Source organism: Rhineura floridana, chromosome 7 (genome assembly GCF_030035675.1).
Source record: "Rhineura floridana isolate rRhiFlo1 chromosome 7, rRhiFlo1.hap2, whole genome shotgun sequence".
Taxonomy (NCBI): domain Eukaryota; kingdom Metazoa; phylum Chordata; class Lepidosauria; order Squamata; family Rhineuridae; genus Rhineura; species Rhineura floridana.
Genome location: NC_084486.1, coordinates 138,912,361 through 139,056,539, shown reverse-complemented (window position 1 = coordinate 139,056,539; position 144,179 = coordinate 138,912,361).

The window sequence follows — 144,179 nt, the reverse complement described above, 5'->3', positions numbered from 1 at the left end:
CCCACCTTCTTTCCTCTGCATAAATCATAGACACTCTTATTCCATTCATAGGTTCTGGAGCTCCCACATTCATTTGTGCTCTGCACGCTCATGCTGAAACACCCAGCTCTGTCTTCTACTTGGCTTAACCATTTGCTTTTACTCTTCCTTCCTTTCCTCTCTCTGTTTTCAGGGTCTACATTCCCACTTAGGTGGCCACATCAGGGATTTCATGAAGGGGGCTCTGCCCTACCAAAACACATAGGAGAATATATTTAAGTCTTTTTTTTTTTTTGCTACAACAAAATGGCAGGCCTACTGCTCTGAAAGTTGTGAGCGGCTTTACAGATAGGAAAAGGCAGATCAGACCCAGGAAAAAGCGTGTGCTATTTTTGCTTACCACTGCTACCCCACTACTAGTTTCAAATAGATACATTTAATAGTTTAAATAGGAATAGTTTATATAGATCTTGCTATCAATACTATGGTGCTCCCTGAATGCAAAGAAGTAGAAGATCAGTATCATACCATTGAAGAAAAGATGGGGAATCTAGGGCTGAGATCCAACATAAAATAATTTAATTCTTGAACTCCTATATTCACAAAGATGAGAGATCCCAATGCATTTTGAGATTGTGCTTAGTTATTGGCAGAAGTCTACACTACAGAAATGGAGTGCATAAACTTACATAGCTGCCTTATACTATTGCACCATCTAACCCATGGTTGAGGAACCTGTAGCCCTCCAGATGTTGTTGTACTACAACTCCCAGCATCCCTGACTATTGGCCAAGCTGGCTGGGATGGATGGGAGTTGAAGAGCATCTAGAGGGCCACAGGCTCACCATCTAGTACTCCTGATCTAGTATCCACTTTGACTGGCAATGGTTCATCATGTTCTCAAGTAATGGGCCTCTTCATATCCTTACCCGAGATCCTTGTAACTGGAGATATCAAGAACTGGACCCAGGATCTTTTGCATGCTAAGCTTGCACTCTGCTATAGAACTACAGCCCGGCTACTTGCTTATTTATTTGTTTATTTATTGCATTTCTATCCCAACTTTTATCCAGAAGCTCAAGGGAGTGTACATGGCTCTCTCCCTCCTCATTTAATTCCCACAACAACCCTGTGAGGTAGGTTAGGTTGAGAGTCAGTGACTGGCCCAAGGTCACCCAGTGAGGTTCATAGCTGAGGGGGGATTTGAACCCTGATCTCCCAGGTCCTAGTCCAACACTCTAACCACTACATCACACTGGCCCTGAATGCACAACATTCCAGCTGGCTTCACAGCCACCTTCCTTCAACGAGCTGAGATGTGGGCTGAGAACAATATGCATGTGTGGGTGGGTGCATAACCCTACCCCCTCCCACCATTTATCCTACTGCCAAATCTTTTTATTTCCAGTGGGGGAAAGATAAGGGGCTTCTGCCTCATTTTCCCAGCAGCTTGAGGGAACCATTTTGAGTTGGGAAAAAGGCAGGAAGGGAAAGGCTTGAGCAGAACACCTCCCCTGCTGTTTTTCCACCCCTGATTGCAGCCTCCTATGCTGCTTTTCAGTGAAAAAAGAAGAAGGCTGCATACACATCATGCCTTTAAAGCAAATTATTTCTCCTAAAGAATCCTAGGAATTGTATTTTGCTAAAGATGCTGGGGCTTGCAGCTCTGTGAGGGGTCAATTACAGTTCCCAGGTTTCCTTGGGAAGTCATGTGCTTTAAAGGGATGGTGTGTATGCAGCCAAAGAAGGAGAAGAAGACTGTTCTTGCATCTCTCACATATTATCTGCTTTGTCCCTCAGCAAGAACCAAAGTGAACAGCATTTTAAGGGTTTGTTAAATAGAAGTAATTACTTTGGTGAGCACAGCTCTCGTTAAGTTTACCCTCCATTCCATCACTAGGCAGTTTTTGTTAGATAAAGAGCCTGGACGCCACCTTTTTTTTCTGATTTCAGGACACAGTCCTCATTCCATATGCAGCGGCAGGATGCAAAAGAGTAAAGAGGCCATTGCCAATAGCGAGACTATGTGGGCAACGGCACGTAGGTGGAGAATCTTAATGGGATTTGTGCTGAGTGTTTACTTGTGTTATTAGTTGGCTCTGTGGATGGGGTGCCATCTATATTTGCTTAATATCTCGGTCCTATCCAGCAATCTTGGATATTAGCTTTTGTCTGAAGCCATTTCCATTAGCATTATGAGCTATTTGATTGTTGATGTTGCTGCAACCTGTCGAGAGTTTGGGGGATTTATTCTTCCCATTAGGGGTGGCTGGTGCGTGTCCGTCTTGCACCCTCATTATGTGAGTTATTTCAATTTGTTATGGCTCCACGTACACGCAATTGAATTGTCACTGCTCGTTCAAGTTTCATTACCATACCCATTCCTATTTTGCTCCACGTTTTCTTTCCAAGAAACAATTAACTGGAGAACAGGCCACAGCCTAATCATCCCCAAAATATTAATTGCATATTAATCCCAGGAAATCTCTTTCACGTGGGAAGAGATGGCAAAGTCCTGCTGGTAGCACAAGAACCCTTGCGTACTGGTCCAATCCCATAGAGAAAGCAACAAGGACAGAGATGGCAGGGATGGCCAAAGCTTGCAGGACCATGGAGAGCTCCAAGTGACCAACTTGCTCCAACAAGCATCAGGAGCAGACTGAGGTTTTCGAAGCCTCTGTCTCCAGACTACCCCTCGTAGAGAGCTTCAGAGCCTTATAGGGCCAACCTTCCACCTGAAGATAGGCACCGTAGCATCACAGCTTGTGTGCTCTCTGCATTACCAGACTGGTGATATATGGTGGAAGGCAGCTGGTTCCTCAGGCTAAGGGGAAGGTGCCCGTGAGGCTCTGGTCCTAAAGGCCCTGTTGGTCTGGGAGGTTTCTCTGGGGGCTCTTGTTCAACAGCCAGCTCTGAGTCCTGAACCTGACCCGGCTTCCCATATGGTGCCCTTTCAGCCTCTAACTCTGGGTCCAGATCACTGCTAGATTTGGGGGTAAAGGGACAGGCACCCTTATTCTGGGGCATGGTGTAGGGCAGAAAGTGTCAGGGGTTTGCAAATGAGAGATCTAGATTCAAATCCCCACTAAGCCATGGACTTCACTAGGTGGCAATGAGCAAGAAGGGTCAGCCTTACTGTGAAGGAATAAGAAGCAGTTACTCTGAACAGCAAGGTGGTGCTCTTTTTTCTGCCCCCAGACAGACTTGGGAACCTGTCAGTATTGAACAATTGCAGGAGGAGAAGGAAAAGCAGGAGTTGGGATAAATGTTTGTGTTTTGGATCCATGATTCTCAAATGATGGAGAAAAGCAGGTCAGGGACAGGAGAATGCAGGTAGGGGGGAGACGTATAGAAGACTTCCACCACTTGGGTGCTGCTTATTTCTCCTGCCATTTTGCAGCTGCTTGGTGGTGACCCAAGGTTCTAGTCCCAAACATGTAATTTGACCTGCAGTAGTGCATTGCAAATAAACTCCAGCCATTTGAAAATACCCAGAGCCCCAAGTTAGTCTCTGTCTGCCTAGAACCCCAATTCACAAAGCCCACAAGGTTGTTGTGATTTTTTTTTAAAGTATATATGGTCATCTACCTTGCATCATTTCTCATCAGTGGAAGACTTTGCTAATGAGAGCTCTGTCCCTAAGGCTAATTGCAGTACAGGGGGTGAGGGGATTTTTGAAGGGATCACAACTGAGGAGAGAAGTTAAAAAGCTTGCCTCACCATGAACAGGAGCACTCCACACTGCAACATTTTGTTGCAGGTCCCACTTTGTATGAAATTGGTCCCAAAGATTCCCATAGGAACACAGGGAGATCCTTATACTGAGTCAGACCACCTGGCACCTAGGTGGGGAACCTTTTTCACTCCAGGGGCCAGAACTTTACCTGGTCTCGTGTTGCAGGCCAATGTATGGTGATCATGATGATGTTAAAACCTCATGTGCGAGGCTCCCAAGCTTGGGAATCGCAGCACATGGGACACTGCCAGGCTATGCATTGCAAGCTGCTTCATGCTCCTCCTTTGATTTTGGAGGTTGAAAGGAACAGCACAAAGCAGCTTCCAAAGCTTTGCACTGCTTCTTCCAACCTACAGATTTGGAGACTGAAAGGAGCAGCACAGGGCGGCTTCAAACAGCAGCCTCGGAAGGGAAAAGCAGTTTCCGTCAAATGGAAACTGCTTCCTCCTCCTTCAGCAATGCATTCTCCTGCCACCTATCAGCTGATGGGTGGTTTGGAGCACACCTTGTCCCAGCAAAGGAACAATCAGAAGCCCATTTTAAGCTCCCAATTGTTCCTTTGAAGCCCTGCCCTTACCCACCCCATGCCTGATGCCATGGTCACCTAGACTGTACACAGACTGGCAGCATCTCTTGGGGATTCCCCAGCCCTACCTGGAGATGCTGGGGATTGAACCCGGGACCTTTTGCATGCAACGCAGATGCTCTACAACTGAGCTATGGCCCTTCCCTCAGGTAAAGGAGTCCTCCTCCAACAGAAAGACTCTTTCCATTGGAGGAAGACTCCTTCCAACAGAGGAAGGGAACCTTTGGATCCAACCCAGTAGTTGCAACTTTCATATTCAAGCACAGAGACTGCTGGGTGAACAAAACCCTAAGAATATTATAATACATCACACAACAAACAAAAGGTTACAGCAAAGTGGCCAGAATACAGTTCTGGAACGAACGGCACATGTATATTCTATCCAACACTAAGTAATTATCACACTCCTTGATATTTCCGATCATTACTAATGATATAATTCACTGATGGGGGGAAATTAAAATCTGTCTTTTTGCTGTGAGCCTGGCTTAGATCCCATCCTCTTTTGAGATCTCCAGCCAAAATGGGCTGTTTTGGCTTAAAAGCTGAGACAAAAAGATCAGCTCTTACTACAAACATGAATAATTGCAGAGCCAAGTAGGATGTGACTCTGGCATTCAGGAGAATGGTAACATCTGACCTGAACTGGTTCCCATAGATTTCAGTGTCAGAAATCTACTGCCTCTTGCAATTAAAACTAGGGATGTGGATGCATAAAACTGATGGATTCCTCACATAGATTCCACAGGGAAATTTAGCATTCCAGATTCTGAAATTGAATGTCAGGGCCAATTTCCTGCACCCTCCCCAGACTATGAGACAGAGGGCCAAATCAACAGCCATTTTGTCATGTGTCAAAGTCAGTTTGATTTATTCTGTTATTTTGACATGGTGAATTAGTCTAGCGAATGCTTTAATACATGCCCAGATTGCAGCTCCCACCGTCAGCCCAGCTGCCCATTAAGAGCCATAGCAGGGCTATTGGCTGTGCCACAGATTCACCAGGATGTATTTGTGAGTCAAAATGAAGAATTTCTGTGGCTGAACATTTGTCTCTCCTCCTTCTAACTCTCCCTTAAGGTAATGCAAATAATATTTTCTTTTTCCTCACAATCCTCAGTGGGGGCTGGTGGCTCCCCTGTCAGTGGGGCAGTGAATCTGCTCCAGGTTTTAGTCTGAACTTTCAAAGAGCTGTTCAAGATGCTTTCAGCTCCTTAAAATATAGTTTTCTTGGATTGCGTCTTGAAACTTCGGGCTAAAACCCGGGGTGAATTTACTGCCCCATTGACAGCGGAGCCACCGGCCTACACTGGTCCTACTGAGTGCCTTTGCTTCCTCTGAATTTTGCATTTTCTTTTTGCTACAGAAGGGTTTGAATGGTAGATGCCCTTTGCTAATTTCTGACGGTGACTGCAGCTCAAGTGCACCCCCACTGCCCAATCATACCAACCTCCTTTCTTTGGACAGAAGAAAGTTCTGGAAGAGTTGCTAGTCTAAGGCTACCTATGCACTAACCCACCTGTAGTAGAAAAAAAAAGACATTTTCCTTAATCTGGAATCATTAACACTCATCCTTCCTAGCACGGTTCTTTCAGTCTAGATAGATTCTAGATCCTGCCGTCCACAAAGATGTGCATGGTTAACTTGATATGCATTTGAAAACCCTGCCCTTGATTAGGTGACCCACGCCTTTTCCCTCTTTCACATGGCCCAGGTGAATGAAAGAGGAAGTGGTGATTGCAGACTTGTTCTACACCCACCCACAACATCATTGGGTAGGTGTAGATACATTCGCCATTGCCGGGACTGCCTACATCTATTTTAAAGTTTTTTCCCCCCTCCAACCGGTCAACCATAGGATGAGGTAACACACTCCAGGGACACACTGCAACATTTTGCACTGCAGTCACCTGGTTGCTCCCTTCTAATGCCAGTTTTGAATCAGTGTCCAAACCCAGAGAATTGCACCTACTCACACAACAGCATGCAAGGACCTCTGCACACTCACATACACAACAGACTTTTGGTGCTAGAATGGGGGGGCACATGCATTAATGACATTTGAGAGACACAGGCCCAGTCCAGGATTCCCCAACTTAGTGCCCACCAGATGGGTTGGACTACAACTCCCATCAACCATTGGGGAAGGATCTTGAAATCTAAATCTCTGCACACACAAAACAGAGAAACCCTGCACAGTAAGGCTTCCCACCCCACCCCAATGCCTTTCCAAATTTGCCCGAACATCAGATCTCTTTTGTCAAAAAACAAGCCTTTCAGCCATCCCTTCATCAGATAATTCACATTCCAATACATGTTGGTGAGAAATGGAAAGCAAAAGGGTCAATTTCTGCTAGCTAGATGGCGTGGGCAGGGAGGCGTAGGAGCAGACTCGGAAGAGGATTTGTGTCACTGCCTCTCAGCCTCAGAGGAAGGCAATGGTAAACCACCTCTGAATACCGCTTACCATGAAAACCCTATTCATAGGGTCGCCATAAGTTGGGATCGACTTGAAGGCAGTCCATTTCCTTTTTATATGTATGTATGTACAGTTCTGAAAGCAACAAACAGAACTTCACCCAGGCTTGCTCTGGATCCCTATAAGGATTCCGTTAAATCACCTAAAAATATATGCACGTAATTGTGATGAATAAAACAGAGGTTTTTATTGTATTACCAAAACATTCCGGCTTTATATATATGTAGAAAGAAAAGAATGCCTGGTCTTTTAGGGAGGCTTGCATTTGGTACATGCTGGGAATTCACAGAATTCCCCTTCCATTTAGCAAATGGTGCTGGCAAAGCTTGAAATGCTGGCAGTAACAGTGTTGTAAAACAAATAATTCCATTCCCTCTCTCATACTAGAGCTTGGGGCCATCCAACGAAGCTGAATGTTGGAAGAATGACAGACAAAAGAAAGTCCTCCTTCACACGTTGCATAGTTAAACAATGGAATTCTCTCCCACACGCTGTAGCTAGTGGCCACCAACTTGGAAGGGTTTAAAAAAGGGTTAGACAAATGTATGGAGGTTAAAGCTATCAGTGGCTACAAGACACAGTGGTTATGTTCTACCTCCACTGCTGGAGGCTGCATGCCTTGGGATAGCTATTGCTCAGAATTAGAGGTGGGGAGAATGCTGTTGCGCTTAGGTCCTACTTATGGGCTTCCCACAGGCATCTATTTGGCCCCTGTGAGAAGAGAATGCAGAGCTAGATGGGCCTTTGACCTCATCCATGTGTGGGACATCCAAGGGCTTTCCAAAAGTTACATCTCTTCTAGCTTGGATGGGGCCTTCTGTAACTCTGGTAAATAAAATATGGTGGGATGGTGGCTCAGATATTCAGATATTCTATTTTTAATATTTTTGTTTTAACTGAAAGCTGGGGAGTCTGCCCATTACTAGGTATTTCCTGTACTTGCAGGGGCAGAGCCTGAGAAAACTAGCTGAAGTGACATCACTGAATAGCTTATTCTTCCTAAACATTCTGAATGAAATGGCTTGAAGAAGCCATGTGCTGAGTTTAGAAAGGTGGGATGGGGGAAGAAGGAAGGAAAAGAATCTACAAAAAAAATTCTGCATGTTTAGAAGAAAATATATTCAAGTGATATTCCATATGTGTTTTAGTTCAGCTACATTAATCAGTAGGAAATGGGAGGGGTCATTCTATTGCAAATCATGGGCCATGTTTGATGGCGGCAGCAATCAATATCTAATTATACATGATGTTAATTTCATAATGCCTGAAGACTCACCTTCAAGCACTGGAGCTCAGCAGGGTTTTTTTTGTAAACCTGTCCAGTCACTCATATTTGTGGAATCTCACATCAGGCAAGCGGCACCATATTCTATCTAACCCACAAACGACAATTGAAATGTGTGATTTGAACATTGGGACCAAGAAGTGATGGATGCAGAATGCTCAGGTAAAAAGACCTGCATGAAATTCAACATGGCTGTTGGACACACATTATTAAACAACGGTGCTGTGGATATTGACTCATCCTATATAATTTTATTATCCCTCTGACTAATAAATCCCTTAACACTTTTCCAGAGAGAAAGGATTCACACAGTCAAAAACGATACAAAGAAAACCCACACCACATTAAAAATAGTTGTATCCAATGGTAATTCTACCAGAAGTAGATTCACTGCAATTAATAGACATAACTAATGTAGGTCTATTAATTCCAATGGGTCTACCCTGAGTAGAACTTAGTTGAATACAACCCAAAGTAAATTACTAATCATACAAAACAAAAACAGAGAAAAGCACAGCAGCCACAGAAACAAAAATTACTAGTGGTCACTACACCACTGGCAAAAGCAATCTCTTTACCAGGAGACCAAAAGTAAACAATGATGGAGTCAAGCAGGCACTCTACAACAAAGGTGCCGCAATCAAAAAGGCTCTGACTCTTCACCCCAACGGTTGAAACAGGACCTCTGATGCTGATATGAGTGTGCAGAAAGGTACATAGAGAAGCAAGTATTTCAGGTAACCTGGTCTAAGGCAGTTTTTAGGACGGTATAGATAAGTATGAGCACTATGAATTCAGCCTGAAAATGATTAGAGGTCTGGAACAATTCTGGCATAATAAAAATATAAGAGTCTGCTGGATCAGGTTAATGGTCCATCTGGTCCAGCCTGCTGTTCTCTCAATGACCATCCAGATGCCTGTGGGAAGCCTGCAAGCAGAACCTTAGTTAACAATACTCCCCCCTCCTGAGGTTTCCAGAAACTGGTATTAAGAAGCATATTGCCTTTGACCTTATTTGCTTTGTCCAGCTACTCCTAATGGAAATTCTGGCACTAGCATTTGAACGAACTCAAGGTTCCAGACACTTTTCAAGGGCAGCCCCACATAGAGTGCATTGCAGTACTCCAGCCTATATGTTGCTAATGTATGGATAATACTAGCTAAGTTTGCCTTCCCCAGGAAAGAGCACAGCAGGTTCACCAGCCTAAGCTTTAAAACCCCTCTGAGAAATAGATGAGACTTCCCACCCCTTGTGTGAAATAACCAATCAGTATGTATTTAAATGGTAAGAGCTTTTAGATCCCGTTTTGGAAATGCATAGCCTGCTCTTCATTGCTCACACACCGGAACCAATGAGTTACTCTTAATGCAAGCAGTGATTATTACCTGTGACTGAAAGTCATATAGAAGATGAAGGGCATTAATGGATCTTTCTTGGTCCTTGAATTTATACTCTCTGGGGCTATAAACACTTTGTATTTACACACACACACACACACACACACACACACACACGGTACCCGAATTAGAGGAAGGAAGATGATTAGCATAACTTTGTTTATAAAGCACAGCCTGTTGTGCAAAAGCCACAGTTTCAAACCGCTTGACACAGGACGTTGTGAATTTAAGATTAAATTGAATCTAGTTCTCTCTAATGTGCAGGAAAACATATTGGCTTCTCCACCAGCCCACCCTACAAACACACCAGTGATAGCTGATGATGTGGAGCAGGCCCAGGGAGATGTTGAGCTTCATTGATTCAGCTCACAGGAACATAAGAAGAGCCCTGCTGGATCAGGCTGACCAGCCGTCATAGACCAGCATCCTGTTATCACAGCGGCCAACCAGATCCCATGGGAAGCCCACAAGCAGGACCTGAGTGCAACTGCAGTTCACAGCAACTGGTGTTCAGAAGCGTACGGCCTCTGACAGTAAAGGTAGGACACAGCCATCAGGGGAGTAGCCACTGACAGCCTTATCCTCCATAGGATAAGTCCTGCTTGTGGGCTTCCCATAGGCATCTGGTTCACCACTGTGGACCAGATGGGACTTTGGCCTGATCCTACAGGGGTTTTCTTGTGCTTATGTTCTTGGCAGCTACTGCTTTTGTTCAAAAGCAGTCTTTTTCCAGTAGTTGCCCTGCCTTCCTCTGTCCGGGGATTAGGGGTGTAGTTCGCAGTTTGGTGCTGGTTCAATTGTAATTTCATAGAATCGTAGACTAGTAGAGTTGGAAGGGGCCTATAAGGCCATCAAGTCCAACCACCTCTTCAGTGCAGGAACTGGCAGCTGGTTATGGTCTTTTGGAATTAGCGCTTTGTTATCTTGTGCTTTTCCCATTTTGACTTTTTCCATTGGCAAAAATTAGTATCATTTTCACAGTTTTTAAATAATGACCTTTGGTTTTTTAAAATTCAAAAGCAAGTGAGCCAGGTAATTGCCCATCAAGTAGGCCTCTTGCCTCATGAGTATTGTCTGTCCAAGGAAGAGTAAGATGAAAGTCCCCCCCGCAATTAAATGAGTCTTGGGCAGCTGATCCCCCCCCCCAGCTCAACTATGTGATGTGATTTTGAAAGTTGAAAACTGAACCCAGTTTATCTTTGAGCCTTGAGTGCTGCTGTCTGCTGAGTTCTTGAACTTCCAGTTACCATGTCTGACGTTAACCAACTTATTTTGCTTGCCTCCTCACCCCTTGGTCAGTTTTTCAATGTGCTGGTGGCAAGACAGTCTTTGCCTGCCAGAGGCAATAAACTAATAAAGAACTGTGAGTTTGGTAAAGTCGCAGATAGATAGATAGATATTTTTAAAAGATACAAGGTGGAGACAGGTTAGGAACGTTACTATCGTTAATAGCTACCATCATCACCTCAATGACAGAGAAGTTAAAGGGAATATATCTTGCAGCAGTTCAGATCAAAGATGTGTCATCTGTAGGACACGGAATAATGGGCTCAAGTTACAGGAAGCCAGACTTTGGCTGAATATCAGGAGAAACTTCCTATCTGTTACAGCGGTACGACAATGGAACCAATGACCTAGGTTGGTGGTGGGCTCTCCAGCACTGGAGGCCTTTAAGAGAAGCCGGACAGGCACCTGTTGGGTATGCTTTCATTTGGATTCCTGCATTGAGCAGGGGGTTGGATTCTATGGCCTCATAGCCCCCTTCCAACTCTACTGTTCTATGATTCCATGTCATTGATAACAATGTCATTAAATTCACTGCTGGTTTTTTTTTTAACAGAAAAAATCCAGTATCAGGAAAGATACAAAAAAGATGGGTCCACAAAGACATTGAACTTGCAAACTGTGGAGTAGTTTGCTTTTCTCACCTATCATTACCAGGTTTGTATCAATTGCCCCTGCCATTTTCAGCATCATTTCCTTCACATTTCTGAGCTTCCTCATTCTCCTAAATAGCAGGTTAACTGTGGGCAGAAGCTGTGAATGGTGGCAGTAGCACTGGTTTGATCCATTGGCAGCTGCCTGCTTTGGACAGATGTGCCAGTTGCCCAATCGATAGTCTGGCCTTGCTGGTAGGAGGTACTTCAAAAGGTATCCATCGTTGCCCCAACTGAAATGCAACTGTAGGATTTTTTTGTATAAGGGGATGCTCCTTCCATTAATGTGAGGGCAAGAGGAAGAAAACTTCAAATAAGGATGCTGAGAGGAGGAGAAAGCAGCACCCTGAATTATTTTACCAGACAAAAGGTCAGTTCTGAAGGCCTCCTTAGAAAGATTCCCAGACAAGCAAAGCTCATTGGGCTCAATTTATCTATCACATAAGGCTGAAGGCCAGTTAAATCAGTGCTACAGGGGGATTTGAATCGATGGTTCAAGAAAGTGTAGGTGTTTTTCCATCCACACTGTCAGGCTGCTAAGCCACCCCCGGCTTTAAGATCCTGCGATGTATTACATGTGACTGCTATCTCCTAGCAACTCAGCTACCTCTGATCTGATGAACTGTGATTACATGTGAAAAAGAAACAGCTGCAGATACGTCTTTATGAAAAGAGGAGATGGTATTTTGTTCTTCTCCCTTCCCCAATTTTACAAAGCCTTTTCACATAATAGATTAACAACTATAATAATGACAGCAAGCTTCTGTGTGCATTAGAGGCACAAGAACCATCATCTGAGAGAGATACTGTTGTTATTTTAACACTGAATGTGATCTTCAGGAATGCAAGGATCAGTCTCTTTTTGATCTGTACCAGATTTCATCTGTGTTCATTCATAAGTTTGTTCTCCAAGGGCCCTTGCAGACTATCACTATTTTTGAGTGGGATTCAATCTCATCCTAGCAAATTCAGGCTGCACAGTTAGAGCTGATTTCGAGCTCTTGTAAAACAAACTCATCTTCTCAAAAGACAGAACTTTTTCCGATAAGGAAAGTGACAAGGAAATGCAGTAAACCATGTAGGATAACACTTGCTTGATAATCTCCCCACAAACAACTCAGGACAAAGGCTAATTAAATAGCTGATGTTGTATAACAAATCAGGCTAAATGCTCATTAAACAAGTTATCTGGAAGTGCCCTAAATATATTTCTTTTAAAACCCATATAAAAATTCATATTTAAGTGTGTATTTTGATGCTTTTTTTAGCTGAGAACGGCATCACAAAATTCACAGAAGTACAAAAATCTGAAGGATAACTGCTTTCTCAGTTGCACATTAATTTGGGAGTTGAGGATCAGGTCAGTTTATGCTGTAATTTGCAAAACATAAAAATAAATTCTCAAGCATCCCCAGTATTCTTACTCCAGTGAAGTCAAATAAAAAATGAACTTTGCCCCCAAGCCCCCAAAGAAGACTCAAGATCCCAGGATTGGGAAAATCGTATATTTATTAAAATATAACAAGAATTTTAGAGAACCTGTAGACCAAATCAACCACATTAGCCAAATTCAAACCATTCGGGCAGGTAAGGTTAAAACCACATCTGGTGGGGGAACATCCCCTCTAGTCCCTTGGACGTGTCAGCAGCTGAAGCCTGTGACCCCACAGCCAAGAGGGGAGGAAATACCTTCCTCCTTGCTAGGTGGGCCTTGGGTGGGGACCCATCCCATGCATCTGGGTCTTACTGTACTGGCATTCACCCAGCTGTACAAGCTAGGCCCCAAGGGCACCCTGACGTGCCCCCCCAGGCATAAAACATCGGGAGATCCCCAAAGGGTTCCCCTAACCCCATAATGCTTCAGTATACCTCATTATAACCAACTTCCTCACCTGCCTGAACTCCACACTAACAGGCAAGCAGCCACATCACTTCAAAAGCCAATTAAACAAAACCCAGCCGTGTGGATTAGGCAAAATGGGGGGGTTCTAACTATGAATCCCCCCAAATTCCTACTCAGTCCCTAAGTGGTGACTAGCAAAGCCCATATTGAAAGGGTGGGAGATGGGCAGCAGCGAAGTACAGAAGAGGGAGAGCTGGGGGTGGAGCTGGCTTAAAAGCCATGCTCCCCAGCCCCTTCCTGATTGGCAGTAGGGTCCATGTGACCTCCCTCCTTCCCTTGAGTCTGATCCACTTGAGTCTCCTTTGAAACAGGGAGAGGTGGACACAAATGCACACCCACAGAAAGTGGGAACGTTATTCTCAGAGGTTCAAAGATAAAGCAATATAAGTTGATATGATGGGGAAGAGGAAGGATTTCCTGTTCTGCTTCTTTGATAAAATGTGGCCCCAATTCAGTCCTGTCCATGAATAATTTAGTTAGGTGCAATAACTGGTGGGCCTGGACAGAAACATACATTGTTATCCACATCAAAAGAGACAGTGAGCCATTTCAATGAAACCCGGGCAAACATCACAAGGTAGATGCAAATGTGCACCTATGTGCACATTTGTGTTATCTCCGTGGCCTACAGATCTGCAAGCTTGCTTCCCTGCACAGAGATCTCCCTTGTTGGATTGGGACATACATATTTGAATCAGAATTCTTAAATAAAGCTAATCTTGCATCAGTAGTGCATCAGAAGGGGATACTGTTGTGGCTCAGTATCGGAGCCCATATAGAAGATTCCAGCTTCAGTCCCTGTCATCTCTGGTTAAAATAGGAGGAAGGGCTGGGAAAGGCCTCTGTCTGATGCCTTGGAGGATTACTATCAGAGCAAACAATAGGAGTGTTCACACCTTACATCCAGTGAGTTCATGTACACAAGTAGCTGAGCTGTCCGTTCATGCCATTATTGACATGTAACATTCAATGAGTGTAGATGGTCTATGTACCTGTGTACACAACAGCTGAACTGTACAAATCCGCAAGCATGCATGCACTCTTTCACACAAACACTTGTACATGTGTAGAGACAGCCTGTGTTTGTGTTCAGTCCAACGTGTGAACAAGTCTAGATGGACTGGGTGTCATTTCTTCTGATTCCCTTCATTTTTGATCTTCAGACTGTGGGTGCTGTTGCTTGTGTAGCCAAAACAGCAGTACATACCCATCCACAAAGGAGAGGTGTCAGCGGACTCCCAGTGAACCCCCAAATACTAAACAACCCACCAAAACTCTAGGAAAAACAAACATAAAGAAAAATGGTCCAATGATGATTCAGCGTTCTCAATGGCCATGGCTGACTGCTGGGGGTGGGGAATGGAAAATGAGGGAGAGGGAGAACGGAATGGAGTTGGCTGGAATCCAGAACAACAGCACTCTACACTGCAACATTTTACTGCAGGTCTGAGTTGTGTTCTTCTGATTCACTTCTCTAGGTTAAAACTGTAGCAAATACAAAGCAAACATAATAATACCTTTGGCAGACCAGCTAAGTTTCTTTATTTTTATAATCACCGTCACCCCACTTTCCTTGCATACAACATAATAATATTATCTCATGCATTTCACATATCACTGAGATTATTTGACTGCTGCTATTCTCGTAGATTTCTATTTACAATTAAATTGGAGACTTGCTTATAGTGTTGCCACCATATTATAGATATATTTATTTATTTATTTATTTATTTATTTTATTCATTTTCTATACCGCCCACAGCCAACGGCTCTCTGGGCGGTGAACAACATGAATATAAAATACAATGGGACTTCCGGGAAGGGTGACTTAGCCTGTGCCTGCTCTTGAGACGGGCTCCTGCCTCAAAAGAAGCTTATTCAGATATATCAGTCAGATTTTTTCTTTTTTTGACTGATTAAACTTCTCCCGGGTAGGGAGAAACGAAGAGATTAACCTCAAAGCCTATTTTTGTTGGGACGACCAGATCTCATTAATTTATGGGACGAGGTCCAGCCGACGAAGGTGGGACGGATTTTTAACAACAAGCTCTATCTGGAAAAGCGAACGTTCATCTTATCTTCTAAGAGAGAACGCACTAACAGGCAAGCACCCTTCTTTCTATATTTTTCTTTTACTTGACTTAAATTGTTGCTGTTTAAAAGAGATTTGCCAGATTGATCGGTTTTTGACATCTCACTGGGGAGCCATAACTTCTCTCTGCTACTCACTAATTAATAGCTTATCTCTGTTTTTGTTGCAAAAAGCTGTCCTGGATTTGCATTCTAAAGATATACACAGAAGAGGGATTTCTATTCCAGATTTTTATTTTGAAGAATATTATATTGTCTGAGACTACTCTCTTTTTGGTCTATTTTATTTTGACGAATCTGTTTTCTGACGACCGCCATTAATTGTTTCGATCCTGGGAACTGCATTTTGTTTACTTAAACATGGAGAGATAAGGCTGTCTGCTCTGTTTATACTGTGATGTCACCAAGTTTGGAGTATTAACCCAACTGTTGCTGAAATAAGAAGTGGTTTTCCTATATTTTTCTTTTAAAATGGCAATTAAGAAAGTGGCTGAGAAGCTGGAAATAACTATGTTTCAGAAAATAATGGATGAGATTGAGATAACGAAACAAAACCTGCGACAGGGTTGTAAGGAGCTGAAAATTGAATTGAGTAAAATGAAGCAGGAGATTAAAGATATAGGGGTCCCTGTGAGAGAGGTGACCCTGGAAGGGGTCCCTGTGAGAGAGGAGACCCCGGAGATTGGAACAAACGTGGAACAGGAAAAAGATTTGGAGTCTATGGACTTTAGAAACAAAATTTATTGTTTGGAGACACAGGAGATTAAAGACATAGGGGTCCTTGTGAGAGAGGAGACCCTGGAGACTGGAACAGGGGTCCCTGTGAGAGAGGAGACCCTGGAGACTGGAACAGGGGTCCCTGTGAGAGAGGAGATCCCGGAGATTGGAACAAACGTGGAACAGGAACAAGATTTGGAGTCTATGGACTTTAGAAATAAAATCTATTGTTTGGAACTCAATGTTATCTCTGAAGAAATTAATGAAGATTCTAGAGATAAAGTTATCAATGGCATGGATAATCTTCTGGACTGGAATGATGTGATGGAGCCCAATATAGAGAAAATCTATGGAATTAACTGCAGCCATGTGACAATGGAAAAACTTTCAAGAGATGACCCAGTGTATTTTGAAAAAAAGAACAGAGATATGATTTTACAGCAGTATTTCAGCAACCTATTCAGAATGGATGGCAAGAAAATATTTGGGATAGAGGTAATTCCCATCAGACTCTTACTATATGACTATGGCTTTGACAGCAAGATTATTATGGAATACTGATAATGGAAGATTGGATACTGAAATTACTGGACTTAACAAGACTACTGAAGATGGAAGATGGAAAATGGAACTAATAGGGATAATAGAACAATGGCTACTGAAATTACTGAACCTAACAGATTCTGATGTGATGGATTAATTGAAATGTTTATTTTGACTATGGTTATGACAACAAGATTATCATAATTAGTAATGAGATGGATTAATCGATATGCTTATCTGGAAAAAAAAAATTGATAGATATATTTCTTAAAGAATTGAAACCTCTCTTTGACTTTTTGTGGAAAGAATAAAGTAATGTTTATGAGATTTGATGATTAAGTAAGATAACTACTGGAGGAAAGTGATTTTATAATATGACTTAAGAGACAGGATTGTTATATATTATAGACTTATAACTGATTTGATCTTTGACAAATGGGAAGTCAATATTTTACTCTTTATTTTTTATTTTTGTTTTTTTTTTCTTTTTTTTCTTTTTGTTTAACTATTTTTGATTTTGTTTTTTGTCTTTGAATGTTTTATGATTTTGTCTTGTATGTTTTATGAAAACCTGAATAAAAATTATTGAAAAAAAAAAATGAATATAAAATACAATATGATAAAACCACGTAATAACTACCGCACACATAACACAAATACTCAAAAGCTAAAACATATTACACAATTAATTTAGTATACCAGAGTGTTATAAATATACTAAAATATATTAAAATGTATTAAAATGCCTGTGAAAAGAGGTAAATTTTAACCTGGCGCCGAAAAGAAAGCAATGTTGGCGCCAGGCGCACCTCGTCAGAAACACTATCCCATAGTTCGGGGGCCACCACTGAGAAGGCCCTAGATCTTGTCGTCATCCTCCGAGCCTCTCTATGAGTCGGTACCCGGAGGAGGGCCTTCGATGTTGCACGCAGTGTATGGGTAGATTCATATCGGGAGAGGCGTTCCATCAGGTATTGCGGGCCCGCGCCGTGTAAGGCTTTATAGGTCAAAACCAACACTTTGAATTTGGCCCGGAAACATATAGGCAGCCAGTGCAAACGGGCCAGAACAGGTGTTATATGTTCAGATCGTTTAGTCCTAGTCAACAATCGGGCCGCAGCATTTTGCACGAGCTGCAGTTCCCGAACCGTCTTCAAAGGTAGCCCCACGTAAAGTGCATTGCAGTAGTCCAGTCTTGAGGTTACCAGAGCATGGATAACTGAGGCGAGGTCGTCGCTGCTCAGATAGGGACGTAGCTGGGCTACCAACCGGAGTTGGTAGAACGCACTTCGTGCCACCGAGGCTACCTGGGCCTCAAGTGACAATGAAGGATCTAAAAGAACTCCCAGACTACGAACCTGCTCCTTCAGGGGGAGTGTAACCCCGTCCAGGACAGGTTGAGTATCCACCATCTGATAAGAGAAACCGCTCACTAACAGCATCTCAGTCTTGTCTGGATTGAGTTTCAATTTATTAGCTCTCATCCAGTCCATTATTGCGGCCAGGCAATGATTCAGTACATTGACAGCCTCACCTGAAGAAGATGAAAAGGAGAAATAGAGCTGCGTGTCATCAGCATATTGATGGCTACGCACTCCAAAACTCCTGATGACCGCTCCCAGCGGCTTCATGTAGATGTTAAAGAGCATGGGGGACAGAACTGACCCCTGCGGGACCCCATACTGGAGAACCCAGGGTATCGAGCAATGCTCCCCAAGCACTACCTTCTGGAGCTGACCTACCAAGTAGGAGCGGAGCCACTGCCAGGCAGTACCTCCAACTCCCAACTCCATAAGTCGCTCCAGAAGGATACCATGGTCGATGGTATCAAAAGCAGCTGAGAGATCAAGGAGAATCAATAGGGTTACACTCCCCCCGTCCCTCTCCCGACATAGGTCATCATACAGGGCGACCAAGGCTGTCTCAGTACCAAAACCGGGCCTGAAACCGGATTGAAATGGATCTAGATAATCGGTTCCATCCAAAAGTGTCTGGAGCTGGTTAGCAACCACACGTTCTAAGACCTTGCCCAGGAATGGAACATTCGCTACCGGCCTATAGTTATTTAGGTTTTCTGGATCCAAGGAAGACTTCTTTAGAAGTGGTCTAACAGCCGCCTCTTTCAGGCAGCTGGGAACCACTCCCTCTCGCAAGGAGGCATTTATCACTTCCCTGGCCCAGCCGGCAGTACCATCCCTGCTAGCTTTTACCAGCCAAGAGGGGCAAGGATCCAGAGCAGAAGTGGTCGCATGCACCAGTCCAAGCACTTTGTCAACTTCCTCAAGCTGCACCAATTGAAACTCATCCAATAAATGAGGACAAGACTGTGTTCTGGATGCCTCATTAGGTTCAACTGCTGTAATATTGGAGTCTAAGTCCTGGCAGATGCATAAAATCTTGTCCTGGAAGTGCCTAGCGAACTCATTGCAACGAGCTTGTGATGACTCTATAGTGCCCAAGGACCAGAATGTAATAGCCCTCGGACAACCTTAAAAAGCTCTGCTGGGCGGCAGAGAGATGACTTGATAGTAGCAGCAAAATATCGCTTCTTTGCTGCTCTCACCGCTTCTGAGTACCGCTTAGTAAAGGCCCTTACCAGTGCAAGGTTGCATCCGTCAGGAGTTCGTCACCATCTGCACTCAAGCCTCCTCCTCTATTGTTTCATCACTCTCAGCTCCGGGGTATACCATGGAGCTGTATGAGCTCTACATAGGAGGGGGCGCGCAGGAGCGATCGTGTCAATGGCCCGGGTCATTTCCGTGTTCCACAGTTCGACCAGGGCCTCGACAGGAGCGCCAGTCTTCTCAGCCGGAAAAATCCCCAGAGCTTTTTGAAAACCTTCAGGATCCATCAGTCTCCGGGGGCGGACCAGCTTAATGGGTCCCCCACCCTTGCAGAGGGGAAAGGTCGCTGTGAGTCTAAACTTCAACAAGCGGTGATCTGTCCATGACAAAGGAATAGATGAAAAATTCCCCAACTCGAGATCACCCTCTCCATGTCCTGTGGCAAAAATCAGATCCAGAGTATGTCCCGACACATGTGTTGGGCCTAAAACAAGTTGGGACAGCCCCATGGTTGTCATGGAGGCCATGAAGTTCTGAGCCGCCCCTGATAAAGCAGCCTCAGCATGGATATTGATATCCCCCAGTACCAATAGTCTAGGGGATCTCAACAATGCCTCCGAGACCAGTTCTGTCAGCTCAGTTAGGGAAGCTGTTGGGCAGTAGGGTGGGCGGTACACCAACAAAAGTCCCAGTCTGTCCCTATGGCCCAAGACAAGGTGGAGACACTCCAGACCAGTAGTCACATGGACAGGGTGCTTGACGAGAGAGAAAAAACTCCTATAGACCACAGCAACCCCACCTCCCCGACCCTCGGATCTACCATAGTGCTGAACCGTATACCCAGGTGGGCAAAGCTGGGAGAGAGTAACTCCTCCCTGCTCACCCACCCAGGTCTCGGTTATACATGCCAGACCGGCCCCCTCCTCCAGAATTAAATCATGGACAAGGGAGGTTTTATTCTGTACTGATCTGGCATTTAAAAGCAGCGCTTGGAGATCCGAGAGCTGGCTGAGAGGACACCCAGCAACCCTGTGGCTGTGAAAAGGACTGGAACAGGGCACAGCCACTAATTGTCTGGGTCGAGTTCCCCTTACCTGGCATGTCCTTCTCCCACCGCCATACCTCCCGCTACCCATCACTACGCTAATTGGGCCCCCCGCAAGTCCCCCGCACGGTGCAAAGTCCTCTCTCCCAGGCACATAATAAAAAACACACACACACACACTCACTCACACCTAAACAAAATACAATCTAACCACTTATAAGATGGCGGCAATCACTCCCCCAGTTAAATAATAAAACTTCCAGCCGCTAAGTGTTATAAAGCGCCGTTATATTTGCCACCCCCAATATAGATCGTATCCCGAGAAAAGAAGGGGGGGACAGGGAGACAAATCACATCCAGTCTCTGATCATCCTCCACGGCGTTCTCCTGCTGCTCCGAGTCGCACCCATGCTCTAATTGCTCCTCGCGGCGTTCTTACACTCTGCAGCATTCTCCTGCCACTGTCGCTGCTGCTGCCGCTGGCAACTGGGCCACACCGACAGCCTAGCCTCCTCCTGCGGTGCTGTCACCACTGCTGGGCCAGGGTGTTTCCTACGGCCTTTCACACTTGGCCACTCTGTGCGGTACTCTCCCGCCGCCGTTACTCCACACCGAGCTGCACCGGGCAACGCCCAGAACTTAGCCGACCTTGTCAGTGCTCTCACCACCGTCGGGTTGTTCTGCGGCCCCTGGATGCTCACTCGGCGCCCGCGTTGTTCTCCACACCCTAGCCGTCCCGTTCCTCCAGTGCCACTCTACGCGATGTCCTCTGCGCCCCGAGCCTGGTCTCCTTCCGCGGTGCTCTCACCACCGCTGGGTCCAGGCTCTCCGTAACCTCCCCACGCAACGCCCCGAGCTCGGCCGCCTTCCTCAGTGCTCTCACCACTGACGGCAGGCCGATGCTGTCCGCGGCCTTCGGCACCCAAGGCAGTTGCTCTCGACGCCGATCATATGGGCTAGGGCTACTGGGTTACTGGGAGTGGGAGGCAAATAGAGTGCTGTAATTCTCTCTCTCTCTCCCACCCAGCTGTTCTTAACGCCGATTTATAGGATTAGAGGCTGCTGCTGGGCTGCTGGGTGTAGGAGCAGCCGAAAACTAACCGTACATATTCCAGAATAAAAATATTTTTGACAAAGTAATAAATTGAAAACTGCTACAGAAGGATGGTACTTACTTACAGCTTGCCCTATCATTAAATTGTTGCAGAGTAGGTCCTTATCTCACCTCAAGGACCTTTAGTTAATAACATCACCCATCACATATTACAGCAGAAGCCAGGAGGAACAGAAGCAACGAAATTAAACTCGCAACTAGGGGGGGAAGGATCTGTCCATTTCGGTTCTCTCAGTTTCTCATTCCTCTAATCTTAAATTAGTTCTCCACATTTCTGCAGCAATTTGCATTTTTTAAATAAACAAAGCCTCATGAAAATTCTCCAGCATTTTAGTTCAATTTTTCTCCTAATAAACACATTTTTGTATGCAGTTTTGACTAACATACACATTTTGCAAGCCATTTCTCCTAATATCTTTCTCCTTTTCACCTAAATCCAAGGAAGCTATTTCAGTTCTAAGCTAGTGTCTGTCTTTAGTAATGGATTGGATGAGGGCAAACTAAGTTTAATCCAGACAAGACACAGGTGCTCCTGCTCGGTCAGAAGGCAGATCAGGGAATAGGGAGTCAACCCAGTTACCCTCTCCCTGAAGACACAGGCTCGCAGTTTGGGTGTACTCCTGGATTCAGCCCTGAGTCTGCCAGCTCACGTTTCAGCGGTGACTGGGAAGCATTTGCACAGTTAAAACTAGTGCGCCAACTACGCCTATTCCTGGAGATGTCTGATTTGGCCATGATGATGCATGCCTTTGTCATATCCCATTTGGATTACTGTAGCATGCACTATATGGGGCTGACTTTGAAGAATGTTCAGAAACTTCAGCTGATCCAAAGAGCTGGAGCCAGATTTTTAGCTGGGGCTGATTACAGGGAGCACATGACTCCCTTGTTACAACAGCCCTACTGGCTCCTGGTCGGTTTCCGAGTGCAAGTCAAAGTGTTGGTTATGATGCATAAAGCCCTATAGCAGCCTTTCCCAACCAGTGTGCCTCCAGATATTTTATTTTATTTATTTATTTTATTTATTTATTGAATTTTTATACCGCCCCACTAGCATAGCTCTCTGGGCGATGTACAACAAATATAATAAATACAATAGAATCACATAGAACAATACAAAAAATATAAATGCAAATCCATAATCTAAAACCAATTAAAACATATTTAGGAAAAACTAAAATGCCTGATAAAATAGGAAGGTTTTAACTTGGCGCTGAAAGGATAGCAATGTCGGCGCCAAGCGCGCTTCTTCGGGAAGACTATTCCACAGTTCGGGGGCCACCACTGAGAAGGCCCTAGTTCTTGTTACCATCCTCCGAGCTTCTCTATGAGTCGGAACTCGGAGGAGGGCCTTCGATGTTGAGCGTAGTGTACAAGCAGGTTCATATTGTTGGACCACAACTCCCATCTTTCCTGACCATTGGCAATGCTGGCTGAGGCTGATGGGAGTTGTGGTCCAACAACATCTGGAGGCACACTGGTTGGGAAAGGCTGCCCTATAGGGTTTGGCTATCTGAAGAACTGTATCTTCCCATATGAACCTGTCAGAGCTGTGAGATCATCAGGGGAGGCCCTTCTCTGAGTCCCACCTCCTTCACAGGCACCTCTAGTGGGAACACAGGAAAGACCATTCTCGGTGGCTGGAACTCCCTTCCTAGGGAGGTTAGTCTCGCTCCCTCCCTGCTGTCCTTCTGTTGGACATGTTACCAAATTCTTCCAAGCTACACAGCAAGTGGATTGGACTGTGAAAGACCAACCCAAATTGTGTTTGCATTTTGACAACTTTGTAGGGCAGTACAATATCTCAGAGAGGAGTTCAGGTTTCCTGCTCCCCTGGTGCATTCACTATAGCTGCCCAATTTCCCTGCTTGTTAAAGTTTGGTAGAAATATCTGTGGGCTATAGGTACATTCTTAAACCGCAAGGTTTTTTGCCTATTAGTGAATATATTCATGTTTATGCACACTGGCAACCAAGAGGTCTTCTGTATCTTTAAAAGTTGTGCAGGGGGAAGGGAGAATTCCACCTTGTGGTTTTTCCCATTACAGAGTTGCATGAACACCTGCACTTGACTAACTTTCTTTTCACCTAAAGATACAGGATGAGTCTCAGGCCCTGAACCTGGCAACCCTATCTAGAGACCACCTGCTCTTCCAGAGCTTGCTTTGTCTCCAGACAACTGGCCCAGACAAATACAGTAGCTTGCCCCATAGATAGTTTCAAGCATGCGGCAGCTTTCCATTTTACCCTACGACATTCCTGGGAGTACCTGGCAGTCACACAGAGACTCTCTACAGCAGGGGTGGTGAGCATTTTTAGTCTGAGGGCCACCTTCTGTTCTGCACAAGTTTCTGGGGGCCACGTGCCAGTGGTGAGCATGGCCAGAGGCAAAGTGGGTGGAGCAATGATGTACATTTCCCCTTTGTAAAGTAGGCTAGTTTTTCTATACACACTCACACACCCCTCAGTCCAGGGCAGCAAGAGGCATTGTCAGCAAGGACACATTTCAGCAAGGCAGAAATACTCCAGGAAGGTGCAAAGCAGGGCCACGGAGGGGTCAGGCCTGGGGAGAGTGGGTGTGGCAGAAGAAGGGATGTGGCTTGGGAAGAGTCCTGAGAACCAGACAGAGTACACTAGAGGGCCATAATTGCCCCCTGGACCTGAGGTACCCGACTCCTGCTCTGCAAGACGCAGGCAACCCACGTGCCAATCCATGGAGCAGTCACCCCACGGAGAATGAATATCAAGTAGGGTAGTCACAAGGAGGGTGCTCCTGATATACTTGTATTTGCACCCCCTCTGTTACCTGCTGACCCCACTACTAGAAAGTAGTGGGGAACCAAGAGACATTTCAGTAGGGGATAGAATTCTTGGTGTGTCTTAAAGGTTGGTCTTGAATATTAAGTTGCAAAAAGCAGTGTTTGTCACGGTTGCTTCTTTTAATTATTATATTTATTATTTCGTTAAGATGACTTATGTTAAGCAAAGTGCTATAAAAAGCTTCACCTGCAAATTAAGATTTCTGATACTTGTGCTGTTAAACAGCTAATGCTAGCCACAGAAGCAGGGAGCAGGGTTGGCATTTCTGTTTTTGCCTGGTCAGTTGGCAACCCTACTCCGCGTGGACAACTGCCTGGACTCTGAAATAAAATGTGTCTGTATGTGTGTGAATGCTCCCTGCGTCTCCCTTAACGGCAAAGTAAGGATCCATTTAGGACGTGGAGGCTGCAAATGAAAGGGAAAATTACTTGGTACCCAAGGACCAGAAATGAACGTTAAAGCTCAGAGAGGAAACAGCTGAAGCATGTTCATGCAGCACACAATTCCTTCCTTCCTTCCTTCCTTTTTTAAAACAGGCACAGCAGAAAAAGTAGCAGCGGAACAACAGCTGGTGTCCAGCAGGTGCCTGGCATTGCAGGAAGCAGGCGATTGCCGTGTCTGCTGCTCCACATTAATTACATTTGTTGTAATTCTGTCTGGTCTTTTATAACAAAGGAGGAAATGGTGGTGCATGGCATTGGCTTGAATTGCTTGCCTGTGACCTCAACAGACACAAGGATATGTTTCGATATACCAAGAGTGTTTTTTCATGGGGAAGGAAGTAGCTCTGAAGGGTCACATTGTGGTTTTCCTTCTTATTTATTTATTTCATTTATATACCGCCCCATAGCCGAAGCTCTCTGGGTGGTTTACAGCAATTAAAAACATTAAAATCAAATATACACATTTTAAAACACAAAAACAATTTAAAAATTTAAAAACAATTTCTTGCTGCTGAGAACATGTATAAAGCTAAATAAAGCTAAGCAGAACTTCCATGCACAAAGTACCTCATCAAAGACTCCTGAGTAAGCGTAGCAATCATGAAATAAGAGGTGAGGTCCTCTTGTGGATCAGGAATCAGTTAAGTAGCAGGTCGCAGAGAGGAGGAATAAACTGACAGTTCTCCCAACAGAGGGCTGAAGAAAGTGGAATCCTCCAAGGATTGGGGCCTGTGCTTTTTAACTTGTTCATAAACAATTTAGAGTTGGGGTGAGCAGTGAAGTGGCCAAGTTTGCTGATGATACTAAATTATTCAGAGTTGTTAAAACAAAAAGGTATTACGAAGAGCTCCACAAGAACCTCTCCAAATGAGTGAATGGGAGGTAAAATGGCAAATGCAATTCAACGTAAGCAAGTGTAAAGTTATGCATATTGGAACAAAAAAAATCTTAATTTCACTTTTACGCTCATGGGGTTTGAACTGGAGGTGACTGGCCAGGAATGAGACCTTGGGGTTGTAGTAGGTAGCTCAGTGAAGATGTCAACTCAGTGTTCAGTAGCTGTGAAAAAGGCAAATTCCATCCTAGGGATCATTAGGAAAGGTATTTAAAAATAAAACTGCTGATATAATAATGCTGTTATACAAATCTATGGTGCAGCTGCCTTTCAAATACTGTGTATAGTTCAGGTTGCCTCAGCTCAAAAAGGATATTGTAGAGCTGCAAAAAGGTTCAGAAATGGGCAACTAGAAGGATCAAGGGGATAGGGCAGCCTATGAAGAACGGTTGCAGCATTTGGGGCTTTTTACTTTAGAGAAAAGGCACGCAAGAGGTGACATGATAGAAGTGTATAAAATCATGCACAATATGGAGACAGTTGATAGAGAAAAGCTTTTCTCCCTCTCTGGTCCAGCAGGCTCTTCTTATGTTCATGTGGAGAAGCAGTCTACCTCTTATCACTAGGTGCTGGGAGCAAGGAATAGGGGACAAGCCATCTTTGACTGTGACCAAGGGACATCTGGTTGGTCAGAGAGTGTGGACTAGATGAATCTTGGTCAGATCCAACAATGCCATTTTGGGTTTTAAAAAGGGAGAACATCATATCACTTCTGGGTACAGATAATGAAGCTATGGCTCTGGAAATGCTTGTTTAAGCCCCACTGGTACTCAGTCCCTTTGCCATCAAGCTTAGTTTGACGATCCAGCCATCTAGGGACTGAGGATGGTTTAGATGGAACCAAGAGTGTAAGCTGGTGGGAATCCAGAACCAATATGGTGATGAGTGGCTGCATGAGCAAGCTGTAGTTTACAGAGAGGGACATAGTGAATGGCAGGTTGGCACTGAAGATCATGAGTTAAGGAAAATATAATTTGCACATTTGGCACCCCCTCCAATCTTGCCACCAGTGTATTTGCAACTGGTGCTAAATTTGTACCATTGATTACCTATTGATGGGAATTGCAAGTGGGGAGAGTGCTGTTGCTCTCATGTCCAGCTTGTGGGCTTCCCATAGACATGTGGTTGACCACTATGAGAACAGAGTGCAGGACCAGACAGGCCATTGGCCTGATCCATCCAGGCTCACCATGATTGCAAGAAGCAATGTGTGAATTGGAGGCTTTGTTTCCTCACGTGCAGGGGATTCAGTGGCTTCACTGCATGTATGAATTACTCCTAAGTCCTTTACTTTAAATCCCATCTACTACACACACAGATCAGTTCAACGGCAGCTGTCTTCACCGGACACTAGCTCGAGCCAATATTTTGCTCTCCTGATCCTTATTTTTAAAACACCTCCTATAGTTGCCCCTAGCAACCTGGCTTTGAAAGTCTGGCTCTCCATGCAAAAGGGCCCACCAACCCCCTGCAAATACTTGAAGGCATGCTTGTTTGCTGCCTCCTATCTGTGTCCTCATGCAGAGGTAGACATACACAAGATACAGAAATGCAGACATTTTTTCTCCATTTGGTTAAACCTACAATAATAACTATGTGATTTTTAAGACAGGACGAAGTGTTCTACCATAATGTGTGGAAAGAGCCTGCCGTGCCCTCCAGTCATGCACATTTTCCACTAAGCCTGAAAGGTCTTTAGTGATAGCACAGGTACTCTTCATCTAATGCAGGGGTGGGGAACTTGTGGCCCTGCAGATGCTGCTGGACTACAATTATCATCATCTCTTGCTTTTGGCCATGGTTGCTGGGGCTGACGGGGGTAGCTCAGCAATATCTGGAGGGCCAAAGGCTCCCTGCACCAGATCTAATGGAAGCAGTCTATTAGACGTGGGTGACTAACTTGTTTATTTATTTCATTTATGAATCACTCCACATGAAATCAGAGCTTGGAAAAGTTACTTTTTTGAACTACAACTCCCATCAGCCCAATCCAGCTCTGCCACTGAGCTATGGCCCTTCCCTGTTAGTTAAATCCAAGTCATCATCATCATCATCACCTCTGTGGGAGTGTCCCTGAAACTGTCATGACCCCAACCAAACACCAGAATGCACTCAAGTCCTTAGCCCCAAGCGATGACCCAGACAGTAATATCCCCAAGCAATATAACAATTTTTAAAAGCACCACCAATAAATATATACCTAAAAATAATCTTGAATCCAATACAGATACAGTCTGGGATAAGAATCTCCATTTAAAACACGTGCTGGAAGAGGGAGGTCTTCAACTGGAGCTGAAAAGGCAATAGAGGTGGTGCCTGTCTGATATGTAATGGAAGCGAGTTCTAAAAGGACTGATTCCTACATTGTACAGAATGGACCTTTCAATAAGATGGTATCTACAGGATGCCCTTTCCTGCAGAGCACAGTGACCAGTTGGGTATATATAGGGATAAGATGTGCTAAGGCAGCCTTTCCCATCCTTTAGGACCCCAGATATTGCCGGACTACAATTCTGATCCTTCCTGACCATTGGCCACGCTGACTGGGGCTGATGAGAGTTGTAGTCCAACAACATCTGAGGACCCAAAGGTTGGGAAAGACTGTGCTACAGTGAACATTTTGTTAAAGGATTTCTCCTTGCACAACAGAATGTTCTTCCCCTCTCCTCCCCCAATGCACCCCCTAAATCTGATCTGGGTTTTCCCCCAACCCTCCAGAGCAGATTAAGGAATGGCATGAGATTTGTGGGCGGGGAGGAGAGGTACATGACAATAACATATGTTGCTGAACTACAGTTCCCATCTTCCCTGGCCATTGGGCATGCTGGCTGGGCCACACAGGTTAGTTACCTTTGCCAGATGGGAAGCCACTTTATCTGTTATTATCATCAGAAAAAGCTGCTGCCAAGTGGGAAGTTGACGGCTGTTTCAAGTGGCCTTCAAATGAAGGTTAGAAGTAGGGATGGATGAATCTGTCTGTTTCCAGATGGGTGAGTTCTGCACGGTTTAACCCAAAATTCCATTCCTTTTGCTTTCTGCATTAAAGTGGTATATAATAAAACCCTCACAAAATATGTATTTTCATACGTATTCTTCTTGTTATTGTTATGTGCCTTCAAGTCGATTACAATTTATGATGACCCTGTGAATCAGTGACCTCGAAGAGCATCTGTCATGAACCACCCTGTTCAGATCTTGTAAGTTCAGGTCTGTGGCTTCCTTTATGGAATCAATCCATCTCTTGTTTGGTCTTTCTCTTTTTCTACTCCCTTCTGTTTTCCCCAGCATTATGGTCTTTTCTAGTGAATCATGTCTTCTTATGTGTCCTCGGTTTCATCATTTTAGCTTCTAGTGACAGTTCTGGTTTAATTTGTTCTGACACCCAATTATTTGTCTTTTTTGCAGACCATGATATCCGCAAAGCTCTCCTCCAACACCACATTTCAAATGAATACATATTCTAAATGTTCCTTTTATCTCAGAATGCACATTTAAGTGTGAATTCAGAGACATCTAAGCTGCCAAGAACTGCACTGTAACATTTGGAGAAGTGTGAAGTCCAGTGGGGAGCAATTCTGAACTAGGAACACAGGACATTGCCTTCTAGAGTCAGACTCTTGGTCCATCTAGCTCAGTATTGTCTAAGCGGACTGGCAGCAGCCCTCTAGGGTTTCAGGCAGGGTCCTCTCCCATCCCTGCCTGGAGATGTCAGGGACTAAACCAAGGACCTTCTGCGTGTCAAGGGATGCTCTGCCACTGAGCTACAACCCTTTCCCAAAGGAAGATATGCTCACTAAGCCAAGAGGATCAGAACAAGAGGATCTGAATGAACAAAGACTGAACTCCTCAAGCAACCTTTGCCATGAGGTATAGAGCAGGGATGGGGGACCTGTGGTCCTCCTGTTTTATAGCCTTGTGGGGGAAAGCTGTCAATGTGGCTTACAAAAGATTCTCACAGTAAAATCACACTCAACTCTGGGACAGGAACAAAAATGACATGGCGTGTCGATACGGAGCCAGACTGTTCTTTGCTGTGTCATGCGGGAGAAAAGCTTCAACCAAAATCCTTTGAAGCAAAGAAGTGGGTCCTAGGAGTTGAATCCTGCTCAGGGCATGATGGAAGTGGTCTACCCTTGCTGGCAGTTAGCAATTGCCAGTCATTAACTCCCTCCAAGGTCCTCTGATGCAAGGGGCTGAGCAGCTGGAACTCACTCAGCTCATGATATTATTGATTTGGCATGTTTTTTAAATTGCTTTTTAAAAATGTGTTTTTAAATTTGTAGATTTGTTTTAATGTTTTTAATTGTTGTAAACCGCCCAGAGAGCTTCGGCCATGGGGCGGTATACAAATGCAATAAATAAAAATAATAAACAAACAAACAAACAAACAAACAAATAAATAAATAAATGTCAGGAGGGGCCGTGGCTCAGTGGCAGAGCATCTGCTTTGCACACAGAAGGTCTCAGGTTCAACCCCCTTCATCTCCAGGAAGAGCTGGGAGAGACTCCGGCCTGAAATCCTGGCGAGCCGCTGCCAGTCAGTGTAGTCAATGCTGAGCTAGATGGACGAATGGACTGACTCAGAAATAGGCACCTCCCTATGTTCATGTGCATCTGAAGCACCATAGGTTCCCCACTGATGGCATAGAGCATCCCACAAAATAGAGCAGGGGTGCATAATCTCAGGCCCTTGGATCCAGTGTCACCCTTGGGACTCTCCCTAGCCCCTTCCCATCTCCCCAGGACACAAACCTCACCAGCCCTCATAACCTCCTTGAGCACTTTTGCCTGGGTGGAATTTGTTCTTGAATTCATGTTTCTGCCCTCGTTGGGCCTCCCCTTCGCGAGGCCTCTTTGCCCACCCTGTGTTCAAAAACAGACAGCGAAACTGAAACACAAAAGGAGCCCACAATTTGCTCAAGGTCATCTAATTCCTGGACAGATAAGTGAGAGAGCGTGCTTGGGAGGCTGCTGGCTTTCCGCCGTGGATTCGTTCACTTGAATGCCCGGCCTCCGAAGCGTTATCTAAACATCGCAGAGTCGAAAAGGAGGCCAAGAGAAAGGGGCAATGTTAGCAGCAGTGCCATCACGGGAGTGCTAGAGATGGCTTCCAATGAGAGTGGAGCTGGGGGTGCTGATTAGTCTCCTATCACAGTACAAATCTGCCAGTGCTGAAATACCTGCCTCCGGGAACCCATTTCAATCCAAATATCGATGTAGCAGAAGTGTTCTTCCAAAATGTTTTGTTTTGTTTGTTTGTTTGAATGTATTTTAATGTCTGTTTTTATGATGTTTTAAAGTGTTTTTAGTGCTTTTGCTTGCCACCCTGGGCTCCTACTGGGAGGAAGGGCAGGATATAAATCAAATAATAAATGAATAAAATAAATAAAATGTCCCAAAAGAAGTGTTCTTCCAAAAAGTAGAGGTAATCCTTTGATAGTTGCAATGCCATAGAAGGGAGCTACGATGCCAAGCTTTGATGTAAGATAGACTTGACTTTAGTTTCTCTCCCCTTCCCCCTTCAGCCGTGGAGATTTAGTTTAGGAGATTGCAATGGGGGCTGATCCATCAGGGCAAATGGGAGGGCTGCCTTATAAACCTCAGTCTGCTCTCAACCAGCCCCTGCCTGTTTTCCTTCTTACTTGCAGCCAGTCCAAGCAGTGGCCCTGGTGGTCAGCTTCCTTTGTCGCAGGGTTGCGCTTGTAGAAATTCAGGAAGGAGGAGGGTGGGGACAAAACTAGAATGAGTTGGGTCTGTTGGTTCTGGCTCCACCTACTGTTGGCATCCCTGCCTTGCACCCTACCAGTGACAATGGGGCACCAGCCACCACTGGAGGGTTGATGTATTACAGCAACCTTACTTATCCTGTTGCCCTCCAGATGTTGTTGGACTCCAGCACCTACGAAATGCTGGTGGGTCTGATGAGAGTCAGAGCCCAACGACATCTGGAAGGCACCCATTTGGAGAAAGCGGTATTAGAGGACTGCAATAGTTGTGTGCTGGGGAGGGTCACTGGTCATTTAGTTTAGGATAACAGAAATTCTAGAGTGAGAATGATGGAGTGATACTTTAATGACTATAAAAGAAAACTTGCAGAGTTAGGCTTCGCTTAGAGGGAGGAACAAGCATTGGTTGTTCTGGTGGTCTGCTTCCCTCCCGGTCAGAACTTTTGCAAGCTCAGAGGGTCTAGTGAGGTTTGTTTGTTTTGTTTTATACAGTTTTAGGGTCCCTGTACCCCACCATTAACCCAAATTATCCTCCCTGGACAAGGAACAGTTTCTGTAATGTAGTGGCCATCTCATTTGCTTCATGGGCAAAAGGTCTCTGGTTGGAAACCATGAAGAAACATTATCCTTTGGGGGAAGGTGTGGAGCTGAGTGGCAGGGAACCTGCTTTGCATGCCAAAGGTCCCAGCTCCAGTCTCTGGCACCTCTAGGAAGGGTGGGAGACACACCTGTGTGAAAACCCTGGAGAGCCAGTACAGACGAAATTGAGCTTGATAGACCAATGGACTCACTCAGCATAAGGGAGCTTGCTACAGGCCCTCAATGAAATCCAAAAGTCACCCCCTAAATTGAGCCCCGCTGTAGCTCTGGAAAAAAAAAAGCAGCTGAAAGCTACCTGCAAAAATAAAGCCCTCTAGCATGTGATTCTAACACTGACTGAAGGTGAAAAGATGGGTAAACCACTGATTTAGAAAACAGCGAGTCATTTCATTCGGTCCCTTTTCCGTCCTATAAATAATATTTGCGCGCACAGCAGCTGTGATGGCATCTACTTGCATGGACTACAACTTATTGGCAGTCACTATTTGCCAAGGGTCTGGTGCCAGAGTAGATTGCTTTTCCCCCCTCTCCTTTTGGGTACGCAATAAAAGTCTGCAGCAGTACAGGGAAGGCAAAAGCCAGGCGCATTGTTTGTTCTGGCTGGGAGATGACTAACAATGTTGTTGTTCCTTAAAGACCGTTGGCAGAATGATCAGTGGCTTGTGGATTTTGTTTTCCCCATCTCACAGGGTGATAGAGTGGCTGCAGTCGACAGAGCTCGTGTCAGGCATGACAGCTCAAAGATAAACCTCATCAAGCTGCACAGAATTTTTAAAGAAATGATTCCCCTCTCCTTTCTGGAGACACCCTTGCATTTCTCAGCTGTGGACTTTCACCTAGAATTGAATGGAATATTCTCTGCAAAGCTCATAGCCATCAAATGCAAATGACTCACGCAGACCGAACATCGGTCTTGGGTTTGGTTGGGCTTTGTGAGCCAAATTTTCAGAGACAAGTCAAAAAACAAAAAAGAAAAAAGATGGCTGCACCCATGGGAAGAAATAAATGAGCAAATGGCTTCTCAGAATTTTCTACTCCATTTATGGGCAGAGGGACTTGGGGGGGGGAACGGTTTCACCTAATTTCTCCAAGTGGAGAAGAAAAATCTCCAACAGTTTCTCATGGTGGAGCCAGGGACAATTAGAGGGGCAGGAGGGCAATTTGTCCTGGGCCTCAGGCTCAAAGGGGGGCTCACATTTAGATTGCCTTGGCTTGCAAAACTCTGTGCACAGGGCTTTGCAGATGCCACTGATCAGTTTGCATCTTACCTGCTGCATGTCTGACCCATATATGCTGTCAGATGTAGTGCAACTGGGCATGGCTTTGCTAAAACAGCCTTTCAGGCCAAATGGGGAGGCCTTGTGGGCCTAACTGGGAATGTGGGCTGGAGGTTCTCAGCCATTATAGGCCTTGTAGCCTTGGGATTAGTACAACTAAACTGCATGTTCAGAAAAAGCACATTGGACAGTTCTAAGGATCTTCCAGGCAAAACATTGGCTTGTTCCGTATCAGGGTTAGCTAACATGATGCCCTCTAGACTTGTTGGACTCCATCTTCCATCAGCCCCAGTCAGCATGGGCAATAGTCAGGGATGTTGGGAGTTGCAATTCAGTAACAATTCAGTAACATTGGATTCCTGCGTTGAGCAGGGGGTTGGATTCGATGGCCTTATAGGCCCCTTCCAACTCAGTGATTCTATGATTCTATGATCTGGAGGAAACCAAGTTGGTGCAAGGCTCCTGATTATATGCAAGTGCTTACACATGCTCAACTGAATGCACATAAGTTCCCACTACAGGCCATCTTGCTCAAAAAGTGAAGCTTAGAGTTGGAGCTGACAAGAATGGTAGATCAGGGCCAGCAATCATAGTTCGATTCTATTCATTCTTTAATACATTAAACTGCAACTTCTGAAAGGGGATTTAGTCATCAAAGAGTGAGAAGTCTTACAGAGCCCCTGAATTCTTCTTTAGCTCAAATTTAACATCTAAACCAGAGAAGAATTCCTAGCTTACAAATATGGCCCTCAACTTCACATCCCACCCACCTGCCCAACCTGCTTTCCCCCTTACTTTTAAACAAGACATTCCTTACCAGGGCAACGGTGGTGCCGGAAGAGGGAAGCAGGAAGTTCTGAGCTTTTCCTTCCCTCTCCAGTATGCTGGTAGTGTGCCAGGATGGAGACACTTTGGGAAGTGTAGTTTTCCCAAGAGCGACTGCATTAGCTGGGGTGTGGTAGTGGGCTTCTGATGTTGGCTTGGCTTCAGAAAATAAGCCAAGTTATTTCCATCCACATGACTCGAGTTTAGGGCTTTTTGTTTTAACATTGTTGTAGTTAGATCAAATTGATGGTAAGCTCCTACATGCCATACTTCATGAAGAAATAGCCAAGGGTAAGTCATCTCTCTCACATTAACCAGAATCACCCATCTTCTGCCCTGAGATATGGCTGGCACTGATCCTTTTTGGCACAAGCAGAACTACCCATTTATTTGGGCAGGCCTTTATGGAATATTGATAGTTTGACAGGGTGGTGGTATTGCTCTTGTTGTTATTGCTTCTGTTCTTTTATTATTATTATTATTATTTGAGTTGATATTGTGCTTTACATTTTATTTTATTTGTACCCCACCCCTGAGATCACTCTAACAATGAAGGGGCCCCTGAAAATATTTCCAAATAAATAAATGATCTCTTACTGTCATCATCCTTATTTAAGGGCCAAAGAAACAGGTAAGGATGGTAAATTACCTTCTGCACTTGCAAATTACCATTTGAACATCACAAGAGAAATAAAAAGAACCATGCTATGTGGATTACTACAGTGATCCAGCTATAAATGAAAAGCTGTTTGCTGAACTAACGTTTGGAAAGATTATTGTAATGATGCTTCTGAGGAACATAAATTTGGGGGAATTATTGAGTAGCACTCAGTTTTTTTTTTTTAACCCAGGTGCATGGCTCTTGAAAGTTGGATAGTCCATCCATCTTGCCAGCAGCTTCCTTAGGGGATATAAACCAACAGTCAATCTTTAAGAGCAAAGTGGGAGCTGAAGGCAGGAATATGCTATCACAGCAAATGTGGCTCTGAAATGGCACACTTGGGACTTCAAATTGGTATCATCAATCCCATCACTGTCTTGAGGGCATTTCCTGTGTGATCATCAAAGTGACAAGTATACAGTGTGCCACATGTCCAAGGATTCAAGAGTGGAGGAGAGGTTCTACTAAACCAGCAAGGCCATCCTCCCTGACAGTAGCAGCTGATACAGAGACCAAAGGCAGGGAGACAAGCCTTGCTTTTCCTGGACAACCATCAATATCCACAATTACTCTGGGCTTTAAGTTGCTTTAAGTTGGATTCCTGCATTGAGCAGGGGGTTGGAGTTGATGGCCTTATAGGCCGCTTCCAGCTCTACTATTCTATGTTTCAGCTTTGGGGGACCCACACTTTCTGATAACTAAGATGTAGGAGAGGCAGTGATTCAACCCAACTCCTGGTGTTTGAAATCTTTAGTAGTGTGGTGGAGAACCTTTAGCTACTGGACCTAATTAGGCCCACCAAGTCTGCCCATTTGGCCACAATGTAGTTTGGCCCAAACCACACCCATCTGTCCATTAACTGACATCATATGAGGTTAGGCAAAGGACAGGAAAAGCCATGGTGCCAAATTCCAAAGGAAGAAGCAGGAGCACACTCAAGCAGGGCAGGCGCCAGAGGGTGGCTAGGTCAGGCCCTGGCTCAGGGCCCTTGCAACCCAAAGGAGCCCCTGAAGGGCCCCCCCTTAGGGTGGGAGGGTAAAGCTCCCATTCTGTGATCCACACTAGCATTGGCTCCTGACCCTGATGCAGATTGCAGAGAGGGAGCTCCCAGGCACTCCCCCCATACAACCATGCAGGCCCGCAATGCCTGCCTGCATGCCCCACCTACCTCTTCTGTTGGTTGATGGCAGGCGTGTACATGCAGCATGCATGACATTCACCACGATGAGAGAGGTAGGTGGGGCATGTGGGCAGGCACTGCAGGCCTGGGGCAGGCTGGTGCCCAAGGGCCCAGTCATGCCTGGCACCAGCCCTACACTCAAACGCCTTCCAATTTTTCCTTTGTAGACAAGGCTTGATTTTTTAAAAAAAAAATTCAATCCATAGCTGCAGCGAAATAACCTTCTTTTGCAGTTCAAGCTGCAGCTTCAAAGGAAAAATCAAATTCAAACTGGGACTGAAAAGGAATAATATTTGCAGGCTGTGGCTTGAATTCTTTGTTAATTCAGGTCATGGCTGTAAAGCAAGAATCTCTCCTAGGGTTGCCAGGTTGCTGGCCTGAGATTGATCCTGTATCTTTCGGAGAAGAGAAGGTCAGCCAAGTGCAGGTGTTCTTGCAACTCTGTAATTGGAAAAACCACAAGGGGGAATTCTCCCTCCCCCCTCCACAACTTTTAAAGATACAGAAGACCTCTTGGTTGCCAGGCCCAGACAAACTGGAACGGGTTCAGAGGAGGGCAACAAAGATGATCAGGGGACTGGAAACCAAGCCCTATGAGGAGAGACTGAAAGAACTGGGCATGTTTAGCCTGGAGAAGAGAAGACTGAGGGGAGATAGGATAGCACTCTTCAAGTACATGAAAGGTTGTCACACAGAGGAGGGCCGGGATCTCTTCTCGATCGTCCCAGAGTGCAGGGCACGGAATAATGGGCTCAAGTTGCAGGAAGCCAGATTTTGACTGGACATCAGGAAAACTTGTCACTTAAATTTCCCACAAAAACTTCCTAACTGTTAGAGCCATACGACGATGGAACCAATGACCTAGAGAGGTAGTGGGCTTTCCGACACTGGAGGCATTCAAGAGGCAGCTGGACAGCCATCTGTCGGGAATGCTTTGATTTGGATTCCTACATTGAGTAGGTGGTTGGACTCGATGGCCTTATAGGCCCCTTCCAACTCTACTATTCTATGATTCTATGATCTGTCACTGTAGAAAGACAATGCTAATGCTAATAATAATGGAGGTGGGTTGAATGTGAACAGAAGGTAGGATTAAATGTGAACTGAACTTAATTCCTCCTTCATCTCCAGCATTCCAAACCTTGAGACTCAAAAGGAAGAGACTGGTGATATTACGAGGTCAGACCTAGTGATATCACAGGGTTGCAAACTCTTGAAAGTCAATAAAATAAAAATAAAAATTGATATATGGGTCAAGCCTGGGAGTGTGGTCCATTGGTAAAGGTGTAAAGTCCATAGGTAACAGGGTAAGGCTAGGGATGCAAAGGCCTGTGAAAAAAGACCAGGGAACCTCTGAAAGATGGAAAACTGGATGGTGGAAATGCATCTTCTAATCCTTTATGTATTTTAATCGATACAGCCATGGTGTCTAGTAAGATGGTTTCCATTTTCAGTGACAATATCTTTGCCTAGTAGCCTCTGGGGAATTAGCGACAGTGAATAAATATTACCATATGAGCTCGTATTTAGCACTCCTAATTAAAGGAGTGCAAGTAGCTTGGCTTAGCTCCCTAGAGTCCTCCCTAGAGTTCTTTTCCTCTGCTAGTTTGTTGCTAGTTTGCCACTGGTTAAGAGAGGGTCCTTTTTCAGAACCTATTGTGAACTGTTTGATTTTAAGCCTACAAGACCTCTAGCAAAATGTTGCATTGTGGAGAGCTCCTGCTCAGGGTTCTAGTTAGCCAGCCAAGCCCCCTTCCAGGATACTCCATTCCATCCTCCTGCTCCCTAGATTTCTTTTTCCCCACTCACTCCCAACAATCAATCAGCATTCTGCAGCCACTGAGTATACTCAATCTGCATTGGGCTGCTTTGGGGTGTTCTCTCCCCCAGTTTATACAGCCATGAGAGTGGCTGTATACTATAGCCACCGTGGATTTTTTACATTCCGCAATGTTAAATTGAAAATACCCCCCTTCCCATTCTGATGCTTCCCATAAGCTCATTTCAAAACCTTACAAAACCTATAGTCTTGAACTCAGAAATGCTTGCTTAAGAACCCTGTAAATTTTCATGGCAATAAACAAAAGTCAGAAAGAATTGAGAATTCAAAGTCTAAAGAGAGAGAGAAAAAATCCAGAGCCCTTTTGGACTTTTTTCTCTCAGAGTTCTCATAATTTGTTGAAATTCATTAAAAATCAGCTATGGTCACAGAGTACCTGTAATCCTTACCCCATACGCTGACCTTCATCTTCTGCAGTTTAAAAGTTAAAAAAAAGTCTGTCTGATTTTTAATTAATTTAATAAATTTTGGCTTGAACTCAATGGTAATGTCGGGCATGCTCAGTAAGAACCACCTGTCAGTGTTCTAAAAGCCAGACTCCCAGCTGCTTGGCTTGGGGGGTCCACACCCACACCAGACTTTGATTTCACGTGAGACAGTCATGGCTTCCCTCAGAGAATCCTGGGGAAGTGTAGTTTGTGAAGGGTGCTGAGAGGAGACTTCTATTCCCCTGAGAGAGCTCCAGTGGTTTAACAGTCAGCCACTCTGATTGAAGGTCTGTGAGGGGAACAGGGCATCTCGTAGCAACTCTCAGCACCTTTCACTAACTATACCTGCCATCTCCAAAGATGGAGAATTACATTTTTGTATGTTTGTTGGTGTTCTTACTTTGCTTCATTCCTGTGTTACTATTTTTTCTACAGATAATCTCATCTAGAAATTTTTATTTCTCTCATTATTCATCCTAGAAACCTGTGTCAAATTTATTTTTATTAATTTCAAAGCCTTTTTATTGGTCAGTATGATATGATGATGAAGACAGCCTTTTGTGTTTCAAATTGGAGCTTATCTATTTCTATTTTGGGTGTATTAACAGTTGAATCTGAAACTGATGTTTGATGTAAAATCAGACTGATTACAATGTTTTGCTCCTTCAGGAATGACTCTAGCTGTTGGAAAAAACAAACTTAGTCTGCCCAAGATGCATGTTTTCAGGCGGCTATGTTTAAACCACTTCATTTAAGGCAAGGTGGGCACAGTCAATTAAAAACATAGAGCACACCTAGAATATATTTCACCTCCTACTGTTTTATCTTGTGCAAACTGAGACACTCCTGATGTCCACTGGAGACTATTCTGCAGAATAGTCAGTGCCATTATTCCATAATTATTTTTGGACTTTTTTTAGTGTAAATTTTGCAAAGTGTTCCTGTACTTCATATATTCACAGAAATAGAAGCAAAAGAAAATGATTTCCTGTAGGAAACTTTACTAAAATTGCAAAGTAAATCAGACATATTTAAAGTGAACTATGTGAACTATGTCAACTGTCTTAATAATGTTGCTTCTTCCTTGCTAAAACAAGATCAGCACAGCACATGTCTTGTTTCTATTATTTGGGCAGATTGCAGGTGTTGCCACCACTCACCATATGCTCAGAGGCACATGTTACCAAATTCTTCCAAGCTACACAGCAAGTGGATTGGACTGTGAAAGACCAATCCAAATGGTGTTTGCATTTTGACGAATTTGTAGGGCAGTCCAATATCTCAGAGAAAAAGTCAGGTCTCCTGCTCCCCTGGTGCATTTTATAGCTGCCCAATTTCTCTGCTTTTTAAAGTTTGATAGAAATATATGTGGGCTATAGGTACGTTCTTAAACCACAAGGTTTTTTGCCTATTAGTGATTTTTTTCTAACTCATGCATACATTTGCTGCCATTAACCCTTCACTGTGGAATGCCTTTCCTCCTGCCACACATGAAACATTATCTCTTAGTTGTTTCATCTATCTTATGAAGACATATCTTTTTGCCCAGGAGTTCCCTGATGTAGTAAAATTGGAGCCTGTTATTTCTGAACTGTTTTTACCTGGTTTTACAATGCTGGTTTTACAATGGTTTTTATGATACTGTTTTATTTTTATGTTATTTTTGTATACCTCTTAGAGATTTTTAAATATTAAGCAGTATAGAAATGCTTTTAAATAAATAGATGCTGCTGTTTGGTCTACATAAGAATCCATACTCAGAGAATTGGTATATAGGATAAATGGCTTATGTAAAATGCCATTATTATTATTATTATTATTATTTAGATTTATAGCCAGCTCTTCACCATAAGATCATAGGGCAGTTTACCATTTTAAAACACAACTTTAAAGTCAATTAAAACAAATTGCAGTCAAGAGAGTTGGTCGGGATATATGCCCATTCTCCAAATGGTGAGAGGCTTCCTGGGATTCCAGCACTCACCCTGGGGTTTGGCTTCCTTAGAATGAAGGTGACTGGAGACTGTGGTGTCCTTATGATAATTGTATTTACTTACACACAAATATATACAAATTGAGCATGATACGGAATAGGGTCATAGCATTAACACTCTCACAGGTCTTGCTTCCCCGTTAGGCTTCCAGGGAGGCTTCCCAAAGCCATAGCTTTGGATTATAATAATAATAATAATAATAATAAAATTTTATTCGTTAGTCGACCATCTGTCTGACTTAACAGACACTCTGGGCGACTTACACAATATAAAATACAATTTAAAAGTCACCATATTAAACAATACATCTAAACCACCCATTAGTAATACAACATAATAGCCTAACCCACCCCAGAAATCCCGTAGGCCTGCCTGAATAACAAGGTCTTTAAGGCTCGACGAAAAGCCATCAGGGAGGAGGTATGTCGAAGGTCAAAAGGAAGCAAGTTCCAGAGGGTGGGGGCCACAACCGAGAAGGCCCTCTCTCTGGTCCGCACCAGCCTAGCTGTTTTCACCGGTGGGACCGAGAGAAGGTCTTGTGAGGCCGATCTTGTTTGGCGGCATATTTGGTGATACTGGAGGCGTTCCTTCAGATAAACTGGGCCAAAACTGTTTAGGGTTTTAAAGGTTAATACCAACACCTTGAATTGGGCCCGGTATACCACTGGCAACCAGTGTAGCTCCATCAACACTGGGGTGACATGATCCCGGCGACGGCTTTGCTTTATTAAGCGTGCCACCGCATTCTGTACCAGCTGCAATTTCCGGACTGTCTTCAAGGGTAACCCCACGTAGAGCGCATTACAGTAGTCTAATCGAGAGGAGACCAGGGCATGTATCACTCGTGGAAGCAGATGTATAGGAAGGTAGGGTCGCAGCCTCTGTACCAGATGAAGTTGGTACCAGGCTGCCCGACTTACTGCAGATACCTGGGGCTCCATGGACAATTGAGAGTCCAAAATGACCCCCAGGCTGCGGACCTGGTCCTTTAGGGGCAATCTCACCCCATTAAACACCAGGTCAAAGTTTCCCAACCTTCCCTTATCCCCCACCAGTAACACCTCGGTCTTGTCGGGGTTCAGCTTCAGCCTGTTCTCTCCCATCCATCCACTTACGGGCTCCAGGCAATTGGACAAGGTTTCCACAGCCAACTCTGGTGAGGATTTAAACAAGAGATAGAGCTGCGTGTCATCCGCATACTGGTGACACTGCAGCCCAAAACTCCTGATGATAGCTCCCAGCGGTTTCATATAAATGTTGAATAGCATGGGGGCGAGGATAGAGCCCTGTGGCACACCACAATTAAGGGGCCAAGGGTCTGAAACCTCATCCCCCAACGCTACTCGTTGATATCTGTTGGAGAGATAGGAACGGAACCACCATAAAACAGTGTCTCCCATTCCCAATCCCTCCAAGCGATTTAACAGGATACCGTGGTCAACGGTATCGAAAGCCGCTGAGAGATCCAGGAGGACGAGGAAAGTATGTTCTCCCCTATCCAACGCCCTCCTCATATCATCCACCAGAGCGACCAAGGCTGTTTCAGTTCTGTGTCCAGTCCTGAAGCCTGATTGGAAAGGATCTAAATAATCTGCTTCCTCCAAGTGTGTCTGTAACTGTTTAGCCACCACACGCTCAATCACCTTGCCCAAGAATGGTAAACTGGAGACTGGGCGAAAGTTGTTTAAATCTTGGGGGTCCAAGGAGGGCTTTTTCAAAATAGGTCTTATCACTGCCTCCTTGAGGGCTAATGGCATTGCACCCTCCTCCAAGGATGCATTTACCATTGCCCTGATCCCTTTGCCCAGTCTCTCTTTACAGCTTACAATGAGCCATGAAGGGCAAGGATCAAGCAAGCAAGTGGTTGGTTTCACAGTAGAGAGCACCTTGTCCACGTCATCAGAGAGAAGAAGCTGAAACCGATCCCAGCAGACCGGACTGCAACTGGCCGCCTCTGGACCACTACTTGTAACCACGACGTACGGAATCTTGCCCTTTAGGCGCTCGACTTTATCGGCAAAGTGTTTTACAAATGTGTCACAGGAGGCTTTTGAGTGTTCCATAGGTTCCTGCGCAGCTGGACCGACCAGGCTTCGGACCACTTGGAACAACCTCCTGGGACAGCACTCTGCCAATGCAATAGAGGCAGCAAAAAAATGCCTCTTTGCTGCCTTTGTTGCCCGCTGGTAGGCCGCTATTGCCGCTCTAACCAGTGTTCGATCGCCTTCAGCGCGTGACTTCCGCCATCGGCGTTCTAGTCATTCAGTATGAAAAGCAGCCTCTCTGTGCCTTTCCCAGCTCCATATCAGACTAAAACACAAAATCTGCCTTCTGTCCCAACTAGTAGGGCTATCCTTGTTCCTATGGCAACACATCTGCCCTTGTTCAAATCCTCAGACATGTTAATGGGAACACTTGACAGGCTTGGCCAGACCAGTTAGCTTAACAGAGAGAGAGAGAGAGAGAGAGAGAGAGAGAGAGAGAGAGAGAGAGAGAGAGAGAGAGAGTAGAGGCTGCTCTAAATTTAAAAATAAGCCAAGCAAATTGTTATCTTAGCTCTTGGATGAGTACATGTCCTTTCATAAAGGAAATGACCACGATGGGTTGGGTTGGAAGTCAGTTCTCAGTGAATTCTGTACCAAGAGAATAACCCCAAACCCCTGCTCTTTGTTGCACATTCTTGCTTTATAGCAGAAAACCTTAGGCTATGTTGCTACTATTGACTACAGTTTCTCATCACAGAGGCCCCATCTGAATGATACATTTAAAGCAGTATCATACTACTTTAAAGTCATGGCTTTCCCCAAAGAATCCTGGGAACTGTCAATTGTTAAGGGTGCTGAGGGTTGGTTGTTGTTGTTGTTATGTGCCTTCAAGTCAATTACGATTTATGGTGACCCTATCAATCAGGGTTGAATGAATGAGGGTTGTTAAGAGACCCTTCTTTCCCTCACAGAGCAACAATTCCTAGAATTCCCTGAGAAGAGGAATTGATGGTTAAACCTCTCTAATTTTACACAGCCTAATCCCTAGTTTGTTGTTATTTTTTAAAATAGGAATGTTTCAGGGCATTCTTATCATATAATACTCTCTACTTGCCACATATCTTGTTCTGCAACATCCCTTAATTGGTGCCGAGCAGGGAGTTGGAATAGATATCAGTAGGTATCTATTTTGCAGCCCTATTGATTCTCTGCAAAGTGGGACTAGAGCATAACAAAGTATGTCACCTGGTCGTTACTTTTCATATTCTAGATTGGCACAATCCAGAGTGGCATCTTGGCCAGACATAGTTGGTGGCAAAGCAATATCCAAGGGTCAGCAATGAAAGGCTTTCTATTTTTTTTAATTAAAAAAACAAGTCTGTAAGGGTAGATATTGGAGATTTAGAAAGAGAGGAAATAATCAGGGGAGATGGGTTAATAAATGTATTAACCTCAGTCATATCTGAAAGCACTGACACCAATCTCTGGCAGGGAATAAGAAAAGTCTTCAGGCCTCAGCTAGAGGCCAAGCATCAAGACTGTGGTTGTAAAATGTATTAACGTGGTGAGGCAGTTTGAGAATGTCGAAGAAGCTGAGAGCAATGCCGTCAGGAGTCTAGACCACCAGACTAAGATGCATCCAGACTCAGAGGAAGGCAATGGTAAACCACCTCTGAATACCTCTTACCATGAAAACCTTATGAATAGACTAACTGCAACCAAAGCTAGTCAGTTTCTTCTGTAAAACAGAACACACAGAATTGTTTCTTAATACACTGCATTAACACTCGGTTTTAACAATGTTTTTCACTTTGAGATCCTGGGTTGTGAATGGTAACAGTGTCAGGAGACCCAGGTTTGAAGACCTACTTAGTTATGAAGCTCGCTGGACAAGATGGGAGAAAACCATATACATTGCTTTGAACTCCATAGAGAAGGTGAGCAACCTAACAGAGGCCAATTGAGAGGCAGCACCCCACTGCGCTGATCACTACTGCCCCTGTCCATGACACTGAAAGCTGCTGGAAACTCACACTAATGTTTTATTAAGACATCTTCTATAGGCAAAAGGGAGGGTCAAAGTAGGAACTATCCATGATAAGGAGGGACGGTTGATGCCAAAACTATAGTTTGCAGCTTAGTATTAGACAGTCCCAAGGCCTGAGGGTGGATACCTTCAATATCCTACCTGATAATAGTTGGTATTCACTTGTTAATGTCAACATCTTAATTGAAAACAAACAAGCCCAAACCTCACTTGGTAAATTACTACTCTCGGTAGCAAAGAGTTCCACAGGCTAACTCTACATGGAGTGAGAGTACATTTTTGTTAACCTAGAGCATGTGGATTTGAACTCCTTGCTTTGCCCTCTGCTTGTTTCCCCTCCTCTCCTTTGTTGTCCTCAGTTTATTTCATTTAGATTGTGCGCTTTTGGGGCAGGGACTTCTCTTTATTGTTTGATTTCATGTACAGTGCCATGTGATTCTCATGGTGCTATATATATAAATGATGACAATGTAGTTGAAGATGATAATCATTGTCATTTGAACTCTCTTGCACTTTCAATTCATTGGCTTCATTTTGGGACAGGTGAGCAAACCATTGTTCCCCTACTTCCTTTTGCCAGCCTGCTCAAGCCTTTATATGCCTCAGGCATTCCTTCCTCCGCTCTTGCTCGCTCTTCCGAGCACTTTTAAGTAGATGTTGTTTTTCTAAGACCCAAAGTGCCTTTTGGAGGAAAAAAGGGCTTTTTGCTTTAGCTTTCTTCTGAGTGCCTGGTAAATTCTGAACACTTGGAGACGGTCAGGCTTTCTATGTTTACAGCTGGTTTTCTGCATCAGCTCTGGAGGACTCGATGTGGATCTAATGCTGCCACCTATTGGACATGGACATAATCAGCTTTTGGCAAATGCAAACCACAGATAGAGATATTACAGTAATCTTCTCTGAAACTGTTAAGTCCTGCAATTCCTTCCATCTCCAAGCTAATCAAAGCAACGCTAACACATATTGGCAAATATGGTGTCCGAATGACAAAAACCACTTCACAGAGCACAGGAAGCTGCCTTATAGTGAGTCAGACCATTGGTTCATCTAGCTGAGTATTGCTTACACTGACGGGCAGTGGCTCTCCAGGGTTGCCAACTGGGGTCTCTCCTAGCCCTATCTGGAAATGCCGGGGATTGACCCTGCCTACTGCATGCAAAGCAGATGTCTTACCACTGAGCTATGGCCCATTCATAGAATGACCCAGCACAGACAGGCTGAGATCCAGAAAAGCACACAGTGTGTTCTGCTGAGCTGCTCAAGGAGGTTTGGGCTGGTGGTTCATGGTGGTTTCACAAGCAGAAATGCGTTCTCACAGTTCAAGCACACATCCCAGGCAACAAGCACTCAAGCAGAGTGTGGAGCAGGTTCGGAGAGGGGGGTGGCCTGGGGAGAGTCCCAAGCCATGGTGGCTGGTGCCCATTGGGACTGGTAGGGCAGAAGGTAGAGAGGCCACGAGGAAGTGGAGCCAGAGCCAATGACAGGTGGAGCCAACCAGGTCTAGCTTTGTTCCCATCCTCCTCTCTACTGAGGGGCAACACTGAGACTGAAGAGGAGAAAGCTGAGAGTCTGTGCCACTACCCGGACTGGATGTGAGTAAGAAGGTACTTGGTTAAGAAGGTAAGAAGGCCTGGCTGAGAACAGACCAAGGGTGGTGGGGCAGTGTCCCATTCACCTGAATGGATCAGCCTGCATTGGTCTCAAGGGCCAGATAAGAACAGAAGAGAGGCCAAGAGAGGATCAGGCCAATGGTCCATCTGGTCCAGCATCCTGTTCTCTCAGTGGCCAACCAGATGCCTATGGGAAGCAGGACCTGAATGCAACAACACACACTACCTCCTACTGTGGAGGCAGGCAGAGAGGCCTGAGGAGCGGCACATAGTCTCCAAGCCTGAGGTTCCCTACCCCTGAGGCAACGCCTGCCTGAGGTTCTCCACCCCTCCTGGAGATCTGCCATCAGTCAGAGTGAACTCAGTGGACAACTAGTCCAACCTGGTAAGGCAGCTTCCTCTGAGCATAAGTATGCAAAGTCTCATCTTATATTCTGAACCAGAAGCATGGAAGGAAATGTAATAGACTGTTTTATACCTTATATAATCAGTCGATCACTGCACTCTGCAGGTGAGGGCCTCCTGAAGATACCATCGTATCAGGAGGTCCATTCCACACAACGTAGGAAACAGACCTTTAGTGTTGTGGCACCTACCCTTTGGAATTCCCTCTCCTTAAATATTAGACAGGCACCATCTCTGTTATCTTTTCAGTGCCCACTGAAGACCTTCCTCTTTCAACAAGCCCTTTAAGAAGAGACCTTATCCCAGTCTGTGCTCAAATTGCTTTTAAAGATGATTTTAAAGCTTTTTTTTGGAAAAAAAAGATGTATTTAAAGATGTTTTGTTTTAACAGGTTTTTAAAGATGCTTTGTTTTAATATGTTATTCTGTTTTAAATATGTTTTGGAGTGCTTTTGGTGCTTTTGTTTGCCGCCCTAGGCTCCTTTGAGGAGGAAGGGTGGGATATAAATTTTAAAAGAAAGAAAGAAAGAAAGAAAGAAAGCCAAAGATTTTTAGACCAATAAATTTATATTCTAGTTATCCCAGATAACTTCGTCAGCACCTCTAGTTTTGGACTCTGGTTATGGATTTGGAGGTAGGCTTCGATTTAAAACATACAAGCTCCCCCGGAAGTAGAAATAAGTGTATGTGGGGGTGTTGCTTAAAAATAAATAAGTCCATTACGCATTGGGTGAAGATATTCTTTTTTCCATTCAGTTTTATTCCTGCATTGAGCAGGGGGTTAGACTTGATGGTCTTATAGGCCCCTTCCAACTCTGTCATTCTATGATTCTATAACTGTATCTGAGCCCTGGTTTTATGAACAGATGAGAAATGTATCTTGCTCACTTGATCCACACTGATAATATTTTGACAAATACCCACGATGACCCTCCCTGTCCCCTCTCTTACCTATTCTTCTGGTGGTTCACATAGCATGGACATAGAGAAAGGTGGATCTGTTAATTTCTGTTTCTTTCAGGTTCTCATTTTTTCAAACTTAAATTTGCTTCTCCACATTACCACATCAATTTGCCATATATTATTTTTTTAAAAACAAAGTCCTCATGAAAATTCAGCAGCATTTGGGTGCAAAGTTCTCCTGATATACACATTTCTGTATTCAATTTACCCTAATACATTTTTGCATGTTATTAGCACTAATATATGCGGTTGTATGCACACTTCATGCTAATATATGCATTTTTGTACACATTAATTGGCTAGAGAACTGCAACGCAAAATCCAAAGAAGTGCAAACGACAAAGGATGGCTTCATTTCAGTTTGTGTATTGTTTTGGAAAGCACAAATTAGGTAGGTTCACCTTGAAATGTGAACTGAATCACATCCCTCCCCCCTTCAATCTGTACATGGATAGCACCTAATTACTCTTCAGCGTTTAAGGGAATTATAGGAATACATGAGGTATCCCTGCCCCCCCAATATCCAGTGTCCACATCCTCTTTGCAGTCTGCAGGTTGGGTGCACATTTGAAGATTATTTTCAGTGTTCTTTTCAATATTCTCAATGCAATTCTGTACATCTGGTTTATCATTTTCCCATTATGCCTTTTACTTATCTGATTTTCTTCTTACCTTTGTTATTTCACTAGTTATTTTTCCTGGTGATTGGATAAATCTCTTCCTGGAGTGTATGCTGATGAAGAAGTTTTTAAAGCGTTTCTCTCCTCTGGATTTCCACTTTCTCTCCCCCTCCTCTCCAACCCAGTGCATGTCCATCATGCGTTTTAATTCTTTTTGTTTCCAACTGACTGCTTTGATGTTTGTTCTCTTTTTATTTCCTGCTGAGCCTCAAAAATACCTTCTCTTGTCAGGTGGCTATTAACTTGGTTTTGAAAGGTCATCTCCACAGATGAAATCTGGAATCGTGTAAATATTTGCAGTAAACTTGTCTTTATAACAGTCACATAATTTTGTCATTTGCTTGAGAAGCATTTCCAGGCCAACTGATGTGATCAACAGGACCAAAGTGACGGAACTATTCCTGGATCATACCACTTTAGACTGCAGGTGGGAGGAGTTGGGTTTGAAGCCTCCCTTATTGGAGGAAAACACCTCTCTGCACATAAATAGATTGATATTTTAAAATCCTCCATGCACATTTAAAAAACAGCATGTCTAGGAGAATGCTTTAGCTTAGCTATCTATCACTTCATCAATCTATCTAAGCATCTGGACAAACAAACCCTGCCTCCCTGAAGCCAATCCAGGAGACATTTTATCACTTAGCAAGTATTCCCCTGAACTTAAACATCCTGATCTAATTGTTTTAATTGTTGTCTGTTTTAATTGTTGTGCTTTTTAACTGGCTTGTTTTATATGTCTAATTACATATCTTAATGTTTTGATGGAAATCATTTATTGTGTATTGTCATCATGAATTGATTTTATACTTGTAAACCACTTAGAAGTGGTATATAAATAAATAAATAATTTAATGTGATTTTTCTAAAATGTGTTTACTGGCTCAGAGTAAGGGCAGATTCACATGGTCATAATTTATGCAGGGCTGTGGCTATTTAGTGCTAAAACAAATCAAATTAATCAACGTTATGCATCAGGTTAATGGCAGGAAAGCAAAATTCTGCAACCTGAATACAGGACCGGCGTCAGGCATGATGGGGCCCACAGCACCATTTGTGCCAACACCCCCTCCTGATGCAAGTGCTGTGGGGCTTATATAGGCCCGCCCACCCCATCTACCTCTGGCATCAGTGTGCATGCCCCACACACTGCATCCCCATACTTGCCATCACCCAAGATGGTGGTGGAGGCATCAACCCCTTAAGGATGCTCCTGCCACCATCTTAGGTAAGGGCAGGTAGGCATGCATGCACATCATGCAGGGCACAAACTACAGTTCCCAGGATTCTTTGGGGGAACCCATGACTGTTTAAAGTGGTATGATACTGCTTTAAATGTATAGTTCAGATGCCTAGGGAGAGATTAGGTTGTATCCACTGAAACCATGGCATTAGCAGAATGCCTTCCACTTGTGCAACAAAACTGCCCCTCAGCTTCCTCCCCTCATGTCCCCCAAATCTGCTCTAGGACGGGAAGTTCCATGGCATGAGCAGAAGTTGTTGGATTCACCCCACTGAATTTTGTTTCCCTCGTCCTAGATGGACACTCTAACCACTGTGACACTGAAGTCTACTTAAATATAGATATTGCTTGGTTTGGGAATTGTAGCATCCCTCTGACAGTTAATTTGCTTGTGTGTTAATCTGCTGACAAGTTAATTTACTTGTGTGTGTGTAAAGAGAAATGCTAATTTGCTGACTGGTACTGTTTGTATAAAGCTGCGTTTGCAAAATAGCTGGGAAAATCAGGTCTTGTTGCAATATGCAGCTGTGTTTGTAGAAAAAGGTATCAGATATGAGTGAAACATTCAAGGTTGAAATGAGCAAAACAAGTTGTGAATAACAACTCCAAATATGGAACTAGGAAGAGAGGGGAAGATACTAGTGGGCATGGATTACAGTGATGTATGGAAAATGAAAGTGATGTAGTTATGATGATAATGATGCTAATGTAATTAACATAACAAAGCTGATAAAAAGGCCAGCAATGCATAGTTTTGCCAGAACTGGCCTGGCCTCTTCTCCACGTGCACGTGTTAGTAATAAAGATACTCCTTCTCCATCATTGTTTCGTCGTTTCTGAGACTCTATTGGGGTGAGTATTGGGAGCGAACTCAAGCCACTAGGACCCCTAAAAGGGGCTAGGGCGTTTTGTTTGTAACAACCACCACACCATTTGAAGGGCTGTCTGGTTTAAAGATGAAGAGCTAAGAAGGGAAAGCTGAAGGGCCTTGATGTGGCCATCAGCAGCTCACATCTGGAGGGCGCATTGAGTAGGCACCCAGGTCACCTGGCCACAGCCTTCCCCATTACGCTGAGACATGTTTCTTTTTAAATTATTTAACAAAAATTAAATTATAGAAATTATTTCTAAATTTATAAATCATCATCTGCAGAATTTTATGAACTGCATGCATGGCCCACAGACAGAGAGGTCGCCCCCCCAAATCCCCACTCAGCCAGGAAACTCACTCCCTGGCCTTAGACAAGTCAATATATCTCAGCCTCACCTTCTTCACAAGGCTATAGTGATCATCAATAAGAATGACAAAGCACTGGAGATGTAGAAAAAAGTTTCAGAAATGACAAATAGAAACCCATTTTGACTGCCACCAAATCGGCCTACAGGCAACAGTTTTTCACCAGTGCGACATAGTAAATTGTATGAAATGTAATTTATGAAACAAAAACTACCTCAGAAGAATTTTAAGCTTTATCCAAGAACAAGCAAACTGCAAAGCACCACTGCAAGCTGATTTGACAATTCCTTTCTGCCAAATAAGACATTCTGCTCTGATACATATATAAGCAATGAGACTGATTCATTTCTGCATGTGTCAGCAGAAGTAGAGGTGAAACTACTTCTAGGTGGAAGGGCAGGATATAAATAAATAAATAAATAATACTTACATTTTTTAAAAAATATATATTTTTGTCAGTGCCAACTGAGCCTCTTGTTTTTGACAATTGTGTATTCATCTATACAACCTTCACTCTCAATTGCCCTCCCTTCTTCACTCTGTGATGTTATCATGTACCCAACTTTGACTGGCTAGACTGCATTGCGACTAGGGATGTGCTAGAATTCCCATTTTGATACCAAATTTTCCATTAATTTGCTTATTCTCTATAGTTGCAAGATCAGTTTTTTATGTAGCATTTTTCTGTGGCTATTTTTAAAAAATGTACATATTGATATTAAAAGCGATAATATAATCAATATTTCCTTTCAAAATATCAATATTTCGTTTCAAAATATCAATATTAATATCAGTTTAAGCGAGGCAGAAAATATGAATCAGTAAAAGCAGCCACTAGCAGACAGAGAACAAACTCAATTCGATACTGGCCTGTTAGCTCAACGGAATCCTTTTGAACTAGCAGCAGCCAATGGAATCCATCCCTAATGTGACATCATTGTGACATTATCCTGATTTTTGATTGGATAAAAGCATCCATTTGCTTGATCCAGGAAGGAGAAAAATTGAGATGCTGGGAAGGTGGGGGGGATCAGACAGAAGTAGCTGCAACCAGTGAAAATAATGGTGCCAAACCAGATTTTATTTTTTTAGGAAAGGTTAATATTCACATAATCTAGGATGTTTTCAAGAAAATACATCTCCACTGAAATTGCTACCTGAAAACTGGAGTATTTTCATCACAGCTGTAGTCATGCATTGAAAATCTCTCTCTATAGCAAGCATTCAGATAAAGGGATAGCAAACCAGAGAGTTGCCTTTAAAAAGAAAAAGTATTACAATTTTGCAAACTTTCAAACTCCTGAAATAAAAGGTGGACATGTTGTAGCTCAAAGTTTATGGTGGGCTTAATAATATGAGCTTCCCTGTCTTGTTCTCCATTTTATTGCACAGGCCAGTCCAGCCGCAAACACTTCCTGCATGCATATCAAAGGGTATTGAGATTATAGGATTATAAAATGGGATCACTTAACACCATTCACTTTGTGCTACCGTTATGGCTGCAAATTGGTATTCCCAGCCAAGTGGGTGCTTATTTCATTAGCTACAGGGATTCATCAAGCATCCTCAAAATTGCCCTCTTCACCATGCTTTATAATACGATTCAGTGCAGCTGAACACATAAGAACCAGCTTGGAATATATAGCAAACTCAAGGAGATAATAATGCCAGGAAAACCTCTTTGATGACGCAATGCAGAAAAACCAAAGGCAAAACAGAAAAATAATACCACTCAGAAAAGGAGACAAATTGACCACAAAAGTCTTTTGGACCCTGATTGTCCAAGGAAGCCCTTGGTAGCAAGCCATAGTCAAAGGCCTCTGAGGATCCCTTTGTTAGCATTTCACTGCTCAATCTTTGTCGCATTTCTTGTATTACAGTTTTCCCACAAAATAATCATGGGTGGGATTTGGGGTTAAGTGATGGGAGGAAATATTGACCCACAATCTCTGTGGTGGTTATTATTATTAACCCCCTCTTCGCACTAAGGTCCCAGGGCAGGCCACAACAATTTAAAATACAAAATTAAAAGCAATCAGAAATATTGACCTCCTCTTTTTTTGTTGTTGTTCTACCCCCCAGCAGGAAGCTGCCACAAGCACCAAAATCATTTGAACACTGGTATATTACACACAGATATATATATGGTTTGGCAAGCACAGGTCATTGTTTCCCCCATCAACTGGGGCAAATGTGGGAAGCCACATCAGTACCCCGGTGTCCCACTCAAGGCCATTTTAAGTTAAAAAGCTCCTGGCAGTAGCTAACAACTCTTTTCCAGCATTTATTGCACAAAAACAATGGATTTAACAGTATCCCCCCTTCCAAAATACATAAAAGACATTTCCCCTTAGCGTCCCATGAAGATGATTTGTTTATTATTAAGCAAAATTTTGCCCACTGTAAGCTTGCTTGAGTCCCATTAATTTCAGTGGGAGAAATGTAAGTCTGGACTTAAAAGGCATAGGATTTTGTCAATTGGCTTACCAATGCCAGGATGTCTACATCAGCAAGAACTGTTTTGGGAGATACCTCTGGTGAGTACATTATTATCACTTTTCTGTATTTCATTTCCGTTTGGCCTCACTGTTTACAACCCTCCCCCAAACCGTCTGTATCTATACTGATAACTCAAGATAATACTTCATGCATCTGATGAAGTGGTGTAGGCTGCCAAAGCTTCTGCTGTATTACATTTGGGAGTCTTAAAGGCGTCACACGACTCTTTGTTATTTTTGTTGCAGGAAGCTAACACAGCTAGCCCTCTAGAAGTCTGGACCTGACTCCCATTGTAACCAGCTGGACTCACAAAGAGCTTAGCTTAGGCTCGGCCGTGCCCTGGGTTTGCTATTGATTCATTACCACTGCACAACCTCCAAGCAGTACAACAGTTATCCCAGCTTAGTTTTGCCGTTGAACTTACCCCCCTTTTTCTTTCTGGCCAAAGGCGAGCTTGATTTCGTTTGGGTGCTCCATGCTGGTAAGCTGGATCATACCTCACCTGACCATAATAAAAAGTCCCTCTGCCAGAAGGAGCAAGGAAGCAGCATGCAAAACAAACAAAGAAACCCAAGAGGAAAGCTACACCCCTATAGACCAGCACTCATAGCAACAGACGGAGAAAGATTATCCTCTCGCTGGTTGTTAACTTTTTCCAGTCGTGAAGCAGTAATTCCTTTGGAACTGCAATTCAGCATGTGTGATGCAAGGGACCCCTTTGAAACTCTGTGTTCCTCTCGGTTGCCAGCCATTCCTCACTGTTGCTGCCAATCCGGAGTAAAACTCTTTCCGATGCAGCAAGTTCTTTGTAGCCAATTGGACACAAACGGAGCCTATTTGTTTTATTGACAGATGGCCAGGTTGAGAATATATTCGTACAAGGAGCGGGAGAGTGCTTCAAAGGACTCTCTGCCATGCTTTGGGTTTAGTTTATTGAGTTAAAAAAAGGATGAGAAAGGTCTCTCTCTAAAAATAGAATGCTATTTTTACGGAGTTACCTACTACGAGGCAATTTCTGGGAAATGTAGCTTGATAGTTTAAATAGCAAATGGTCAGCCAGGGACAATATACACAACAGAGATCTCATTGTTCTGGTTTCGGTAGTATTTTGAGTTGCTGAAAAACTGCAAGAGAAAGGAGAGTTGTATGATTTCACCTCCTAGATCAGCCTTCCCAAATCCGGTGCCCTCCAGGTGTTCTTGGACTCTGACTCCCATCAGTCCTAGCCAGCCTGGCCCATGGTGATGGATGATGGGAGCTGTAGTCCAACCACATCTGGAGAGCACCATGTTGGCTACCCCTGCTCCATATAGTGCAAGCTGCCCCAATGGCTTCTAATTTACTGAAGCTCATGTATATATGTCGAGAAACATCTGTGCCACTGCAACTTTTATCACTGACATTTAAAAGACGTTTGGGAACAAAATGGCAAATTCATTTCCTTCCACTAAATAATAGCCTTCAACTGATTCAAATTAACAAGAGAAACAAAGGGCTGAGTTCTATTTGATCATTCCCTGGAATGTGTTTCCCCCATGTAACAGCTGTAAAAGTAATATGACATTGTAGTTTAGTGGTCTGAATGCTGGACTAGGACCTGGGGGACCCAGGTTCAAATCCCCACTCACTGGATGACCTTGGGCCAGTCACAATCTCTCAGCCTAACCTACGTCACAGGGTTGTTGTGAGGATAAAAATGGAGATGAGTAGAACTATGTATGCCACCTTGAACTTCTTGGAGGAAAGGTGGGGTATAAATCTAAATGTATATAATATAATAATATAATATAATATAATATAATATAATATATAATGGTGTACAAAGACTTCTGCATTTGTGCTATACAAGAAAAGGCCATACATACATCAATGCTGGGGATGAAGGGTGGGGAACCTGTAAGCCACAGTCCACAGGCATACTCAATTTTTTCTGTGCCCCTATAAGAATCTGCAGGGGGTGTCAGAGAGAATTATGACTTTTATTGCTTTTAAAGTAAGCTTCTAGTCTTAACTAGAACATTTTAAAATATGATAGACAATAATGCTTAAGAGTTAGTTATGTTTAGTTGATGGGTAATGCGTAACACATACCCCATATCCAGTAAACTAAGGATTTCTCCTGAGTTGCCTGGTCTGGAAGGCAAGATTTAATGTAAACAGATGATTGCAAGGGTAGCCAACATGGCTCTTTCCAGACTATAACTCCCATCAACCCATGTACACATGGCTAATGGCCAGGACATATGGGAGCTGTAGTCTAAGAACATCTGAAAAGCACCATGTTCACTACCCCGGCCTCTGAATATCAACAGTGCAATCCTAGGCATGGTTACTGGAAGTAAGTCCCACTGATTTCAATGGGATTTAATTTACAGTAAGTACAAACAGAATTACAGCCTTTAAATGATTTGATGCTCCTTTTGCACTCCCGATGATTTCTAATAACCTGACTTTATTTCTTACTTCATCTGTTAATGGACTTTTTCTGATTCCAGAATTAATGTGAGTGTCAGAAAATGGTGCATAATATATTGGTGTGAATTACATTGCACAAGTGTCAGTTTCATTCTCAATACATTGCTGGCTTGGGTTTTTCACTTTCAAAATTTTTGAATATAGAAATGTGTATATTGTAGGACAAGCTAGAGATGTGAAGGCCTGAGGGGAAAACTGGGAAAATCTGGAAAGAATTTAGCGCTAAAAAATAATTTTCATGAGAATTAAAGAAAACAATCATAAATTGCTGCAGAAATGTGGAGAGCAGAATTTAAGATTGGAACAATGAGAAACTGAAACCGAAATGGACAGATTTGCTCTTCCCTAATATGGATTATGGGGGTAAGGAAGACCAAGTTTGGAACATCAATGAGACTATATTGTTCTGTGAATTTTTGCAAGCTTTAAGTTGTACAATAGCTAAATAGTAGTTGCCCAAAGATCTCTGAGTCTGCCAACAAAGAAGTTGTTTCTAAGCCAACTGGAAAAGTGCTCAACTCAGAAAAATTTAGCATCACTTACCATTAAATTTTATTTTATTGGGGGGTGGTTATTAATTTCAATATGAAACAGAAAAAAGATCTCTGTGGAGAGAATGTTTCTTACACATTGGAAGCACAATTATTCATACTGTTATATCTAAATCATATAGAAAGCGTGAATTCATTCTCAGAGTGCTAATTGGTATGAAGAGGGAAGAAATAGCAGGCTTTGTGGGGTGGGGTAGGCAACCAGATTTTATTGAAATAGTACAAAAAATCTTGAGAGAGAGAAAAAAAGTAAGGCAGTGGAGGCTCGTAGTTCCACAACCTTCAGTAGCTGGTGTGTGTGTATGTGTGGCCTGGGAGAGGGCATCCTGTGTGGCAGCCCCTACATTGTGGAATTCCCTCCCCAAAAAGGTGCATCTGGCAACTTCACTGTATAGTTTTTGGTGAATGCTGAAGACACACTTCTTTACCCAGGCCATTGACACCTGAGATGTATATTTTTAGGAAACCATCCTATTTTTTGGTGAAATATATTTTTTTAAAAAATTGTTTTTAATGATGTATTTTAAAACTGTTGTGACCTGATCTGGGACCTTTGGGTGAAGGGCGGGCAATAAGCTGAAATAATAATAAAAATAAAAGTAAGAATTATTATATGAACCCCAATTGTTGTTTTTTTTTTTAATTGGCTATTAGTGCAGTCCTACACACATCCACTCTTGGGTTCAGTGGGACTTGCTTCCACATAAAGGGGTAAAGGATTGCAGCCCAATAGGCTGGGAAGTTGATGTTTAGTTCAAAACTAGTCACCGGCCACCATTTTGTTAGCTAACTGGCCAGCCAAGTAACTGACTGACTGAATGCTATGACCAATGGTGCCACCAGCTAGCCTCCCTCCAACTCAGACCAGTCACTGCTCCCTGGGACCCCAGGAATGTTGCCACTGCTTTGCTGCTGGAGCAAACTGCCAACAGCACTGTGACAGGGTTTGCTTTGTCTTTCCCATATGCCTCAATCTGAAGAAGGGGCCTTTCTTAGAGCGAGTCATTGTGAGCAAGGCAGACCTGGAGAATACCTGTTGAAAGTTTTACAGCATATTACAAAAGTGGCAATGGCCTACATGCTCTCCAAAACCACACCGCCCACAATGCATCTCTCTGAGGAAGGACCCTATGTTCCTCAGAGTGAGATGGCCCCAAAGGCAGCATGCAGTGGTGGTGGAGGCAGCAGCAGGGAAGTTGGACAGAGGCTGCAGTGGCAGGGGAAGAAGGAAGAGGAGGAAGTGGAAGTTGTGGTGGGACTATGACCCAAGGAAGTGGCAGTGGCTAGCTTGCGTCATCTCAGGCAGCAAAATGCTTTGTGCTGGTCCTGAATGCAGCCTTTCCCAGCCCGGTGCCCTCCAGATGCTGTTGGACGGCATCTCCCATCAATCACAGCCAGCATGGCCCATGTTCAGAGATGATGGAAGTTGGAGGGCAACAAAATCTGGAGGCCATCAGATCATGTTTCAATGCAGTGGATGCATCTGCTTCTTGTCAGCTTAGTTCTGTGAAGTCAGGTGTAATTAGGGATGAGTGAATACATCAGTTTTGGCTTCTGTCAATTTCTCATGTTTTCACTCTTAAATTCAGTTCTCCACATTTCGGCATCTGTTTGTTATTTTTTTAAAAATCCTCATGAAAATTTGTCAGCATTTTAGTGAAACTTTCTCCTAATATACACCTTTGTATACAATTTGCCTTAATGTACACATTTTTGGAAAACAATTTCCCCTAATATAATGCATGTTTCTATGTCATTTTCACTAATATGTGCATTTATTTGCACACTTTATACTAGTATATTATTTTTTTACACATGACTTGCCTAGAGAACTGCTTTACAAAATCTGGAGAAATGCAGATTTCAGAAGATGGTGGTGTTTTGGTTTACATCTTGTTCCAGAAAGTGCAAATTAAATGCCAACCTTTAAATGTGAACTGAATCAAATTTCTCCCCCATCCTTGGTGCAATGCTTGCCTGCTTTAGCCTCAGGTCATGTTCACCTTTAGGGAAAAATTAGTAGACTCTACCAGTGCTGTTATGAAAATCAGTTGGCCTTATGCCAGGACCTTGTCAGCCTGTTTGATAATCTGGTCTTGGTCAAAATGGCCTCAATCTCTGTCAGCAGGGAAACAAAAGAATAAGTGCCAAGTCAAGTACAGATATTCTCAAAGGTTCTGCAAACTTTCAATGGACCACTTCAAAAGGAGCTTGTGGACCATCAGTGGTTTGTGGACCACATTTTGAGACCCTCTGCTCTAGAATACATTGGGATTGGTTTTGTGCTGTTATATTTGGTTTTGGAAATTGCGCAGTACATTCTGATATTTCTGCTTTTCCTGAAATAATTTGGAGACATTCAGAGAATGAGCTGAGAACTGACCAGCAGCTCAGACAGAATTATTAGATGAAGAATTATCAGCTGGATTTCCCCTTACCCTGACATTTGGAAATAGTCAAGATCATGTCAATTAGAATTCAACTGGCACAGCTTTTTATCCTCTATTACTTTTTTTTCTGCAGTTTTGTAGTTGCAAAATTCACCCCATTTATTTATTTGTACAATTTATTAATTTTCCTTCACCATAAGGTTTCAGAGAGGACTATAACAATATAATTGGACTGTTATAAAAACAAGTAAAACAGTTTTTAAACAGCATTCCAACCAAAGCGTTAAAAAGCAGAACAGCAGAAATTAAACAAAAGGACTGTGTCCCGTAGAACAAAATGCGTCTGAATACCAGTCGCTGGGAATCGCAAGGGGGGGAGAAGAGGTGAGTCTTCAGCAGTGGTGGCTGGTGGCTCCAATGTCAGTGAGGCAGTGGAATCTGCTCTGGGTTTTAGTCCAAGCTTTCAGCACCTTGGACAGCTCCTTAAAAGTTTGCACTAAAAGCTGGAGTAGAACCAGATTCTACTGCCTCACTGACATGGAGCCACCAGCCTACACAGCTCAGGGCTGACCCAAGACATCTTGCTGGCATCAGCCAAAGGGCAAGAGGGCAGCCCTCCCCATTCAGTTCCTTGAAAGTTCAGACTAAAACCCAGAGCAGATTCCACTGCCCCACTGGCATCATACGCAGGTATAAAGAAAAAATAAAATGGTCTCCAGCAGCACCCAGGTAACAGTTCATTGTTGCTGCCAATCTCAAAACACAAAGGGTGAGTGGAGGGGTGTTTAATGAAGTCATTTGCGCCCCTTAAAGCATCACTTCTAAGTTGTATAAGTTTGCTTAAGAACGTTCATCACAACCTTACTAGCAAGAGATTTTCCTTTTCTGCCATTTGTTTTGTTTGCACAATGTAGCAGTCATTCACACTAGTCACTTGCTCAGATCTATCTGTCATCTCTATTGCTCAGCTGGAAATTCTAAGCTCACTTTCTTTTCCAAGTACATTTGTTTAGAGGGCTTGATCTAGGAGCAGCCTTGATTAAGGTGATCTTTTAAAAAAAAAAAATGGTTGGAGGAAATGAGCCATTATGTTAGAATACATGTTTGCTTTTGTCACATTTGTGTTCTGCCCTTCCTCCAAAGTTCTCAGAGCAGCATGCACACATTTATTGTTTTTCATCCCACAACAACCATGTGAGGTAGGTTAGGCTGAGCGACAGTGGCATGGACCCTCCAGACACTTATCTAGATAGTAATAGTTCTTGATTGGTGGGTGCGTAACCCTCCCCTCCAGCGCAGACCTCAAGCAATGTATGAAAAAGATGTTCCATACCAAGCATGAAAACCTGATTTTTGTAGTTATTTCTTTTTTGTGAAGGGGAGGAATTATGGATTAGGTAGACCTCATGTGTATGGACCTCCATGAGTCACACCTCCACCACATACGATGGAGGAGGAATACATGCCCACTCCTACTTTATGCTTTGAGTGTCATCATCCCCCAGGAAGGTGTGGATCTGTCCATTTCAGTTCTCCCAGTTTCTCATTTTTCTAATCTTAAACTCACTTCTCCACATTTCTGCAACAATGTGAATTTTGTTTTAAAAAAAATACCTCATGAATTTTTTTCAGCATTTCAGTGCCAATTTCTCCTAATGACCACATTTTTCTATGCAGTTTTGACTAATAAACTCATTTTTGTAAGAAATTTCTCCTAATTTAATGCATTTTGTATGTTATTTTCACTAATATATTCAATTTACGCAACTTTCCTATAACATATGTATTTGTGTAAACATTGTTTCATTGGAGAACTGCCTTGCAAAATTTGGATAAATGTGAATGTCAAAGGATGGCTGTGTTTTGGTTCTCTTGCTGTTTCAGAAAGTGCAAATTTGCTAGATTCCACTTTAAATGCAAATTGAATCTAATTTCTCCCCCATCGCTATCCCAAGGTAGGTGCCTGAGACTGTAATCCAGGTGTGGGGAACCTTTGGCCCTCTAGATGTTGCTGAACTATACCTGCCATCATCCCTGGCCATTGCCCATGCTTGCTGGAGCTGATGGGAATTGTAGTTTTGCAACATCTGGAGGGTCAAAGGTTCCTCACATCTGCTGTAATCTTTTACCCACTTTAAGGTCCGTTGCATAGGCTGTGTCAACATGCATAAGACTGGGGTGTGAACTATGCCAGTGACTTTGCTCAGGGAAACCCAGCGAGCAATTTAAAAGACTAATAAAACAAAGACCAAACCCTGGCCAGCAATGGGCCAGCTAGCAAGTGTATCTTCAAGATGATGATGGTTTTCAATTGTAGACCATTTGGGGGAATGGGATGGTGAATCATATCATATGGTGCTCATCCCATTCCAAGTACGTTCCATATCCTGGGAACGACAAAATAAATTAATTAAGAACTTACTAGTAATGTGACAGCTTGGGCTCAGGTAAAATGTCTATTTTTTAAAAAAAATAAAATAAAAAGGAATGTTTTTCCCCACAGGACTCATTCTGAAGTTTCATCTCTGTTGTAATCCTGATAATATCACTGAGAGCAAAATAGGGATTGAAAGTGTCCTACTCAAGCCTCTCTGAGTCTCCCTACAACACCTGAACCTCCTCTACTCCATTTTCTTTTTCCAAAATATATGCTATTGCGGCAGCGGCGGCAGCATGGACACCCCATTGGGTGTCATTCATTGGGCCCCCTGCACTGCTGCTGCACCAGCATTCTAAGCCCAGGAATCCATAAGAAATGTAGCTCTTGTGACTCCTGAAGCCCTAGTAAGGACGTGGAGAGCCATGGGAATGGGAGCCATAGGAATTACATTTCCCATGGATTCTAGAGCCTGGCATGCTGCTGTGAGTATGTAAAGATGCATCCTGGGCTATGGAGCAGTGGGGTGGAATGGCACCAAGCAAGCCCATTATTAGCCACGTCTAAACTTTGGTGAGAGTTGGGCTCAATTCATAATGGAGTCGGAAATGATTGAGTTTGCCATTATAAACCTCCCATTATAAACCTTGGTACCATCACTACAACCAGCTAAATTATAACAATTGGGTGATATTCAGTGATAGTCCTATTCATAGTAGACCCACTGAAGTTAATGGACTTAATTGCAGTGAATCTACTCTGAGTAGGACTAGCAATGAATGCAACCCATTGATTCATGAATTCTTGAATCCTGAACAATAATATTAAATTTTTGCCAAATGTTTTTTGGTAGAAAAAAGCAATTTTGATACAATAGATTCCACCACAACCACACATATGTGCACTCATTTGCCTTTCCCAAACTTTGTTGAATGCCAGTGATTCTCCTGGCTACTGTTGCTATTTTTGCACCATTTCCTCCTGGCTTACTCCTTCTTGGAATGGGCATATGGGTGATCCCACCCAATCAGGGAACACACAGTGTAAAGATTATACCAAAATGCTAACATAACTAATCATATTTGGCTATGTAATGGTATCACGAGGGGGAAGTGAGGGCGGCAATATATCAGTAAGCGAATCCTGCTATAGGGAATGTCAGTAGATCTGCCAAAAGTGGAGATGTTTTTGATACTGCCCAAAATGTTCATGAAAAGCTATGTAGTGTCAGTTCATCTCCAAGTATAATTATCTGCTCCCTATTCCATGCTCCTTTCCAACCACATTTGAGTGCAACTGTGATGGAAATCACAGAAAACTTTGCTCCATGTGTATCCATCACTGAGAAAAACCCTGGAACCAATGAACCAACATGCAGGTAACTTTACCTGAGGCTAATTATAGTGATCCGTCCTAATTAGAGTAAAGCACAGATAGACACAAAGGTTATCTGGTACAGATCCTCTTATGAACATGGGACAGGGGAATCAGGAAGACCTTTGACGCAATACATTGGGAGGAGCGTTAATAGGGTTGTAACTAGTGATGGGGGAGAAATTTGATTCAGTTTGCACTTAAAGGAGGGCTTACCCAATTTACACTTTCTGAAATGATATATGAACTGAATCGGCCAACCTTTGAAATCCACATTTCTCTGCATTTTGCAATGCAGTCCTACAGCCCAAAGATGCATATACAAGAGAAAGTACATATAAAAATGCATATATTAAGTGAAACTAGCATACACTATTGTGCTAGTTATTTTATGGGAAATTGCTTTGCAAATCTGCATATATTACGCAAAATTGCGTACAACGTGTATGTTCGGAGAAATTTGAACTAAAATGATGAATTTTCATGAGGACTTGTTTTTTTTTAAAAAAAAGTGATGTGGAATTGAACTGAAGACTGGAAAAATGAGAAAGCGAAATCGGTCGGTTCATTCATCCCTAATTATAACACACTTCCCCTTCATGGGGAGGATGAAATAAGGTTCAGTCTTCTCCTATGACAAAGGACAAACCATCCTCAGAGCACGTTAACTGTTTTAAAAAGAAGGATGAGGCATGAATGTCCTCCCATCTGTCTCTCCTCAATGAGTGATTATAAATGGCAATGTCCCCTCCCTTAAATATTAGACAGGCACCATTCTGTTATCTTTTTGGCACCTACTGAAGACCTTCCTTTTTCAAGCCTTTTAAGTAAAGACCTTATCCCAGTCTGTGTCTGTGCTGGAATTGCTTTTAAAGATGCTTTTAAAGTTTTTTTAAAAGATGTTTTAAAAGATGTGTTGTTTTAATATGTTTTAAAGTATTTTGTTTTAAGATGTTTTAATGTGCTTTCAGTGTTTTTATTTGCCACCCTGAGCTCCTTCTGGGAGGAAGGGCGGGATATTAATTAATTAAATTAATAAATTATTAATAAATAAATAAATTATTAATACATTATTAATTAATTAATTAATTAATTAATTAATAAAGTATTAACCTTCAAACGTTCCCATAACCACTCTCTAAACCAGTTATCCAGGAGGGTTCTGATGACTATTTTGCCATACATTGTGTCTGCACATGCAAGACAACCCAATTACACAGGGCGAGCTCTCTTATCTAAAAGCATCTTGGCCATGTGTATTATCTCCTGGCCAAGGAGAATTTCACCACACATGTGGTGCAGACCTATGGCAACATGTGTAGCAGAATACGTGGTGTCGCTGAATTCTCTAGCATATATCTTATCATGTATCTGCACTGGTTGCATGGTTAAAAACATATTTTCATCACTTGGTGGGGTAAGACGGAAGGTAGTTACAGATAATCATGGTGGAAAGTAGCTACAGATAATCATTTTCCCACACATTTGCACCCACTGGATAATTAGTGGTTCAACCATGGCTGGCCCTGCCGTGAGGTAGAATGAGGCAGCCAGCTCAGATGGCAAATGCCATATGATCACATGGGCTGCCCTACACCCCTAAACTAGTGTGTTGGGCTCAGGAGCAGTGAAGGATGCTGTCCTGTTACTAGTGTCGAAGTAAAATTCAGCTACCAGTCTGGTCATCTTTTCTATATATGGAATGGGGGAGATGGTGGTGGAGGGCGCCCTGTTGCCCTTTGCTTCATGTAGCAAAATGACTTTGGCTGGCCCTGTGTTCAATGCGCATTGTACAGATATGACACCTCTCTTAAGGCTGCAATGCTATACCCTCTTACATGGAAGCAAGCCCCATTTTACCCAATGGGGCTTACCTACAACATATGGGGGGCAATATCCCCCTCCCCAATAGGTTGCCCTTCCAAGCTAGAACTTGGAAGAAATTACCTTCCTTGCTATTTAAACTATTTCCCTTGCCATTTCCTTGCTTTTTATTTGCTAGGATATTCTATTGATGGAGACTGAGCTGGTGTAGCACTCAGTCAGACAGAAAAATGTTTTGGTACCAAATTCATTATTAAAGCTCCTTATCTCCTGTTTTTGTCTCATTTCATTTTAATGAATCCATGCCATGAAGCCGTTAAAATCCCTTCACCCAGCCATTCAATATGCATTCTAAGTGTTATGAATATTTAAAGCTCTATCTGCAGAGGTCAAAGTCTGGGTTCCTTGTGTCAGAATTCAGCTCGCTGCCTGCAGTCTTGTGTTCTGTATGGCAGCACTGATGCAATCAGAATTTTCTTACTCCTTTAGACACCCTACGTTAAGGCTGAGCTGCTAGCTTAAAATTCACGAGTGGGAAAAGGAAGCCTATATTAGGAACAATTGTTTTTTGGGAGGAGGCAACAGAATTGAGAAATGGGGTGGTGGTGGTGGTTATTGGTGGGTTTTGATAGCCACAGCTAGAGATGGGGATGAAATTAGATTCAGTTAGTGTTTAAAGGCAAACCTACCTAACTCACACTTTCCGAAACAAGATGCGAACCAAAACATAATCATCCTTTGAAAGTCACACTTCTCCAACTTTTGCAATGCAGTTGTCCAGCCACACAATGTGTACAAAAATGCATATACTAGGGTAAGACGCCTGTGCATGAATTTGTTTTATGTGGGGAGACCAGTGCACGATGATCAACACACAATCTTGACAGAAAAAGGCTTTGATCCAATGGCATGGATACCATGATGACTGGAAGTCTTTTATCTGCTGCAGCCTTCATCCGCCTTCACAGCCGTTGTAACATACACATTGTTATCCTCCACCTGTTCTGCCATTGAGGACTTTCTTGGATCGCTCTTTGTCTGGTTCCTCTCCCTTGACCTTACTGCCATGGGTGACCCTGCTGGGAGTACATGACTCCCGATGGCATAGCTCACAGGGCTCATTGGAACACGCAAGCCGACTCACCATTACATGGTGACGATCCAGCGAGGGGACTAGGGTAAAGTGTGCATATAAATGCATACAGTAGTGAAAGTAACATAGGAAAATGCATTATGTTATGGGAGATTGCTCTGCAAAAATGTTTGTATTAGGTAAAACTGCATGCAAACATGTGTATATTAGGAGAAATTTGCACTAAAATGCTAATGAATTTCTAGGATTTTTTATATATAACAAAATCACAAATTGAGGTAGAAATGTGGTAAACTGAACTTACAAGTTGGAAAAAGGACAATCAGAGAAATCAGATTTGGCAGATTTGCCTATCCCTAGCTATAGGATTCTCTCTCTCTCTCTCTGATGTCATCGCTTTTTTACTGGCAGTAGCAAAGTTTCTCACAGTGGCCGTGGTCAGCAGTGGGTGGCTGCCACTCCCCCCTCCTTTGAATGTCTTGGGTGTAAAGGTCAAGGAATTTTTGGAACTGGTGGCCATCATTTTTTGCAGTGCCCATAATCCCCTCCAGAGTGTCTCAGAACGGTGCTATATTTGGGGGGGAAGGCATCCACCACTCAAAGCACTTAAGATCTCCCCCCACTCTGAATTTTGCCTCACCCCCCCAAATTACTCATATCCTCCCCTCATCTTTGGCCTGCAAATGGGGCCATGAAATTTGGGCTGGAGTGCACATTATAATATCACTACTGCATGTCCCTGCTTCCTCAACAATATCCTTTGAACTTTCCCAGGAAACAACAACATTTAGGGAGCAATCCAAACCCATCTGCTGGGATGAGGTCTCCCATCCTAGCTTATCTGGAGATATGCTGGTGCAGGTCCTCCATCTCAGCTCAGCCAGGGCTCAGCCGAAGCCAGCTCAGCTAAGGCTGGGATAAATTCTGGAAAAGTGTGGGATGGAATGGGGGGATTTACCTGTTCCAAACCCCTTTCAGCTTGGCAACCCAGCAAAAGTTACACTGGCAAAAAGGGTGGTGTGAGTCAAACTCTATTTTTAAGGCTTGTTTTTCTTCTGCCAGGCTCAGGGGCTTGCTCAGCCAGCAGTGGCCTCACTCCTGAAAGAAGTGTCGAATAGGGATAACTTAAAGGTAAAGGTGTCCCCGTACTTATAGTACGAGTCGTTTCCAACTCTTAGGGTGATGTCTTGCGACGTTTGCTAGGCACCGTATATATGGGGTGGGAAGGGATAACTTACTCTAGTTTAATTTAGGTCAGCATAAAGTATGCTGTTTTACTATCTTCTGGTCTGCCAGTCTCCTGTCCTTAGTAGTCTTAAACTAAGGGCAAAATCGTCCAAAACAATGAGCACAGCCACTACATTCTGCTCTGAACGGTTTTAGCGGACTCAAGAGCAAACCAATTCTGATCTGCCTCAGCTCCAGAATAGATTGTAGAGTCCAAACAGAGCCCCAACACATAAGCTCAGAGACTTTGGGCATGCTGAAGGACTGATGAATTAATTGCTCTTATGATGTGCCAGAGGCCTTAGGGGTGGGATGGGGCACCTTCACCCTATGGGCTGCACACGGCCCTTAGCCTGATTTCATGTGGCCCTCTGGAAGCTAGTTCAGACCTGTGTTAATGGAGGGAGGGAGAGAGAGAGTGAAGGAGAGCGAGAAAGAGAGCGCACTCTATGCATTTCTGCACACTCCATCCTCTTTTTGGCTCTGGCTGTGTTCACCATCAACTCTAGCTCCACCCACCATCAGAAGCAGCCCCCAACTGACATTTCCCCATGGGTCAACATACTGAAAAATATCATACTGAAAAAGATTCCCCCTCCATGTTTTGTTAGAGCATACCGAGTTGTTCTGATCCACTGAGATTAGAGATTTGAGCCTGATTAGTTTAGAGAAAAAGACCAGTAAGAGAAGACATGATAGGGGTATATAAAATTATGTGTTGTGTAGAGAAAGTGGATAGGGAAAAAAATGTCTCCATCTCTCATAACACTAGAATTTGTGGACATCCAATGAAGCTGGATGTTGGAAGATTCAAAACAGACAAAAGAAAGTACTTCTTCAGATAGCACATATTTAAACTATGGAACTCACACGCAGAAGAAGTAGTGATGGCCACCAACTTGGATGGCTTCTAAAGAGGGTTAAAAATACTCATGGAGTATAAGGTTATCAGTGGCTACTAGCCACAACGGGTATGTTCTGGCTCCACTGCCGGAGGCAATATACCAGATGCTGAGGATCAAAGTGGGGACAGTGTTATTGCACTCAGGCCCTGCTTGTGGGCTTCCCATGGACATCTGGTTGGCCACTATGAGAAACTGGATGCTGAACTAGATGGGCCCTCATCCTGATGCAGCAGGCTCTTCTTATGTTTTTACAAGACCCATCTACCTGGGTTCTTGTGCCCTTGTAACTCTTGCTCAACCTGTACATGAGGAAATAAATTGTTGCATTGCCACCACAAGGCAAGAGTTATTTTCTAAGGTTAATTTCTGGCCAAGCTAGGACATGCAATGAACACACGATTTGGGGTGCAGGGACTGCACATCTATGCTGTTTTAATACCCTAGCAATGTCAAGTGTGAATGTTATAGCACAAAACACATCTATTGTATAGTTCACTCATCACACTCCCCTGATGATTGGCTTCAGCTGCCTACTGAGTGTACATTTGCTGGCAAACCCAGGTTTGCCTCTGTAATGTGTGGTGCTAGATTGCTGCCCTGTGCTCCTACTGGGAGGAAGGGTGGGATATAAAACAAACAGATTGCCCTAGTCCAAGTAGGTTGCAATATCCTTTGACTGATATTGGAACATGGGAAATAATCGTTTGATTTCTCTATCTTCTGCAAGTAAGGATGGAGAAGTTCAATTAAATTCACATTTAAAGGTGAATCTACCTAATTCATATTCTCAAAAACTATACATGAACCAAAACATACAGTCTTCCTTCAAAATTTGCACTTTTCTGAATTTTGCAGCACAGTTTTCCAGCCAGCTAATTGGTACAAAAATGCATATATTCATGAACCTATCATACCAAAATGCATGATATTAGGGACACTTGTTTTGCAAAAATGTGTGTATTAGTCAAAATGAGATACAAGAATGTATATATTAGCTAGAATTTGCATTAAAATGCTGGTGATATCTCATGAGGATTTTTAATAACAACAACAATAGCAGCAGCAGCAGCAAACTGATGTGGACATGTGGAGAACTAAACTTAAGACTAGAAAAAATGAGAAACCAAAATCGACAGATTCACCTATTCTTTACTGTAAGTAGCATGCTCTTCCACAAGATGTCAGCATTTCCTTTGCTTTGCAATATGTTTGGCTTTTGCCAATCGTGATGCTGACCTAGATGATGCTTGTCGTATTTCAAACAGTCAAACAAATGGAATGTTAACATAAGAACATAAGAAGAGCCTGCTAGATCAGGCCAGTGGCCCATCTAGTCCAGCATCCTGTTCTCACAGTGGCCAACCAGGGGCCTGGGGGAAGCCCGCAAGCAGGACCCGAGTGCAAGAACACTCTCCCCTCCTGAGGCTTCCGGCAATTGGTTTTCAGAAGCATGGTGCCTCTGACTAGGGTGGCAGAGCACAGCCATCATGGCTAGTAGCCATTGATAGCCCTGTCCTCCATGAATTTGTCTAATCTTCTTTTAAAGCCATCCAAGCTGGTGGCCATTAGTGGGAGCAAATTCCATAGTTTAACTATGCGCTGAGTAAAGAAGTACTTCCTTTTGTCTGTCCTGAATCTTCCAACATTCAGCTTCTTTGAATGTCCACAAATGTCTAGCATTATGAGAGAGGGAGAAAAAACTTTTCTCTGTCCACTTTCTTAATGCCATGCATAATTTTATACACTTCTATCATGTCTCCTCTGACCCGCCTTTTCTCTAAACTAAAAAGCCCCAAATGCTGCAACCTTTCCTCGTAAGGGAGTCGCTCCATCCCCTTGATCATTCCGGTTGCCCTCTTCTGAACCTTTTCCAACTCTATAATATCCTTTTTGAGATGAGGCGACCAGAACTGTACACAGTATTCCAAATGCGGCCGCACCATAGATTTATACAACGGCATTATGATATCGGCTGTTTTATTTTCAATACCTTTCCTAATTATCCCTAGCATGGAATTTGCCTTTTTCACAGCTGCCGCACACTGGGTTGACATTTTCATTGTGCTGTCCACTACAACCCCGAGGTCTCTCTCCTGGTCGGCCACTGCCAGTTCAGACCCCATGAGCGTATATGTGAAATTAAGATTTTTTGCTCCAATATGCATAATTTTACACTTGTTTATATTGAATTGCATTTGCCATTTTTCCGCCCATTCACTCAGTTTGAAGAGGTCTTTTTGGAGCTCTTCGCAATCCCTTTTTGTTTTAACAACCCTGACAATTTAGTGTCGTCAGCAACTTGGCCACTTCACTGCTCACTCCTAATTCTAGGTCATTAATGAACAAGTTGAAAAGTACAGGTCCCAATACCGATCCTTGAGGGACTCCACTTTCTACAGCCCTCCATTGGGAGAACTGTCCGTTTATTCCTACTCTCTGCTTTCTGCTTCTTAACCAATTCCTTATCCACAAGAGGACCCCTCCTCTTATTCCATGACTGCTAAGCTTCCTCAGAAGCCTTTGGTGAGGTACCTTGTCAAACGCTTTTTGAAAGTCTAAGTACACTATGTCCACTGGATCACCTCTATCTATATGCTTGTTGACACTCTCAAAGAATTCTAATAGGTTACTGAGACAGGACTTTCCCTTGCAGAAACCATGCTAGCTCTGCTTCAGCAAAGCTTGTTCTTCTATGTGCTTAGTTAATCTAGCTTTAATAATACTTTCTACCAGTTTTCCAGGGACAGAAGTTAAGCTAACTGGCCTGTAATTTCCGGGATCCCCTCTGGATCCCTTTTTGAAGATTGGCGTTACATTTGCCACTTTCCAGTCCTCAGGCACGGAGGAGGACCCAAGGGACAAGTTACATATGTTGGTGTCCTTCAATCACGATTCTCAAAAGAAGAAACGACTGCTCTGCATATATAGTTTTGTTCCAATCACCTCTCTTGTGGATTCGTCTGTGGTTCCCCAAGTCTGTATTCAGACACTCAGCTTGGTATAATACCTGTCAGGCTCTCTAGAGAAGAAACAGAGACCTTGAGAAGAATCTTAGAGTGGTTGGTTTTTCCAGTGGGTAGTGGTTAATGTGTTGGACTATGACCTGGGAGATCAGGGTTCGAATCCCTACACAACCATGAAGCTCACTGGGTGACCTTGGGCCAGTTATTGCCTCTCAGCCTCATAGGGAGGCAATGGTAAACCCCCTCTGAATATCACTTACCATGAAAACCCTATTCATAGGGTTGCCATAAGTCGGATCGACTTGAAGGCAGTCCATTTCCATTTTGCACTCTCATGTCTGTCATTGCAGTAGGAAGCTAAGATTGCATCAAGATTCTTCTTGTTCTGTGTTTCCAAAACAGTTGTGTGCATTCATTTTTTTAAAAAACGCACCCACACAAAACAATCTTCATGCAATTATATGATCAGCTGTATCAAAGCAGAAAAATACACAATGTGAGATCCAAATTATATCCAAATCGTATCTGTATTGTAATACATACTTTCAACCATATACAAAAATAATAATAAATACTATGGATCACTGGTGAGACACCCATTTCAGCAAGCAGCCTTTTTCCTCCCGATGAATGATAACTTCTAATTACTTGGTAGTGATGGTGGGGAGAGTTACATACCCAATTCCAGCTTGAATGATGAAATGCTCTAGTTTTTCAAGGACAGTTGTGGGCTGCAGATCTTCCAACTGGATGAATCTTCATTTAGAGGAAAATTACTTCCTGCAAGATATACAGAATTCTCTTCATTTATAGGAAAATTACTTCCTGCAAGATATACAGAATTCTCTTCATTTATAGGAAAATTACTTCCTGCAAGATATACAGAATTCTCTTCATTTAAAGGAAAATTACTTCCTGCAAGATATACAGAATTCTCTTCATTTAAAGGAAAATTACTTCCTGCAAGATATACAGAATTCTCTTCATTTAAAGGAAAATTACTTCCTGCAAGATATACAGAATTCTCTTCATTTATAGGAAAATTACTTCCTGCAAGATATACAGAATTCTCTTCATTTATAGGAAAATTACTTCCTGCAAGATATACAGAATTCTCTTCATTTATAGGAAAATTACTTCCTGCAAGATATACAGAATTCTCTTCATTTATAGGAAAATTACTTCCTGCAAGATATACAGAATTCTCTTCATTTATAGGAAAATTACTTCCTGCAAGATATACAGAATTCTCTTCATTTATAGGAAAATTACTTCCTGCAAGATATACAGAATTCTCTTCATTTATAGGAAAATTACTTCCTGCAAGATATACAGAATTCTCTTCATTTATAGGAAAATTACTTCCTGCAAGATATACAGAATTCTCTTCATTTATAGGAAAATTACTTCCTGCAAGATATACAGAATTCTCTTCATTTAAAGGAAAATTACTTCCTGCAAGATATACAGAATTCTCTTCATTTAAAGGAAAATTACTTCCTGCAAGATATACAGAATTCTCTTCATTTAAAGGAAAATTACTTCCTGCAAGATATACAGAATTCTCTTCATTTATAGGAAAATTACTTCCTGCAAGATATACAGAATTCTCTTCATTTAAAGGAAAATTACTTCCTGCAAGATATACAGAATTCTCTTCATTTAAAGGAAAATTACTTCCTGCAAGATATACAGAATTCTCTTCATTTAAAGGAAAATTACTTCCTGCAAGATATACAGAATTCTCTTCATTTATAGGAAAATTACTTCCTGCAAGATATACAGAATTCTCTTCATTTATAGGAAAATTACTTCCTGCAAGATATACAGAATTCTCTTCATTTATAGGAAAATTACTTCCTGCAAGATATACAGAATTCTCTTCATTTATAGGAAAATTACTTCCTGCAAGATATACAGAATTCTCTTCATTTAAAGGAAAATTACTTCCTGCAAGATATACAGAATTCTCTTCATTTAAAGGAAAATTACTTCCTGCAAGATATACAGAATTCTCTTCATTTAAAGGAAAATTACTTCCTGCAAGATATACAGAATTCTCTTCATTTATAGGAAAATTACTTCCTGCAAGATATACAGAATTCTCTTCATTTATAGGAAAATTACTTCCTGCAAGATATACAGAATTTTCTTCAGTTTCACAGACTGCATGAGATTAAAATATCAAAACAAAATTTCACATACTTACTGGTTTACAACTGTGCTTCAGTAAAACAAAAGAATGCTAATAGTCTGAAATGCTAGTAGAACCCCACTGGCCCAAGGAAAGAATAAAGTCACCTGACATCTGTACTCAATTTATAGCAGCTGGGGCAATCTTTATCCACTCCCTTAAAGGGACAATGGCACATTTGTGCCATGCATATTTAAAAACATATAAATACCCATCAAAAGTGAGTGCATTGGTAACATAGAGAAAGGAGAAAGAGCTGAAGAGTGGTTGAAGTCCCATCTGTCTTTCCCCTCCTTACCTACTCAGTGCTGTCTTGCCTTACCTTCCCCTCCTCTGCTACTTCCTACTCAGAATGGAAAAAATTATTAAAGTACCCAGTAATTAGGTTACACTTTTCCCAGCTGGGGCAAGTGTAGAAGGAAGTAGCAGTGGAAGAAGGGAATGGATGGGGAGAGGCAAGAGTGATGGCCTTCAATAAGTATTTGATTCACTAATACGCAAAAAACCTTTTGGTTTAAGAACGTACCTATAGCCCACAAATTTAAATTTTTTTAAAAAGCAGGGAAATTGGGCAGCTCTAGTGAATGCACCAGGGGAGCAGGAGACCTGACCTCCTCTCTGAGATATTGCACTGCCCTACAAATATGTCAAAATGCAAACACAATTTGGGTTGGTCTTTCGCAGTCCAATCCACTTCCTGTGTAACTTGGAAGAATTTGGTAACATAGGAGGGAGGTGAGGTGAGGTCTGATCATTTGCATGCTTATTGAGTTCGATGGAATTTACTCCTGTGCAATCATGCTTTGGATAGGTGACACTGACCTAGGGGAGGGGCAGGGAGGGGAGAGGGGAGGAAAGGGAATGGGGGGAGGCAAGGGAGAAGATTGGGGGGGTAGGCGGGCACTGGGCTTTCTAAAAGGAAAACATAGTTAACACTATTTTTATTTTTCAGGGTTTCCCCCACCTTTTTATTCTGTAGCAGACGTGTGTAGTTTCCCACCCAAATTTAAACCAAAGCTGTCCCTGGCCACATCCACACTAGACATTTATTCCACTTTAAACAGTCATGGCTTTCCCCAAATAATCCTGGGAAGTGTAGTTTGTGAAGGGTGCTGAGAGTTGTGAGGAGACCGTTATTTCCCTCACAGAGCTCCAATCACCAAAATTCTCTGGGAAAAAGGCTGACTGTTCAACCACTCTGGCCACTGGAGCTCGGAATTGAAAATGGCATAATGTATAACCACCCTGATATCATCATACACACTAATAATCATGAATGCGCAATAAAAAGGACACAGGGGGGCTCTGACACTCTGAGCTCCACAACACTGGACAGGTTACAGTAACCACACAGCTGCAACTCCCAAAACAGCTACCAACCCCCCCCACAACTATGAACAAGCCTAATCCTAATGTGATCTGTCTCTATGCCCTACAATTAAGATGACCTCCATCCTGTGGCCTCCCCCCCCCAATAATGCCAAGAGTTTATTTCTCGGCTGTGTGCAGCTGATGCAGCCATGGGTGCCACAGCCATTTTTATTTAATGTAGACTCTGTTTATATGCTTCCTTTGAGAGTCAAGGCGGGGGGAGATATTTCTATTCTGGTCAGGACTAAAGATACAATATTTGGGGGGGCAAGCTGTGGGGAGAAAGAGTGTTTGGAATCACTTCATTCTGTATTATCTTTCTGCTGACTGCATTCATTTGCACCTTTTAAAAAAAACCAGAAAATGCTAGCGAACATTTGAATGGCCTAGTCCAGCCTTTCCCAACCAGTGTGCCTCCAGATGTTGTTGGACCACAACTCCCATCAGCCTCAGTCAGCATTGCCAATGGTCAGGAAGATGGGAATTGTGGTCCAACAACATCTGGAGGCACACTAGTTGGGAAAGGCTGGTCTACACTGACTGGCAGTGGCTCTCCAGGTTTTCAGAGTGGGGTCTCTCCCAGCCCTTCCAGAGATTCCAGGGATTGATCCTGGGACCTTCTGAATGCAAAGCAGATTTGTTACCACTGCTGAGCCATGAGCCATAGCTCTTCCCTAAAAGAAAATATTCTCTAACCCATGCCGTGGTAGCGGTGAGAGTGCCAAATCCTAACTATTTGACCACCACATAGAAAGGCCACAGGTTGGCTACTGTGAGAACAGGATGCTGGACTAGATGGGCCTTTGGTCTGCTCTAGGGATGTGCTAGAACTCCGCCCAATTTGGATTTGGTACCAAATTTTCCTTTAATTCGCTTATTCACTATCATTGCGGATTGGATTTTTATGTAGTGATTTTCTACTGCTATTTTGGGAAATTAATATCAATATTTCCTTCAACGTCTTAATATTTCCTTTCAAAATGTCGATATTAATATCAATATTTTTCTGAGGGGGGAAAGAAAACGGGTGGGTAAAAACAGCAACTTGTGGGCAAAGAATGAACTCGAATCAATGCCAGCCTATCAGTTCAACGGAATGCTTTCGAACCAGCTGATGGATCCCACCCCTAGTCTGTTCCAGCAGAGCTCTTTGGAGGTTCTGTTATGCCCATTGCTGCCTCCACTGCCACCTTCCTCCTTCTCCTCCTTTCCCATGGAAAGCTTGTTTGCCTTCAGAGCCGAGGAGGAGGAAGTGGTGGCAGCAGATGGTCAGGAGCTTTTTCAAGCATTTGAATCAAACACTCAAGAAACCCTTGAGGCTTTTCAGCTGTTAACTGGTACACTTTAAAAAAATAATAATATCTTGAGCACTTTGGGGACAAACTACCGAGTGATTGCCTCCCCTTATGTCCCTCCCCACCTTTTGCAACACCAAGGATAAAAATGATGTCAACTATTAAAAGTTGCAGAAAGAATGGTGCAAAATGAAAGAAATGACACACATTTTCTCAGTTTGCACAATTTATATAGGTTGCCGAGCTGACTTTTCACGGTGCCGATATGGGATTATCCAGGCACAGTATTTTTAGTGTAGTGTATACATTGCCCTCTCCATAATGTTTTAACAGACTGTGGATGAAGACAGATAATATTTTAAGAGTTGTGGTGTGGCTTGAAAGTGCTCCCATTGAGGTCAAAATAGAAACATGCCACTTCTGACCCAGACAGTGCTCTGAAAAGCAAACAAACCACTTCTGCAAGTTGTTAGCATGAAATAGAGCAGCCTTTCCCAACCAGTGTGCCTCCAGATGTTGTTGGACCACAATTCCCATCTTTTCTGACCATTGGCAATGCTGGCTGAGGCTGATGGGAGTTGTGGTCCAACAACATCTGGAGGCACACTGGTTGGGAAAGGCTGAAATAAAGAAAAGCTGGCTGTGAAGGCTGCAGATTAGCTAGCACACTCTACATCACCAACAAACCACCCTCAGAGGAGGCTTACATCTGTCTTAAGACTTGTATCCATCTTGTATCTCAAAAGGATTTTGATTTTTTTTAATGTGAAGGGGAATGTATATGTATAATGTTTTTGATTGCTGTAAACTGCCCAGAGAGCTTCGGCTATGGGGCGGTATACAAGTGCAATCAATCAATCAATCAATCAATCAATCAATAAAACACCTTTACTTGTGTGTTTTTATTTTTTGCTTTTTTATTTTATTTTTAAATTTATTTTTTATTTTGACTAAACTATTTCCCCCCCCCAAGAAAAAAATAAATATGGGCAGTCTTAGGGATGCTTGAGGAATTTGAAGGAGAAATGTATATATATAAAACACTTTTATTTTTGTTTTAAATTTTTTAAATATTTATTTATTTCTATTTTGCTTAAACCGTGTGTGTGTATATATATATATTTATTTATTTGTCTGTGGGCATTCCTAGGGATGCTTTAGGAATTTGCACATCCTGATAGGCCTGACTTGATCCACATCTCCTGGATGAATTGCAGATCACAGCCTAATTATCCACCAAATCTTCCAGTTCAATTCGTGGCTCCAAAATGTGTCAATATAATGCTGACGTGTATTTAGAGATCTGGGGTGGTTTTTTTTTTTTTTAAGAAATGCATATTTTAAGAGCAGATTCTTAGTGAAATACATACTTAAATGCAACAATGTTGGCACAGATTTAAAATAAAACTACTGAAGACAGATGCGGAAATGGAATGGAATGGACTTATGGGTAAAGATGGAACAGAAATGGCTGATCTGCCCACCTCTAGGCAAACCACCTTAAGCCTGAGGGGAGAAGGAAGGCTGGTGGCTGAAGCAATGTTGCATTCAGAGGGGCCATAGCTCATTGGCAGAGCAGATGAGTTGCATGCAGAAGCAGACATTCAATCCCCAACATTCCAAGGCAGGGCTGGAAAAGACTCCTTCTTGTCTGAAACCCTGAAGAGCCATTGCTGTCCTGAGCTAGATGGGTCAATGGCCTGGTTTAGTATAAGGCAACTTAACACAAGGGTTTTTGTGTAGAATAGTAAGGCTGTTTGGATTTCTCCTTTCCATTCAGGTGAAGGAGCTCAGTGATAGAGCACAAAGTTCTCATGCAGAAGGTCCCAGGATCAGTCCCCAGCAACTCTAGGCAAGGCCAGGGAGACACTCACTGTCTGATCCCCTGGACAGCCTCTGCCATTCAGGGTAGACAATACTGAACTAGATGTTTTGACTCAGAATAAGGCAGCTAGCTATGTTCCTATGAGCGGTATACGTGTGCATTAGGTGAGTTTTGAAGGCAGTATTGCATTGTGGATGAAGGATCAGCTGTGAGCACTATTGCAATGTTATACCTCTCTCTCCCACCCTTACTGAAAATTTCATTCTCCACTGTGCTACATTTCCCCCCAAAATCCCATATTTCTTCTTCCTATGACTCACAGAACTTGTTTACACTAGTCTTTAAGGCACACTCGGGAGATCTATAAATATCTGTGTGACATCTGCATGTCTAAGGTGGAACACTGAAGACGTTCCAGGGATGACGCAGATCGGGCAGGTAAATGCCAGTTGAGATAGCAATCGCAATGCATCACACGGAAGCGAGACAGCGCTGCAAACTCCAAACGCAGCCGCTGTGAACTCTGTGGGCGTGGTGGGTTGCTGGGTGGGCGTGGTAGGTTGCTGGAAATAGCAACACACCATTTGCTGACAACCTTAGCCAGCTGGCATAAATCAGATGCAGTAGATGTGTTGGTAACATTCTCTAAAATAAATTTGGTCTCTGCTTCTGAAAACCCTGAGCTTGTTAGATGTTACTGTTCTGGAGACATGTGGGATGGCAAGCTGGCTCTGGAAGCAGGAGGAGGTGAAGGTCTGGCTCAAGCACCTCACTTGATGCTCAAAAAAATAAACGAGGGACTGATGCTGATGTGATGTTTCCCTACTCCAGAACTGCATTAATCATTTCTCTAAGCAGCAGTCACTGCCAGAAAGCTACTTTGCTAGGCAAAAGTGCCGCTAACCACTGCATGGCAATGAAGAGGAAGGGAAATCTCTGCCACTATACCTTTAATTGCGGGGGGTTGACACTGAAATCAGTGGGCATCTGAGTCTCAGCGCATAGACTCAGCACGTAGCTGCCCCTGGTACATTTGTAGGCTGCTGTCAGAAGCAGGGCTGCTTGCGTAGTTCTGACTATAATTTATTTGTTTGTTTCTTTGTTTCATATCTTACCCTTCCTCCCAGTAGGAGTCCAGGGCAGCTGAAGATCTCCCTGCCTCTACCGATGCCTCCAGATGTTTAAATGTCAGGCTAAGGACTCCCTCCCTTGATCACCATGCAGTGGTGGCTAGGGATGGAAAGTTCTTTTCATTTTTCGGTTTTCCAGTCTTAAATTCAGTTCTCCACATTTCTGCAGCAATTTGCTTTTTTTTTATATAATGAAAATTCTCCAGCACTTTAGTGTGAATTTATTCTATTGTTACCTAACTTAATTCCCCATTTATTTGTAATTAATTGTGTGCTGTTGCCTGACAGAACGTAATAGAACTTCCAAACAATCACTTAGAACAGGAAGCAATTGTCAATTAATACACTGTTGAATCAAGTTTACCAAAGGTGAAGCAGCTCAGTCCCAGTGGGAAACACATACACTCTGTGCCCAGCAGGCTCATCCTTTTATGTGGCTTCTCTATGTATATCTATTTGTCTTGCTCCTTGGTAATCAAAAGGCAGTGGAGGCTGCTCTGTTGGGGCAAAAGGGTCACTGCCCCACCAGGCTCAGTCTGCTGTCAGTTAGCCTCCACCGGTCTGCTTGTTACTTAAACCAGCTCGGGTGGTGATACTCCCTGTCAGTTTGCCTGTAGCGTCAGTGTTGCCCTTATAGAACTTAAACACATGTTTGTAGACGCTTTTGACTAACGTAGACATTTTTCTTAGCCATTTCTTCATATAATTGTTGCATGTTATTTTTATTCATACAGTCATTTTTATGCACACTTCCCCCTAACATATATATTTTTGTAAACATCGTTTAGTCGGCAAGGTGCATCACAAAATTTGAATAAGTGCGAATTTCAAAGGATGGCTTTGTTTCAGTTCTCATATTGTTTTGGGAAGTGTGGATTCAACAGAATCAGCTTGAAATGCAAACTGAATCAACGTTCTTGCCCATCTCTAGTGGTGACTAGTAGTGGTTTAGCCTCATTAGCCACAGCTGACTCAAAATAATGTGAAAAATAGGATCTAGGGAAAATTGAGGGGGCTCTATTGGGAAATTTCAATTTATTTATTTATTTAAAAAGCTTAGGGCTGTATTCAACATAGCACTCAGGCAACCACTCAGGCAATGCAGGGATTTCTCCTTGTGTGACAGAACAATTTCCTCCTCTCTGCACCCCGAGCACCCCCAAAGTCTGTTCAGGGGTTTTCCAATTCTCCAGGGCAGACCATACCTCTCACCATTTCTCCTTTGAACCCTCCTCGAATGGCCTTGCCTTGCTGCAAGGCATCCTTGAACTCTGAAAATGAGTCTTGCTTGCTTGGATGGTGGATACAGAGGGGTGTGTAGAGAAACCGGCCTAGTATGTCAAGGTAAAAATTTATATTCATTGCCCCATCCACTTTTCCCTCTGGCTGCACCCACCACTGGCATTTGGTTCCCTCTGGAAGGTTGCCTAGAAGAGGGGGCAGGTCTGAAAAAGGTTCCCCACCTCTGGATTGGAGCAATATGTATATTTCAGAATTTCCCCATGTGAAAAGGGTGTCCATACTGGTCTCTGTATGGAAGGACTTCAGAATCATGTGAGAGGGAAAGCAGAGCACACTTCTTAGCTCTGCCCCCCCCATTGCACGGCTCTCTTGCCCTCCATAGATTGGAGGGATAGCTTCTGCAGTGGGGAGCCTGCTCTACTTGTGGAGGCTGTCTGAACAATTTAGAACCCTGATCGTGAAGGACATATGATGAGCCTACATAAGCCAGCTCTTCCTGGAGAAGTCATTCCTCCAATGCAGCCTTTCCCAACCAGTGTGCGTCCAGATGTTGTTGGACCACAACTCCCATCAGCCTCAGCCAGCATTGCCAAAGGTCAGGAAAGATGGGAATTGTAGTCCCGCAACATCTGGACGCACACTGGTTGGGAAAGGCTGCTCCAATGCATGGAGGGCAATAGAGCAATGGGTCTACAATGGGAGGGCAATGGGTCTGGGATGGAGGGGGTGAGGTTAATGAGTATATCCCCTCCTTTCACCCTCACCTGACTCAAATCACATGGGGAGGTGAATGCCTGAGCAGGGCTTACGTTGTTCTGTAAATTATATATATATCTAATTATGCATTCACTGTTGCAGTGCCTGGCTCCAGCCCTCCCCCCAAAGGGAACTTAGTACTTTAAGAGCTACTGAAAAGCAGAGTCATGGAGGTTAAGGTTCTCAACGGCTACAAGCCATGATAGTTAGGTTCTGCCTCCACTGTTGGGGGCAATATATGTCGTAATACCAGTGTAGGAGAATTCTTTCTCCATTGGGATATTTTGCTGGGGGTCCATGAATAAAAATTGAAGACACAGGCTTGAAGCAAAAAGGTAGGCCTTTATTCTTTACAAGCACATGCCAGCACATGCAGGGTCAGCCTCCAGAAACATCCAGGAGAGACTGCAATGAGGCACTGTGTGCAAACTTCTTTTATAGAGTACAGGTACAACATGTGACAATGATTTGACCAACCTTATGAGTTCTTGCCCACCCAACATCACAGTTCCTCCTCTCTACATTCATTCCAAACCAATCAGAAAGCATTAGCTAACTCCCTTGGTGATTTCCAAGATTCTGTCCATAACATAAATGTTACCATTGTCCTACTGTTCCTTCAAGACAAATGAATTTTAGGACTAGCTGGAACAGTTCTTTCCGTGAACATGTTCTCAAGCATACTTTTGTACATCAATTGTTGCATTGTTTCTGATCAGTCAGGCTGACTCTGGCACTCCTGGAAATATTTAGGACAAGTTTTCCCTGAGTTGAATGTGGGAACTTAATTCAGGGAGTTTGTGAATATATGAGCACCCCCAGTTCTATTTCCTTTGCCATAGGGGGTTCCTATGTCCTTATCTCATTTCCTTAACTTATAGCTCATGAAGGAGGATTTTATTTACACAAACAAAGGAAAGCTGGGTGACTCTAGCCTCTTTGGATATATAAACAGGGAAGCAGGCCACCCCAGAAGTACCTTTTTTCTTAATGGAAAGACATCTATAAAGTTATACATTTAATACACCATTACTAAAATCTATTTATTAAAACATTTGATTACTTGTCCCCTAGATGGCATTCAGGAATCAAACATTGGAAATCCCTACTCATTTCATCAACCCCAACCTTCTTTTACAGTCTTTACGCTTCCTAATTCCAAACAATAAAATAATTAATTTCAGCCTTGTCAACTACTAGTCGGTTTGCCAAGGAAACAGGCGGTCAGTATGACCCGTTGCCATCGCCACGGATTTTTGCTGTTAGCCTGAATAAAATGCTAAGATTCAGGACTCCTCAGGGCCCCACTAGGCCTGCAATTCAATATTTAACTCCTTTATAATTATAAAAGAAATGTGCCTTCTTACTAGCCATGATCATACATGTGTGGATATATAGAATTCCCCATTACCAGTTGCTCGGAATCACAAGTGCAAAACGCACTGGTGCTTCTCATAGGCATCTGTTTGGACACTGTGAGAACACTATACATTTAAAGCACTATCATGCCACTTTTATGCCACTTTTTCTTCCCCTGGAGAATCCTGGGAACTGTAGTATGTTAAGGGTGGTGAGAGTTGTTAGGAGACCCTTATACCCCTCACAGAGCTACAGTTCCCAGAGGGATTGATGTTAAATCTCTCAGAATGGAAGCTTCTTTCGGGGACAGCATGCTAATTAAACTGGTAAAAAGATGGTAGAAGTTTTCAGTGTAGATATATATACTCAGAATCATTCAGCCTTGAGTCAGCGACAAAGGCATTTCAGTTTTTGAAATTGGCTTGTCTTGTTTTTCCAGGTGCAGTTTAGAAAAGGACAAATATTCCAAACAAATGGATTATGAAAAGATTAAACTCTTTTGGCCAGCTAGCTTTATTCCCTTTCCCTGCTTTCCTTTTCTTCTTTTCTTTTCTTTTCCAGGAAGTTAATAAAAACAGAACCTATCTCCACAAAAATCATACAAAGCACATAGCTTTGGAGAGTTGTAATTAAGGTATTTTGGCAATTAACTTCTAATCCTTTGGAAATAAACAACATACAGAGATAATCTTTTCCATCCTGCAATTTGAAGCAATTACAAGCCCAATTATACAAGGCAGAGAGTGCCCTCAACTTTGCTGAGTTCAGCTGCAACGGAGAATTCTCAGCCACAAGCAGGAGGAACTCAGCCATTTGCAGGATTGAGCTCCTTGACCTCCACTGTGTTCATAATCTAGACAGGTTTGAACATGTGACACTGAGGCTTTTCAGCTTAGAGAAAAAGGTGAATAAGAGGGGATGTGATATAGGTGTATAGAATTATTTGTGGTGTGGAGGAAGTGAGTAGAGAGATTTTCTCCCCATCTCTCATAATACTAGAGCTTGGGGACATCCAAGGAAGAATATTGGAAGATTCTGGACAGAAAAAGGAAGTACTTCTTCACACAACACCAGTGGAGGCTAATCTATTAGGGCAAGTTGCGCCCCACCCCACCATACACAGTCTGCCCTCAGCAAGGCCCCACTTATTTATTTATTTATTTATTTATTACAATTATATACCGCCCCATAGCCAAAGCTGTCTGGGTGGTTTACAGCAATTAAAAATAATAAAAACAAATATACAAATTTTAAAACACAAAAAACAATTTAAAAACACAATTTAAAAAAATTAAAAACAATTTAAAAACACATGCTAAAATGCCTGGGAGAAGAGGAAAGTCTTGACCTGGTGCCAAAAAGATAACATTGTTGGCGCCAGGCGCACCTCGTCAAACACATCATTCCATAATTTGGGGACCACCACTGAGAAGGCCCTCTCCCTTGTTGCTAGACTCCCAGCTTCCCTCAGAGTAGGCACCCGGAGGAGAGCCTTAGATGTTGAGCGTAGTGTACGGGTGGGTTCGTGTCGGGAGAGGCGGTCCATCAGGTATTGTGGTCCCAAGCCGTGTAAGGCTTTATAGGTTAAAACTAGCACCTTGAATCGAGCTCAGAAACATACAGGCAGCCAATGCAAGCAGGCCAGAATCGGTTTTATGTGTTCGAACCGTCTGGTCCCTGTTACCAATCTGGCCACTGCATTTTGCACAAGCTGCAGCTTCTGAACCGTCTTCAAAGGCAGCCCCATGTAGAGTGCATTGCAGTAATCTAGCTTGCCTACCTTTTTACTTACAACCAGTCTAGGGGGCAGCCCTGGTTGTCACCTTTCTCCTCCTCCTTATTATTAGTGTTGCACCTTGTAGAACTCAGCAAGGAGGAGGATGGGGACAAACCCAGAATTAGTTGGCTCTGCCTGTCATTGGCTTTGGTTCCAGCTATGGTTGGGCTCCCTGACTTCTGCCTCACCAGACCCAATGGGCACCAGCCACCACCACACAGTTCATAGTTAAAGTTTGGAATTCATGCCCAGAAGAAGAAGTGATTCACTCCCAAATTGGCCTCCAACTTGGATGGTTTTAAAAGAGCATTACACAGATTTATGGAGGATGAGGTTATCATTGGCTAGTAGCCACAAAGGTTATGTTCTGCCTCCAGTCTCAGAGACCCTATGCCTCCGAGTACCAGTTGATGGGAATCGCAGGTGGGGAGAGTGCTGTTGTGCTCAGGTTCTGCTTTCAGGTTTCCCATGGGCATCTGGTTCCCTACTGTAAGAACAGTCTGGTCCATCAGCCCCTCCTGATGTTCTGCTCTTATGTGGCCTTATACCAGATCAGACCATTGCCCCATCTAGCTCACTGTTGCCCACACTGAGTGGCAGCTTCTCTCCAAGTCTTTCCCAGCCCTGCTATAGGAAAAAAAGTGGAAATGGACTGCCTTCAAGTTGATCCTGACTTATGGCGACCCTATGAATAGGGTTTCCATGGTAAGCGGTATTCAGAGGTGGTTTACCATTGCTTTCCTCTGAGGCTGAGAGGCAGTGACTGGCCCAAGGTCACCCAGCTTCATGGCTGTGTGGGGATTCGAATCCTGGTCTCTCAGGTTGTAGTCCAACACTCTAACCGCTATGCCACACTGGCTCTCCCTGCTACAGGAGAGTCTTCTAAACTAGAGGTGCTAGGTTGAAAATGAAACAAACAAAATCCCTTAACTTGAATCAGAATCAGCATGGTCTATTTAAAAAGTTTCTCAGTGCACTTTTGGTGGTAGCAGTGAAACGGTCCCATCTCTCTCCCTTCCCTGTTGGTCCCCTGAGGGATGGAGAAGAAATTCAAGAAATTTGCATTTTAATGCAGACCTACCTAACTTGCATTTCCCAAAGCAACATGCAATCCAAAATGCAGCCGTCCTTCAAACTTTACACTTTTCTGAATTTTGCAATGCAGTTCTTCAACCAAAAATGTGTAGTTTAGGGGACAATGAACACAAAGTGCCCATATTACTGAAAGCAATGTACAAAGATGCATTATTGCTTGCACAAATTTGTATATTTGGCAAAACAGCATACCAAAATGTGTATATTAGGAGAAATGTGCACAAAAATACTTTTTAAAAAAAAAAGATTGCAAACTGATGCAGAAATGCTGCAAACTGATCTTATTACTGCAAAATAAGAAACCAAAATTGACAGATTTGTCCCTCCCTATTCTCTCCTTCCCCCTTCTCCAAGCCAAAAATTTCTTACCTTGAGGAAGGAAAAATGGTAACTGTTAAGAGAGGCTCCCTTCCAGGGAGCTTTCAAGCCCCATAACTCCTGACAGAAAATGATGTTCCAAACATCATTAGCAGCCAGAGAGATGCCCCATAGAGATTCTCCTGTATCAAGAGGAGTTCTCTGCCACATGTTACCCCTCCCCCTTTTCTAAGGTAAGGTTTTTTTCTTTGGAGGAAGGTGCAGGCGGACTGGCAGGAAGGGTTTGCACATGGCACAAGAAACATATAAACTCCATTTTAAGTTGTAGCCAGATGGAAGGGGCCTGGATCAGACTAGGGTGCCCCCTTCTTGCACCACCAGAAAAGAGGACACAGTTCTGCATAAAATTTGCAGATGCTAATGTATATTAATGCATGCACATTCAGAAATGATTGTTATAATTTAAAAAGTGATACAGTATGGGCTCACCAGAGTGAGGGAGGCTGTGACCAGGTGACTTTTGTGCCTGCTCAATCTGCTGTCCAGGCAGTAACTGCTGATGGGCAACATCAAGAGCCCTGTTCTCCTTTCTTAGGGTTGTTTTGCTTTAAACAGGACTTGGACATGACCACCTTTCAAATAGAGGACTATCTTCTGACAATCCTTCAGAGGGCTGTAAAGTAAGGCACGTGGCCACCTAAGACCCGACTCAATATGGGAGCCAGCCTATTTGAATGGTAGGGGATTGCATTTCAAGCTCTCTCCCTTTCCAAGTCTCATCCCATCTGTATGGCCCCGCCTGAGCTCAAATTCTAACATTAGTCACTTGTTGGCATTTGTTTTTACTCCCTAGAGCAGTGGTTCACAAACTTTTCCCCCCACAGACCACCTGAAAATTGCTGACTTTTCTCCCTGTTGGAGCAATGGCTAGGTGCTGTACGATTTTTAATTGTAGTTTCATGGCTTCTTTTCTTTCTTATATTTTGTTGTATTACAGTTTGAATTCTATAGAATACAATACGCAATGCAATAATAAATAAAATGCAAAAGAAGAAATAAAAGAAGAAATAAAATGCAATTAAAAATCCATACGAATACTTAATGCATTGTGCCCACCATTCATAGCTGCCGTTCCCACTTCACAGACACCCCACAGTCCATCTGATTGAAGCACGTTGACCACTGAGGTCCATGGGCCCCAGTTTGGGAACCCCTGTCCCCTTATAAGCCTGTCACAATCCCTTGTGGTCTGAGACCCCTGAGGAGACAGACAGATTATCCCTTTCCCTCCTCAAAATGCCACCTTTCTTTGACAGGCCTGAGTTAAATAAAGGAAAGCTTATTTTTTATCATCAGGGATAAAAGTAGTGAAAAACCCTCCACAAAAACTGAACAACGCTCTGGGCCTGTCTGCTGTGGTTTGGGGAGGGATCATTATAAGGTCTGGACCTGTGGTAAGACAGCACTGTAGGAGTTCTCGTTCTCTGTACTGTGCCATTAAAGTCCTTATTTACTTTTTGCTAAACATTCCCTGTCCGGTTGCCATGGGAAAGGCTGTCGTTGTCTGGGATACCCTCCCTGAACACGTCCGTTCCCGTGTATCCACCTAATAATTTGACAGCACTAGTTTGAACGCAGTGAGGTGAATATGAAAAGGCTTGTTATTTTCAGTGTGACACCAGCTTTAATGTGAGAGAAGTATTATTAGATTATTAGCAGAGCTTCCTGCTGTTTTATCATTTGCTTATTTCTCTTTCACCTACATTTTTTCTGCGTTCTCTCCACCATCCTCATGATGATTCTCTGAGAGCTGTAATACCTGTTATAACACATAGGGGGGGTGGAAACAAGAGTGGTACCTTTCACAGGAATGGAGGCTCAGTTACTAATAGGAATTAGACGTACTCTGAAATAATGCAAAAAAAAATAAATAAATTAGCAAAGTGTCCTATCATTAAAAGGAGAGATTTGGCAGGGCTGGGTGATTTAGCCAGGAATTCTTCTCTGAGTCAGATTTTAATCTGACCCAGAGACGAATTCAGGGGACTCATAATGTGCACCTCTTCTATCGCTTCTTTGAAGTGAGCATCATGGGTTCCCAGAACTCATATTCAGGCCTGAACCCAGCAAGCTTCATTGGAATCTCTACCTGACACCAGCTATCACTGCTGATGGTGGTGAAGTTACATGGTTTATCCCACATAGCATATGCCTCTAGAACAGAGGTGAGGAACCTGTGGCCCTCCAGATAATTGTTGGACTAACATCCCTGACCAGTGGCGATGATGGCCAGGGCTGATGGGAGCTGCCAATGGGAGCTCAACATCCCTACCTCTGCTCTACAGCTTTAAGATGTACCAAAGCCTTACCTGCAACTGGTCTGCATTCAGCAACAGCTTGTTTAACATCCATGTGAGTTGCTTGTTCTTGGGTGTTTAGGTAATAAAATAAAGAGTCTTCCTTTCTCCCTTAAGTTAGTAAATCAGCTAGGTAAACTGAGGCATAGCAGCAGGGGTATTGGAGTGATCATATAGAGTTGAACTGTAAGGAGAGCATGTGGACCTCAAAAGAAAGAGAGCCAGCTGGAAAGAGTTTCTGTCTATCAACAATACCATTTTAATGATGCTGAAGCCCAAGGCTCTGTATGACCTCACCCAGCCGTTTCAGATGGATGTTGAAACAGAATTGGTACAACATATAGCAATACTCAGGGCACCAAGCTAACATCACCAATGGTCACATTCTAAGTGCTGTTTGATACAAAGAAGTGAAATCACTGGAGTGCAAATCCAGGTACCCTGATCAATGTTTCAAATTATTTTACAGGATGGCATGATCCACAGTCTAAAAAGTTGCTGAGTAGTCCAGACAGATTTATACAGACAAGGACATATTCTCCTTTTCCAACTTGTAGGTGGGTGACATCAATCATCAGTGCCACCAAGGCTATCTAAATCCCATACTGTGTTTAGAATTGAGAGTCGAATACTACAGGATTCCGTCTCAGCAGGGATCAGACAGGCCCCCTTCCTGTTAAATTTCTGTTGCTTGGTGAAGACTTTTTTTTAAAAAAAAATCATCAGGCATTTTAAGTACGTTTCCCCACCCTGATTATATTATTAATTATGCTGTATCCTTTTGGTATCCCTCCTGTATTCCTGTTGTATGCCACTTAGATATTCCATTATTAAGTAGTATATAAATTATTAAAATAAATAAATTCCATAAATAACCAAGCCAGCAGAAGAGTGAAAATTGTTAAGAATAGGGCTGGCACCAGTCTGCCACAGAACCCTGCCTTCCCCCATGTGTGCATGCACACTTAAATAAATTTAAAACTTAAATAAATTGTGTATCAGAGTGCATGCTTGCCATCACCCAAGATGGTGGGGTGTGGCATGTTGATGCCCCTGCCACCATCTTGGGGAATGGTAGGCGTGTGTACTGTCATGCTTATGTGTAAGGTGGTGCTACCGGGTGTATTTAAGTGTGTACCACCTGTGTGTGCATGTGGGGTGATATTGGCTGGGACATCGGAGCTCCTGCTCTGCAATCCACGCCACCATCCAGTTACAGCCTGCAACCCAATGCTTGTGGGGATTGTGCAGTGGGAGTTCTACCCTCCCACCCCAGCCACAGGGGCCCTTGGCTAGCCACAGGGGCCCTCAGCCAACCCCTGAGCCCTTGGCCAGTGCCCGACCTGGCCGCCCACTGGCGATGGGCCTGGGTAAGAAGGAAGCTTCATCAAGATGTCTGGAGAAATACAGTATACACTATCAAAAATAGATAATGGCCCCATCTGCACTATACATTGAAAGCAATATAATATCACCTTAAACATGGCTTCTCCTAAAGAATCCTGGGAACTAAAGTTTGTTAAGGGTGCTGAGAGTTGTTAGGAAACCCCTGTTTCAGTCACAGAACTACAGTTCTCAGAGTGGTTTAAGAATCAATCCCTCTTCCTGGGGTTCTGTGGGAATTGTAGCTTTTTGATGGGAATAGAGGTTTCCTAACAACTCTCAACACCCTTAATAAACTACAGTTCCCAGGATGCTTTGGGGAAAGCCATAACTATTTGAAGAGGGATGCTGCTGCTTTAAATGCATAGGGCAAGTAGGGCTAATGTCTCTGCTATGTAAAGAGAAGCATCTATGATAAATAATGACCATCATGCCTCCCCAATCATCAGCTCAAGGTTGACACTGGACTAAGTAGCCAGATGTGCCAACTGTGCCCACCCATCTCATCTAGCCAGCTCTCAATAAGGTATACCAGTTGAGTTTGCTCCTCCTTATGATTCATTGACAAGGCATCTGCCAACACTAAGGTTAGAAGACTTATGAGATGTGGGTCCATAGTTACTTCAGCTGAGATGGAAACATATAATGAAAAATCATCTTAATTGTCATACTTGCCATAATACAATCTCCCCCTCACCCCATATTCCCCCTTTTCCACCACCAGTGGAGACTGGTGGCTCCAATGTCAGCGGGGCAGTGAATCTGCTCTGGGTTTTAGTCCAACTTTCAAGCATTTTGGACAGCTCCTTGAAAGTTCAGTTTAAAACCCAGAGCAGATTCACTTCCCCACTGACATTGGAGCCCTCAGTCTCAGCTGTCTACCACTGTCCTAACTGTAGTCTCGAGACTCTCTGCCACCCTTTTCCCATCACATTATGACAGAAAGCCATAAATAGTCCCAGAAAGCTGCATCAAATTTACTCTCTAGTAGAGATGTGAAGGCCTGGAAAAACACTGGAAAAATTAGGGGGGGGGGAATGGTTTTTTTTCTGAAGCCATTTTTGTTTTTTTTCCAAAAAATGGGAAAAATTGAAAAAAATGAAGAAAAATGGATTATGGAATGTTTTATTTTAGCATAATGAATAAAATGTTTCATTGAATCTTGCTCCCCCCATTTTCTCATTTCTTTTAATGGGAATGGATGTTTTATGTCTGCTTGACACTGCGGAGGACTAGCAGAGACATAAATCATTTTGTTTGTTATTAATGTTGATGGTTTCTTCTGTTTTTTTTTAATTGTTTTTTGCTTGCTCCTCATAAACTGGCAAAATGAAAGAGGTTCCTTACAGTTCAGGTGTTCCTTACAGTTCAGGATCTTGTAGATCCATTTGTTATAAAAAAGGTAAAAATTTAAAAAAGTAAATTCAATTTGTAACAATTCTTTGAATAAAATGTACTTTTCATATACCAAATGTGATACTTTTATGCCAAACCAACGTATACATCATTACATTTTATGTTCCTGAAGGAACAAAGTGACTTCCAATCTGTAAAAAGTGCTAATATTGCATTTTTTCAATTTTTCTGACAATTTCCATTTTTTTCTGAAAAAAAATGGGAAAAAACCGTTTTCCCCCATGGCCTCAAAATTTCTGGAAATTTTACATCTCTACTCGCTAGCATCCCTGTCCAATGTTCATGTCAGAGTACAAATGCTTTAAGGCAGGGATGGGGAACCTCAATCCTAAGTGATGAATGTAGCCCTCCAAGCTTCTCTATTCAGCTCTTGAGACTCTCTCCAGGCCACGCCCTCTCCAAGCCCACACCTTCTCCAGCCCTGTTCTGTGCTGTCCTTGAGTGGTTTTGTCTGGCTGGAATATGTTCTTGAATTGCGATAATACTTACCTGCACAGAGGATGGGAAGAGATGTGGGTGGGTAGTAGCTATAGAAACCTGACTGACTAGAATGCACCCTACTGCACAAAGGTAAGAGTTGCATATGTTTCTCTACCCACTTTTGCCTTTGGACCCATCTACCATTGGCAGCTCCACATAGTTGTCCACGAGGGAATATGGCCCTTGGCGTGCAAAAATATTCCCTACCCTTGACCGATGGCATAATCCTCTGCTGATAGCTGCCAACTTGGTTACCTTTAAAAGAGGATTAGACAAATTCATGGAGGATAAGACTATCACTGGCTACTAGCCAGGATGGCTATGCTCTGTCTCCATAGTCGGAGGCAGTATGCTTCTGAATACCAGTTACTGCAAACCGTGGGGGTGGGGGTGGGGAGACAGTGCTGTTGCGCTCAGGTCCTGCTTGCTGGCTTCCTATGGGCATCTGGTTGGCTACTGTAAGAATAGGATGCTAGACTAGATGGGCCATTGGTATGATCCAGCGAGACTCTTCTTATGTTCTTATGACCCCCACCAGTATATATTCCTGCCATCATCTGTGGCAGGGGAAAAATGGGGAGAGCTTTCCTGCCAGTTGCTACTCTGAGACAAATATAGCACCTGCTTCCACATCTGGGGATAGGACACTTTCTCCCTACTCCAACGTTACTCTAATTCAGGAAGGCAGAGCCTGTGGCAGTCCATATATTGTTGGAGTGCAACTCCTATCATCCCTGACCATTAGCCAGGCTTACTATAGCTGATGGGAGTTAACAGTCCAATAACTTCTGGAGGGTTTCATGCTCTCCATCTCTCTACTTCTCTAGGAACTGGCAAAATTCTTAATGCAGGTCGAAGGGTGGGCAGTGTCCTGGGTCCTGCTAGGAGAGGGTGGACAGATGAAGATGAAGAAGAGGAGGGGGAGGACACCGAGTGGAATGATCAAGCCAGGGAGGGGCCAAGCAGGGAATTGGACTTGGGGGGCGCCCCAGCTCTGGACTTTGACAGCCCAACCCCTGCAGCTCCAGGCGTCCCTGTGAAGAGCCAGCCTGACGAGCCGGTTGGCTCCCAGCCAGATGCTTCCCCTCTCCCCACGCCCACATCGCCAGCAAGCAGCCCCCCTCCTTCAGAGGGGGAAGACGGAACGGAGATGGAGGCTCCACCCTCGTCTTGTGCCAGGAGGTGGATGCAGGAGATTCAACAGACACGGTTGAGGAGGAGACTTTTTCTATGGCCGTGCTCCCAACAGTGACAGTTGGCACACGCAAGCAGGATGCCCACCGAGCCTTACTTAAGACGAGTCGGGAGGGGGGAGTAGTTGCTGAGTCAATGTCTTAATGCTGCAAAGTAGTGCCTAGTTAGTCCTAGAGAGATGCTGAGTACTGAGTAAGCCATAGGTAGATTCATGAAGCGCACTGAACTGAAGCTGTCTCTTACTACCATAAAAGAAAAAAAAACCAGCCGCGTCTGAGTCTGAGTTCTTTGCGTTTGGGTGGGACAATTTGACTCAGCCACCACCTCCTCCACCTGACAACTCCATGACAGAGATGGAAGCGAGTGGCAGGGCAGGGGAGGACAGCCTTTGAGACTGTGCTGGCTGAACTCCAGAAACTTCAAGCCAAGACTCAGACCCTACAAACAGAGAAGCAGGCCTTGCACCTGCAGGTGACCCGGCTTGGGAATCAGGTGTTAGCCTTGCAGCAGAGAGCTGCCCCGCCAGTGCCTGTGCCTTATGTTGAGATGCCAGTGGGACTGCCCCTCTGCTACAGTGGAAAGAAAGAGCAGTTTGCCACATTCATCTCTTAGTGTGAGCTCTACATCCATGTACGGTAGTCAGACTTTCCCAACGACTCCTTGAAAGTGGCCTTCATCATCAGCCCCCTGGAAGGGGAGACTGCCCATTGGGCAACACTCCTGTTGCTTCGGAGCAACCCAGTGCTAGCCCAGTATGATAACTTTGTTGAGGCCATGACGGAAATCTTTTGGGACCCCCAGCGGAAAGTCACAGTGGCTCACCAATTGGGGACCCTGCTGCAAGGTAAGAACTCTGTCGGGACTTATATCAACACCTTTCATATTCTGGTTTCAGAGACAGCCTGGAATGAGTTCACTTTGATGCACCTGTACAAAAACGGCCTCAGCGGTGAGATCCTTAATGAATTGGTGCGAACTCCACCACCAGATACTTTATTAGACCTTGTCCAGCTGTGCCTGTAGATAGATAGCAGGCTTGAAGGTTGTTTCCTAGAATGCAAGGCTGTGGTGGCCCAAGCCTTGCCTCCCACGCCACTCCCTCATACGCGCTTCTCACCCGGCGTTGAAACCTCCAGCCAGCCAGGGGTGGAACCCTTGCAGATGGGGAAGGGACAGCCATGCCTGACTGAGGCAGAGGAGGAGAAGCATCAGAAGGACAGGTTGTGTTTCTATTGCAGGAAGGCAGGACATCTTGCTAAGGCCTGCCCCTCAAAGTTGGAGAAGCCCCTGGTGCATGAAAACTCCAAATCCCAGCTCTTATAAAAGTCCATGAGCTGAGATCGACTATAAACCAGAGACCTCAAGTCAGACCCTCATGCCAAAGTCTGCCTTATACCTGCCAATCCAGCTAGACTTGCCCACGGGCCAAAGCATTCAAGTGTTGGCCATGGTTGACTCAAGGGCATCCAGTACCTTTATGGACTTGGACTTTGCCAATCTCCATGACATCCCAATCACCATGCTGGAGACTCCCCTGTCCATGGAAACCATAGATGGGCGACCCCTGGCGTCAGGAGCTGTCACCCAAGTAACTGCTGGGTTGCGAGTGGAGCAACCTGGGCATGTAGAGCGACTGTTCTTCTACTTGGCTGCCCTGCCCCGATTCCCAGTGGTTTTGAGGATGACCTGGTTGATGCTACATGATCCTACAATCTCTTGGGGAAACCAAATGTGATGTTCCAGTTGGACTATTGCAGTCATCACTGCCAGCCTACTGAGACAGCAGCATTATTTTTAAAACCCCACCTTTCTTTTCATGATAGAAATCCAAGGCGGCTGGCCTTATGTGCCTTCAGACCATAGCCTGGGACCACTAGCAGCAGTGAGCACCCTGCTCCTGCCTGAGGAGGCTTCCCTGCCTGCAAAGTACCAAGATTATTAGGAGGTCTTGGACAAGAAGGAGTCGGACCAGTTGCCACCCCATAGGCCTTATGACTGTGCCAAAGACTTGCTCCCAGGTGCCCAAGTTCCCTCTGGGTGCATATATTTGTTGTCCGAGCCAGAATTGGCAGTGCTACAAGACGTCTTGGATGTCAACCTGCGATGGGAGTTCATTAGGCCCTCCAAGTCTCCAGCCGGGGCTCCTTTACTATTTGTCAAAAAGAAAAGTGGGGAACTTTGCCCCTGCCATGACTACCGGGAGCTGAATAAAATCTCCATCCCCAACAGCTACCCTCTTCCCCTTGTCTACGAGATGCTGGAGCAACTGTGAATGGCCAAGATCTACACTAAACTGGACCTGCGCAGAGCCTACAACCTTGTCTGGATCAGGGAAGGGGATGAGTGAAAAACTGCCTTCAAGACTCGGTATGGCCACTTTGAGTACCTGGTCATACCTTTTGGTCTATTGAATGTTCCAGCTGTCTTCCAAATTTTTATGAATGACATCTTTCAGGACTACTTAGATAGCTTTATGATAGTCTATTTAGATGACATCCTTATTTATTCTGAATCCCCAGAACAGCATGAGGCTTATATGAGGGCTGTGATGCAGAGACTGAGAGAGCATCACCTGTATGCCAAGCTGGAGAAGTGCAGATTCAACCTAACCACCCTGGACTTTCTGGGATACCATATTACCCCCACAGGGGTAGAGAGGGATCTGGAAAAGTTGCACTGTGTGCTCTCCTGGCGCCCCCTGAAACAAAAAAGGACCTACAGCGATTCCTAGGGTTTGCCAGCTATTACAGATGTTTCATTGCTGCCTTCTCTAACATGACTGCCCCACTTATAGACTGCCTAAAAGGAACTAGACCCTTTCTCAGGACCAATGCAGCCCAACAGGCTTTTGAGCAACTAAAGTTGTTGTTTTCCTCAGAACCAGTACTACAGCATGCTGACCCCCACCAACCTTTCGTGATGGAAATGGCTGCATCGGACGTAGCCATCAGAGCGGTGCTGTTACAACCGGCCAAAAAAAGGGCTGCTCCCCTGCACCTACTTCTTCTGAAAGCTGACTAGTTCAGAGCAAAACTATACAGTCTGGGAGAAGGAGCTACCAGCCATCTGCGATGCATTCGACACCTGGCGACATCTCTTGGAAGGCACCTGGCATGAGGTGCAGGTCCACACCGACTATCAGAACCTCAATAGCCTACAAATGGCCCAGACGCTGAACCAGCGACAAGTGCACTGGGCCCAGTTCTTTCCTAGGTTTCATTTCCACATCAACTACATTCCCCAGGCTCAAAACCGCAAGGCCGATGCACTTTCATGCAAGACTGAGTACAATGAAACCCAGCCTGAGCCCCCACTATGCCACATCATACCTCTGGATAAACTGGTGGCAGTGGCCTGTCCTGATCCTTGGATAGATGATCTGTGCACCACTCAAGAACAAGAACCTTTCACTCACAAGTGGGCGCGAGAACTGAAGCAGCTCCCTCAGGACTGCACTCCAGGCTTCTCCCGAATGTGGGGGTTGCTCTACCATTATTAGGCCCTGTACATGCCCCCCAGGAAGATCTGAGCCAGAGTCCTACAGCAATACCATGACACCCTGACTGCGGGGCATTTTGGAGTGTTCAAAATGCTGCAGGCCATCACACACTGGTGGCCAAGAATAAAGCATGACATCAAGAGATATGTTCAAATCTTACCCCATGTGCATGAGTGCCAAGCATGCCCCTGGGCAACCGGCCAGGCTACTGGAGCCACTCCCCATGCTTGAGGGTCCCTGGCGGATGATAACTCTGGATGTTATAACAGACCTGCCTGCCTCTCAGGGAAAAACTACTGTTCTGGTAGTCCTGGACGCCTTCAGCAAAATGGCCCATTTTATTCCGTGTGCAGGCGTACCAACAGCATGAGAGACTGCACAGTTGTTTATTCAGCACATTTTCCAGGTACACAGGCTCTCAACCAGCCTGGTCTCAGATTGGGGCCCCCAGTTCACAGCCCAGTTCTGGCGCACCCAATTGCAGCTGCTACATATTAAACTAAGACTTTCTTCATCCCACCATACCCAGACAGACGGGCAGACAGAGGGAGTGAATTCCATCCTGGAGAAATATCTTCACTGTTCTGTCAATTTTTGCCAGTTTTGGCTACCACCCTCATGCATTCCTGACTCCTAACTCCAGCCTGGCTGTTCCTGCAGCAGCACAGTTTGTGCAAGAATTGCAGGCGATGCAGCAGCTGTTACAAGAGCAATTGACAAGGACTAAAGCTGCTTATAAGCATGTTGCTGATCAGCACTGCCAGCCTGGCCCCAAGATACAGGTGGGAGATAAGGTTTGGCTATCTACACATTATTTGCCAAGGCAGGTGCCTTGCCACAAACTAGAGGCTAGGAGGGCGGGGCCCTTTAAGTAGAGGCACAGGTCAACCCTGTAGTGTTCCATTTATGCTTGCCCACCTCCATGAACACAGTGTTCCAGCATTGGTTGCTAAACCCTGAGGAGCCATCAAATCCCTACCAGGTGCCTGCTGCCCCACCACTGCCAGTAATTGTTGACGGGCAAGAGGAGTATGAGATACAGCAGATCCTTGACTCATGCTGGTGCTGAGGAAAGTTGCAGTATTTGATCCACTGGAGGGTTTTGGACAGGAGGAAAGATCCTGGGAGGTGGCTTTGGATGTCCATGCACTGGAGTTGGTGGGAGAGTTCCATGAAGGATACCCGGGCAAACTCAAGCCTCTGGGGTGGGGGGAGGGTTGGCATGGAGGGGGATGATGTTGTCGACCCTGCTGGGAGGGGGTGGATAGATAAGGATAAAGGTTGTATTGGTTTTATATTGTATTTTATTGCGTTAATGTACGTCGCCTAGAGTGGCCGTTAATTCGGCCAGATAGGCGACTCAAAAATAAAATTTTATTATTATTATTATAAAGAAGAGGAGGGGGAGGACGCAGAGTGCAATGTTTAAGCCGGGGATGGGCTGACAGGGAATTGGACTCTGGGGGGTGCCCCAGCTCCGGACTTTGACAGCTCAACCTCCGCAGCTCCAGACATCCTTGTGGAGAGCCAACCTGGCCAGTCGATTGGCTTCCAGCCAGATACTTTCCCTCTCCCTGCACCCATGCCGCCAGCAAGCAGCCCCCTCCTTCAGAGGTAGAAGACGGAATGGAGACAGAGGCTCTGCCCTCGCGCCAGGAGGTGGATGCGGCAGGAGATTCAACAGACGCACTTGAGGCAAGAGTCTTTGTCTACAGGCATGTTCCCAACAGTGACAGTTGGCACACGCAAGCAGGATGCCCACCCAGCCTTACTTAAGCCGAGTCGGGAGGAGGGAGTAGTTTATTATTTATTTATTAATTATTTGATTTATATCCCGCCCTTGCTCCCAGCAGGAGCCCAGGGTGGCAAACAAAAGCACTAAAAACACTTTAAATCATCACAAAAACAGACTTTAAAATACATCAAAGCAAAACACCTTTAAAAACATTTTTGAAAAGCTTTCAAGACATCTTTTTTTAAAAAAGATTAAAAATATTTTAAAAAGTTTTTAAAACATATTAAAAACACATAAAAAAACATATTCCAGCACAGAGGCAGACTGGGATAAGGTCTCAACTTAAAAGGCTTGTTGAAAGAGGAAGGTCTTCAATAGGTGCCGAAAAGATAACAGAGATGGCGCTTGTCTAATATTTAAGGCTAGGGAGTTTAACACAGTAGGTACTGCCACATTAAAGGTCCATTTCCTACGTTGTGCGGAACGGACCTCCTGATAAGTTTGTATGTGCAGGAGGCCCTCACCTGCAGAGCGCAGTGATCGACTGGGTATATAAGGAATAAGACGGTCTTTTGGGTATCCTGTTCCCAAGCTGTATAGGGCTTTGTACACCAAGACTAGAACCTTGAACTTAGCCCAGTAGCTAATGGGCAGCCAGTGCAATTCTTTCAGCAGCTATACCAGAGAGCACTCTTGCCACCACATTTTGCACCAGCTGCAGCTTCCGGACCAACCTCAAGGAAAGCCCAACATAGAGCACATTACAGTAATCGAGCCTAGTTACTGAGTCAATGTCTTAATGCTGCAAAGTAGTGCCTAGTCCTAGAGAGATGCTGAGTACTGAGCAAGCCATAGGTAGATTCATGAAGCACACGGAACTGAAGCTTACTACAATAAAAGAAAAAAACCACAGCCGTGACTGGGTCTGAGTTCTTTGAGTTCAGGCAGGACAGGCAGTTGCTTCTGAATGAATGATAAACTGGACCAAAAGGGTCCATTTGGTTCACTTCTCATTTGTTTCCAGACATTTGCAATGAATAATGAATGGGTATGAAAACATACCATTAATTGGCTATTCATCATTCATTTGGGGATGGGAGCCTTATTCTTTTCTGGTGGTGGCAGCAGATCTAATTTTGGTGGCCACTCCTGTGGGTCAGCAAATTATTATTATTATTAGATATGTCCAGAACTCCAGGTCATTCAGGAAAAAAATGGGCATTCAGCAAAAATAAAATGGCAGCCAACAGGCCACCAAAATTAGTCTTGCATAATGTTCTTGGTGGATGGACATGCTTTCCAACCAAAAATGCTTCTGCCTGGTGGGGGCTACGTGTAATCTCCATGATGTGTGTCAACAGTCTCACAGATACTATTACTTGAAAAGTCTCCATGTAGGGATGGGTTAATCTGATCATTTTAGTTTCTCTCTGGTTTCCCCCCCCCAAACTTAAATTCAGTTCTCCACATTTCCACATTAGTTTGATTTTTAAAAAAAGGTCATGAAAATTCATCAGCACTTTGGTGCAAATTTTCCCCAATACACACATTTTTGCAAAGCAATTTCCCCTAATATGATGCATTTTTGTATGTTACTTTCATTAATATAGAACCATAGAACTGTAGAATTGGAAGGGGCCTATAAGGCCATTGAGTCCACCCCCTGCTCAGTGCAGGAATCCAACTTAAAGCAGACCTGACTGGTGGCTGTCCAGCTGCCTCTTGAATGCCTACAGCTCTTGATGCATTTTTAAGACAGCTTTGCTTTAAATGTAAACTGAATAGAACTTCTCCCCCATCCCTGCTTCCACATAATCAGTAGCAGCTCTCAGGCATGGGAAAATATGCAATAAAAATGCAGGAACAAAATGTGAAACTTAACAGCATTCCAAGAAAGCATCCTCCCCTTCCTCTGTTAGGACACCTGACCTCCCAATTCCTCTTCCACCCTAAAATGTATTCAAAATGTGTACTTCATGGGGAAAATGAATACAAAATGCATGTTTTAGGGGAAAGAAAACACACATACATAAAATCTCATGCAGTTTTTTTTAAAAAAAATCTTCATAAAATAAAGCAGAATCGACTTAAAACTGAATTATTATTACTAATTTATTAGCCCCCCCAAATGAAGTCAAAGTGACTTACAAACATTAGATATAAAAACAAGATTAAAACCAAACTAAAATACTCACAAAATGCATAAAAAGCAATATCCAACTAATCCTCACCTTACTAAAAATACCCACCTAAAAATAAATGCTTATGAAACTGACTCCATTTCAAATGTAACTTGCAAAATGTTACATTTGGAGGTGTGAGATCTTCAAACCACTAGTGGAAAAGAACGGCACCCGTGGCACCACCCTGGGCTCCTCCTGGGAAGAAGGGCGGGATATAAATCGAATAAATAAATACATATTTTTTCCAGAGTCCCCCAGCCACCCTCTGGCCAGTTTTAAGATTGCTCTTGCAGTTCTTGTGTTTTATATCCTGTTGTAAGGCTCTTTCCCCTCTAGAGGTCAGCATGGCTTTGGAAATAGAGGGGGAAAGGGATTGTGGTGTGTAATTTAATTCTCCAAACAAAGCTCTAATTTATACACCATCTTTACTGAACATGGGAAAGAAATCCCTGCGTGTGGGGAAATGTGCATTTAAAAGAACAAGCATCAAGTATGGGAAGCCCAGAGGGAATTAAGGGAACAATAATTGAGGCTGTTAGCCAAATAAGAGATGAGTTTACTTGCATTCATCTTTGAAGGCTCACAATCAGTGTAAGATTAAGACAAAATAATTATCAAGGGAAGAGTGAAATATGGGTGTTTCTCAAGGCTCATCCACTCCAGCATTCCACTATATAAATGCTGCTACAGAAAATGGAGAGGGGGGGATTTAGCACTAGTTAATGGAAGTTCTGGAGTGCTAAATGTAGAAAGCCCAAACTACCCATTGAGAAAGGAGAATAGTTACCATCAAACCCATCTCCACCTAGTACCTCTCGTTGAAAAAGATGCATGCCATGACACTATCATGGTTTTTTCCCTTGTACTCCAGAAGGGCCATAGCTCAATGGCAGAGCATCTGCTTTGAATGCAGATGCTCCCTGGTTCAATTTTTAAATATTCTATTTTTTAAAAAATTGTTTTATAGTGTATTTTAAAACAGTATTTCATTACTGGTATATTCTGATGTTGTTTGGTTTTTGTTCTTTGTTTGTTTTGCTTTTTGATTTTCTTATATTTGTTCTATTCATATATTTTCTTGTTTATCCTCTATGTACACCGCCCAGAGAGCCTTTTTGGCTTAGGGCGGTATATAAATTAAATTAATTAAATAAATAAATAAATCTCCAGGTAGGGCTGGGAATGTCCCCTGCCTGAGACCCTGGAAAGATATTGCCAGTCAGAGCAGACAATACTGAACTATACGGACCATTGGTCTGACTCGGTATAAGACAACTTCCTATGTTCCACTTCATTGGCTGCCAATCACAGCGGTGAGGAAACTGTGAGCACATTGAGCCCATGTCCCAAGCCTCTTACCAAGGAGACACACCAAGGAGAATGACGGGAGCGAGACTCTGTGATGGCCAACACAGGATGCCTGTTCCCACTAGCCTTGCCTCGCCCTCCCACCCCAGAGCCTTCACAAGGGAGCTGCTTCCAGAAGAAGTAAGTTTCTGGCCTGTGGGGTTGAAGCTTAAAAGACGGGGGTACGATTGCTAGGCACTAAGGTCATCAGCTTTGCGACTACATTTGAAAGTGAAGCTATTTATTTTTCCTTGACCTGTTGGTGAGATTGATGCTCATTTAAATGTTGGTGCATGAACTGTTAAATTTTTTTAAGAGTTTTTCCTTCTTTCTTTCTTTTTTGGTGTGTTGGGGTGATATCTTATTTTTTGTTATGTATTGTTATACCACTATTATTATTTATTAAATTTCTGTCCCATTTGCCCTCCTAAGGGTGCCCAGGGCAGCAAACAACAAAGAATGAAAACAACTCAATTAAAAATAAAATGGAAACATTTAAAAATTGTATTTAGACTGTTGGGTTTTTATGCAAACCACTTTGAGCACAGATGTATTTATGGCAAATGTAAAAAAAAATGGTACTGCCTTCAAGTCGATTCCGACTTATGGCGACTCTATGAATAGGGTTTTCATGAGGCTGAGAGGCAGTGACTGGCCCAAGGTCACCCAGTGAGCTTCATGGCTATACGGGGATTCGAACTCTGGTCTCCCAGGTTGTAGTCTAACACCTTAACCACTACCTTAACCTTGTATTCATCACATGTAGCACTATTTCTGTACCTCTCCTGTTCATCTTCTGTTATTCAACTTGCTCTCCACTGTGGTGAAGTTGTGTAACTTATATAATTACATAATTAATTATGTAAATTATGTTATTGTTACATTATTCCACCCCATTCTTTCAATGCAAAGGAAACACAATGCTAATAGGGTAAAAAATTATCAGTTACATATTATTTGTGGACTGAAAGCAAGATCAAAAGCACTGAGCAGGGGGTTGGTCTCGATGGTGCTATAGTCTTCAATTTCTGTTATTATATGGATTCTAACAACAACAGAAAACACTGATTGTATTCACTGGATTGGTCCATTCCGTGCATGGGACGAATAAGTAAACATTAGCAATTTCCAGTCCCATTTCCATTTTCATCAGAATTCTCCAACATCCTTACTGACAGGTCACAATACATGTGCCCTGGGCTTTGTTTTGATTGGCGAGTCTCAAGCTGGGCAGGTTTGCAATAGGCCTAAACTACACGTTATGAGGCATGTACGGCCCCAGCAGAACTCTTCACACAGCATATAGTTAAACTACGGAACTTACTTGCACAGGAAGCAGTGATGGCCACCGACACTGAATGGCTTTAAAAGAGGATTAGACGAATTCATGGAGGATAAGTCTATCTATCAATAGCTAGTAGTTATGACGGCTATGCTCTGCCTCCATAGTCAGAGGCAGTATGTTTCTGAATACCAATTGCTGGAAACCGCAGGAGGGGAGAGTGCTGTTGCACTCAGATCCTGCTTGTGGGCTTCCCAGAGGCATCTGGCTGGGCATTGTGAGAACAGGATGCTGGACAAGACGGGCCACTGGCTTGATCCAGCAGGCTCTTTTTATCTTTGTATGCTCCTTCTTTGTCATAGAAAATAGTCAGTTTATTTATGTACTGTATTTGCCATATTGAGAGCCAGTGTGGCGTAGTCGGGATCGACTTGAAGGCAGTACATATACATTTTTTACATATCCCTGTCAGTTGCAGTCACGGGCAGATAGCAAAAACAGGCATCTAAGCCAGAGAAGGAGATCTATGCACATATCGTCCTCTCTGGATTAGGAAACTGTATTACACTGAGTCAGACCATTCATCCATGACCAAGCTCAGTATTGCGCAGCAGTGACCTAGAGATGCCAGGGACTGAACCTGAGAACTTCTGTATGTAAAGTAGTAGTACTTTAGTACCAAGTTATGGCCATCCCTCTATGAGTAAATAGAGATGGGCAAGCAATTTGTAGTTTGCATCAGTTGGGGACTCAGACATAAGCCAAGCTGCTTTCTCCAAAATACGGGAAACCTATAAAGCTGCAACTCCTTCATACTCCTCTGTGGTTAGGAAACCATTCTGATGTTTTGACAATGCCCTAAAGCAACACTATGTTGGGGCATTGTGGCAATGTAAACACAAAGTGTCAGGCATATCACAATAGTGCTGCTGCTGCTGCTGTTCACCAGTGCTGGTAAGCCCACTGGGTGGGGGATCCTGCTATTGTCAGAGGAGACCCACTGGATGACATTTTGTCAGGGGCCTTTCACACCTGATGCTGGCCTTGGAAAAAAGATGACATTTGGTGTGACATTCTATTAAAACAATCATAGGAAATAAGAAGCAAGCAATTAGCCAACACCCACAAATTACATGTTGAGTTAAGCTAGCTTCAGTGGTCTGTTGACTGTAATAAAATTTGATTTGATTTGAGTTAAGCTAGCCATTGTATCCAATTCTGCATGGTAATGGGCTGTTAATACCATACTTTAACTTTTCAGCCCAAATATCTTTACAGTCTACAAAAACAAACATGCAAACTAAGAAGCAAGCAATTAGCCAACCAAACACCCACTAATTGCCTTTACATGTGATGATAAGCTGGGCTAAGTCAGTTAAGAAGAGGACTGCTAGATCTGGCAAAAGTTCTTATGTTTTAAAGTTCCATCTAATCCAGCAACCTGTTCAACTTCTTACAGTGCCCAACAAGCAACTCTACTAGGTCCAAATCTGGATTGGGGCAGGTTGTTTGTCTCTTTTCCCCAAATGCCCAAATGGTTGAAAACTTTACAAATGCTACTTCTTCTTCCCACTGTCAAATTATCGTCCCACAGAAAGCAAGAGGAAGTATTTTAAAAAAAAATAGCAAGGGGCTTTCCAACAGACAGAATGATGAATTTGACATTTGAACTTTGAATTCAGTGGGAGAAGCCAAGATGCCACCTCTTTGTCTTCAGTGATTTGGGACATATTCCCAAGTTTTTTCAAGGACAAACTGCTCACTAGTGGAGTGGTGATATAACAGTATGTCATCAAGGGTGTGAATCAGAGGCAGTTCCTAACCAAGACTTGGTTGTGTGTGTTGTTTCTTTTTTAAATTTAATTTCAGAAAAACATTGCAGAAGTCTGGTGTTTCACATGCCAAACTATTCAACACAATCTTTTAAAAGCAAAGCAGACTTTTCCCAGATTGTGATAACTGAGTAACCAAAGATAAACAGAATAATGGGTAGATGCTTAAGATGTATAAGCTTTCGTTTTCTGGTTTTAGCCTCCCATACTCCTGACTGCTCAGGTTCCCAGCAGATAAATAACACAAATGAGTTAATTAAATAAATTAATTAGATGGTCTGAATTCAAATATTAAGGGCATGTCTACACTAAGAATGTGCTCGAATTCTACTCAATTCAGATTTGGTACCAAATATTCCATTAATTGGCTTATTCTCAATCACTAAGGATTGGATTTTAATGTTGCAAATTCCCACAGCTATTTTTGAAAATAGACTTTTTAAAAACAAATTGCCTCTAAAACATCTTACATCAGTTATAAGAATAATGTATTGATAATTCTTTTTAAACACTCTTTCAAAATATTAATATTTCCTTTTAAAATATTGATATTAATATCACTATTTTTTCCAAATGGAAAAAAATGGATCAGTAAGAGCAGCAGAGAATGGATACAGAATAAACTCAAATTGATGCCAGCCGGTTAGGTCAACAGAATGCTTTTGAACCGGCACCAACCAATGGATCCCGTCCCTAGTCTACACTCACAAGTAGAAACCACCATCACATCTGTTAACTGTCCTAGCCTCCAGTCAATGGATCTTGAGAACAGTAGCTCTCTGAAAGAGTTAGAAAACTCTTACAGGATGTTTCAGTACTCTCACAAAGCTACAATTCCTAATGTTCTATGGTGTGAATGGGTATCATGGTAGATTAACCCACTTCTAATAAGATCTATCTTATACTATCTTATAGTATATATTTTATGAATTCTGTCTGTGGATCTCATATAGCAAAGGTTTATATGGCGCGGGACCTCGATATCTGTCGGAATGCCTCTCCCGCTATGAACCGGCTCGTACACTACGGTCTGCTACGAAGGCCCTCCTCCGGGTCCCGACTCATAGGGAGGCCTGGAGGGCAGTGACAAGATCAAGGGCCTTCTCAGTGGTGGCTCCCGAACTATGGAATAGTCTCCCCGAGGAGGTTCGCCTGGCACCGACACTATCATCCTTTCGGCGCCAGGTTAAAACCTTTCTCTACTCCGAGGCATTTTAATTTTTTGTTAATGATTGTAATGTTTGTAATTTGATTTTAGCCTTTGCTGTTTTTAGACTGTGAAATTTGATTTTAGACATGTTTTGTATTATATTGTATTTTATTGTATCTATGTTCACCGCCCAGAGAGCTATTGCTAGTCGGGCGGTATATACATTTTAAAAATAAATAAAATAAAATAAATTTATATAGATGATTTGTATACTGTCCTTTACACCTGCCACAGGGCAGTTGACAATAAAAATAAGTAAAAAATAATATATAAGATCATACAAGGCACAACTCAGAGGAGGGCAATGGTAAACCACCTCTGAATACTGCTTACCTCGAAAACCCTATTCATAGCGTCGCCATAAGTCGGAATTGACTTGGAGACAGTCCATTTCCATTTTTCACAAGGCACAATCCATTAAAAACATACACACAAGTCAGTTACTAATTGCAGTAGCAGCAGCAGCAACCAGGTCTCTCCTCCTCCAAATGCCCTCGCAAAAAGATGCATTTTGCCCAACCAGTTGAAGGTACATTGAGATGAGACCAGGCACACCTCAATTTGGAGAGACTTCCATATGCAAGGTGCTGCCACTGAAAAAGCCCTTTCCTGGACCCTCACATTTTGTACCTCATCTTCCGGAAGGACAACCAGGAGGAACTCATTTGATAATCTTAATGCATCTGATGATCTTAAAGGTTGTATCCCAATTAAAATGTGTGAGGGCTAGAGCTTAAATGGGTGTGCTTGATTAAGGCAGGTAAAGAGTGTCTAGGGAGGGGTTGAGGATAGGGATGGAGGATAAATTTGTTTCAATTTGCATGTAAAGCTGAATCTATCAAATCCTCACTTCCCAAAACAATATGAGAACTGAAGAGCAGACATCCTTTGAAATTTGCCCTTATTTGAATTTTGCAATGCATTTCTCCAGCTGTTTACAAAAATGCATATTTTAGAGTAGAGTGTACATAAAAATGCATATATTAATGAAAATAAAATACAAAAATGTTTTATATTAGGAGAAACTAATTGCAAAAATGTGTACATTAGTCAAAACTGCATACAAAAATGTGTTTATTAGGAGAAATTTGCATGAAAATGCTGAGGGATTTTCATGAGGATTTTTGATCTTAAAAAGTGCAAATCACTTCAGAAATATGGAGAACTGAATTTAAGATTGGAAAAATGAGAAACTGAGAGAACTGAAATTGACAGATCCTTCCTTCCCTAGTTGAGGATAATTGTTTTCCCAAACACATGAAAGCTGGTAGGGTGTGGGAACTTCCTACCAAATTATCTTGGTTTAGCAAGCCAGGGCCTCCAGAAAAAAAAAAGCTTTGGGGTGCAAATTAGTGGCAAAGATCATTATTAGGAGAGCATGGCTTTTGCTAGACATGTTACATAGAAATAGATTGTGCCTGAAAGCTATCAGTGCAGGAAATAATAAAGGGGAGCACTGCTGCCTCTTGCAAACCCTTTGCAATGATCTCATTCAGAAAGTTATGCCTCCAGAGGCAGAGTTCAGCAGAAGAGAAAGGGACGGGGTCTATGTGAGAATGGTGCTGGGAAGGCAATAGAGAATTTGGGGTACAAGGAGGAGGAAGAGGAGCAGCCTTTCTGCCAGAGAAAATCTAAAACATCATGGCACCTAAGACAGAAAATCCAAATGGTGCCCATATTCTTGCGGAGAAGGGCTGCAGCTCGGTGGTAGAGCGCCTGCTTTGCATGCAGAAGGTCCCAGCTTCAATCTCTGGCATCTCCAGAGGCCCCCTGCCTGGAATCCTGGAGAGCTGCTGCCATCCATGGTCTGAGTCAATGTAAGGCAATTTCCTGTGTCCCTATATAGTGACAGTGGTGTAAAAATAAACTAAAGGTGGCATTTAGTACTAATCCTACTCAGAACAGACCCACTGAAGTTAAAAACATGTCTAAGGTTCATTAATTTTAGTGAGTCTACTCTGAGTAGGACTTAGTTGAACACAACGTTAAATAACTTAATCATCCAATGGTATCCCAAATATCTGCCACCTGAGGCAAGATGTTTCATTCCACCTTGTGGTAGGCCTGGTCCTGGTTTACGCTTTGTCTTCTTATAGACCTCCCTCCTTCTTTGAGATATTTTTGGAGCTGGATTCAGTGAAGGTCTGAGCTGAGTCTGTTACCATCAGCACCTGGCTGGGTCGGGGGCATAAAAGCCGGGTCCTTGGGAACAGCTGCAGCACTGGGGGAGTGGGGAAGACCTGCCCTGGGAGTGAGTGCCTGAGCATCTGGGTGCTTGCTTGCTTGCTTGCTGCCCTGGGTTGCTGTCTCTTAAGACAGCGGAGGTCCCTGGTAAGTGCTGCAAGGACTGGGACCCCCTGCCTAGCACTGAATCCAGAGAGAGGCTGCATTCAGTCTTGCAGCCTCTTGCATCAGCTCTTGTTGGGTCAGGGGGCATAAAAGCCCAGCAGTCCTTGGGCAGTGGGTCTGCCGCTGCTGGGGTCACCACTGGAGGGGACAATCCCTTGGGGAGCCCCTTAGGGAGTCACGAGGGTGTTACCCCTTCTATTTTTAAAAACCAATTTAGAGGAGAGTGTTAGTGGGAAGGGTGTAAGGCATATGTGTGGTTCCTGTGCAGACTGAAATCCTGTGCAGTGAACTGTGTGATAGGAGAAAGTCACCAGATGGCTTCAGAGTGACAGTCTACAACTGGCAGAAGGCTGGCCTTTCCTGGGTGTGAGATGGAGGGGGGAGTAGATGTGCCCTATGTGAAAGATACTGGATGGTGTAACCTAGTAATATTGATTGATTGATTTTTTGATTTATATCCCGCCCTTCCTCCCAGCAGGAGCCCAGGGCAGCAAACAAAAGCACTAAAAACATTTCAAAACATCAAAAAAACAGACTTTAAAACAAATTAAAACAAAACATCTTTAAAAACATGGTTTAAAAAAGGTTTAAAGATTTATTAAAAAGCAGTTTCCAACACAGATGCAGACTGGGATAAGGTCTCAACTTAAAAGGCTGGTTGAAAGAGGAAGGTCTTCAGTAGGCGCCAAAGATAACAGAGATGGCGCCTGTCTAATGTTTAAGGGGAGGGAATTCCAAAGGGTAGGTGCCACTACACCAAAGGTCCGCTTCCTATGTTGTGCAAAACAGACCTCCTGATAAGATGGTATCTGCAGGTGGCCCTTGCCTGCAGAGAGCAGTGATCGACTGGGTATACAAGGGGTAAGGCGGTCTTTCAGGTTTCCTGGTCCCAAGCTGCATTGGGCTTTGTATACCAAAACTAGAACCTTGAACTTGGCCAGGTAGCTAATGGGAGGCAGGGCAATTCTTTCAGCAGCGGGGTGATATGTTGGTGATACCCTGCCCGAGAGAGCAGTCTCGCCACCGCATTTTGCACCAGCTTCAGCTTCTGGACCAACCTCAAGGGTAGCCCCACATAGAGCACATTACAGTAATCCAGCCTGGAGGTTACCAGTGCATGGACAACAGTGGTCAAGCTATCCCAGTCCAGAAACGGCCGCAGCTGTCTTACCAGCCAAAACTGGTAAAAGGCACTCCTAGCCACTGAGGTCACCTGGGCCTCTAGTGACAAAGATGGATCCAGGAGCACACCCAGACTACGGACCTGCTCTTTCAGAGGGAGTACGACACCATCCAAAGCAGGCAACTGACCAATTATCCAAACTCAGGGACCACCAACCCAAAGCGTGTCTGTCTTGCTAGGATCCAGACTTAGTTTATTGGCCCTCATCCAGCCCACCACCATGTCCAGACAGTGGTCCAGGGCTTGCACAGCCTGTCCTGATTCAGATGCTACAAAGAAATAGAGCTGGGTATCATCAGCATACTGCTGACATCTCGCCCCAAATCTCCTGATGACCGCTCCCAAAGGCTTCATATAGATGTTAAACAACACGGGGGAAAAGATGGCACCCTGCGGCACCCCACAGCACAACTGCCAGGGGGCAGAAAGACAATCACAGAATGCTGTACTCTGAAAATGACCTTGGAGATATGATCGGAACCACTGTAAAACAGTGCCTCCAATACCCATATCACCAAGTTAGCCCAGAAGGATACCATGGTCAATGGTATCAAAAGCCTCTGAGAGATCAAGTAAGAGTAGCAGGGTCGCACTCCCCCTGACCAAGGGCAATTCAGTCCCATAACCAGGCTTGCACCCAGACTGGAATGGGTCAAGATAATCTGTTTCATCCAAGAGTACTTGTAATTCCTGTACCACCCCCCACTCAATCACCTTCCCTAAGAAGAGGGTATTTGCGACCCAGGGTGTTTGGGCTTTTTCAGGAGTGGTTGGATCACTGCCTCTTTCAAGGTGGCTAGAACCACTCCCTCCCACAACAAGGTGTTGATCACACCCTGGATCCACTCAGTCAACCCCCCCTCAGCAAGCTTTAATAAGCCAAGAAGGGCAAGGGTGAAGAGGACACATTGCTGTCCACATCATTGCAATCACCTTGTCTATGTCATCAGGCTGCATCAAATGAAACTGTTCCCAAGAAGTTGCTGCAAATGTTGCACTGGACACCTCACTGGGGACCACAGTAGATGTGGATGGGGCATCAAGATTGCTATGAAGACGAGTAACTTTACCTTCAAAGTGCCTTGCAAAAATTCACAGTGGGCCTCCAAATAGTCTAAAACTCGATTTCCTGGAGTTGATGTCAACAGACCCCTAACAATACGCGAAAGCTCCACTACTGGAGACAGTGGTCTGAACATGACAATGGGGTGACATCCACCCCCCTATCTCCAGACCACCCCTTCTTCCTCAACACCAAGTTGAGAGTGTGTCGGGCCAGTGACAACCTGGGACAACCACATGTTCGTCATGGAGGCCGTGAAGTCCTGAGCCAGAACACTAGAGGCAGCCTAAGCATGGACATTGAAATCACCCAGGATTATCATTCTGGGCTCCTCGAATACCACAGCTGGGATGGCTTCCACCATCACCCATGTTCCTCCTTACTAAGACTCCTCCTAAATACCTGATATGAACCCAACAAGAGCCCTCCAACAAAACCTACTTAAACCAATTATCCCAGTAGGCCTCTGAGAAAATTGGGAGCAGTCAGACCCACTCAATATCTTTCACACAGGATGCATCTACTCCCTGCATCTCATACCCAGGAAGGGCCAGCCTTCTGCCAGTTACAGAGTCTCACCCTGAAGGCATCTGGTGACTTTCTCCTATTGTTCAGGTCATTGCACAGGCACTCATCCTGCACAGAAACTACACATGCACCATACACCCTCCCCACTACCAGATTAGTTTAAAAAAACTAAAATAGCAGGAGGTAGCAACCTCACCCTCAGGACTCCCTAAGAGGCATCCCAAGGGCAGCTGGGCTTTTATGCCCCTGACCTAGCCAGCAGCTGGTGCAAGAGGCAACAAGATTGGCTGCAGCCTCTCTCTGGAGCCAGGGTCAGGCAGGGGTCCCAGTTCTTGCAGCACTTAGATGAGATATAAGGTACTCATCAAACCCATTGAAAGCTCTGCGAGGGGAATAACAATCTCCTAACAATGCCCAGCACATGTAACAAACTACATTTCCCAGGATTTTTTTGGGGGGGGAATCCATGACTGTTTGAAATGGCATAATAGTGCTTTAAATGCATGGTGTGGATGGGGCCCAGAACTCTGCTGTCAAAATCCTTTACCTCTCTCCTTGCCCAGACCCAGCAATGCTCCTTGTTGGTTTCCTGTTTGCTTCTAGTTCCAGGACTGGCTCATTTAATGTTAGGGGCCTCCAAAAGGGAACTTTCATAAAACATTTATTGGCATTGGATGTGCTGGGCTTTTATACCTCCTGACCCAGCCAGGAGCTGATGCTAGAGGCAGCAAGATTGACTGCAGGCGCTCTCTGGAGCCAGGGTCAGCAGGGGGTCCCAGTCCTTGTAGCACTTAAGAGACAGCAACCCAGAAGAGAGAACAGCAAGTATCCAGATGCTCAGATACTCACTCCCAGGGCAGGTCTTCTCCTGTCTCCCAGTGCTGCAGCTGTTCCCCTTAATACTGTTCCCAGTTCTCTCAGAGGCATACTGGGATAGCTGGGTTTTATTGGTGGGCTATTGTTGTTTATATCAAGTGTTTAAGAGGAGTCTTGGGAAGGAAGGACATGGGTGATGCCACCCCAATTTCAGTGATCATGGGTAGAGGAAGGTATAGCCATAGGGAGGCGATGGGCTACCATGGAAGACAAGGACAAGGCTATCTACACCTTGGTCCTCACTCCCACTCCTCCCATGGACAGGTTCCTGGCTTCTCATCTGCTGTGCACATTGATATGTGTGTGCTGTTGTTCAGTATTATTTATTTACTTATTTATTTAAAATATTTCTATCCTGCCCTTCTACCCTATAATAGGGCACTCAGGGCGGCTTACAAAAATAAAATCAAACATGTACATAATAAAGACCACGCTCATCCGTTATTTGATCATGGATGAGGGTGCCAATTTGGAGTGCATTACCAAGACCTGGGTGGGTGAGCTAGGAGAAGTTGGCCTGATCCAGCTTTGCCCACCTGGATACTCGGTGCAACACCAGCACAGGCTGCAGGGATGGGGGAGGGGGAGGAGTTGCTGTGGTCTACAGAACTTCCATCTCTATCACCAGGAAACCACTCTGTCTTGGAGCTGGCTATGATGGCCTGCACCTGGTGTCAGGCGAGGGAGACAGTAAACTAGGGTTGCTGCTGGTATACCGTCCACCCTGCTGCCCGGCAGCTTCTCTGACTGAGCTGGTGGAGGCCGTCTTGGCTGTGGTATTGGAGGAGCCCAGAACGATAGTCCTGGGTGATTTCAGTGTCCATGCTGAGGCTGCCACTAATGTTCATGGCCTCCATGACAACCATGGGGCTGTCTCAAGTTGTCATTGGCCGAACACATAGGGCAGGACACCCACTCGATTTGGTTTTTGCTCCAGATGGAAGAAAGGGTCATGGTTAGACAACTTCGTGGTGAAGTTTAGACTTAAGACTCTAATCCTCCCCTGCAGGGTTGGTGGACAGATTAAGATGATCCACCCCCTGGAGACTAATGAGATCCACTGGATTTCTGAACACGCTGGGGGAGTTTCCAGTAGATATAGCAGGTGACCCTGTTGAAGCCCTTGTTACTGTGACATCACAAGACTATGTAAATATGTAGTACTAGTTCTGTTGATGTTTATTTTCTAACATATGTCCTTATTTCGGAAGCAGAGGGGGGGTAAAATGGAATGTTAGGGAGTGAGTGTTTGGCGTGAATGTTTCTGATTGTATGTTGGATTCTCTGGTTGGGAGGTGGGAATGAGTGATGGTTTGTGTTTAAAATATACTGGGAGGTTTTTTCAGTTAGTAAATTGGTTTTATTCTGGGGTTTGGATAGATAATGAGATTAGGAATTGTGATAGAGGGTGATGGTTGGTCTGGGAACGGAAGAGATTTAGATAGATAGTGTAACATAGTGTTATATTGTATCTGAGCTTATTTCTATCTGTAAGGTTGAAAAATACTCCTATGATAATAATAAAGTATCACGTTGTTTTTTATTGGTCCATACTCACATCTATGCTTGGTTACTGTATACCATAAATAATTATTAATCAGGGGTGTTGAATATACAAATGGTACTGAAGCTAATAAAATTTACAGTGTCTCTTGGCAAATACTAAACAGGTGTTTCATTCTGAAACTGGTGGCAGCTTTATTCCATAGGGGTATCCCTTGAGGGAAAGGTTTGCTACACGTACAACCTAGCAATAAATATTACCACAGTGGGTTAGGCATATCCAGGATCACCTAGAGATAAGGGTGGGCAGCACGGAGTGGAAACATTGCACATAAGGTTAGGAAATGCTGAATAGCCCCTGCACATGTGCAAAGGGTATATTATACAGTGAATAGAGGCAGACATCCCCCTCATCCACTGCAGGAAGGCAGGGATTGGTCACACGTGGTGGCAAAGGTGGGATACAAATTGGACGCAAATTAAAAAAAGAATCCTGAAGAACAGGGATTTGAAATTTTAAAGAGACGTGCAGAGAAAGATTGGTTATCTGAAAAAGTTTAAAGGTGAAACTAAAGACATGGCACAGTGTATCAATAAGAAGAAGGAAGCTTTGCTGCAGCAATGTAAGAAATTAAATCTCCCCTCAGAAGGAAAAGACGCAGATGAAATAAAGTTAATATTAATAAAATATCAATTAACTAAAGGTTCTGGTGAGATAGCAACACATTCTGAGAGACCTCAGGTGACACCACTGAGCCCAAGGACTCAGAACCACCCCCACTGGCATGAACAGTTACAGCTTCCTCCTCACCGAAAGCACCCACCTCCAAGTGCAGCCTTCCCTAGTGAGCTTGCCACAACTTGCCCTTTTCAAACTAGGTGGGAAGGGCCAGGAGACTTGTCAGAACATCTTCGTTGCTACTGCCCAGTTTTGAACTCCAGATCCTGCTCTTAGACTCTTGATTTGCGAGTCTGACCCCAGTAATGAGAACCTTCTGCTAAACCTGTATCGAGCTTTCCTGAATAAATCTGTCTATTACTTGAAAGGGAAGCCTTGTTGTGATGTTTTTGAATGGGAGACAGTATATTGCATATGTGAGAAAGAGAGAGATTGAGAGAGAAGAAGGGAGAGATGGAGAGAATTCATAGTCTTTGCTGGTTGAGATCCCCTGCTACGTAAAATATGTGAACTCACATCTTCTAAGAATTGGGATTCTAGGTACTACCTTACCTAATGGAAGGAAATATGGGGAAATCACAGCTCTTCTCAGCAGGAGACAAGAATGGTTTATTCATTGCTGAAGTGGAAGTGCGAACATTATAGAAGTCAAATACTTAACTGACTTTGATGAGAGTCAACTCTGCATAAATATTCAACTGGGAGGTTGTGATCCACCTCTTGTAAGGTGGGTCATGCCACTAGTGATGCAGTAGCCTTCTGTAGAAAGAGAAGGGGAATAGAAGAGATATATCAGGTCAGACTACTTGTCCAAATAGTCCAAATGTTTATTCTGACTGGCCGTGGTTGTCCAGGTGTCAGACTGAGTCTTCCCCATCTACTCCTATCTGATCTTTTTTAACCATAATGCCTGAAAGTAAACCTGGGGTCTTCTGAATACAAAGAGTCTGCTCCACCACTGAACTATGATCTCTCACCTAAATATGGACACAGCAAGAGAGGGGGAAAAGAAGGAGCGAGGGAGGGAGAAAGCCCACCCTAGGTAGATGTAATACAGGTCAAATTAATATAAAAAACAAGCTTCCCTAGAGGGGTAAATAGGAAGCTGCCTTATAGAGAGGCCACATTCGCACCATACATACAATTGTCTGAGTAGTTTAAGAGTCAACCCCTCTTCCTAGAGAACTCTGAAAATCGTAGTTCTATGAAGGGTATTTGTTGTTGCTGTTATGTGCCTTCAAGTCAATTACGACTTATGGCGACCCAATGAATCAGCGACCTCCAAGAGCATCAGTCATGAACCACCCTGTTCAAATCTTGTAAGTTCAGTCTGTGGCTTCCTTTATGGACTCAATCTATCTCTTGTTTGGCCTGCCTCTTTTTCTGCTCCCTTCTGTTTTTCCCAGCATTATTGTCTTTTCTAGTGAATCATGTCTTCCCATTATGTGTCCAAAGTATGATAACCTCAGTTTCACCATTTTAGCTTCTAGTGATAGTTCTGGTTTAATTTGTTCTAACACCCAAATGTTTGTCTCTTTTGCAGTCCATGGTATCTGCAAAACTTTCCTCCAACTTCAAATGAGTTGATTTTTCTCTTATCCACTTTTTTCACTGTCCAACTTTCACATCCATACATAGAGATTGGTAATACCATGGTCTGAATGATCCTGACTTTAGTGTTCAGTGATACATCTTTGCATTTGAGGACCTTTTCTAGTTCTCTCATAGCTGCCCTCCCCAGTCCTAGCCTTCTTCTGATTTCCTGACTATTTTTTCAATTTGGTTAATGACTGTGCCGAGGTATTGATAACCCTTGACAAGTTCAATGTCCTCATTGTCAACTTTAAAGTTACATAAATCTTCTGTTGTCATTACTTTGGACTTTTTGACGTTCAACTGTAGTCCTGCTTTTGTGCTTTCCTCTTTAACTTTCATCAGCATTCATTTCAAATCATTACTGGTTTCTGCTAGTAGTATGGTGTCGTCTGTATATCTTAAATTATTGATATTTCTCCATCCAATTTCCACACCTCCTTCATCTTGGTCCAATCCCGCTTTCTGTATGATATGTTCTGCGTACAGATTAAATAAACAGGGTGATAAAATCTAACAGCTCTCAGCACCCTTCACAAACTACACTTCCCAGGATTCTCTGGACGAAGTCATTGCTATTTAAAATGGAATAATAGTGGAATAAATGTGTGGCTTGAATATGGCCTGAGCCCAGTCCATTGGTCCACTTAGCTCAGTATTGTCTACACTGGCTGGCAGTGGCTCTCTTCCGTTTCAAGTAGGGGGTATCTCCCAGTCCTACATGGAGCTGCCGGAATTGAACCTCTCAGGTCACTCTCTGCCTCACTTCATGTAACACAGGCTTCTTTGATTTTCTGCAGCCACCAATGCTCACAGAATACTTTCCACACTCCCCTAGTAGCGTGTATAGAAGGTCAGAGGTGTGAGATGGAGACAGGATAAACCTTAAACTGAGATGGTAGGTTTATTGAAAGGCATACTATTTACAAAAGTGAAATACAGATTATATTGGGACTTTAGCGGTACTTGCTGATGTTTCTAAAGACTCGAGGGACACCGTTGCTGACAGCAGCCTCTGTCTCAGGCCAATTTCCCCAAACCTCCTCTCCAGACAAATGCTCCCACAACCCAGTCCATCTACTTGAGACAATCTGCCTTTGTACCCAGGGCCGGCTGCAGGTATGCCGGGGCCCTTGGGCACCAGTTTGCCCCGGGCCCCTCTGCTCCCCTGCCATGCAGGACAGGAGCTTCCGAGCCGCCCACCATCCCCCCACTTCACCTACCTTTCTCTCTGCTGTTTTTTTGCAGTGTGTGCATTGCTGCCATCAATCAAGATGGGGCAGAGGCTTCAGCCCCTTACGGAAACCTTGGCCGCCATCTTGATTGATGGCATCCTGCGCGCACTGCAAAAAACAGCAGAGAGAAAGGTAGGTGAAGCACGGGGATGACGGGCAGCTCAGCAGAGGGGGCCCTCAGGGGCCTCTGTAGCTCCAGGAGCCTTCGGGCCAGTGCCCCACCTGGCCGCCGTTTAGAACTGGCCCTGTTTGTACCCCAAAACTTCTCTGGTTGCCCTCCTGGATGCTTGAACAGTTATAGCTACCCTACAAAACCCACTTGTGTCACCTTCTTCTTTACACAGCGCAGCCTTTCAGACCAACTTAGTCACTGGCTCCCTTACCCTGATCTTCCCCAGACAAGTATTACCAACACATAGGGTTTTAATATACAGGCTTCAGTGCTTTCCTCAGCTTTTCTCTGGTTTTATTCATCACACTGCCTTCATAAACCAACTCTCTATCTCCACAACTCCCAACTCTCCTACCAATCTTTCAACTGACTACCCTAACTGACTCTCTCACTGACAGTTAACTCCCAACTGACTGGAACCTCCAGCCAATCAGAGTCTCCTGTTCACCCAGACCAATCAGAATGAATTGACCTTATCCAGGCCCCATCTAACACATTCTCAAAGTGATCGTGTCTCTCTCTTCTCAGAACCTGTCACCAAGCAACCACAGCTAAGCAGGATTGTAACAACACAACAACACAAGGTCTCATGACAGTCACAGATGTCACAGAATATTCTTTTTTGTTCCAGGCATAAACATAAACAAACAACTATACAGCATTTCTCTACAGAACCTGAGACCTTCTGCATACAAAGCAAGTGCTCTGCCTTTGACCTACACTGACCTTCCCCTTTATAAGAGGTTTGGAGTGTGAAAATGTTAAGCACTGCTAAACCACACAGCAGGCACCTTCCTCCCCTTCGTTTTGCAAGAAATGAATTTCTGAAGGGAATGTTTCCAGCAGCTCATCCGTTCCTCTCTTTTCTTCTGAGAATTGATCGTTTTCCTAGAATCATGCCCTGGAATTCCATGCTCTGGCTTACTTCTCCAGTTTATTCAGAACAGATTTTCAGAAGAGCTGAAAAGAGTGTTGCAAACCACTGACTAGCTTTGAGCAGAGGGGATTTGGAACAAGCGGCAAAGTGTGCATGAAAGCATGGAAAGTTTTCAACACGAGGCCAGCTCTGCTGTTCTGCACAGGGCTGTGGCTTCTGACCTTGACAACATTGTGTATTGTTGATCTAGACAAGAACACTGAGAATGATTCGACCTACAATAATATGTTCATCATGGGACATTGGCATTTCTCTTTAGATAATAATACTAAGGTTTCAGTATATGAGTTAGGAAATCGAGGACCCATATATGGACTTACATAGTGCTGATTATTTCGACAAGCCCATCCCATATTAGGCTTTGAAGTAAGCAACACATATATAAGTAACTTGATGAAAGCACCAAAAACAAATGACTTAGAATATAAAACAAAAGTATCTCATATCTGCTTAGCCTCGGCCATCAAAGCAGGAACCCCCCCACAAAAAAAACATTGTAGTGATTGTGGAAATGCTTCGACCGGAAGTAGAGAAACCTTTTCAGTCCAAGGGCCACATTTCCTTCTGGGCAACCTGCCAGGGGCCAATTGCGTTTAGTGAGCATAAAAGGCAAACGTGGACAGAGCAATGGATGTGACTGGTTTGTGTTCCACAGCATGGACCACAAAAGTTTAAAAGGGGAGCCTATGGGCAAGCTAGTAATCTCCTTGCCCTACAGGCTGCTTTGACAGGTGGGCAAAGCTGATGTCAGCATAGAATCATAGAATTGGAAGAGGCCTATAAGGCCATCGAGTCCAACTCCCTGCTCAATGCAGGAATCCAAATTAAAGTATACCCGACAGGTGGCTATCCGGCTGCCTCTTGAATGCCTCCAGTGTTGGAGAGCCCACCACCTCCCTAGGTTATTGGTTCCATTGTCATACTGCTCTAGTTAGGAGTTAGGAGGTTTTTCCTGATGTTGATATGCATCATCTTGAATGATAGCATTTGGCTTGTTTGCAGCCATGTCACACTGCTGGCTCATGTTCAGTTTGTGATCTACAACAATCCCAAGATCCTTCTCGCATGTGGTATTGCTGAGCCAAGTATCCCCCATCTTATAATTGTGCTTTTTTTTTATGATGCCAGGTGGCTGGCCCAACTTCAAAAGAAAGAATTTGGAGATCAGTCTAAGTGTGCTCTCAATTATTTTCTTTCTTCTTTGGTAGTCAAGCTTGAGTTCAAGCCATTGTGGCCAAGGGAAAATGTTGATTGGTGCTGATTGCTGCACCAGGGGCTCTCAGCCAGGAACTATGGACTGCAGCTGAACTGAGCAGGGGTTACAGTAAGTGCCGATCAGTTGACCAACCCCAGCAGGACTTTTATATATTGCCAAATTAAAAAGGCACTGAATCCATGCTCCACTTGCCCAGGACAATTCAGGATGCACTTTGAGAGTCCTGATTGTTCCTCTGCAGCTGCATCTTTACCTGCCTCACACCTGAGGTCACATAAGATGCTCACACATTTGGTTTGAGGGAAATGGCCTTATGGGCCAAATTAGGACCCCTGCTGGACCTAATTTCACCAGGGGGTGTAGGTGGTCTATGCAATTGAGACACATGCATGACTGGACATGCTGACTGTGTAGGCTGCTTCTGGAGGTATTATTTTATTTATTTATTTATTTATTGCATTTATATACTGCCTCATAACCGAAGCTCTCTGGGCAGTTTACAACAATTAAAAACATTAAAAACAAGCATAAAAATTTAAACCATACCAAATTAAAACCCATAAAAACCGATAGGCAAGTTAAAACACATGCTATTCAAATGCTGTTAAAAATGCCTGGGAGAAGAGGAAAGTCTTGACCTGGCACCGAGAAAATAACAGTGTTGGCACCAGGCGCACCTCGTCAGAGAGATCATTCCATAATTTGGGGACCACCACTGAGAAGGCCCTCTCCCTTGTTGCCAGACTCCCATCTTCCCTCCAAGTAGTCATCCAGAGGAGGGCTTTAGATGTTGAGTGTAGTGTATGGGTGGGTTAGTGTTGGGAGAGGCGTTCCATCAGGTAGTGTGGTCCCAAGCCATGTAAGGCATTGTAGGTTAAAACCAGCACCTTGAATCGGGCTCGGAAACATATAGGAAGCCAATGCAAGTGGTCCAGAATCGGTTTTATATATTTGACCCGTCTGGTCCCTGTTACCAATCTGGCTGCTGCATTTTGCACAAGCTGTAGCTTCTGAACCGTCTTCAAAGGCAGCCCCACATAGAGCACATTGCAGTCATCTAACTTGGAGGTTACCAGAGCATGGACAACTGAAGCCAGGTTATCCCTGTCCAGATAGGTATAACTGCTCATGCATAAGCTTCCCCTTTCAAACATCAGCTAATGTGGAAAGGGCACTTCTGAATGGGACTTCTGTGGCATGCGATCCCAAGACCAGGTTTGAAAGAATCTTTTTTCTAGCATTTGAAACCGTCAGAACTACACACACACACCCTCTAATGCAAATTATCAATGAAGCAAAAAGTACAAAGAAAAGTCCATTACCTGCCCATAGCCCTGGCATACATGGCTTCTGCCTCACCGTAGATCCTCCCAGGGTCTCCATATAAATAGCATCAGCAGCTAAAGGCACAAAAGTCTTTGAAGAAGCTCTGTCAGGAAAAGTAATGGCTATATCCATTGAAATCTTGCACTTGTGCAATGGGACTTCCTTTCCCTCTCCTCTCCACATGTGTCCCCCACATTCTGCCCCAGAGGGTTAGGGGAACCTCCAGAATTGTTTGGGGGGGGGACACAGTGGCACATGGGAAGAGGAGATGGAAAGGTAGTCCCATTGCGCAGGCAGAATTCCTTGCGTGAATGGGACAACTTCATTGAATACAACCCTAACTTGGAAGGTTTTTAGTGCCTTCCACTTCAAGTGATACAGCACACCCCATGAAACAATGCTGTCTAATGTGGCTGAACCCATCCCACTTAATTGCAGTGCTCAGAGACCCGATTGTCTTCTTGCCTCTTTCCAAGAGGGATAGAGCTTCAGCAGCAGAGAAGCATTGCAAGTGCTTGTTAATCCTTAATTAAGGAGGAATGAAAATGAAACATTGACGCTGAATAGACACCCTGAGTGTACATGCATGTGTATTCAAGGGCCTATAAGGCCTATTGAAATGTTAAAAATGTTTTAATACTTTTTAACATTGTATTTTAGATTTTGTAACCTGCCCTGGAACCTGTTGGTGAATAAATATAAATAATAATAAATATAAAACAATAATATTGGAAAATATTAACAACCGCCAGAAAGAAAGGCCATTGTCAAGCTGCAAGGTTTTTTTTTAAATGTACAAGCAACAACACAAGTGACTCGGTCACCTCTTAATTATTTTAAGGTAAGAAAGAGACAAACTCCTGCATCTTCCCTCATAAAGGATTATGGAGGAAAATGGATCCCTTTTACTTCCCTCACAAAACATCCCCTGGACCTGTTTGCCTGCAATTTGGCAGGCTTAATCTACTCTGGAGGGGGCTGCTGTGCCTGTAATTTTCATCCAGTTTGGCCAAAAGGGGGGGAGTTATAGCTGTTGTGAATAGAGAGAGCACAGAGTGACTCAGAAAAAGATTGGAATTTTTTAAAAAAACACGAATGCAAGGTAAATCTCTGGACACATGAAACTAATGATGGTGGTGGTGGTGGTGGTGGTGGTGGTGGTGGTTTGGATTGAAAATGAACCTAAATTTATGAGGAATTATCATAGATTGAAATGGTAGCAGTTGTTAGGGACCAGAAGTCAGTGGTGATGAAGAAGATCCTCTTTCCCCAAATTCTTCACCCTATTAGTGAGTGAAAAAAATTGGAATGGGGGACAATTTACCAGATATTCTCAACGAAGAGGATAAAGTTTCCAACAATTTCTTAGGGGCATGGATCACCATTAGCAGTGGTAAAGCTTTTTATTGTTTTTATACTAAGGGTTTTTTTTTTCTGTTGTGGCAAGTAGCATCAATGGCAACTGTGTTGGCAACCTGTCTACTATCTTGCATCCTCTCCAAGGCTCCAGCTCTAGGACACAATTTGTTTATTCACAATGTCCCAAATTCAGTTCCTGGCTTCTCCTGTTCAAAAACCTGAAGAAATAGCAAACTGAGCATCAGCAACATGGCCATTCTTTCTGTGGTTGCTAGTAGGGGCCACCATTTTCTGCTCCTAAATTCCCCCCTGTGGGACATGTTTTTTTGTCATCATGTAGCTTCATCCCTGAGGGCTCTTCTGGGGGGAAATGGCATCTCCCACTGGAGTTGCATAGGGAGATGGGCTTCTGGGGGGAAAATAGCTGCATTGAAGAAACATAAAAGATAGTGAATAGCTTTGCACCGTTTTCCTCTTGAAACCACCCAAATTTGATTGAAAGTTTCAACTTTTTGGACTTCAGGTCTAGCAAAAGTCCCATAAAAAAGAGTGTCCCAATTCAGAACCAGACCATTTGAAGTGAAGTGTGAGGACTTTGAGCTGAAAGATGAGACAAATTTCCACAAGTCTGTGACCTAAGGATGGAAGGATCTGTCCATTTCAGTTCTCTCAATTTCTCATTTTTACAATCTGAAATCTGATTCTCCACATTTCTGCAGCAAGAAAATCCTCATGAAAATTCATCAGCATTTCAGTGCAAATTTCTCCTAATAAACTAATTTGTGTATGCAGTTTTGACTAATGTGCACATTTTTGCAAGTGAGTTTCCTGAATATAATGCATTTTGTATGTTATTTTTCACTAACATATTAATTTTATGCTATGCATCACATGCATTATATGCATTTTTGTAAACAGTATTTGATTGGAGAACTGCACTAGAAAAATGAGAATTTCAAATAATGCCTGTGTTTCAGTTTTCGTATTGTTTTGGAAAGTATGAATTCGATACATCTGGCTGTGAATGGGAAGAGAATCAAATTTCTTCCTCATTCCCTGCTGTGACTCATTTTTGTTTACCTCCGTGATGCTCATGTGTACACCACTGAATGTTTGGGGATTTGGCCATTACTAATGACGTAGTTCAGCTTAAAGCACAATTACCTGGCTCTCCAACTTCACTGCCAAGTAAATAAATCAAACAAGGAACAATTGCTCCTTCAGTACCTTTCAGGAAGGACCATTTTCATTTTCTTGAAATGAAAGAAGCAAACTGGCAGATTTAAGGATAAATACATGCTGGTGTTGTTTGTTGTTGTTCTGTGAGTCATCACTTGAATGTATTCACCCCAAAGAGAGGAAATAAATACAGCAGGAATTTCCGCCACAGTGTGGCTATTTATTATGAGGAAACCTCATTTGCCTTGGCTGAAAATAAATTGAGGCCATTATAATATGTTAAAGAAATAAACAATCTATTATTGTATGATCTAGAGCTGTGCACTGGATTTAGTCAGAATCCAAATCCCGAACCAAATTGGGCAAACTTGGAGGAATCCAGGCTTCACTTGAGTCAAGTGGAGACAGCCCCAAATTAGTGGGTTGGGCTACCCAGAGCAATCTGGGGCTGTCAGGGGATGGGGCATTGGGCAGAAAGGAGAGGCTTTACTGGAAGCAGCAGCAGCAAAATGGCCTGGGAGGAAAGTAGGAAGGGCCTACTAGGTCAGCTGTGGCTTCTCAGGAGAAGGTGGGGGGTGGATGCCTTTGGATGCCTCCACTAGGCACTAGGGTGCTAGTAAGAAATAAGTGGCTTTCCTGCCTGACCTCTCCACCTCAACATAAGTTGAGTGGAGGATTCAATCCTGCAGGGTGCAAGGTGCTCCTTTGCAAAGAAGCACCCTGCAGGATTGTACCCCACTGCTCTCAGCCAGGAGGCGGGGGAGGAGATGCAGCATTGGATTGGCTCTGCCCTTGTGCCTGCACCACACCTACATCTCCCTTGCCTTGCCCCCTCAGTTGCTGGCAGTAATTTCCGCATTGGAAATCCAAGTACGCAATGCTGCCCCACCCCACTCCCCCCTGCCAGCCACTACTGCTATTGAATATCCCTAAATTTGAGCCATATGACAAGGTCATTGCATATGCCGTGTCAGGTTGCTTTGAGACTTTGTATTGTGTAAATTGACTGGTAAATGCAATGACGAATAACACACACGGAGATTTGCTGTTTCCCATAGAAGTAAATGGCAACCATACACTCAGACTGGAGACAGCAAAGAAGAGTATTCAGAGGCACTGTAGGAGTGCTTCAGCAGCCTTGCTGATTGCAACTCCTTTATTTCTTCATGCACAATAGAGGTGGGCAGCCATTTCTTGTGTCGAGGACTGGTTTACCTCAGGAGAAATCTGTTAGGGGCTCATACTGGTGGTGAGTTGGGCTTGAGTTAGGGCTGGTTCACACAGAGATTTAATGTGAGATGGGTGCGATCTGCATCCCCATTTAATTCATACAGTTTACATGACGTTGCAGACAAAGGGAAGGTATGTCGCTACTTTTCACTTTAAATGTGAATCAAAGCAACGCACTGAAAATGTAAAAAGTGAAGGAAAAACCTTCTCCCCTTCGCTGCGCTCCTCCCATGTAGGCTCTTTCCTCTGAAGTTTTTTGCTGGAGGGTGGATCGTCACTTCAGATACTCCCCTTTCTCCTCCCACTAAATTCTCCATGAATTCCATTTTACTTCCCGTGGTTCAAGAAGCAACTTCTACCTCGCTGTCCCAAACTGCTGCAGCCCTCCTTCCTTTCACACCTTACTCGTCCAGTAAACTGCCTTCCTTCACTCCTGTTCTTTCAAACTCTTTCCACCCAAACTTCCTCGGGCAAAAGTGAAGCTGAACTACCCCCAGGACTTTGCCGCACAGTCGGTGCCCCGGTAGTGGCAGTCACTACTTTTCATTGCAGCATCCTCCCCACTCTCTCTCACACACAACCTGTCTCCGACTACCTAATTTAAAAAAAAAGGAAGAAAGGGTTTTACTAGGAATGGGGGGGGTTAGTGTCATGCCAATTTCACACTGAGGCACTCCCCCAGCTTCAGCCTTTAAGCCCAAACAGTCATGGGGATTGCACCCCCCTCTCCATTCTGAGTTCCACATGCCCAACTACCAATGAGACAGAAGGCGTGCTCATGCACACACACACTCTCTTCCACTAAAAACTGCATTTCATAAGTACTTAATAAAAAGGGAGGTTTGCTATAAATATGTCAGGAAGAAATGAAACTGACAGAATAAAGTTTTTCATGTAAATTGCACCCCCACACTCTCCCGACTTCAGCAAACACCCTCCCCTTCTCCATTAGCAATACTCCAAAGGTAGCAAACATGTAAATTTGGGGGCGGAGCCACAAGGAAACAGCGATACTAAATGTGAATGGAAAACAGCAGATTGGAAGAGTGTGTGAACGTTGAAAATCTATCACAATGGGAAAAGCTTTGACTTTAATAGGAAGTTTAGCTCCATCTGAATCAGGTCTTAAAAGTGGATAGGTCAGGTCCACATATGGGAGGGGCCAACTCAGCAAATGTGGGTGAAGCCCCCCCCTCTCTCTGACACCTCTTGTCTCCTAGTTTCCCTTCTCCTTGCCACCCTCATGACATTAGGCCAAGGGCTGTGTAAAATTATGTGGAGAGCCACATATGGCCCAAGGGGCGCAGGCTGTCCACCCGTGATATAGGACTTGCCTAGAGTAACCGAGGAGCTCAGGCCAGCTCCTATCTCTGTAACCCCACCCCTTCATTTGCATAGACCAACCTCTTTGTCCCATTTCTTGTTTATGCTAGTGCAGCCTTCGCCAACCCAAAGAGGCCCTCCAGATGTTGTGGACTACAACTCCCATCAGTGCTGGCTGGTGCTGGTGGGAGTTGCAGTCCAAAACATGGAACGCACAGGGTTGTCTAAGGCTATGCTAGAGCATTACAAAACACGACAAAGGGATGGAATGCAGGAAGTGGCTTTTATGACTGGCCACACCAGTGACAATGAGAATTAAGCACTAATTACACCAATGATAAGCTGTGCTTTATGGGTGTCCGGCTCTGGTGGTCTTAACAATGGACACATGAGGTTGGTTTTATGTCTCAATCCATTTTTGATACTCTTCTGCCCAGATGAGCTGTATTTTTACTTCCTTTAGCCAGACAAATAGCCTGAAAGAAAAAGAAACCTGACTGTGCACAGGGCCTTGGGGACAATGACAGGGGAGTAATCACTAGATGCGCAGGAGTATATTTATCCTCTTCAGTTGGCCTAGATCCAGTCAGAAATTTCAGGCAGCTCCACTGGAATGGCTACTTCAGGTTATCATTATTCTATACACAGCAACAACTCAAGGTGGGACGGGATCTTGCCAGAACAGCAGATGGAAAGTGCTGCAGACGCCATTCCACCATAATGATTATCTACCTCTCCTGCAAGCAACTATTTAAAATACCTGGGGTCCTGGGCATGTCACTCACAGCATGCGGTGTGATTTACAATAATGCATCCACTCTTAGGGTTGCCACTTGGCGCAGCCATTTCTTTTTAATGTGAACAGACAATTATATGTATGGAGATTGGAAAGCAACTAGCCCACAAACATGATCAATGTAGGCTTTGTAGCACCCTCACCCTGTGAGCTAAGGCCAGGTAATCATACTTGGAAACTCACTAAAGCTAACAAAATGCTCACTAAGCTATTAAATGCAGCATACTTTGTATCCCTAATCTCAAATTATCCTCTACCCAATTAACCCTGCCATATAAATGCCTGCTCACATTAGAACATTTGAGAGCAGTTCCAGGAAATGTTCAGTACTCAGATACTGGAGGGTCCCCAGGGGGATGCAAAAATGTGCAATGGTGGGGTTGTTCCAGCAACTGTCTTTTTTAAAAAAAATCTCTGGAAAAGATGTTGTCCTCATGAAACAGTCTGACAGTGGTGGGCTTTCACTGGAGATTGCTTACATTGAAGTAGCCTTATTGAAATCCAACTTTACATAGAAATATACTTTCTTTCAAGGCAGCTTTCCCTATATCACTTTTATTTCAGCACTGGAAACTACTTCACCTGTTGGGTTTCTGCCTCACATGCAGCTATTTAAAAGCACACAAACCATCCCAGAAATTGCTAGCAACTAGGGATGGGGTAGAAATTCAATTCAGTTCACATTTAAAGCCAAAACTATCAAATTCTCATTTTCTGAAACAATATGAGGATCGAAGCACAGCCATCCTTCAAAATTCGTCCGTATCCAAATTTTGCAATGCAGTTCTCCAACCAAACAATGTTTACAAAACTGGAGATATTAGAAGAAAGTGCATAAAATGAATATACTAGTGAAAACAACATATCAAAATGCATTACATTAGAAGAACTTGTTTGAAAAAAATGTACATTACTCAAAACTGCATACAAAATTGTGTTTATTAGGAGAAACTTGCACTAAAATGCTGAAGGATTTTCATGAGGATTCTTTAAAAAAGAAAACTGTAAATTGCTGCAGAAATGTGGAGAATCAAACTTAAGATTGGCAAAATGAGAAACTAACAGAACTGAAATTGACAGACCGTCCCATCCCTACTGGCAACTTGGTACACTGGGGCACTAAGTGGGCGCTGGGCCTAAGCAGCGCCCTTTATATCTTTATAGGTTTGGGGACTCTGGCTAATGACAACAAAGGCAAATGATTCATCCACCTCTCTGTGGCCAAACATGGAAAGCTGGGAAGGCCATAGCGCAGGGGCAGAGCACAGGTTTTGCATGCAGAAAGTCCAGTCCCTGGAATTTCAAGTTAAAACGATCAGGGAATGGGAAAAGACACTCTGCTTGTGACCCGAGAAAGCTGCTTCTGGTCAGAGTAGACCAAGGGCAGCCAACATGTGGTCCTATGTAATTTATTGGACTACAGCTCCCATAATCCCTGACCATTGGCCATGCTGGCTGGGGCTGATGGGAGTTGAAATCCATCAATATCTGCAGGTTCTCCCACAGGTAACCCCTCAAGTAGACAATACTGGGCTAGATGTATCAGGAAACTCCATAGGTTCAAGTTCAGTCTTCATAATCTCAAATATTTCTTGCTCAAGAGTGAGAACAGATAAAGATTCCTAAAATTCAGAAGCTCAAGACCAAAGTTGACATTGGCTTAATTGCATGGCTGCAGTCTTTAAAAAAAATAATCCTAGGCACACACACCCCATGTTCATTGTGACTGCAGCACATGGGGAGGTTCAACCTGTCCTTCCCCAGCAATCCTGATGTTATGACCCCTCCCCTGTCCTGGCTGAGGCTGATGGGAGTTGTGGTCCAACAACATCTGGAGGCACACTGGTTAGGAAAGGCTGCCTTAGAGGGAAAGCTCCCCTTGGTATACACACACACACACAGAGAGAGAGAGACAGAGAGACAGAGACAGAGAGAGAGAGAGAGACAGACAGACAGAGAGAGAGAGAGAGAGACAGAGAGAGAGAGAGAGAGAGAGAGAATTTTCCCTGGGATTCTGGGCTGGGAAAATGTTTAATCTCTCTTCCCTGTGCACTATGATCCTGATGAAAATTGGGGATGCTCCTAGGATTAATTCTTTTTAAAAATAGGCATGGCTGCTTGCCACATAATTAACAGAACATGTGGTTTGACCCCTAGTGTCATTATGCAAATAAGAATGTACATTTATGGGGATGTGCATTTTATGATTAAGTACAACAGAGTGGAGCTTTCCATTGTTTTCTCACCCTGCATTCACTTCTTTCCTGCAAATAAATTGTTCACATTGAGAAGTCTTCTAGCCCATAAATGCTTATTTATTTATTTTTATTATTTATCATTACATTTCTATCCCACCTTTCCTCCAAGGAGCTCAAGGTGGTGTACAAACATGGTTCTCCCCCTCCTGATTTTAGTCTCACAATAACCCCGTGAGATAGGTTAGGCTGAGAGTGACTAGGCCAAGGTCACACAGTGAGCTTTATGACTGAATGGGGATTTGAATCCTGGTCTTCCAGGTCCCAGTCCAACACTCTAACCACTACACTAGACTGGCTCTCCACTTCACCACACTGGCTCTCATACTTTTAAGTTCATTCATCTCATCCCACCCACCCCAATATGTCCTGGAGAAGATAAATTCACCAAAGAAATATACTTCAGTAATACTGACAAAAGATGGTAAAATGTTTCCTTATACCCTATCCTAATGGCCTAGGTAATAAAGACTCCTGTAACCAAGGTTTAAATATAAGACATGATGAAAAGTCTCCCACTGAAGCCAAGAAAAAGTGCTCCGCCTGGTGGCTGGCTGATGGTAGAGTAGGGATGCTTGAAGAATTTGATTTCTGTGAATTCCAATGCAAACTGACTTGATTCACACTTCATGGATTAATGTGTGCATCTGAACACAATTACCCATAAGATCTCACACTTCTCCAAATTTTGCAATACAGTTCTCGGCTAAAAAAGCAAAAAAAAACAAACCAGAATACGTTCAGAGTGTTTAATTTTAGGATTAAATATGTTTAGAAATGCATGCATTGAGATAAAATACATGTCTAAAGATTTATTTTGTTATAAGTACTGAACTATGCATTAAAATATGAACGTTTGTGGAATACAGATTAATGCAGATATAGAATGAAATGGATTTTCAGATAAACTCATTTGAAATTGCCACGTAGAAATAGATTATTTGAAGAATCAGTGATGTGATCATTCCACCACAATCGTATAACCAATTTTAAAGACATGACTAGGATTAGAAATGTTTAAATATGATTCCAAAGAAATGAACACAGACATCATCTTCAGTTTCCTCTTGTAAGCTTAGGAAATCTGTTCTTTACTATCCTGAATGATTTTGCCCACTTAAAAATACACTGAATTACATCTTGCCAGCATGGATTTAATTTAAGCTTAATAAGACATTTATTCTGCATACTGTTAGCCAAATGCCACATGGTTAGTTGGGGGAAAGGAGTTTAACTGTGTTTGCTGCCAACTAATTTTACAGGATGTTGTGAAACCTGAGTAAATGTTCTTTGGGATCACTATTTAACATAAAGTAACTAACACCATAGCATGCATTTCTTTCATTTATTAAAATCAAATTGCCCTCTAATTCAACACCCAGTGGATAAAAATTTGCTTTAGAGTACAGGACAGTACTTACCGTAAGCTGTAAATCTGCTAATGTATGCTCTTAATAGATATGAGGATTTTGCAATGGGATTTGGAGACCCAAAGTGGAATTGCTAAAGCCTGATCAAGCAAAGTCAATGTCTCCCATAAATACAGCTAAAAATCCCCCAACAAAAAAGTGCCAACAAACAGAAAGCTTTGTACTGGACCTCTACTGACTTCAAGGAAACGTCTCCCAAAAGTCAACGCCACACCAAGAAAAACTCCTAACTGGTGTCTCCAATGAAATGTTTGCCATAGATATGAATGCCTGACATTGAATGAGGCAAGGAAACCACCAGGCAGTGTAAAGTTCCGCTGGATGGGTCCTAAAGAGAAATATGGAGTTGTGTGTTTTAAAACAGACCTGATCCTAGGCAAGAGGTATCTATATTGAGAAGAGGTGAAGGCTTCTTCTCTGCTCAGTTTGGGCGTGGCCATTTCTTTTAAAAAGGAAGCATAGTTGGCTTTGTTCTGAGTGCATTTGGACCTAACCTCCTAGTAAGATCCCATCCAAAAGCCCCTATAGTCTGCCCTACAGTGGTGTAGCAGTGGTCTTTCTGGAGACCTCCTCCTGTCCTTTCTTAGTTCTTCCTGGAAGAATACTAAAGTCCACTGGATACTGCCCTTCATCCCTGGTGCCTTGAACACTGCTATGACAGTGCCCCAAGCACCGGAAGTGCTGGGAAATGTAATTTCCAGGATACCTGCGATTCATACAAAAGGACTCGGGTGTCCAGGGAAAATTGCAAAGATGCCAGGGATGAGCCACTATTGCTGTAGCCAAATCATATAAATGAGAAGGTGAGAGAGGGGCAGACTTCCCAGGAGGATCCCTCCGCCTGTGCTGCCTCTGAGACGGGCTCCGGTCTTGGATGAAACTTATCCAGTTTTAAATTCAGTCAGAAGGGTTTTTTCTGACTGGGGATGATTTCTTCCGGATAAGGAAGAAGCGTGAGATCTGCCACATAGTTTTGTTTTGATTGTTGGAGCCTGGAATTTGTCAGAATTGTCTGTCTTCCAGCAGTTCAGACAGAGCGAGGATTTTATGCTAGCTCAGCTGGATAAGTGACCCTTTTTTTTTAACGGACTAGCAGGCAAACCTCCTGTCTACATTTATCATTTTCTTATCTATATAGCTAAAGAGATTTGTCAAAGTAACAGCAATTAAGATAACCTATATGAGGTAAGACTTTCCTTCTTTATTTACGGAACTAAGGGGGAAGAAAATATAAATAGCTTATCTTTTTTTTTATTGCAAAAAGCTGACATGGAAAATTGCGTTTTAAAGATTACAACGGATGAGAGCTTTCTGATTGGGAGAGATAAGAAATCTTTTTGATTTACAAGACTTTTGTGTAATATATATAAGGGACTATTTTTTCTGATCTACTTTTTTGTTGTTGTTGTTGACGAATCTGCTCATTCTCTCTGCTACTAGTTATTTGAACGCTGTGAACTAAAAGCTGTTTTTGCACTTCTGGACATTTAAGAGATAAGGACTGTCTAGCGTGTGACGTTAGTTGGTTGGAAAGATTAACTCCTTTGTAACTGGATAAAGAAATAAACTGCTCTTTGCTTGGGACATTGAAAATTGAAGGAGTTTTGTTCTTTTGATTTTAAGAATGGCAATTAAGAAGATCATGGATGTACAAGAAGGGACTTTATTTCTAGACATGCTTCAGTAAATAATGGATGGGATTAACTCAATAAAACAAGAACTGAGAAATAATAGACAAGCGTGGAGAACTGAATTTCATGAAATGAGACAGGAGCTGAAAGAAACTCAGGATTCTATGAGAAAGGAGAATAAAGATAGATCTGGAAAACAAAAAAAGGATGAAAGAGAAATTAAAGGCAAGGTTCAATCTATGGAGATTGGCTTAAATATGGACATGAAAAAAGATTTGGATTTCCTGGTTGTGACGGATCCTGGAGATAAATATTACAGTTTGGAATACAGCGCTGTCTCTGAAGGAATTGAAGAGATTGGAGATAAAGATATTATTGGTTCAAAAAAATTCCTGGACTGGAAGGATTTGATGGAACTTGAAATGGAGAAAGTTAATAGAATTAATCCCTGTTTTGTGTCAATGGAAAAACCTTCAAGAAATGTACTAGTGTATCATGTGGAAAAGAGGAGCAGAGATGCGGCTTTGCAACAATACTTCAGTGTTACGTTTGGATTTGATGGTAAGAAAATATCTGTGATGGAGGAAATTCCTATCAGACTTTTATTATATGACTATGACAGCAAGATTTTTGGGTGCGTAAAGATGGAAGATGGACCCAATATGGATAATGACAGAAGAGCGATTTGAAACTACTGGACTCAGTAGATTTGATGAGTTGGATTAATTGACGTGTTTATTTAGAAAAAAAATTGATTGACATATATCTCAAGGATTGGAAACTTCTCTTTGACTTTTTGTGGAAGATTAAAATGGTATGTTGTTAATGAGATTTGAAACCAACTAAGATAACTGCTGGAGGAAGGTGATTTTATAATCTATTAAGAGATAGGTCTGTTATATATTATAGATTTATAGTTGAATTATAGTGTTTTGAAATTACTGGATTTAGTAGATTTGATGAGCTGGATTAATTGGCATGTTTATTTAGAAAAAAAATTGATTGATATATATCTCAAGGATTGGAAACTTCTCTTTGACTTTTTGTGGAATATTAAAATGATATGATGTTAATGAGATTTGAAACCAACTAAGATAACTGCTGGAGGAAGGTGATTTTATAATCTATTAAGAGATAGGTTTGTTATATATTATAGATTTATAGCTGAACTATGACAAATCGGAAGTCAATATTTTTAAATATATGTATTTTTTTTGTATTGTATTAGTTATTGATTTGTGTTGTTTTCTTTTTGTATTATTTTGGTTTTGAAAATTAGAATAAAAATTAATTGAAAAAAAAAGAGAAGGTGAGAGAGGGGCACAAGGTTCTTCTCTTGTTTGGATTAAGATCTGAACCAGAGATAGGGATGGGGGACCCCAAGTGCAGCTGGGCTTTTATGCCCCTGACCTAGCCAGCAGCTGGTGCAAGAGGCAGCAAGATTGACTGCAGCCTCTCTCTGGAGTCAGGGTCAGGCAGGGGTCCCAGTTCTTGCAGCACTTAGATGAGATATTAGGTACTCATCAAACCCATTGAAAGCTCTGCGAGGGGAATAACAATCTCCTAACAACTCCCAGCACATGTAACAAACTACATTTCCCAGGATTTTGGGGGGGAAATCCATGACTATTTGAAATGGCATAATAGTGCTTTAAATGCATGGTGCGGATGGGGCCCAGAACTCTGCTGTCAAAATCCTTTACCTCTCTCCTTGCCCAGACCCTGCAATGCTCCTTGTTGGTTTCCTGTTTGCTTCTAGTTCCAGGACTGGCTCATTTAATGTTAGGGGCCTCCGAAAGGGAGCTTTCATTAGGACATTTATTGGCATTGTGTGTGCGCAATTAAGGAGACTATAAGTTTGAAGTCTTGCCAGCACGTTGCTATCATCGACATCAGTGAAGCGACCCTTAAGCCCACTCTGACCCCAAAGCCCACCCATCATTGGTTCAGGCCATTTGCATGAAAACGGCTACTGTAAACAATCATCAACAATTTTCTCAAAAGAAACAAAGAACATTGCAAGATATCTCAAATCTCCCCTAAGAGATTTATCTGCGGGAAACATATGCAGTGTGTTGGTGGCGTGCATAAACTCTGCCTGTCCACTAATTCTTAAGTGAAAGTAGTCTGCTGACAACCTTCTGATTAAACTTCCCTTCTTCTTCCCTTGCAGCCCAATTTAAATCAAAATATCGACAGAAACAATTCCTGTAGAGAAAATTGAACAGCTCATAGGGATGGGGAGGTTTTCTCTTCAACTTCTTTTTTTTTTTTAACTACACAGCCTTTCCCCATAAAAACTGTTTCTGATTCCATACAATTGATACTCTATTTGGCTTTTCTTTATTCCTCTACCATAAAATGAAGGGGAAAAATATGAATCAGCTGTGGCTATGCAGGGCCTAGGCCTGGTCTCAGGGCTGGGTTAGATGAGGACCAATATGCTGAAACCATCTGCACTATATATTTAAAGCAGTATCATAACACTTAAAACAGTCATGGCATCCCCCAAAGAATCCTGGGAACTGTAGTGATATCATAGTGGATAGTGGATATCTTATGGGTGAGTTGTTCTCAGATCTGGGAATGGTCTGTTCTGGATAGGGTTGCACTCCCCCACTGAAGGATTAGATATTTGGTCTGGGGGTGCTCCTTCATCCCTGGAAGTCCAAGTGGTTGCAGTGGCAAGAAGCATCATTTTACCATCTTTGACCAGTTACAGTTGTTTCTGGACCAGGAGAGCCTGCCAACAATGTCTTATACACTGTAACCTCGAGATTGGACTACTGTAATGCACTCAATGTGGGGCTTTCCTTGAGACTGATCTAGAAGCTGCAGCTGATGCAGAATGCTGAAAGCATGACATTGGCTGCCAATTTGCTGTCAGGTCAAGTTCAAGGTGATGTTGCTGACATATAAAGCCCTTACCTAAGGGAACCTCTTCCTGTATAGAACTGCCTGTTCACCGAATCATTAGACCAGTCCCTTCTCATTCTTCCACAGCTGGCACAGATCCATCTGGCAACAACCAGAGGAAGGGCCTTCTCTGTAGTAGCAATCAGTCTTTGGAATCAATTACTGCTAGATGTGAGGGAAGTACCAACCTTGACTTGCTGAAGATTCACTGGACAACCAGCAGAAGGGCGTGATGGAGTGGTGCAGCCCCTTTGCTCTTGTTGGCTGGGGTGGAAGCTGGGGGGTGGGGGGTGGGGGCAGGCAAAGTGCTATGCCATCCTGGAACTGGAGCAGTACTCAATAATAATAATAATAATTTAATTTGTGGGTCACCTATCTGGCCAATGGCCACTCTAGGCGACGTACAATTTAACAACAATACATTACATCATAATAAAATACATCATAAAATACAATATAACAATAAAACAATAAAACAGTTCCAGTACAGAGTAGTAGGCTATTCGTCGTAAAAATTTAACCCTCCCCATAAGTCCCAAAGGCCTGTCTGAAGAGCCAGGTCTTCAAAGCTTGGCGGAATACATTCAGGGAAGGGGCATGTCGAAGGTCATACGGGAGGGAGTTCCAGAGAGTGGGGGCCGCCACTGAAAATGCCCTCTCTCTTGTCCCCGCCAACCTAGCTGTTTTAGTTGGCGGGATTGAGAGAAGGTCCTGTGTGGCTGATCTTGTTGGGCGGCATGGTTGGTGGCGCTGGAGGCGCTCCATCAGATAAACTGGGCCAAGACCTTATAGGGATTTAAAGGTTAATACCAACACCTTGAATTGGGCCCGGAAAATAACTGGAAGCCAGTGTAGGTCGCACAACACTGGGGTGATGTGTTCCCGGCGGCGACAGTTTGTAAGTAGTCGAGCCGCAGCATTTTGTATAAGTTGTAATTTCTGGACCGTTTTCAAGGGTAACCCCACGTAGAGCGCATTACAGTAATCCAACCGAGAGGTGACCAGGGCATGTACCACCAGTGGGAGCTGATGAGCAGGAAGGTAGGGCTGCAGTCTACAAATGAGGTGTAATTGAAACCAAGCTGCCCGGCTCACTGCCAAAATCTGAGCCTCCATGGACAGCTTGGAATCAAGAACAACCCCAAGGCTGTGGACCTGGTCCTTCAGGGGCAATTTCACCCCGTCGAACACCAGGTCAACATCTCCCAGCCTTCCCTTGTCTCCCACGACTAGCACCTCAGTCTTATCAGGATTCAACTTCAGCCTGTTCCTTCCCATCCATCCACTCACGGATTCCAGGCACTTGGACATGGTCTCCACAGCAGACTCTGGTGAAGATTTAAATGAGAGATAGAGCTGAGTGTCATCCGCATATTGGTGACACTGCAGCCCAAATCTCCTGATGATTGTCCCCAGCGGCTTCATATAGATATTAAATAGCATGGGAGAGAGGATAGAGCCCTGTGGCACACCACAATTGAGAGGCCAAGGGTCTGAAACCTCCTCCCCCAATGCTACCTGTTGATGCCTGTCGGAAAGAAAGGAATGGAACCACCGTAGTACAGTGCCTCCTATTCCCGATTCCTCCAGGCGATGTAAAAGGATACTGTGGTCGACAGTATCAAAAGCCGCTGAGAGATCGAGGAGGACAAGAAAGGTGAATTCTCCCCTATCTAATGCCCTCCTCATATCATCAACCAGAGCGACCAATGCTGTTTCAGTTCCATGTCCAGTCCTGAAACCCAATTGGTATGGATCCAAATAATCCGTTTCATCCAAGTTTGTCGACAACTGATTAGCCACCACTCGCTCAATGATCTTGCCCAGGAATGGTAGATTCGAAATTGGGCGAAAGTTATTCAAAACTTGGGGATCCAAGGAGGACTTCTTTACGATGGGCTTTACAATTGCCTCCTTGAGTGCTAATGGCATTACACCCTCCTCCAAGGATGCATTGACCACCGCCTTAATCCCCTCGCCCAGTTTCTCTTTGCAGCTCACAAGGAGCCACGATGGGCAAGGATCAGTTAGACAGGTGGTAGGCTTCACAGTCGAGAGCACCTTGTCCACATCCTCAGAAGGAAGAGGTCGAAACCAATCCCATTTGACCGGATTGCAACTGGCCAACTCTGTTTCATTTACTGTGTCCACGGCGTACGGAATTGAGCTCCGTAAATGTTCGATTTTGTCGGCAAAGTGCTTTGCTAATTTGTCACAGGAGGCCTTAGACTGTTCCAAGGGTTCCTGAGCAACTGGACCGACCAGGCTTCGGACCACTTGGAACAACCTCCTGGGACAGCACTCTGCGGACGCAATAGAGGCAGCAAAGAACCTCTTCTTTTCTGCCTTCATTGCCACTTGGTAGGCAGTTACTGCTGCTCTAACCTGTGTCCGGACATCTTCGGAACGGGATTTCCGCCACCGGCGTTCTAGTCGTCTCACCTGCTGTCTCAGATTTCGCAACCGTGGAGTATACCAAGGTGCTAACTGAGTTCTGTTCAGGGGGAGAGGACGTTTTGGCGCCACGCGGTCCAGAGCCCTGGTGATCCCCTCATTCCACTCCATCACCAGGGTATCAACCGTGCGGCCTTCAGCAGGTTCCAATTCCCCAAGCACAGTCAGGAATCCTTCTGGATCCATTAGGCGTCTGGGGCGGACCATTCTAATAGGTCCTTTTCCCCTACGGAGGGTGTGTGGTATCGAGAAGTCTATATTTACCAGATAGTGGTCTGACCATGACACAGGGGTGGAAGAAGCCACCCCCAACTTCAGAACACTTCCCTCCCCTCCCAGGACAAATATAAGGTCGAGAGCATGACCGGCTACATGGGTGGGCCCAATATTACTAAGGTGCAGTTCCCAGGAAACCATGGTTTCCAGGAAATCCCGAGGGGCTCCTACGAGAGTGGCCTCAGCATGTACATTGAAGTCCCCGAGAATTAACAGCTCAGGCCTAGATTGGGATTGATGCCATCAACAGACAGCAGTGGAGCCAACTTTGGTTACAGCAGATTCTGGGTCACCTCAGATCCTCCCCAGAATGGGGAACTCCAAACCAGTGGAGTGATGTTGATGTCACTGCATGGGCAGAGGTCAGCAGGGATGGGCAGAAGAACACCTATCTACCCACCCTGGCACAATGCAAATGGGGTTTAGATTGCAGCCTTATTTATTTACCCAAGCAACCAAAATGATCGAGGGGATGGAGCAACTCCCCTGTAAGGAAATGTTGAAGCATTTGGGGCTTTTTAGCTTTTAGTTTAGAGAAAAGGGGACTAAGAGGTGACATGATGCAAGTGTATAAAATTATGCATGGCATGGCATGCAGAAACTGGAAGGAGAAAAGCTTTTCTCTCTCTCTTACAACACTTGTGGCCATCTGATGAAGCTGAATGTTGGAAGATTCAGGACAGACAAAAGAAAGGACTTCTTCATGCAGTGCATGGTTAAACAGGAGGCAGTGATGGCCACCAACCTGGCTTTAAAAGAGGATTAGACAACTTCATGGAGGACAAGGCTATCAGTGGCTACTAGCCATGATGGCTATGGACTCGTTCCATGGTTGGAGGCAGCATACTTCTAAATACCAGTTGCTGGAAACTGCAGGAGGAGAAAGTGCTCTTGTAGTCAGGTTCTGTGCGTGGGCTCCCCATAGATATATGGTTGGCCATTGTGAGAACTGGATGTTGGACTATATGGGCCTTTGGCCTGATCCAGCAGGCTCTTCTTGTGTTCTTATTTGCTATTCAGTGGTGACTGGTGCCTATTGGGACTGGAAGGGTGGAAGGCAGGGAGACGAACAATTAGTGGAGCCAGATGCAATGGCAGGGAGCCAGGTAACGCTAGCTTTGTCCCCATCTTCCTCCCTGCTGAGTTCCACAAGGGCAAAACTGAGACAGTGAGCACCACCCCTTGGATTGGTTGTAAGTAAGAAGCAGGTGTGGGCTAGAGATGGGCAAGAATTTCAATTCAGTTTGCATTTGAAGCCAAATTTATCAAATGCCACATTCGGAAACAATATGAGAACAAAGCCATTCTTCAAAATTTGAATTTTATGATGGAATTCACCAACTAAACAATGTTTACAAAAATGCATATATTAGGGGAAAGTGTGCATAAGCATGAATACATGAGTGAAACATGCAACATATATATAACATGTAAAAATGCATTTTATCATGAGAATTAGCTTGCAAACTGTGGATATTAGTAAAAACTGCCTACTGATAGCCTTATTGTCCAAAGCATATGGAGGGCACCAGTCTGGTGACAGCTTGGCTAGACTGACTGCTTACCGTTCTGCTCTAGTGCTGGAATTCTATGAATGGATGAAACGTCAGTACAATGGCCCCTTCTACGCACAGAACAGAAAGGACAGGACCTGGAAATGGGCCCGTCACATACCAGAGGCTCAGAATTAACTTTGATATGACCAAAAAATACAACTGGGAGTTGAACGCCAGCCTTTATCGTCTTCTGTGATCCCTTTGGGATAAACACGTCCCCCTAACACAGCTCATCAAAGGGGGTAAAACACAAATACGACTAAAGCCCACAGTGTGGCATCCGAGTGATATTCGAGGCACGTTCATCAATAGCCTCTCCAGAGATTGTCTTTATCACGTTATCAATGCATTCACCATATTAAGTAGATAAAAAAATATGCTCAGGTTTTGAAACATGAGACAAAAAAATAAAGTCAACCAAATGAAATCAGTATTCAGATGGCGTTACTGGCATTCAGCATGACAAACTGCGTAGGCAGCGGCTTGTCAAAATCTTTGTGATAATGAAAACGGCTCCATTCACATTACAAAGATATTGCTTATCTCCCCCCATTGGGTCTCTTTCTTTTTTTGGTATGTATATGGAAAAAATAGGCTGTAAAAAAATACCTTTATTTCATATTTACATTATAGGCATCAGCAGAGCAGTTAAGTGTGTGACATTTGCGTTCTGCTGTTCTTCCCAGGCTGTGTGTGAGAATTTATTCCATAGAAGGAAGGAAGCATCAACAAAGCTAAACAACCTCACACAAAGGGGCTCTTGATCTTATGGCCCAAAGAGTACTCACAATCTGCTTGTGTTGTATCTGTAGCAGTATCTGTAGCTATTGGGATAGGTTCAAGGTGCTGGTTTTGGTGTCCAAAGCCCTATGCAGTTTGGAACTAGGGCAGCTGAAAGATAATCTTACTCCTTATATACCCAGTCGATCACTGCTCTCTGCAGGTGAGACCAGGGGCTGGGCAAGGTGCCCTTCAATGGACCCCCTCAACAAAACCCTTGTAAGCCCCTGCAGTGACCTTAGTCACAGTGGCACCAGTGAATATAAGAAGAGCCTGCTGGATTAGGCCAGTGACCAATCCAGTCCATCATCCTGTTCTCACAGTGGCCAACCAGATGCCTATGGGAAGCCCACAAGCAGGAGTACAAGAGCATTCTCCCCTCCTGCAGTTTCCAGCAAATGGTATTCAGAAGCATACTGCCTCCCAACTGTGGAGGCAGAGCATGTTGTTGTTGTTATGTGCCTCCAAGTTGACTGAGACTCATGGCGACCCTATGAATCAGTGACCTCCAAGAGCATCTGTCATGAACCACCCTGTTCAGATCTTGTAAGTTCAGGTCTGTGGCTTCCTTTATGGAATCTATCCATCTCTTGTTTGGCCTTCCTCTTTTTCTACTCCCTTCTGTTTTCCCCAGCATTATTATCTTTTCTAATGAATCATGTCTTCTCATTATGTGTCCAAAGTATGATAACTTCAGTTTCATCATTTCAGCTTCTAATGATAGTTCTGGTTTAATTTGTTCTAACACACAATTATTTGTCTTTTTCGCAGTCCATGGTATCTGCAAAGCGCTCCTCCAACACCACATTTCAAAGGAGTTGATTTTTCTCTTATCCCCTTTTTTAACTGTCCAACTTTCACATCCATACATAGAGGTCAGGAATACAGGCATACCCCGCTTAACATCGCTTCACTTAACGTCGCCTCACTATAATGTACATGCTCCATATGTCCCCATACCCCGCTTAACGTTTGCGCGCTTCGCAATAACGTACACTTTATTGGCATGATGCCGTTGCCATCTAGTGGTGATTGCGTGCAGTACAAGTGAAGACAATTGCTTCACTTGCAAGTTCATTTTGGCTTAAAGTATACTCTCCGGTCCCATTGCGAACGTTAAAGCGGGGTATGCCTGTACCATGGTCTGAATGATCCTGACTTTAGTGTTCAGTGATACAGAGCATAGCGGTCAGCTAGTAGCTATTCATAGCCTTATCCTCCATGAAACACTAGCAAGAACTGGCTGCGGTGATGCCACAGATAGGAGCAGCTGCCTTCATCACCATCAGGGATGAGAGGAGAAGTGGTGAGAAATGGCAGCAGCAGTGCTGATGCCAAGAGCAGCCACACCAGCACCAAGAGCTGTCACAGCAGGCACCCGTTGGAAGAGTTTCAGTAGGAACAGTAAGGGAAGCGGCTGCAGCTATTCTCAGCGCCACTCAGTGCAGAGAGGAGGAACGCTGGGCCATGTTGCTGGAGCCACTGCTGTCTTATTTCAACCAGAACTCCTCTGGGCTGTGATGTAGCATTACTCTGCTGGGGTGGGGCCCAGAGGCCTTCTAGTAGGAGTAAGATGGCAGGGTCTGTAGCCTGGCACTCCTCTCCACACTGGGCCTGCCCCCCAAAATTAACAAATAAACAGGGTGCCAGCATCAGCTGCAGTGGTCTGTAGAGGGTGACTGAACCTTTGCACTTGCCTGGAACTGAGATACATAGATTAGATAGACATCCTGAAAATGATAACAGACTTTTAAAAGGATTTCTGTTCCTCCCATTTCCTCAATGAGTTTCCTTCTCCTATTTGCATTAGAATGTCCTAGATCTAGTTTGTTTAAAGACTCCTCCTGCTGCTACTACCTTCCATACTGTACACGTATGATCAGGCACAAAAGCTGATAGACAGGCCTCCTTCCCCCACCCCGAATGTTCCTTCCACCTCTTGGACCTTATACATTGGTGCACAGAGTTATTCTGTTCCCAAATAGGGTGGATTCAGCTGGGCAAAAGATCAGCACGTGAGGCCTTGTGGAATCCTCTTAGTGACAGTTTTGCAGGAGGCAGTGGAAGCGGATGGGCATTGGAACTGTTGGGGCGGAAGGCAGCCCGCCCAGCGGTAGGTGGAACCAGAGCCACAGACACAACTAACTCATTCTAGCTTTGCCCCCATCCTCCTTCCTGCTGAGTTCTACAATGGCAGCGCTGAGACTGAGGAAGAGGAAGCTGACAGCCAGTGTCCCAGACTGGTTGTACGCAAGGAGGCAGATGAGTGGGGACTGGTTGAGGATAGATTGAGGCTGGTGGGGCAGCACCCCATTTGCCCTAAGAGACCAGCTTCGACTAGCACGAGGTGCTGAAATGTAGGCTCAGACACTGAGATAGCTTAGGCCTGGGACTGGTTGCTCACCATGAGGGATGCATGCTTTGGTACCTTCACGGTTGGAGGCAACATGCTTCTGAATACCAGTTACCAGAAATCACAAAAGGGGAGAGAATGTTGCTGTGATCATGTCCTGTTTGCAGACTTCCCATAGGCGTCTGGTTGGCTGGACCATGGTGCTGGGCTAGGTGGACCATTGGCCTGATCCAGTAAGGCTCTTCTTATGTTCTTATGGTATATCGTTCCATTTCTAGTTCCACTTCTACTTCAGCGGTGGCTGCTGCTTTCATGTTGTCCACCTCCTCCCTCGATTGGTCTTCTGAGAAATTGTTCTTAGTGCTCCAAATGTTCTGTATGTGGACGTATATCGGGAAGAGAAGGAGGCTCGGAGCTTTTTCCATTTCTTGTTTAATGCTCTGCTTTGCTCAAGAAGTTGCTGTGTTCTGTTCCCGCATCCTTTCTGACTTCTCTAGGTTACTGATAGAGTCATATTAGTGATGTAGGTCTCAGGTATAAGTCAGAGTGTGTACGTCATCCATGAAATTAAATCATCTGTCAGTTACTCAGCCATGAAGCTTGCCCGGTGGCCTTGGGCCAGTCACTGCCTCTCAGCCTAACCTATCTCACAGGGTTGTTGTGAGGATTGAATGGAAAGGGAGGAGAACCATATGTGCCACCCTGGGCATATGTGCTCCTGGCTGCTGTCCACAGGAGGACAACAACTACAGTCATGAATTTATATATATATATATATATATATATCACAGAAAGAGGCAGGGAGAGAGGGAGAGAGAGAGAGTTTTGAAAGGAACAAACAGAACTTTATAACTTTATAATGAAACAATTACCATAATATTACAAAGAAGAGCACCACACGTAAAAGACAGCCAGTGTGGTGCAGTGGCTAGAGTGTTGGATTAGGACCTGGAAGACCAGGGCTCGAATCCCCACTCAGCCATGAAGATCACTTGGTGACTTGGGCAGTCACTGCCTATCAGCCTAACCTACCCCTCAGGGTAGTTGTGAGGCTAAAATGGAGATGGGAAGAACCATGCATGCCACCCTGAGCTCCTTGGAGGAAAGGTGGGGTATGATGATGATGTAAGACTACTCAACCAGATGCTGTTATAAGCCTAGACAAATAAAATAGATTTCACTTGGCACCTACACGTTCAACTAGATGTATGACCAATGTGTCTAAGAAGGAAATCCTACATATGGGACACTATGCAAGAAAAGGCCCTGTCACTGATAACCATCCACCTCACACCTCAACATGGAAGGCCCTGAAGGTGGCCTCAGCTGAAGAACATAATAGTCAGGTTCAAGTGTCTTTGGGTTGATATGTGGATCCTCAAGGGGCCAGGTAGCTGCAGCTAAGGGGCAGACTCTCAGAAGCACTGTGTAATCTGGACTAAACCTGGATCCAATCTTTCAGTTCAAATCATCATCATCATCATCATCATCAAATAAACAAGGAACAACAAATACAAATTAATGTTTCCAATTAAATCCATCTTGTAATTGCATAATATGCATAAATAATCAGATATATCCAATATTAATCAATAATATTTCAGTAATCAACGAAAGCTCAGATTTTTACAACTATTTGTGAAGAAACACCTCCTAATTCTTTTTTTGGGGGGGTGAGTAGAAGTTCAGAGAAATCTTTGGAGGGAGGTTGACTTACCTTAGAGTTTAGACAAGTTGGCTTTTCTATTCATTTTTTTTCAGTGGCAACTTCATCTAAAACTAATGTAAGCCAAACCTGATCCAGCCTGATCTGATCCAGCACAGGGTCTTCTTATGTTATGTCCTTATGTTCCACCCTCAAAAATCCTCTAAATTTATTTCCCCATGCATGCACACACACGCGAATGCACGCACACACACAAAGAGCCCAAAATCCTCCCCTTTGTGGGGCATGAACAGTTCCTCCCCTCCCATCACACAAGGCTGCATGTTGGATGGCTGAGGATGGCATAGTTCATCATGTGGAAATTCAGTTAAAAAGCCCATTCATGTTGATTGTGAAATTTCACCCTAGTTTGGATGTTGTGGGGAGAAGATCTTTCATTCTTCATTTTGTTTACAAACATATCCTGAATGAAAGTGGGGGCCGTTGGCAAAGAAACAAAAGCCATTTGTGTGGATTTTCTCACCTAGTGATCAGTCCTCTGCTGCTGCTGCTATTGTTGTTGTTATTATTGTTAATGCATTTGCAAAAAGTGCAAAGCTGTAAATCAGTCCAAGTAACTGGAGGATCAATATCCACCCCTGCCTCTTTTTATGAGATGTGGAGCATGGCCTGAATCTGTCAAACTGAATTAGTGAGGCTGCGGGTGTCAGTGAGGACTCAGACAAATAGACCTGCCACATTGTTCATTGATAAAAGGCTTAGGTCTGGTCTGTTGTCATCATTAGCGCTGCCTCCCCTTCCCAAAGTTACTGCTGGGAATGCTGACCTTCCAGACAGAAGGCAGGCCAACCATCAACAGTGCTTCTGCTTGGGATGAGACAATGCAGAGACCTCAGAAAGAAAAGGACTAACCAGTTTAAAACAACACAGAGCACCTTCGTTGCAATCTCTTATTAAGGGGAGCAAGGGTAGTGCCAGGAGTTCTTCAGATCAGGCACTTGCCCAGGCCCAGAAGAGTTAAGAGGCCCACCGGACTTCCGGGAAGGGTGACTTCGCTTGTGCCTGCTTTTGGGACGGGCTCCCGCCTCAAAAGAAGCTTATTCAGATATAAATCAGTCAGAACATTTTTTTTTTGACTGATGAAATTTCTCCCGGGCAGGGAGAAACGTAGAGATCAACCTCAAAGCCTGTTTTTGTTGGGAGGACTGGATTTCATTAATTTATGAGATAAGGTCCAGCCAACAATGCCGGACGGACTTTCTAACAAGCTCTATCTGCTTAAGCAATACGTTTATCTTTTCTTCAAAGAGAGAACGGACTAACAGGCAAGCACCCTTCTTTCTATTATTTTTTTTACTTGGTTTAAATTGTTGCAGCAAAAGGAGATTTGTCAGATTGATCGGCTTTGGACAACTTCTGGGTGAGATATAGCTCTTCTCTGTTATTCACGAAATTAACAGCTTATCTCTGTTTCTGTCGCAAAAAGCTGTCCTGGAAGTGCATTCTAAAGATAATAAACAGAAGAGGGATTTCTATTCCTGATTTCTATTCCGAGGAATATTATATTGTCTGGGACTATTCTCTTTTTGGTCTATTTTATTTTGACGAATCTGCTTCTTCACGACGCCACTAACTGTTTTGATGCTGGGAACTAAATTTGTTTTGCATTCTTGCACAAGAGAGATAAGGCAGGTTGCTCTGTTTATACTGTGATGTCATCAAGCCTGGAATATTAACCCAATTGTTGCTGAAATAAGAAGTGGTTCTTCTTTATTTTTGTTTTGCTTTGTTTTTGTGGTTTTAAAAATGGCAATCAAGAAAGTGGCTGAGAATCTGGAAGTAATTATGTTTCAGAAAATAATGGACGAGATTGAGATAACGAAACAAACCCTGCGACAGGGTAGTAAGGAGCTGAAAATTGAACTGAGCAAAATGACGCAGGAGCTTAAAGAAATAGGGGACCCTGTGAGAGAGGAGAATGAGATCAGAGATGAGAAAAGAAAAAATAAAGGGAAGATACAAGCCCTGGAGATTGGAACAAATGTGGAATTGGAAAAAGATCTGGAGTTTATGGATTTTAGAAATAAAATCTACTGTTTGGAATTTAACGTTATCTCTGAAGA